The sequence below is a fragment of the Molothrus ater genome, chromosome 15 (genome assembly GCF_012460135.2).
Source record: "Molothrus ater isolate BHLD 08-10-18 breed brown headed cowbird chromosome 15, BPBGC_Mater_1.1, whole genome shotgun sequence".
Taxonomy (NCBI): Eukaryota; Metazoa; Chordata; class Aves; order Passeriformes; family Icteridae; genus Molothrus; species Molothrus ater.
Window position 1 is genome coordinate 16,753,982 of NC_050492.2, and position 135,514 is coordinate 16,889,495.

Below are 135,514 nucleotides of genomic sequence, written 5' to 3' on the forward strand. Positions count from 1 at the left end.
TTTCTCACAGGACAGCCTGAAAAACTGCACAGGTGCCTGTGGAGCCACCCCCTGCTAAAATGCTCATCCCTGCTGTCTGTGGACATTCCCAAAGTCCCCTTGTGTGCCACCCACCCACCTCAGAGCCTTGCCCAACCCCTGCAGGCAGGGATGGATTTCTCCCAGAATGGATTTTCCCCCAGGATGGATTTCTCCCAGGGTGGATTTTCCTCAGGATGGATTTTCCCCCAGGGTCGATTTTCCTCCAGGGTGGATTTTCCCCCAGGATGGATTTTCCCCCAGGGTCGATTTTCCCCCAGGGTGAATTTCCCCCAGGGTGGATTTTCCCTCAGGATGGATTTTCCCCCAGGGTGAATTTCCCCCAGGGTGAATTTCCCCCAGGATGGATTTCCTCCAGGAGGGATTTTCTCCATCTCCCAACCTTTCCACCTGGATTTGCAGGGCTCTGGGCTCAGCCCTGGGGTTTGGGACTGGGGCAGTGTGAGCCTCGTTTGCCAAGTGCCCACACAAGCCCAGACAGCCCAGCAGTGTCCAGACACCTTCCTGAAGTTCCTAAATCCTGCGAGCAAAGGGCTGTGAGGAGATGGCTGCAATAAACCCTCTCTTCATCCTTTCATGGTCCGAGCCATGGACATGAATTACGGCAGCTTCAAACCTTTCTCAAACGGCCTCTAAAGAGCGTTGTTAAGCCGGGATGTCAGCGCTTGCTGCCTGAATGAGGCTCTTTTACGAGGCACTTTAATCCTCCCAGGAATCCAGAGCCCCCTTTTCCACCCACAGATCCACTCCTGGCTCTCGTCTCCTGTCCTGTTTGTTCCTCGAGGCTCTGGCGCCGTCACCTCTGGCAGCCCCATCGCTTCCAGATGCAAACGGGTTCCTAAAAACCCCACATCTGGCTGGGTTTGGGGCTAAACCCCACACCTGGCTGGGTTTGGGGCTAAACCCCACACCTGGCTGGGTTTGGGGCTAAACCCCACACCTGGCTGGGTTTGGGGCTAAACCTCACATTTGGATGGATTTGGGGCTAAACCCCACACCTGGCTGGGTTTGGGGCTAAACCCCACACCTGGCTGGGTTTGGGGCTAAACCTCACACCTGGCTGGGTTTGGGGCTGCCTGGCAAACTGCAGAGCCTGCAGAGCAGGCAGGGGCTTCTGTTGTGAATTCTGCACTTTTTGAGGTCATCCCTGTGAGATGCCTTCCTGTGGTGCCCTGTGGCCTCTGGGTGTGGATTTTGCTGGAGGATGGAGGAGGATGGAGGGGCTGTGCCCTCAAGGAGCCACAGCCACCCCAGGCACAGCCACGTCCCTTTGGGATGGCCCTTCACCCCCTGGCATCCTCTGAAAATCCTGCTCTAAAATAAGCAGCAGGTGCTTTCCCTGCCTTCCTTATTTCCCTTCTGGATGTTTTATCCCTTTCCCTGATTTCCTTATTTCCGTTCTGGATGTTTTATCCCTTTCCCTGATTTCCTTATTTCCCTTCTGGATGTTTTATCCCTTTCCCTCCCTTCCTTATTTCCCTTCTGGATGTTTTATCCCTTTCCCTGCCTTCCTTATTTCCCTTCTGGATGTTTTATCCCTTTCCCTGCTGCCTTAACCCCACTATCATTCCTGAGGCTTTTCCTTCCTGGGGCACGAGCTGAATTCACATTTATTTCCATTCAAAAGGCACAAATCCCAGCAAATGCTGGATTAAACCATTCCGGGCTGGTGATTTACCATCATTTTGATTGCTAGAGGAGAATGTTGAGTTCCCAGATGCTCTGGATTGGTCTCCATGGAAATGGGAAGGAACCTTTGGATTGCACAGTCCAGAGGTTTTGTCTTGGGTGCAATGGGGGCTGCTCTGCTTTGCTTTCTGTGTCAGTGAAATTCCTGATGAAATCGAAACGTGGCAGCCCAGGCTGTCACCTGACAGCAGGAAACAAAAAACAGGAAGAAGGAGCATTACAAAAATGGAAATGATGGTCATTAAAGCACAAAAAAATCCCATCAAAATAAACCTGGACATTATAAACACCCAGCCGCTTCATCCATGCTGCATCCAGAGGAGCTGCTCGTGGCTGGAAAGTGGAAAAGCAGGGAATTACCCAGTGCTGTTAACCATTAACTGCTTCCTGCAGCCTCTGCCTGCAGCCTGCACCTGCTTTTAGGGTTAATCTTCCTCCCAAGGCTGCCCAAGCCAATGGAAAGGCTGGGTGGGCATCCAGAGACGCAGGTGACCACGAGCTGTGCTTGCAGCGGCAACCAGGCCACAGAGCAGGGAGCTCCAGGTGGCCCCAGGTGTCACAGAAGCCACGTGGGAAAGGGGCTGGTCCTGGAGCTCAGGGCCTAAATGGTCAAGAAGGGATAAGCAGGAGGATAAAAACAGTCAGAGGGGACATCCCAGAGGCAGCAGCAGCGCCCAGAGGGATCCCAGGTTCAGGGAATGAGGAGCAAAGGAAAGCATGGTTCTTCACCAGGGACAGACAGACAGGGATGGGTTCAGGAAAGAGGGGAAGCTGAGGCTGGATATTGGGATATCCAACATCCCCACAGCTGGCAGGGTGGGCAGGCCCTGGCACAGGGTGCCCAGAGCAGCTGGGGCTGCCCCTGCATCCCTGGCAGTGCCCAAGGCCAGGCTGGACACTGGGGTTTGGAGCCTTGCAAGAAGCATCAGAAAATATTGTGGAGCCAGAAAGGAATTCCACAGCCAGCAGATGTGGGGGAAGGCTCTGTGCTCTGTTTGTCAGCTTTGAAAAATCATCTCAGATGTTTCTTTCTAGAAAACAAAGAAGGCCCAGCTCCAGGGTGGCTTTGTTCCCTTTTCCAGAGGTGAGGGGAGTGCACTGACCCAGCATTGCTCCACTTCCTTCCACCCTCCTCAGCTGCAGAAGTTCTGTGATTTTGATGGGTTTTAAACAGCAAAGAGGGGGGTGAGGGAGAAATGGGAGAAATGAGAACACCCTGGGCATCATCTCCACAAGTGCATTCCAGGACAGAGCAAACAAAGAGGAAATTAAATTTTCCACTTTTCTTTTATCACCCAAAGCAAAGCGAAATGAATGCGTCAATCCAAAATTAAATTTTCTGTGTTTAAGAAGCCTCCCCCAAAAAGTGTAATCAGAAATGAATTTTTATTTTTTTTCCCTGAGAAAAGAGATGGATGGGATGGAGTCAGGCTCTTTGATCCCCAAGTTGTGGCTAAGCAGGGTGGAGTGGCACTTCCATGCTGTGGCTGCAGGTGGGAGTTCCCTGCTGGTCCTTGGGCAAAATTTGATGGTTTTGGTAAAGAGGGGAAGAATCCAGGCTGGGGTCCAGCCACAGGCATCCCACATCCCATGGACAGCTGGGAACAGGGCAGATTTGGTCAGGATTTGGTCAGGATTTTGGCAGGATTTTGTTGGGATTTTGACAAGATTTTGGCAGGATTTGGACAAGATTTTGTCAGGATTTGGACAAGATTTTGGTAGGATTTTGACAGGATTTGGACAAGATTTTGGCAGGATTTTGGCAGGATTTTGGCAGGATTTTGACAAGATTTTGGCAGGATTTGGACAAGATTTTGACAGGATTTTGGCAGGATTTTGGCAGGATTTTGGCAGGATTTTGACAGGATTTTGGCAGGATTTTGACAGGATTTTGGCAGGATTTTGACAAGATTTTGACAGGATTTTGGCAGGATTTTGGCAAGATTTTGGCAGGATTTTGGCAAGATTTTGGCAGGATTTTGACAAGATTTTGGCAGGATTTTGACAGGATTTTGGCAGGATTTTGGCAGGACAGGTGGGAGAGGGGGAACCCCTCCTTGCTCTCCCATGCTGCCACCTCCAGCCCATGCTCTGCTGCATCCCAGGTGCTCCTGCTGGGAAAACAGCACAGAAATTCCAGAGGGCTCCAGGCAGCCCCTCCAGGGCATCACCTGCTGTTGAGGCTGCCCTTGGAGGGAGCTCAGAGCTATTTTTGGAGCTGCTTGAGGGCAGGGAGGATTAAGGAGCCCCAAAGGCACAAGAGAGGGCTGGGATTTGCTCAGCCACAAACTCTGCCCAGCTGGGGAAATGAAGGGCCAAGCTGGAGCCCTTGGGAAATTTAGGTTAAATTCTTTTAGGATTAGGATTCCCCAATGTTAGGGAGGAAATCCTTCCCTGGGAAGGTGTGAGGCCCTGGCACAAGTGCCCAGAGCAGCTGGGGCTGCCCCTGCATCCCTGGCAGTGCCCAAGGCCAGGCTGGATGGGATGGAGCAGGTCCAGAGCAGGATGCTCACAGCTGGCAGCACTGGGGACAATAATGACTTTTATTATTCATATTTTTTTTCCCCCAGTATTTATTTCCTGGCTTTTCTTCTGGAGCAGAAAGACTCTGAGATGGGGGCTTTGTGCCTGGAAAATGTTCCTTCTGCCTGTTTTTTGGGGGTGCTTCTTGAACCCAAACTGGCTCTCCCTCCTCATTTAAATGCTGTAAATCCCACATTGCTCCAGCCCCTGCAGGGCTCACGCACAGCCAGGCTCTCCAGAGACCCCAAAGCTCTGCTTTTCCCTGGAATCCTCTCCCAAGACCTCCCAGGGCCCCTTCTCAGGGGATTTTTCGAGGGCAGATAAAGAGCCTGACTCACCTGCAGCTGGAATTCACTCCAGGCTCACTGCAGGGCTGATTTTCCATTTTAATTCCATTAAATTCCATTTAATCTCCTTTTCAGGATTGACCCCCCCCAGGGCAGTGCCCTGGCTCCCTCCTGCCCTGGCCAGGTGTCTCTGATGACAGAAGTGTCCCTCACACCTGGCCTGTCACCTGTACCTGCACCTGGGCAGCTCCGCCCACGCTGACACCCCTGCTCTCCCCAGTTCCCTCCATCCTCAGGGGTTTCAACCAAACCATGGAAAATCACCAGGAGTTCTGAGCGGGAAATCTCCTTGCAGAGAGCTGTGTGTGCATTCCCTGCCCGGGCACAGGGATAAATCCCAGTGGGAGATGGATTCCTGTCTTTTGGTGATTGCTGCAGCCTTCAGCAGCATCCAATGCTTCTGCTGATGCAGAGAGTTTACAAGCAAGAGGATCATTTCCTGCATTTGGGACTGAATAACAGTTCTTTCAATCCTGCCATAAATAAATGAAACCAATGGAAGTGATCATTCCCACCCAGGGAATCCCTGGGTGCCCAAGGCCAGGTTGGAATAAACTGGGATAATAAAAGGTGAAGAGAAAGGTGTCCCTGCCCTTGGGATGAGATGGTTCCTAAAGTCCCTCCCCACCCAAACCATCCCATAATCCTGTGATTCCTGAAGAGAAAGTTTTAGTCTGATAAAGCCTTGTAGGGAGAGAGTGGGACAAGAACAATAAGGAGGCTCTGACATGAAATCACATTAAATCACATTAATTGCAACATAATCCTGCAAACGTGTTCCTGGCTGCCAGGTTTGCTCATTGCACAGCAGAGCACACCCACATCCCTCCCCAGGAGCTCAGTGCACACAGAAATCACAGCAGGCTCCTGCTGCAGCTCCAGGATTCCTCCTGCTGCTGCACCTTCTGCTGTGGTTTCTGCTTTAGCACACTCTGCCCCTCTGCTGAGTGGTTTTTCCACGTTTCCCCGAGCACGATCCAAGCCAATCGTGGAGCCAAAGCCCAGCTGCCCGTGGCAAGGTGCCTGTGGTCGGTTTAGGCGCTGCCAATCAAAAATCAGGGGAATTGTGACCTAATTAAGGTGGTAAAATAGGAGTTTGTTCCAAAAAAAGCTCCTGTGGGTGGGCAGCCCTGTCCTGGGGCAGCGGGGCTGGACGCCCCAGGCCGTGCAGGGGTTTCAGCCTCTCCGTGGGTTCCACACCAAAGCCACCCCTGAAACTCGAATGCTCAGGTGAGAACTTGTGTGGGGACGTTCTGCCTTGCCCAGCACTCAAACCCCACAGCACCCAGGAGCTGTTCACTGTGTGAGGGGCAGATGTTGAGCTCCTTTCCCTTCCCAGCCTGGCAGATCCCTGGGAAAAGCCCTCCCTGTCCCTGGGGCTGGGCAAAGCTCCAGGTGACCCCACAGCGGTGGAAATTGCACAGAAGAGGCCAAAGCCCAACCCAGAGCCCAGGCTGGCCCTGTGTATGGCAGGGGGCTCAGAAATCCCTTTCTCATCCTGGCTTCCCACTAAACTCAGCTTCCCCTGAGGCCTGCTCCTGCAGACCTCGTTTGACTGGAATTCTGTGCACAGGGGCAGCAGGCAGGAGCCTCTGCTTCCCAAAATATCCCTGACAGGTGCCCTTAAAATCCTGGCAGTAGAGTGACACCACTGAGAGAGATCCCAAAATGGATTTCACCTCTTTGAGCCCAACCAGATGCAGCCCTGGACCTGCAGGGCAGTTTTATTTGTCCAGCTTCTCTCAGGCACAGGGACTGGAGAGCAGGAACATCTCCATGCCCACAGCTCCCAGCTGGGAGCCCAGGCACAGAGCTCAGGGCTGGGGCAGGCTCTGGCTCCCCACTGCCAAAATGTGGTCATTAAAATGATTAGAGAGGTTTCTCTGCCCTAATTAAGGTGCAAACAAACCCAAAGTCAGTGGTAGAGATCTTTATTTAACAGTAAATGTGAGGTGCAGGGTGATGGGCAGTGGATGGATGGATGGATGGATGATGGATGGATGGATGATGGATGGATGGATGGATGGATGGATGGATGGATGGATGGATGGATGGATGGATGGATGGATGAATGGATGGATGATGGATGGATGGATGGATGGATGGATGGGTGGATGGATGGATGGATGATGGATGGAGGGATGGATGGATGATGGATGATGGATGGATGGATGGATGGATGGATGGATGGATGGATGGATGATGGATGGATGGATGATGGATGGATGGATGGATGGATGGATGGATGGATGGATGGATGGATGGAAGGATGATGGATGGATGGATGGATGGATGGATGGATGGATGGATGGATGGATAATGGATGATGGATGGATGGATGATGGATGGATGGATGGATGGATGGATGGATGGATGGATGGATGGATGGATGGATGGATGGATGATGGATGGATAATGGATGATGGAAGGATGGATGATGGATGGGTGGATGATGGATGGATGGATGGATGGATGGATGGATGGATGGATGGATGGATGGATGGATAGATGGATGGGATCCTCTGCCTTCACTGGACCTGTCCTGTCCCATCTGCTCCAGTCTGGCCTTCCTGGGCAGGGCCAGCCCAAACTGCAGGAACTGCAGGGGTGCAGGAGCTGCAGGAGCTGCAGGAGCTGCAGGAACTGCAGGGGTGCAGGAGCTGCAGGAGCTGCAGGAGCTGCAGGAACTGCAGGGGTGCAGGAGCTGCAGGAGCTGCTCTGCCCGTGGTGGCTGTGGGGACCTGGAGGTGACAGTGGCACGGGTGGTGCCCCAGCTGCGTGGTCACACAGGGTGTGAGTCCTTCAGAGCTGCAGGGCTCCATGCAAAGCCCACGGGGGAAATTCCTCACTTGTGAAACCACACCTGTTCCACAGAGGAAAAGGAAAATAACTCCAGGAATGTAACTGAAACCAAGCCAATCTCCAGCAGCAAATCCAATCAAGTTTTCCTGTTAAGCACAGGTTTGGAGAACATTGGCTTGAGTCATTTACAGGGCTGGATCGATGGGAATCATCTGGAGTGAGTCCCAGCAGCAGCTTGTGCTTGCAGAGAGGTGAATATTGGTGCAGTGCCCACTCCTGCCATGGCACCACGTGCAGGGTGACACAGGACCTGGTCCGCCGGGAAAGGGTCCCCACAGTGTGGCAGCTTTGGAAAAATGCCCTGGAAATGTGAAGGAGGCAGTTCTGGGTAGGTGTGGGGCCCTGAGGTGGCACAGGGCACAACCCCCAGGTTCAGGGCTGCTGATAACAGAGACCACAGCACCAGAGGGTCCCTGGCTGGGAGAGACCTTAGAGATCACCCAGTGCCACCCCTGCCATGGCAGGGACATCTCCCACCGTCCCAGGTGGCTCCAAGCCCCATCCTTGGGCACTTCAAGGGATGGAGCAGCCACAGCTTCTCTGGGAATTCCATCCCAGCCCCTCCCCACCCTCACAGGGAGGAATTCCTCCCAGTATCCCACCTAACCCTGCCCTCTGGCACTGGGAGCCATTCCCTGTGTCCTGTCCCTCCATCCTCTGTAAATCCTCTCTCTCCCTATGTCCTGGAGCCCCTTCAGGCCCTGCAAGCCCACCACTGTGTCACCCCAAAGCTTCTCCCCTCCAGCTGAACAATCCCAGCCTCTCCTCCCAGCAGAGCTGCTCCGTCCCCCTGGCCCCTGGTGCCTCCTCACCCAGGACCAGGGGATGCTCCCCCCGTCCCTCAGCCCCCTCCCCTGGACCCCTGCCCACCCCATCCAGAACTCTGAGCTGTCCCGGGACCGTGCAAGGAGCAGCACAACTTCACTTCTCCATTTTCAGTCGCGCTTGCAGCTTTAGAGCAGCCCAGCTGCCTCCTTGCCTTTTTTCCAGTGCCAAAAGGAAGGTCCCAGGGAATTGGAGTGATGCAATCCTTGAATCATCCTCTAAAGAGCAGTGGTGGGCGAGTGTGGGGTGTGAATCACACAGCTCCTAATTGCAGCCCCCGCTGGCAGCCAACTGCCCAAGTTGTTGTTTGCTGTCCTATTTTCCCTTTTATTTGGCCATTTGACAGAGTTGTTCATTACAGGACTTTTTGAGATGCCTGTTGCCGTTGGCTCAGGGCTGCCAGTAATTTTTTAATGAATTTTTCCCCCCCAGATAGAGATGAACAAAAGAGCTGGAGGAGAGGGTTTGATTTCCAGCCTCTGGCTGCACTTTATAAACAGCTCAGATGATTAAAAAGACAAGGGTGCTCTTTTAATAACAGGTTTTGTCAGGGTTCAGCTAATTAATTTCAGAGAAAAATGAAGCATTTTGGTAAAGCAGCCACTTCAGTTCCTTTCTCTGCTCAGCTTCTCTTTGGCTTCATGATAAAATTTCCCCTCTCGTTTTGGTGGAAGTTTAGGATGGTTCAGGTCCCTTCCAGCCTGGCCAAACCTCCCCCATCTCCCTGAAAATGTGGGCAGGGTGGGAATGAGGAGCTCTCCAAGCTGCAGCCTTGGCATCCTGCAGGATAACACAGAGGGAAAATTGCTGGCAAAAAAAAAAAAAAAAAAAAAAAAAATTAAAAAAAGGAATTCAAATTAACCCCTCCTGTCCTCTCCTGCCACACTGAGGGCTCCTGACTGGTGAGAAATCAGGTGTGAGAAAGGAATGGAGAGAAAGGACATGGAAAACTGGGATTCATGCAGTGGGGAGAAGCAGCAGGGAGTCTGGGATCTCTCCAAAGGTGAGGGACCAACCCCATTCCCAGTTCTGTCTGGTTCTGCCTGGATTCCTGATCGAGCCTCCCTCTCCCCTTCCCTGGTGTGGGAATTACCAGGACAAGAGAGAACCAGAACTCCTTCCCTGGGCACAGCAGACAGCAAAAAATCAGAATATTGCACCCAGCAGGTCCTGCTGGATAAATCCAGGTTCGTTTGCCCTGCAATCTTCACCTTATTTAGAGGCAACCCCGTCCCTGTTGCCCTCCCCTTGCTCCTCTTGTGAAATAAATGTCTATTTTTGTGCCTGTTCCCCACGTACTGCCAGGGAAATGAAGAGCTGTGTTTATTCCAAATGGCTTTATTGAAGCATCAGGAAGCACAAATCAATTCCCAAACAAAGTCCTGTGGTACCCCAGGAATCAGAGCTGACAAACACAGAGATTTGCTGGGTTAAATTAATAGCCAGGCAAGATAAAAGGCAAGGCAGGCCATAAAATGAGTCAGGTACAATATACTCCCTAAATGTAGAGCTCAGCAGTAAATAACCAGCAGAGGGGTTTTAAAAATCAACCTGGAAAAGCAAATCCTGGGAATTTGCCATGGAGGAGTCTCTTCTGCCTTTCTTCCCTGCCCGTGGTGGGGCTGCAGGAGGAGAGCACTGCTGGAAATTCAAATCTTCCACTTTTCCAGCTGCTTTGGGCAGAGGAAATTCAGATTTCCTCGTGTTCCCCTCCAGTGCTGGGGGCGCCCAGAGCTGGGGCTTTGCTCTCTGGTTGTGTTGTGTGCAGAGATCGGGAAATGCTGGGTTTGGCAAATAAATGAAAGGAAGGATTCGAGCCCTGGGCAAAGAGAGGGCAGAGCAGGCAGCAGGAATCACAGCACCTTGGGCAGCATCCTCAGGGCTGGGAAAACCGGGAATCACCTGGGAATGCTGCCCTGGGCACCCAGCACCTCGGGCAGCATCCCCAGGGTTGGAAAAACCAGGAATAACCTGGGAATGCTGCCCAGGGCACCCAGCACCTCGGGCAGCATCCTCAGGGCTGGAAAAGTCGGGAATCACCTGGGAATGCAGGGGGCACAGGGGGCTCTGGGGATGTTCCCTTCCTTAGGCCTGCTGGAAGCAAAAATGTGCATTTTCTCTTTTCTCTCCTTCCCCTGAGATACTCTCTCTGTTATTTTGGTTTCATTCACACCGCCGCACTTTCCCATTGCGCTGAGTGGTTTTTCCCGTTGCTTTTCCCACCGGAGCTGTCCCGGAATGTCACCAGCAGCCACCTCTGGTCCCTCCCTGCTGATCCCCGGGGACAGGGACGAGCTGCCCCAGGCGCGGCTGCCACCCAGGGCAGCACCTCTGGCGCTGCTGCCTGAGCTCGCTGAACATTTTCTCACCTTCTCCGGGGCTGCTCCGGCTTCTTCCTCTGTGCTCTCATTAACTAATGAGACGTGATGAGGCTGTGACACCGCAGGGAGGGACAGGGCCACCGAGTGTGGCGTTTCCCTGACAGCGTCTGGGAGGGGATGTGGTGACAAACACTGGGATGGGAGCACCTGGAAAGTGAGAATCGCCCAAAGAACCTCAAAATTCTTGAACCACCTGGGTTCTCCTGCATTCCCAAGCGGGCGCTGCTGGAAGGAGGGGTGGGAGGAGATGCTGCTTTTCTGGGAGTGTGTCCCTCCTCAGGGCACTGAGACGAGGCCTTTTGAAACCGTTTTGGGGGGGATGTGGCTAAAACTCTCCTGGAATGTTCCAGGCTTGGAGCTAATAAAGCTCTTCCACATAAATTAAGTTACAGGCATCTCATGCTCATCGCTTTGGGTTTCATCACTTTTTGTATGTGAAACTCAACCCAACGATGCATAATAATAATAATAATAATAATAATAATAATAATAATAATAAATTGTCTAACGAGCAGGAAATCGATCCCTGTCTCCTGGGCAGACATTAAATATAATTTTTTTTTTAAATCTGTTGGTTTTTTAATAAACATGAGGTTGCTGTGTAACTGAAGCTGAATTAACAGGTTCAGCTGGTGTGTGCCTGGGTGTGCAGCAGCTCAGTGATTTCTGCAGGCTCCAGCTCGGGCTGGAAGGGATGCAGGGACCGGGAGCAGCTCCTTGCCATGGTAACCCCTGCCCACCCTGGCTGTGTTTCTCTCGGGCAGGCTCCGTTGGAGGCGCTGGCAGCAGGGAACGGCTCCAGCGAGCTGAGCAGCCTGGGCTGCCCCTCGCCGCGGCTCCCGGGATGCCCAGGGTGAGAAATGCTCCTCACTTTTCAGAGTTTAGGAAGGTTTATTACACCTTATCGAAAATACAGCAGAAGACTGAATAAAGAAAAAAGGTTACAGCGCTGGGAGCAAAAGATTCCCCCCCACACACCATGTGCTGAGCCCCCTCACGATGGAGGTTTTTCTCTTTTTAACCCTTTAACCCCTCACAATGGAGGTTTTTCCCTTTTAACCCTTTAACAACTCACAATGGAGGTTTTTCCCTTTTTAACCCTTTAACCCCTCCCAATGGAGGTTTTTCCCTTTTTAACCCTTTAACCACTCACGATGGAGGTTTTTCCCTTTTTAACCCTTTAACCACTCACAATGGAGGTTTTTCCCTTTTAACCCTTTAACCCCTCACAATGGAGGTTTTTCCCTTTTAACCCTTTAACCCCTCACAATGGAGGTTTTTCCCTTTTAACCCTTTAACCCCTCACAATGGAGGTTTTTCCCTTTTAACCCTTTAACCCCTCCCAAAGTTCTGTCCAACAACCCCTTCTTCGCTGCCCGATGGTGGAGATCTCTTCCTCAAATCCTGACTAATGTATAACCCTCCCTTTTCATTTTTAATTCTTACAGAGTTTAGGGGTTTTTCTTCTTCATTGTTCCTTTCATCTCTCAATGTCTAATTTCGTTTATCAGCAAACCTAACGCTTATTTGTAAAAGCAAATCTCTTTTTCCATTCATCAATTAGTGGAATCCTTCCCACTGTTTCTTTTATCTCCCAGTGCTGGTTTTATCTACCGGCAGACCCACAGCTTGTTTGGAAAGACAAACCCACCATTCCTCTCGCTGGGGAGGGGAGGACAGGCACTCCCGTGGCATCCACGTCCCCATCGCGGTTCGTGTTTATTTTTTCTCTCAGCCAAGCCTCTCGCCCTTGTTTGAGGGCACGGAAAAGGACAGGGCTCGTTTCCCTAAATCCCACAGGAACGGCAGCTGCGGTTTGGCAGGGACGGGCTGGGAATGCTCCGAGCTGCGGTGCCTGGGAGGATGCTCGGCGTTCGGACCTTTAGCCCGGAGAGCAGGAAATGTTAACGAGCTGCTGTTCATTAGCCCCGGGTTTCTCTCGCACCCACGCCCTGCACCCCTGCACCCGCACGGGTTTGGGCCAGAGGGTGTTGGCAGCACCTCGGCCACCCCAAATAAAGAGTGAGCAGGGCAAGAATTGGGTGGAATTTTCAGATGCTGTGGCATCACCTGCTGAATTCCACAGCCTGCCAAAAAATAAATCACCAGAGCTCCGGTAGGGTTTGCAGAGTGCCCAACAGAGACTTTCCTCAGTGTTCCTTAGGCTGTTGTATCCTTCCAGGTGGAAATACAAGAAGATCAAGGGATTTCCAGCTGGAGGTGAATCCAGAGGGAGAAGAGGGAGGCACCACAAAAGTAGTTTGTATCAGTTTTTAGGGCAGGTTTGGAAAGGATTTGAGAACAAAGCAGCTCATGGCTGGGAGTTTATCAAAACAGCAGCAAGAAGATTTCAGGAGAAAATCTGTCAAGGCCAGCAGAGGATCTGTAAGGAGGAGTCCAGGTGATGCAGGAAGAAAGGACTGAGAAAAGGCAGGACATGGACATCCCCTAAATCTTCTGGGGTACCAAATAACTCCCAAAATAGCTGTTGTACAGGCACAGGGCACAGAGATGGCTCTGAAGGTGCCAGGTTTGGCTTCCCTTGGGTGCCAATCCCTGTTCCTCAGTGCTCTGCCCCAGCACAGCCAGCACAGAGCTCACAGCTCATCCTTCTGCCACACCATGAGATAAAAATGGCAAAACCCAGCTGGATGGGTCAGGGAAATCTGGGAGAGACTCCTGATGCTCTGGAGTCATGTAGGAATTCATGAAATCCTTCCCAAAGCACAGAGGAAGGGTTTTTTTTAACCTGATTTATATTGTAGGAATACTTTGGGATCAAGCCTGGCTTAAATCTCAGACAGGGGAAGAAAAAATCGTGCTGCCATTAAACAATCAGCTGCAAGGAGCTGAGGGTGTTCCAGGGAGGATTAAAGCCCACAGCCAGCCCATAAATCCTGCAGATATAGAATTTATAACCAAGTCAGAGCAGGTGCAAAAGAAAGGAAAAAACCCAAACAAAACAGCAAAAGAAAACAAGCAGCCCATAACCAGAGCACAGGGGGAGTTTGGTTATGTAAGGATTTATTCTTCCTTCCTCAAAACCCATCTGCTGCTCAGGAGCTCATTTCTGTGAATTCATCCTCATTCCTGGACTGCATTCCAAGAGTCTCCACGGCCAAATGTGGAGACTTTATCATTTCCCTCCCTCTCCTGCAGTGTGACAGGAATTGCTGGCACTTGTGCTGCTTCCTACACTTGGCCCCAGTGCTGTGGGGAGAACAGACTCCTAGGCCAGTTTTCCTCCCAGTTTTCCTCCCAGTTTTCCTGCCAGTTTTCCTGCCAGTTTCTTGACAGTTTTCCTGCCTATTTCCTCCCTCTTGCCTCCCAGCTTTCCTGCCTCTTTCCTGCCTTTTTCCTGCCTCTTTCCTCCCTTTTTCCTGCCAGTTTTTCTCCCAGCTTTCCTGCAAGATTCTTGACAGCTTTCCTGCCTCTTTTCTACCTCTTTCCTCTCAGCTTTCCTGCCTATTTCCTGCCAGTTTTCCTGCCAGTTTCTTCCCAGTTTTCCTGCCTCTTCCCTGCCTTTTTCCCTCCTCTTTCCTGCCAGTTTTCCTGCCTATTTCCTCTCTCTTTCCTCCCAGTTTTCCTGCCTCTTTCCTCCCAGCTTTCCTGCCAGTTTCTTCTCAGTTTTCCTGCCTCTTCCCTGCCTATTTCCTCTCTCTTTCCTGCCAGTTTTCCTGCCTCTTTTCTGCTTCTTTCCTCCCAGTTTTCCTACCTCTTTCCTCCCAGTTTTCCTAGCTGTTTCCTGCCTATTTCCTACTTGTTTCCCACTTCTTTCCTCCCAGTTTTCCTGAAAGTTTCCTCACAGGTTTTCTGCCTCTTTCCTCCCTCTTTCCTGCCAGTTTTCCTGCCTATTTCTTGCCATTTTTTCTGCCTCTTTCCTCCCAGTTTTCCTGCCTATTTCCTGCCAGTTTCCCACCTGTTTCCTGCCTTTTTCCTGCCTCTTTTCTGCCTGTTTCACTCTGTGAGGAGCTGTCACTCTTGGCACAGCCCACAGGAGCTCTGAGCACCTTCCCTGGGACCCCCATTTCCCCCTGGCACCTCCTAAGCCAGGACAAGGCAGGAGCAGGGAGCTGTCCCCCTCCCCTGGCACCCATCAGAGCCACATCCACGTGTCCCTGGCACTGGGGTTTCACCAGCTGGATGCTTGGGTTGTGTTTTCTGCCCCATTTTACCACTTTGCTCTCCCTGCCCTCTCCATGCCCACAGGGATTTCTCCCTGGGAATGCCCATCCCAGGTGGGGAGTGCCAGGGACACTGAGGTGGCTGTGGGCAGTGCCAGCAGAGGTGGCAGCTCCAGGAGTGCCCCCTGCCTGATACCACCTCAGCACAAGGAGTTTCAAACCCCTGCTGGGCATTATTTTTACATCTGGCCTCTCTATTCCCCATCCAGAGGCACTTCCCTGCTGCTGCTCTGCCCCTTCTGCCCTCCCCCAGGACAAGGTGAGCTCTCAGGGCAGGCCCAGCAGCACTGCAGGAATTCCAGGCCTGTTCCAGGTGTTTCCATCCCAACACCCCCCAGTGCACAGATGGAGAGTTTATTCAAGCCCCTGCAGCCACAGTTGGTGACTCCTGGCTCTGGCTCAGCCTCAGCCCCTGCTCCTCCTCCCCCATACATATTTATGAGCCCAATTATCACTGAACAAGCAGGTTGCTGTGCAAATAAATGATTTTTAATCTAAATTACCCAGTTTACACACTCCCCCCAGCTCTGCTTAGCAGAACAGCTGGTGTTTACCAACTCCTCATTACTGAGCCAGGCAACAGCAGGAGATGCTGCCCAGAGAGGAGCAGCCACCTCTGAGATAAGCTGAGCTCAGGGTTTATCTCTGCCTCAGCCTCGCTGCTCCTCCACTCCAGGTCTCTCATCCAGCCCAGTTTGCACCAGTGTGCCACGAAGGAATGATGAAAAAATGTCTGCTGATAACAGCTGTTATTGTTGGGTGCTGTATTTCTGCAGAAATTAGTCATTTCCACGAAAATCCAAATAAATCCAGCCCTCTGTCCATATCTGCATTTCCATTTATCAGCATTTCCTTTCTCCCCATTCCACGGGAGGCTCACAGCAGAGCTCAGATGATGCAAGAATTATTCCTGTCGTGGTATTTCCACTGTCCAAGAATGAACATATGGGAGAGAAATCCAGCCCCTGGTTACTCCAGGCCTTAAATGGCCCCCTGAGGCATCAAACAAACAGGGGATCACAGTGCCAGGACTGGGAGTGCTGGAAGGCCAAACTGGGGAAGGATTGGGGCACCAAATCCAAAGCAGGGGTGTCCCTGCAGCTCCCAGCACCCTCTGGAAGCACTGGGAGGGAAGGTGCTGCTCTGTGCAGCTCGTGCTGCTGCACGTGGCTCCCTCCAGGCCTATTTCCAGCCTGTCTGGCTGCAGGGAGGAAGGAAAACTCCTGGCCTGGGCATGGAACAGGCAGTCACATGTGGCTGGGGCAGGAGTCACGAGCCACGGCCCCGCTGGTGTCAGAGGAGATTTGATCCATCCCTTCCCTTTCCCCTATTTCTGCGGTGTCGGGGCAGGGCGCTGGTGGTCGATGCTTTCTGCAGGGTAATTCCTGTGTTCCCACATTCCTTCTCTTGCCAGAGCCTTCTCCTGGAGCAGCAGCACAGCCCTGGCCGGGCTCTGCATCCCTCCTGCAGTGTCCCACAGAATGCCCCAGGCTGGAGGAGGACAGGAGCTGCAGGAGCTGAGCCACCACCCGGTGACCTCCACTGGCACAAAGTCCCCAGATTCTCTGCCCACGAAACTGGTGGCTGGAGGGATGGAATATCCTCATCTTTCCTTGGGCATGGACCCAGGACTTGGTGCACATGAACAACAGCTTTTAATTTCACTGTATTGTGAATTTTAATGAGCCCTGGCCCTCCTGAGCTCTCATCCCGCTCATCGCTGCAGGTGGGAGCAGGCAGGCAGGTGAGGGACAGGGAAAATGAATTTTACAGGATGCTCCCAAGGAGGAAGACTTTTTCTCCCCACAGGCACCACAATTTTGTTTTGCTGTGATTTAAGAAGGACACATTTGGTTCCAAAGCAGCTCCAGAGTCTCTGTTTGACTCCTGGAGCTCAGCTGAGTCAGGCCAGCTCAGACACTGAGCCTGAGTGTTTAAACAAAGCCCTTAGGGCTTCCAGAGCCATCCCAGCTCCTCTCCACGCTCTGATTTCCAACTGTCCCTTTAAACAAAGCCCTTAGGGCTTCCAGAGCCATCCCAGCTCCTCTCCACGCTCTGATTTCCAACTGTCCCTTTAAACAAAGCCCTTAGAGCTTCCAGAGCCATCCCAGCTCCTCTCCACGCTCTGATTTCCAACTGTCCCTTTAAACAAAGCCCTTAGGGCTTCCAGAGCCATCCCAGCTCCTCTCCACGCTCTGATTTCCAATTGTCCCTTTAAACAAAGCCCTTAGGGCTTCCAGAGCCATCCCAGCTCCTCTCCACGCTCTGATTTCCAGCTGTCCATCTTCCTCCTGGCACAAAAGTGTGACACCCTGCTTTTCCCTGTGTGTGAAAAGATCCAGAGGATGCTCAGGAGTTGGAATGGTCCTTACAGACCATCTAGACCAAAAGAAAAAGGAGAACTGACTGAAAAACTGCAGAAAACATCCTGCCCTGGCATGGTGAGCACCAAGCAGCTGCACTGAAGTCAGGGTGCCCATCAGGTGGGGTGGGCAGGGAGGTTTTTGGGAGCCTTGAGCCGGCTGGATCTCACCCAGGATGGAGATTCCCCTGCTCCGGGCTGGGTGTGAGGCTGCCCGGCAGCACTGCAGCGATGCTCGGTAAACAGGAGGAAAACAATCATTGCCCCGGTGACAAACGCCTCGGAGGGACTGCAGGAGGAAGCTGAACTCGGCCTTTGTAGAGAGCAGGGAGGGAGGAAACAAATATTCTGCATTTGACAATCTGAGCGGGGCAGCACGGGCAGGGAGCTGGAGGAACCGGGAGCGGGGTCTGGCTGTGAAGCCCAGATGGCCACTGGTTGCCAAAGCAAAGAGATCAGCTGGGAAAAGCTCTCCTTGTTCCCTGCGCTCCAGAGCCGGGCTCGGGCTTTGCGAGGGAGCCGCTCCCGCTGCAGAAATGGGCATTGATTGCTCTCTGCTGGCTGAGCCGGGCTGAGCAGCAGAGCTCTGCATCCTCCCGTGCCCGGAGAACAGCTCGGGCGGGGAAATCCCTCCAAGGTCGGGAAATCCCTCCAAGGTCATCGAGCCCGACCGTTCCCCAGCACTAACCCGTGTCCCCAAATGCCACATCCACATTCTGGCACCTCCAGGGATGGGGACTCCAGCGTCTCCCCGTTCCTGTGCTCCTGCTCCAGACCCGGAGGTTGGCTGGGGTCAGGGTGGGCTCTGCCTCCTCCTGAGCAGTTTTTTTCTGCCCCCAGATGAGGCTGGACCAGCCCCTTTATTCCTCCTCGCTTCCCTAATTCTGTCCCTCACGGCCAAAAGCTTTGGTGGTGCTTTTTACAGGAGAGGGGCTTGGTAGAGTTGTCACCACAGACCTCATGGAGAAGATGAGGATAAAAACCAGGTGTAAATAAAGGAGTTGCTATGCCAGACACGTTTGGGTCGGGCTGAGCTGCTCCAAGGTGTGGGGCAGCTGTGGGGACAGGCACATGGCAGCACCCCCAATCCTCATCCTGGGCAGGGCACCCCTGAACCCCCCAGGAGCTCAGCCCTGCTGCACCCCCAGCTCCAGCACTGCTGCCCTGGCTGTGCCACCTCTGCTCTGGGCACAGCCCTGCTCCTGGAAAACAAGGCCAGGGTCCCAAGTGCTTGGGAGGAGGAGCCCAAACCCTTCCAGCCCCTCAGGACGTGGTGCAGGAGCCTGCTGGGCCGGTCCTGGTGGGCAGACAGACCTTGCAGGGTGCTGTTGGATGGCTCCACTGGTGTCCCCAGGCTGGCACATGGGTCACACCACGTGGCCACCTTGGCTCAGCCACCGGGGCCGGTCAGTGGCACAGCCTGGGGTGCCCTCAGGTCCCCCTGGGGCTCCGGGGATGGCACCCAGCTTGGCACGGAGCAGGGCCTGCAGCTCCTGATCTCCCAGCTCGGTGGCTGCAGCCAGGGCCAGCAGGAAGTAGGAGGCTGCATCCTGTTCATCCTGAGAGAAAACACAGAACAGGAGTTAGGAAGGGGCTTCACTGTAGGAAAGACATTCTGTTCTGTTCTTGTGAGCCAAGGAAAGCCCCATATCTCTCCTGAGGAAGACACCAAGGTTGTCACCATGGAGATGTGATGAAGGAGAGAAAGTTAAGAGATACAGACTCTAGCTGGCTCACAGAATGATGTGGCTCCTTGGTCACCCACTGAGAACTTTGTTTCATTCCTATAACCAATGGGCAGTGAATGTGTCTGTTGGATGAATGTAAATATTTTGAAAAAGTATAAAAGCAACACATTGCTGTATTAAATCTCTCTTGCACCCTTCTGATGGGGTCGTGGTACTTTGTGCTGTGTCATGCCCCATAACAACACTTCCCTGGAGCTCACAGGGCAGGAGGGAGCAGGAGCAGAGCCTGGGGGTCCAGCAGGACCCAGGGGCACCTGATTTCACTGGAATGGTGCTCAGTGCCAACATTTCTTTCCAAATTCTCTTCTCCTCTTCAAAAGCAGATGTGACCTCCACCCTCAGCCCTCCATCCGAGGCACAGCACCAGGGGAGGGCTCCTCTTTTACCTTCAGCTTGTGCAGGGCCAGGTTGCCCAGGTGCCAGTAGACCTTGCAGTAGTACAGGGCCTCTGCTGAGCTCTGCAGCACGGGGGGACGCATGGCCAGGGTCTTCAGGTAGCAATCCTCGGCCATCTCGTGCATGTGCAGCAAGTCATAGGCTGTGGCCAGGCGGTGGAAGGCAACCAGCTCCTGCAGCTGATCCCCTGGGAAAGAGAGGGATGGGATCAGCCAGCTCCTGCAGCTGATCCCCTGGGAAAGAGAGGGATGGGATCAGCCAGCTCCTGCAGCTGAAAGAGAGAGATGGGATCAACCAGCTCCTGCAGCTGATCCCCTGGGAAAGAGAGGGATGGGATCAGCCAGCTCCTGCAGCTGATCCCCTGGGAAAGTGAGAGATGGGATCAGCCAGCTCCTGCAGCTGATCCCCTGGGAAAGAGAGAGATGGGATCAGCCAGCTCCTGCAGCTGATCCCCTGGGAAAGAGAGAGATGGGATCAGCCAGCTCCTGCAGCTGATCCCCTGGGAAAGTGAGAGATGGGATCAGCCAGCTCCTGCAGCTGATCCCCTGGGAAAGAGAGGGATGGGATCAGCCAGCTCCTGCAGCTGATCCCCTGGGAAAGAGAGATGGGATCAGCCAGCTCCTGCAGCTGAAAGAGAGGTGAGATCAACCAGCTCCTGCAGCTGATCCCCTGGGAAAGAGAGGGATGGGATCTGATTCCCTGGGAAAGAGAGGTGAGATCAGCCAGCTCCTGCCATGGATCTGGAAGAAGGTGTGTGGAATTAACCAGACCCTTCCATGGATCTCCTGGAAGAGAGGTGGGTGGAATCAACCTGCTCCTGCCATGGATCTCCTGGAAAATAGAGGGGTGGAATTAACCAGCTCCTGCCATGGATCCCCTGGGAAAGAAAGGGATGGGATAAACCAGCTCCTGTCGTGGATCTGGAAAAGAGGTGAGTAGAATTAATCAGCTCCTGCCATGGATTTGGAAAAAGGTGTGTGGAATTAACCAGCTCCTGCCATGGATCTCCTGGAAAAGTTGCTGATCCAGCTCAATCCACCCCCAGCCCTGCTGAGCCACTCTGGATGCATTTTCTCAGCAGGTATCATGGGGGCATGGATACCTCTGAGAGAAAACAGAGCCACGGGCAGGGTGGTTGATGCCACAGCTGGACAGCTTGGCCCAGGAGTATCATCCAGCCAGGGGATTTTTTTGGGTGCTGGAAGGGGCTGGTACAGGACTGGTCCCATCCCATTACTATTTCTGTAATGGGAAGGGGTGAGGTTTTCAGCAGAAGCAGGCAGAGAGGAACTGCTGAGTCCTGTGCTTTCACCAGACTTCCTGTGCTCTGGGGTAACACAAACCCTCTGCTATCACACAGCTGAAAAAAGAGGAAGTGGCCTCAAAAAAGCTGTCATGACTTTGGGTAAGAGCAGGTCCAGCAGTGTTAGGAAAGCAGGAAATCCCCTTTTCACATGGATCTTGTTCTCATCCACAAGATTCAGTGGCTCTCCCAATAAATCACCCACTGCCCAGTAACTCCCAGTAACTGCCAGTTACTTTTGGGTGTAAATCACTCACCAACCCTGAGGCTGAGCCTGGCTGCCAGCGTGGCAAACTCCAGAGCCTTCTCGTAGCCCTGCAGGCTGATCTGCAGCTCTGCCAGTTTGTTGAACAGCCTCAGCTCTGTCTGGGTGGCCTTGAGTTTCCTGGCCAAGGGCACAGCTCCTCCCTAAGGAGAGAGAATGGTGAGCTCAGGATGTTCCTGGAGGGTCAGCACTGCCTGAGAGGGGTGACAGAGCAGCAGGCCAGGGACCAAAGCAGGGGATGGGCACTGCAGGTTTAGGTTTTAGTTCCTTGAAAATGAGTTTTATATCCCAGTGGCTCTCAAAGTCTGATCCCTGCCCTTCCTTGGGTGCTGGGAGTTCTGACTGGGTGTACCCAGGAGTGACCACACTTAACACCACCAGGATTAATTCCCAATTCCAAATAATTTTGGGGTTTTTTTTGCAAATCTGTGCTCCAAGCCTCCCACTCTGGCACCCTTGGGATGACCCCATCCCTCTGCACCCTCCATCCTTGAGGCAAAGCCCTCCCAGCCAACACAGTGGGGACACAGGGATAGAATGCTCAGGGGGCTCCATACCCTGTAAAACTCCACTGCCCGGGCCCTGTTCCGGCTGCCATTGAAGAAGGTGTCACCTGCTTTCTCATAAAGCTCCATGGCCAAGGAGAAGTTGTCCCCTTTCAGAGCAGTCTGGATGGCTGCCTGGAAGGAAAAAGGGGCTGGAGTGACATTTGGTGTGATGTAATAAACCTCAAATTTTAGGAACTGCTCTTCCACTTTGCAGCTCAGCTGATAAAATAATGCTGGAGATGGAGAGGTGCCAGAAGTCTTCAACTCCAAGGACTTCCCTGGCACTTGTCCCTTATTTATGGATATTTCAATGGGAACTGCTCACTTGGCACCTCCAGCTTCTTTTGGCACTGCCACATCACTTTCTGACTCAATGAACTCACTTCTTTTCACCCCAAAATCCTCTAAACTCAGTGGATGGAAAGAAAGAGAGGAAATTCAGTGCCTGAGGGCAAGGCAAGAGCTCCTCCTTCCAGCAGCAGGTTTACAGTGCTCACAACTTTCCCTTCCACGTTTCCCAGCCCCAAAAGGCTGTGATGAGAATGCAAGGCACAGCTCCAGCCACCTCCCCCATACCTGGAAGTACATTTCCACCAGCTCATCCTCCTGCAGGAGATAATAGAGTTTTCCTGCCTGCAGCCAGGCCTCTGCTGCCTTCACAGCCTCCTGGAGGTCGATGAAGATCCTCAGGCTCTGCTTGGTGCAGTCCAGGGATTGTCTCAAAGCCCTGTGATGGCAACAGGCAAAAAGCCACCTCAGAGGAGTCACAGAGCTGTCCCCAGGCCACCTCCCCATGGCACTGACCCCCTGCCCTCTCCTCCTGGGGTTACCAAAGGCTGGGGGCAGAAGGACATGGTCACCTCTGACAAAAGGATCATGGATGTCTCCATGCTTTGGTGCTCAGGTTTAACGGGCATTTGGCCACCTTAGGACAATTCAGGACACCAGTGGTCTCACTCACGCTGCTCCTCACCCCTGGGTGATTAAGAGGGCTTCATCCAGGTCACCTCCAAACCCAATCTGCCTCCCTAAAGCAAGTCCCAAAGTCACTCCCAGCTCCACATAGGAGCACAGGGAGGGAATGCTTGTACCTACATGTCCCAGACAGCACCTGACACCCAAACCCACACCTCTGCCTGGTGTTTGTCCCTTGTGAGATCTCTGGCTACATGTCCAAGCCCCTTTTCCAGCCCCTGGTCACTGGAGGACACAAGGCCAGGCAGTGGGATGAGCCAGAGGGCTGGGCATGGACTCAGCTGTGGGGAAGGGAGAGCCAGCAGTGTCCAGGGCACTTTGTTTGCTTGGTGTCTCTCCTGCTGGCAGGCAGGCCCCAGCTGTCCTGGGAGCCCAGGCAATGGGGTGCTTTGTGATCCTAAATAGCACCGTTCACATGACAGGCATCTGCTCCCTGAATACCTTCCCCCTGCACTCACCCTGACCTGGCTGGGAGGTGAACATCCCAGATGGGGACAGCCCTGCCCATTTGTCCTTCTGGGACTGGGAACTGGCTCTGCACTCTTTGATCTGATTGCCTTCAAGGTCTGTGGCCTGTCCCAGCCTCTCCTCTCCCTCTCCCTCTCCCTCTCCCTCTCCCTCTCCCTCTCCCTCTCCCTCTCCCTCTCCCTCTCCCTCTCCCTCTCCCTCTCCCCTCCTCTCCCAGTCCCAGTCCCACACAGTGTTAGGCAGGGATTAAAGGTAAGCTGATACTGGTTTTAAGCACCTCCTGTGGGTCTTTAGTCCCTCCCTGGGGACAATATCCCAGCAGATGTGGGAAGGGCAGCCTTGGCAGCTGGAGGCTGAATCCAGGCTTACTCAAAGAGCAGATAAGGAGCCCGTTCTCCCTGGGGAGTGGTGATTAATCACTGGGATCAGCTTCCAAAGGAAGCAATGAATTCCCTGTCACTCTGCTGAAGCCTGGATGTGTCCTGGAAAACTGTGTTTGGCCACACTCCAGCTCTGTCTGGGACAACGTTTGCCCAGCTCTGGTTGACATTGAGCTGCTCCCTCTCAGAGCACAGTGACAGCTCATAAATCCCAGAACCAGAGCTGTGGGGCAGATGGAGCCACCACCACCCTGCTCGAGGGACACCCCAGGAAAGCCAGCACACTCTGGCAGCATCCCACAGCCCAGGCACTCACTCAGGTGTGCCCAGAGCCTGGTAGAGCTGGCTGAGGGCCTGCCTGGCACTGGCCTCCAGCTCCCTGTCCTGCAGCTGCCGTGCCAGGGATGCCCAGTGCTCGTGGTAGGTGATGCAGGCCTGCAGCTCGGGGCACACTCTGCTGTAGAAATGGCACAGACGCTCCGTGACGTGCAGCTGACCTGCGGTGGCACAGGGAAAGGGAGAAGGACAGCTCAGGGGACAGCTGACCTGTGTGGCAAGGGAAAGGGAGAAGGACAGCTCAGGGGACAGCTGACCTGTGTGGCACAGGGAAAGGGAGAAGGACAGCTCAGGGGACAGCTGACCTGTGTGGCACAGGGAAAAGGAGAAGGACAGCTCAGGGGACAGCTGACCTGTGTGGCACAGGGAAAAGGAGAAGGACAGCTCAGGGGACAGCTGACCTGTGTGGCACAGGGAAAAGGAGAAGGACAGCTCAGGGGACAGCAATGGGGACCTGACCGGGTCAAACGCTGCCCGGCTCCCCTCTATACTCACTCCTCAGGTTCTGCCACTTCAGGGCAAACCCCAGCGCCAGCTCATAGCACAGTTTGGCATCTTCCAGCCTCTGCCTGTCCACCATGGCCTGTGCCAGCCACAGCAGCACCTGTGCCAGCTCCATGTCCATCTCTCGGTGGCCCTGGAGCTCGCTGTAGAGCCGCACTGCCCACAGCAGGTACAGCTCGGCCAGCTGGGCCGCCCCACACGACAGGCTCAGCTGGCCCAGGTTAGCCAGGGCCACGGCCTGGTTCCTGCAGCTGCCCGCCTCCTTGGCCTTGTGCAGGGCCCTCAGGAAGTTCTCTGCAGCCTCCTGGAGGCGGCCCTGGGCGGTGAGGGCCATGGCCAGCAGGTTGTGCACGGCGCCGTGCGGGGTCTCGCAGGCCGCGCCCCGCAGGCAGCGCCGCAGCCGCCGCAGGAGCTGCCCCGCCGGGCCCGGCCGCCGCTGCAGCACGTACAGCCAGGCCAGGCACAGCGAGGACTCAAAGGCCTCCTCCTCCCCCAGCAATCTGGCCAGAGCTGCAGCCCTGGCTGCGTAGGGAATGGCTCCATCCAGCAGGCCGTGCTGGAGGTACGTCCTGGACAGGATGGCGCAGAGCGTCCTCTGCATGGGCACGGCCCTGCTTTCGCAGCAGAACTGCAGAGCCTGCCTGAGGTACATACAAGCCACTGCTGGGATGCTGCTCCTGTCCAGCTGCTGCCTCCCCAGGAGCTTGGAAGCGTTTTGGAGGATGAAGCCGGCTCTCCAGATGGGGGTCGGCGTGCCCTTGGTGCTGCTGGGAACGAAGGACCTGACGGAGGCCAGCGCGATGTTCGGCAGGCACTTCTTGTCGTAGAGGTAGCCCAGGGTGGCAGTGGCATCCAGGGGCCCAGCACGGCTGCCTGGGCTGAGCCAGGTGGTGCTGAGGCACTGGAGATGCTCCAAAAAGGGCAGCACCTCCTCAGTCCTGCCCAGCTGCAGGAAGAGCTTGACAATGAGGAAGCAGATCCGAGCCTCCAGCGGGGCGTTGCCCACGGCGATGGATTCCCTCAGGATGTAGGTGAGGAGCCCCAGCTCGTTCTCCGAGCTGAAGGAGCGGCCAGGCAGGCACGCGAGCAGGGTCACCGTCTTCCCCAGCAGGGAGGAAAACTTGTGCTTCATGTTCTGCTTCAGGTAGATGGAGGCGAGGCTCCCGTGCAGCGCTGCCAGCAGGGGCAGGTCCCCAAAGCCCCTGTCCAGGACACTCATGGCTTCCTCAAAGTACACCCGGGCCTGGGAAAGCTTGAGCTTTTTGATGCAGAGCTTACCCAAGAGGAAACAGAGCCTGACGTGAGCCCAAAGTGAATGAGTCCTCTTGGCCCAGTTCCGGGAAGTCTCGAGGTACAGGACCAGTTCATCCTCATCAGAGAAACCATAAAAAGTAGAGTGGAGAAAGGAAAAGCTGAGATCATAAAAGCTCTGAAAACTGGGCACGAAACTGTCTTGGTTGAGGAAGGTCAATATGGGGTCAAAGACATCAGCATCCTCCACGTGGCTAGCGTTGAGGTCAATGAAGAATTTGGGATAATCCAAGTCATCCAGCTTCTCCAGGAGAACATCTTCCAGTGTGGCAGGGGCTGTTTCACTGCCTGGGCTGGACAGCTCTGAGGTGCTGCTGGTAGCCCAGTCATTGATCTCCTCCCAGGACTGGAGCACCTGGATTTCTTTACTGCCATGGAGAGCAGCCTCTGGAAGGGACAGGAAAACCACAGTGGGATCAGGAAGAAATTCTTCCCTGCGGCTGCCCCACCCCTGGAATTGTCCAAGGGCAGGTTGGACAGGGCTTGGAGAAACCTGGGATAGTGGAAGGTGTCCCTGACCATGGCAGGATGACCTTTAAGGTTTTTCCCAACTCAAGCCATTCTCTGATGTTTCCTCCTGTCCAAATTCACCCTCAGAAGCCATCACCAAAGCCTCCCCCTCTGTCCCCTCCTCCTACTCACCTGGTGGCACTTGTGGGAACGCAGCTGTGGGTTCAAACCCAGCTGTACAAAGAGACAAACAGAAAATAACCCCCAAATCCTTGGTCAGTGTCAATGTGCAGAAATCAGCTGAAGTCCCAAAGCCACCCAGCCAGAACAGAGAAAGTGAGAACCCCCAGAAACCCCGACCCTGGTCCTGCAGGCCAAGCTCAGTGGAGAGCTGCACCTGCCAGGGTGAATCCCAGCTCAGGAGCTGCTGTGACAGCAGAGAAGGGCCCTACAGACTCCAGCATGGCAGGGTCACCTCCAGAGGACACCTCCAGCCTCCATCACCAGGCTGAGCACAGATGTCACAGGCACATTTTATGAAAAATCCTTTCCTTAGGATTTTGCTCCTGAGAAGCCAAGAGGCCTCAGAAACGAAATGCAAACAATGGTTATCTGCTGCTGTGGAATGCAGCAGGTGGATCTGGGATTGGTCTCTTGTGGTTGTTTCTAATTAATGGCCAATCACAGCCCAGCAGTCTCAGACTCTCTGGTCAGTCACAAGATTTTATTCTCATTCCATTCTTTTTCCTTTCCTTCAAGCCTTCTGATGAAATCCTTTCTTCTATTCTTTTAGTATAGTTTTAATGTAATATATATAATAAAATAATAAGTCAGCCTTCTGAAACAGGGAGTCAGATCCTCATCTCTTCCCTGCTCCTGGGACCCCTGTGAACACCACCTCACACAGGTTTGTGCTGCCTCCACCCCAGAAGTTGCCTCCGCTGCATCCCCATGGTCCTGGGGCTCTCCAGGCCCTGCCCAGCTCTCCCTGGGGATGCAGGGACTGGGATATGAGGGAAGGGGACACTCACCCAGCCTGTACACAGAGGTGATGTCAGTGTGTGCCAGGTCCCCCAGGAGGGTGGCAAAGTGCTCCTCGTCACCATTGCATGGGATGTGCAGCACTGGGGACTTCTCCTCTTCACTCAGAAACACAAAGCCCTTACCCCTGGGGTGGGGCAGGAGAAAAGAGTCAGCGTGTGCCCAGCCCCTGACACTGCAGCTGGCCTGTGGGGTGGGATGGGATGGGATGGGATGGGGTGGGATGGGATGGGATGGGATGGGATGGGATGGGATGGGATGGGATGGGATGGGAAGTTTTCCCATGCCTTCTCTTCCTCCCACCACAGAAGTTGTGTTGCAGATGAACACAGGATTCTGGACACCTTCCCCATCCAGGTTCTCCATGAAGGAACAGAAAGGCACCAGAGAAAAGGACTTATGGGTCTGGTTTGGAATCCAGAAGCCACAGGACACCACCTGATCTGCTCTGTCCGTTCTGGAGTGTCAGAGAAAAGTGCTACAACTCACCTGGAGTGACTCTGAGAGGGGAAAGCCCAGCAGACCTCGGTTAAAACCTTGTCCTCCCACCCACACTCTTGGAGAAGCCTTTTGGGATGGACATCACATGGAAGCCACCAACAGAGACAGCTGCTGACTCAGGGTGGGATTTACCACCCTCCCTCCCTCCCTGGACAGCTCTCCCTGGGTCCTTGGGAGGGTGTGGAATTCTGCTCTGTGCCAGTGGCCCTTCTGCCTCCACACCCAGGGCAGGAGGAAGGAGAGCAGGATTTGTTTCCTGGGCAGGAAATGCTCTCCCCACCCTTGCCAGGCTCCCAGCCCCTCAGAGCTACAAACTGAACATTTCTAGGACAAACTGGGAAGCCACCTTGCAGAAATTAGCCCAGGGTTGGATCTGTTCCTCTCCAAGAATCACCTGAGGCAGGTGAAATGCAGTTTTTGTGTCTGGGCTGCAGCAGAGCCTGGCCAAAGCTTCTGCTCACACCTCAAACCCACCTTCTGTGAAGGTCCTGCAAGGGGAATCACCTGCCCTAGGCTCTCACACAGCCTTGAGGTAGGATTTGGAGGCTCCCCTCCCTTTCCTCTAGAATTTAATTTAAATAAACTCACAGAGGTTCGCAAGCCTCGGGGTCTACGTGTCGGGTGAGAACAAAGCCGATGCTCCTGGTGCTGAGGGATTTGCCCACAAACCAGGGCAGCCCAGGGATGAAGAATCCAATGATTTCTATGGGATCTCCTTTGGAGAAGCTCAGCTCATCCCACGCTGCTCCTCTGTGGTCCTTGGTGGCGATGCACCTGCCTCTGACTGGGAAACCAAGGCACAAAAGGGAATCTCAGTGGGATCCCTGCTAAAACCTCCTCACTGGAAAAGGTCTGGGCAGAGAGTGGCCATGATTCCAGCTGGAGAGGGCTGCCCCTCTCTCCCCTGAGATTTATTGTGATCTTGGGCCCAGCTCTCTGCCTTTTCTCCTTGAGAAGTGGGTTACAATGCAAAATAAAAGAAGGATGGATAAACTCCACACCTCTGTGAGCTGCAGCCTGGAAGGTGACTGGAAATATGGATTTTCAGAGACACTGCCTTGTCTCAATTCTGCCAGGAGTGAAATCCTGGATAGTGCAAATGCCCATCCCTACATGACAAAGTCACAGCTGCAGGGACCTCCTGTGTCCAGCTTGCTCTGAACTGGACTGGACTGGGGTTAAGGGCTGGGTGGAGGGCACAGGTTTCATGTGAGCACAAGGTGGGAACCTCTTGATTTGAAACCTCACCCCTGAAAGAATGAAAAGAAACATAAAATTGCAGTGGGACAGGGAAAAGCCGGTGGCAGGAGGGTGTCACCAGCAGCTCTCTGCTCTCCGTGCTCCTCAGAACGGGGTTTGCAAGTGCTGATCTGCATTCCAGAGGGCCCAGAGATGCAGCATTCCCTCAGAGCCCCTGTGGTGGGGTCAGTCCCAGAAGAACAGATGGGTTTGTGGCCATTTGTAGCCAAACCCAGGTTTTGTGCCCAGCCTGGGACAGTGCACAGGTGCCACTCACCAATGGCCCGAGAGTTCGTCCCACTGATCTCCTGGGAGAGGCCAAAGCTCACAGCATAATTCCTCAGGAACCACCTGCAAGGCAAAGGGGGACCTCAGTGGTCCTGGTGAGCACTGCTGAGCTCAGGCCAGCCCAGGGATGGTGTCACACCACAGGGGAGGATTTGCCATCTTTAAGGAAGGTTTCTCCAAGTGAAAGGCTCAGCCAGGTGACCAGTGGGAAGCCTCACTTTGGCTGGCATTGCCTGAATTTTTTCTGCCACTTCTTCATCTGTTAATCAGAGGTAACCTCATGTATGACCTCAATCAATACCTTACAAAAACCACATCTGAAGTAGGAGCATGTCCTTGCTGGGTCCCATTGACAGAGAATGCATTAATTCCAGTCTTTTTGCCTGATGTGGATCCTCCTGGAAATATCCTCACAGAATTGTGAGGCTCTTGCCCTTTGCCAGAGGCAAGAGGAGTTTCCCAGCCAGCCTTGGTGCCAGTCATGCACCAGGATCAGGAAAGAATCCTGGTTTGAGCCCTTTCATTCAGCACTTACTGGTAAAAGGGGTGAGCTATTGGCTCCAGAGCAGTCACAGGCACCACACCTCGCTGCCCCGTCTTCAGGGATATTCCTTCCCATCTGGAATCCTGTCCAGCACTCTTCACATGGACCAGCTCATTCCTGCAGAGCTGCAGACCCTCCTCTCCCTCCTGCTCCAGCTTGCAGACCCCAGGCACTGCCCTGCAGAAAAAGTTCCCTGCAGAGAGAGAGTCAGAGGTGGTATCAGTGCACCAGGGGCTGCAGCCCAGCCCTGCTGGGCATTTTCAGGAATTCCCCCATGTGCATTCCCATCACACCTTCCTGGAGGAGCAGATCCATGTAGATGGTGGCCAGGTGCTCCTCATCCACGGTGACCCTGAGCTCTGTGTCCTCCACCAGGGCACAGTCCAGCCAGAACTCCTGGGCAAGGAGCAGCTGCTCCAGGCAGGTCCCCACGTACCCTGAGAAGCCAAGAGGGGCACCAGGATCAGCACCTCCTTCTCTGGGCAGCAGGAAGGGTCTTGGGGATTTCCAAATGTCAGGCAAAAGTTTCTAATTTTGTCTCCAAAATTTCCCAAAAGGAATCCTCCCGATTCTCCCTGACCCAAACAGAGATTTCATAAACAACAGATTGCAAAGTTTTCTAATTCATTTCTCACTGTCCACCCTGAACATTACAGTTCTGTAGTGTCAGACAATGCCTTCTCCAAAAACCCTCCTCACACTGTCTGTTTAGACCTTGGAAACATTACCTAAAGTCAGATAGGTGGAAAACTTCCAGACTTCCTCTGGGGTTTTGAAGGTGAGGAGGAAGCGATCCTCGTGTGCCTGGGTGCACACCAGCCTGGCTGACAGCTCCTGCACAGGGGAGACAGAGCAGCATCAAGGGACACTCCTGGAGCTGTGAAATCCAGCAGGCAAGGAGAGTTCAGTCCAGGCATCTTCTCTGTAGCTGGGATTTGTTTGTATAAAACCCAGCCTGAGAACTCTGTGCCTGTCCAGAGCTGTACCCTCCAGCAGGGACATGGATTTGGTGATCCCAGCCCTAGGAATTCCTGGATATTTAGGCTCAGATCCCCCAAAACAACACAAGGCTCAGCTTTGCCCCTCACTTGCCATCAAGTTCATCTTCCCCATCATCCCAGTCCCCTGCAGAGTCCCCTGCAGTGGCCTTGGAGGAACTCCTCAGCTGGGTTTGGCACCCCAGCACACCTCCCACCGTTCCAGGAGCATGCCAGCATGCTGGCACGGGGTTTGTACCTTGAACAGGGCACAGACACTTCTGTCATCACTCTCCAGAGCCCACAGCCTCCTCCTGGCAGCCTCCTGGAGCTGGGCATTGCGGCGCCCGCAGGAGCGGCTCTCCACGGAGAAGGAGAGAGAGAGCTCTTGGAAGGGAAAAGAAGAGAAGGGAAGGGGAGGAGGAGCTCTGTGCCACCCAGAGCCACCCCTGACACCCTGCCAGGGCCACCAGAGCCTCCAGCTGTGGCTTGCCCTGGGGCTGGATTGAAGGCACTCCAGACAGTAGTTTATGTTGGGACTCAGGTATTTATTGTTTCTTATCAGTAAAACAGTCTCACTGCTGTGAGTTCTGCAGCTTTTCATTAGAAGGCACAAAATGGCCAACAATCTCTTGTTCCAAGGTCTTTTAAAATGAAACTATCCAATTAAGAACTGACACTTGGATTATTTTCCCTTTTAACCCAATGACTGATCCCAAAGAGCTGCAATGCCCAATTACAAAATGCCACCCAAACCCATGGAGAAGAAGGAAGAAGAAGCATGAAGAAGAAACCCAGGACAACACCCTGTGCCCTCCATCTTTCTTCCATCCACAACACACTAAAAATCCCAAAACCTCAATTTCTCCACGAAGGGAGACACCTGCACTGCTCTCTATAATCTATTGCACACTTTTGTGGATTCCAGTCTGTCTTGAAGTCTGGGAAACTTTCTCCATGAATGAGGGTCAGAGTCAGTGCTGCCCTGGGGGCCAGGGCACCCCAGAGCAGGCAGAGAAATATTCCCTGTGGTGCCCTGGGTTTTCACATCACACAGCACAAGCCCAGCCCACCCTCATCCCTCAGGCACCAAGGTGAGACCCGAGGCACTGCAGGAGCCAGGAAATCTGTGAGGTGCCCCAGGAGCTCCTTACCTGGGGGAAAGGTGTCCCTGAGAGGCAGCAGCACCACCGGGGGCTCTGGGGAGCCGTGTCCTGCCTCGGCAGCGGGGCTGCTCCTCTCTGCCAGCCCAGCCTTACCTGGAGAGGAGGGAAGAGCAGAGCTGCTGGGAAACGCTGGGCAGAGCTCTGGCATGTCCTGCCTCAGCTGAGGGCTCCTGGAGCACAGCCCTGCACATCTGCTGGGGACTGTGTGACTCTGGAACCACCCTCAAGTCATGCTCAAGGTTGGAGAGATCCATGGGAGTGATGGGGTCTGACTCTATCATTCCCTTGATGTTGGGCTTTTTTCCAGTGCTGCAGTGGCTCTGGAGTGAGGGGATTTCCCTCCTTTCTCCTGGCCAGGCCCTCAGATGAGCAGATCTGTTAAAAAGGTGAATCCCCAACAGAGATGTTGTTTTGGAGGAAACCTCAACTTCCCAGCACAGGAGAGCCAAGGCCTTGCAAAACTCTTTGTTCAAAAATTTGAAAATCAAAATGAGATTTTCTCCCCTGCCTGCTCTGCAGGGTATCCAAAATCCAAGCAGCTTTCTCCCTGTTCCACACATCATCAGCTATTGCCATAAAGGATTCAGAGCCTGCAACTTGAGCTGCTAATTATGTTAATGAAAGCTGAGGCACACACAACTCCAGCCCTGCTCTTCCACAGCTGCATTGGCAATGGAGGGATAACCAGATTAAACCCCAATTTTTTGTCAGCAATCAGACAGGATTTGTAAGATAAACATGTACCTGGAGATGTGGAGCTGGAATGTGCAGCAGCTTTTTTAAGTCACTTCTTTGACCAGAACTCTGCTCTACAGTTCTTTTCACTGAGCCAGCTTTGCCAGCCACTCAAATAAATTGATATTTGCATGCAGAAATAGAATTCTTATTTAAAGAAATAGAATTCTCATGTAGAGCTAGCAAGTAGAAAAGAACAGCCCAAGGTTGGACAGGCCATGAATAAGTTTTGCTTTGAAAGAAAAGAGTCTACATTGAACAAAGTCTTAACATTTCATGAGGCAGCTCCACATGAGGAAATGGAGAAGGGGAAGTGAAGGGAGGAAGAGGCAGAACTAAATCTGAGCTGGCTCCTGCCATTGCTCCACTCCTGGCTGACCTTCTCCCCTCTCTGTGCCCACAGAGCCTGGGGGTGGGTACACGGTGCCATTCCCTGGGGATGGGGATGGATCCCTGATGCCATTCCGTGGGGATGGGGATGGTGTTCGCTGAAGATGGGGCCCTGATGCCATTCCTTCAGGATGGGGATGGGTCCCTAGTGCCATTCCCTGGGGATGGGTCCTTGATACCATGTCCTGGGGATGTGTCCCTGGTGCCATACCCTGTGGTTGGGTACCTGATGCCATTCCCTGGGGATGTGTCCCTGATGCCATGTCCTGGGGATGGGGTTGGGTACCTGATGCCATGCCCTGGGGATAGGTCCTTGATACCATGTCCTGGGGATGTGTCCCTGATGCCATGCCCTGTGTTTGGGTACCTGTTGCCATGTCCTGGGGATGTGTCCCTGGTGCCATACCCTGTGGTTGGGTACCTGATGCCATTCCCTGGGGATGTGTCCCTGATGCCATTCCCTGGGGATGTGTCCCTGATGCCATGCCCTGGGGATGGGGTTGGGTACCTGATGCCATGCCCTGTGGTTGGATCCCTGGTGCCATGCCCTGGGGATGGGGCTGGGTACCTGATGCCATGCCCTGTGTTTGGGTACCTGTTGCCATGTCCTGGGGCTGTGTCCCTGGTGCCGTGTCCCATTGTCCCCGGCAGTGCAGGCGGTCCCCGCGGGGCAGGAGCTCGGGAGGCCGGGGCCAGCAGGACTCACACTCCTCACCTGGAGGGGGGGCAGAGGCGTCTGCATCCCTGGCAGGATTCCCCCAGCTCGAGAGGTGTCCCTGGGATGTGCCACAGGAGGTGGCAGGTGGGACACTGCTCGTGCCACCTCTGCCAGCAGCAGGACAGAGCCCGTCCATGGGTCCCCAGGGCTCACTCTGGTTGCTCTCACGGGTTCAGTGTTTATTTTCATTTGAGCCAGGCTCAGAAAGGGAACTGGGAGCTTTTTTTTTCAAGAGACCAATTGAAACTGCAGCTGGGGAGTTGTTCCCAGCCGTGCCAGTGACTCACTGACCTCCTCAGTGCCAAAATATTTTGTACCAGTGGGCAGCAAACAGCTCCAGCCCCAGCCAGGTCCCAGCACTCAGGGCTGCACTCCTGGCTCCAGGGCTGGGTGCTCAGGGCACCTTCTGGCCCTGGCTGGCCCTGAGCCATGTCCCTCCTCCAGCTCACTGGGACACCCTGGGACAGGAATGGTGCCCTGGGGGATGCCAGCACCCACGGGCTGTGCTTGGAGGGCTCTGGGCAGGGAGGGGAAACACCAACAGCATGGGAATAAACCAGCCCCAGAGTCACCCTGTCCCCTCCCTGGCCAAAACATCCTGCCTCACTCCCTACACGCCCCAATCCAAGAGGAGAAAGCACCAGGAGCCATCCCAGAGGAAAGGCAGGCGGCCAGAGGGGCCAGTGCCCCGTGCCAGGGTGTCCCCAAGGCTCCCAGCCCATGGCAGGAGCCCTGCAGCCCCACGGGCACCTTACCTGTGCATCCCAGCGCCAGCTCCTGGTGCCAGGGGGTCCCCAGGCAGCAGCCCATGTGTGCAGTGACAGCAGCACAGGGCTGGCACAGGGCTGGCACAGGGCTGGCAGGGGCAGGGCTGCTCGCTGCCCGCCCGGCACCACGGCTGGGCATGGCCACAATGCACAATGTCCCCTTTGAGAGGGCACTGCCACCGCGGGGGCGGCGGGCACGGGCTCAGGGGAGGGCACAGGAGGGAGTCACTGCAGCAGCCAGCTTTGGGAAGGCCTTTAGGGCATCCCTTAGCTTTGGAGAGGCCTTTAAGGGCAGCAGTAGCTTTGGAGAGGCCTTTAGGGCATCCCTTAGCTTTGGAGAGGCCTTTAAGGGCAGCAGTAGCTTTGGGAAGGCCTTTAGGGCATCACTTAGCTCTGGAAAGGCCTTTAGGGCATTACTTAGCTTTGGGAAGGCCTTTAGGGCAGCAGTTAACTTTGGGAAGGCCTTTAGGGCAGCAGTTAACTTTGGGAAGGCCTTTAAGGGCATCAGTAGCTTTGGAAAGGCCTTTAGGGCAGCAGTAGCTTTGGGAAGGCCTTTAGGGCATCACTTAGCTCTGGAAAGGCCTTTAGGGCAGCAGTAGCTTTGGGAAGGCCTTTAGGGCAGCAGTAGCTTTGGGAAAGCCTTTAGGGCAGCAGTTAACTTTGGAAAGGCCTTTAGGGCAGCAGTAGCTTTGGAGAGGCCTTTAGGGCAGCAGTAGCTTTGGAGAGGCCTTTAGGGCAGCAGTGGCTTTGGGAAGGCCTTTAGGGCATCCCTTAGCTTTGGGAAGGCCTTTAGGGCATCAGGTCTGGCCACACAGCTAAGAGTGCCAAGGGCACCACTAAACTATGTCCCCAAGTGCCACATCTATGTCCTTCAAATGGGGACTCCACCACGTCCTGGATGGGCTGTGCCAGTGCTTGCCAAGCCTTTCTATGGATAAATTCTCCCTGATATCCAGCCCTGGTGCAATTTGGGACCATTTCCCCTCCTCCTGTCCCTGCTGCCTGGAGCAGCCCCCGGCTGTCCCCTCCTGTCAGGAGCTGTGCAGAGCCACAAGGGCCCTCTGAGCCTCCTTCCCTGCACTCTGCTCCAGGAGGGCAGTGCCCATCCCACGTGGCACATTCCTGCCATTCCTCCTCTCACTCTGCCGAGCCTGCCCCAGCTCCCAGCTGATCTCCCCCATTTCCAGAGGCAGAGCTGCTCCCTCACCTTTGGGGACGTCCAGCTGGGGCCCATCCAGCGTCCTCCATGTGGGTCTGGCTGTGATCCCGCTCCTCCTTCCTGCCTGATGCTTCTCCTGTGTCACCCTGGGGGCAGCTGGCAGCACCACGGGCATCTCTGCCACCCACAGCCAGGTGAGTTCTGCAGCCCAGGCACTGTGGGCACCCCGGGGGCAGTGCTGTGCAAACCCCAGCTCCAGCAGCAGCAGCAGGAAGGGGCTGGCTGCCCTGCAGGATCCCTTGGGCATCCCAGGATGGGGGTGAGCCTCATTCCCTCCTCACTCACATCCTCAGAGCTTCCCCAGCCCTCAGGGTCGGGATTTGGGGTGGCTGGGAGGGTTCACTGAGCTGTGGGGGCTCTGCAGAGCATCTTTGGGCAGCAGCAACACAGCCCCTGCAAAATAAAACCCAAAAGGGTTTAGGGAGAGAACTTGCAGGTTGGGAGGGGTTTTAGGGATGGGTTTTTACTGCAGCAACCAGGCAGAGCCACCACTGCAGGGATTTGTGTGTTGGGGGTGCTCCAGGAGCATTGCTGGCTCTCCCAGGCTGCATCCCAAGCCATGGCAGTGCCTTGGACTTCTCCAGAGGAGGGAAAAATTAATCCAGGGATAAATTATTACATTAATTATTATAGGAGGGAATAATTAGGCCAGGCTGGATGAGGCTGTGAGCACACTGGTGCAGTGGAAGGTGTTCCTGTCCGTGAGCAGAGATAAATTTTAAAGTCTCTTTTAACCCAGACCTGGTGATCTGTCTGATTCCATGACCCAGAGAGGGAATTTCTCTGCAGACAGATTCCCACACCTGGCACAACTGCAGTGCCCCTAAAGCAAGGCCTGGGGAGCACCTGGCTGTGGGAATGGCAGGATGGAACCCAGCTGGCATGGAGCTGGCAACTTCCACACCAAAGGGAAGGCAAACCAAAGCTCTGCAGGGAGGGCTGCACTGAGAGGTGCTCGGGGTACCCTGTCAGAGCAGGCTGCAGGAGTGGGGATTCCTCATCCGGATCCCCAAATGCCAGCCTTGTCTGGAGAAGGAGCATCCCCTCATCCTCCTGCCGAGCCCCAGGGCTTTGCACCCAGAGCTGTGGGGCTGCAGGAAGGGCCGTGCTGGGCCAGGCCAGCGCTGCTCCCCTGGGGCAAAGGCAGAGCCTGGGCCCTGCTCACCAACCCTGGGCAGCTCCACAGCTAAAATCCTCCCCCAGCTGAGCCAGGTGCAGGAACCAGAGGGGGAGTGCAGCCTGCCTGTGCTCAGGGCACACAGCTGGAATTCTGTGCTGGATTCAGGCACACCTTTACACAAGAGCTGTTGCTGCTTTGGGCCCGTGCTGTCCAAGTGCTCAGAGCTCAGGCAGGGCAGTGTTTTTAAACAAAGCTTTTTGCTTTCCTCAGAAGATTCTTGCTTTTAGCAGTTCTTGCTCACCAATTAGCATAAATTTCTTCTACACAGGGGATTTTTTTTTCAAGCAACAAAATGGGAGGGCTTAATATTTTAATATTAATATTTTAATATTTTAAACACAAATGTCTTCCTTTGTGGTTGTGAAATGTCTTTTTGTTTTTAAGTCTACCTTGACAACTTAGCAACCAAACCCATCCCTGTACAAGCAAAGGTGTCACCTCCTGTTTGACCTGAGCTGGAATTTGCCTTTTGGCCAGCAAGCTGAAAACCTCTCACTCCACTTCCTACCCTTCTGCTTCCCAGCAAATCCTGGGTCTCCCCTGGAGAGCCCCCATTGCTGCTGCTGCTGCAGCCTGGCCTCCCTGGAAAAGCCAGGGATAAGTTTGGAATATTTCCTGGGATCTCAGCCTGTTCCAGAGGGGGTTCTCTGCCTGTGCCTGCTCTCCACGGTCTCTTCTCCCTCTGCAACCCCAGTGCCAGCCACTTTTCCCTGCCCTGGGCATGGAATGGAGTGAGAGTGGCTGTGCAGGCACCCTCGGCTCGGGGACAGAGCTGCCCCAAACCCCAGAGCTCTGCAGGGTTGACACCCAGCCCTGGCACCAAACCCCCTTTCCCAGACCCGTTTCTCCCGTCGGTTCCCAAAGCACCCAAACCCTCCTGTCCCTCCCTCCGTGCCCATCCCTGAGCCCCTGACCCAGGCAGCGCCAAAGCCCCGGACTCCACGCTCCAGCCTGGGATTCCTGAGGCCCTGGATCGCTCCAGCCGGGAATTCCAGAAACTCTGGATCGCTCCAGCCTAGAATTCCAGTGGTGCCAAATCTCTCCAGCTGGGAATCCCAGAGGGGCTGGATCCAGCTGGGAATTCCAGAGGCTCTGGATCGCTCCAGCCGGGAATCCCAGAGGTGCTGAATCTCTCCAGCCTGGAATTCCAGAGGGGCTGGATGCAGCCTGGAATTCCAGAGGCTCTGGATCTCTCCAGCCACCTGCACCAGCTCCCAGCTGCCTTTGCCCAGCTGGGCCGAAGGGCAGGGGACAGCCCCGGGGACACACAGCGGCTCCACTGACCTGCTCCCAGCTCCGCTTCCCTCCCGGAGAGCTCCCGCATCCAGTTCCAGCCTCTCCGAGCCCGGGGAACGCTGCTGTGCTGCCGGACGTGTTTGCGAACGCGCCCGGCGCTGCCACTCCCTCACACGAGGGGAGGAATTCCTTCCAAGAGCTCCTTATCATCCTGGGAACCTCCGCTTCCCAGCAGAGGTCAATGAGTTACCCAGGGCTGGGTTAGAAACTGCGGCTCCCGCTATTCCCAGGCGCCTCCTTCGCCCGGCTGGGCAGGAAACAATTCCAGGGAGGCTCCATGGGCACCGTGTGCCCGTGCCAAGCGCAGGGATCTCCCCTCCCTGGCACGAGCAGCCTCTCCCGGCCTCACCTGTGTCCTGCCCGCCGTCCTTGGGGCTGTGCGGCAGCAGAATCCCGGGAGAGGCATTCCCGAGGGAATCCCAGCTCCGACCCCCCTGGCAAAATGCAAATACGGGCGCACAGAACAAGAGATCTGTGGACCCAGCAGTATTGGTGCTAAAGTCCGCGGCAGGGGAATCACGGGGAGGTTTTTCCTCTTGGAAGCGATGAAAACAGTAAACAGTTAATAGTTAACGAGCTTTCCCTATGTGGTAACGATGAAACAGTCAACACCGAGCATTCCCGGTGTGGAAATCACGAAACAGGTAACATCGAGCATTCCCGAAACAGATAACACCGAGCATTCCCGATGTGGAAATCATGAAACAGTTAACAGCAAGCATTCCCGATGTGGAAATCATGAAACAGTTAACACCGAGCATTCCCGAAACAGTTAACATCGAGCATTCCCGATGTGGAAGCCATGAAACAGTTAACACCGAGCTTTCCCGATGTGGAAATCATGAAACAGTTAACACCGAGATTTCCCAATGTGGAAATCATGAAACAGTTAACACCGAGCTTTCCCGACGTTTCTGCTCCTTCTGAAGTCGGCCATTCCTTGGCAGGTTCAAAAACGAAGCCTCGTGGCTTTTCAGCTTGTTATTCCACACTGAAGCTGAAAGCAAAGGAAGTCAGCCCAGAGCCGGCTTTGCTGGAGGAAAAAGCAAACAGAAAAAGATGAAAGGTTTTGTTTGAGGCCAAAGGAACTCTTGGTTCATGGTTTGATCCTCTGGTACCCACTTTGGTGTGAGATGGAGCAGAGCTTTCCTTCCCTCCCTCTGAAATCCCAGTGGGGGAGGGCTGGGACGCTGGCAGGAGCACAGGGGACAATTCCTCAGGGACATTTCCTCATTCCAGAGCTCTGCTTTTGCTGTCACCCTGTGCTAATGGCACAGAGCAACAATAAGCACCTGCCCCCTCCAGGTTCTCCAGGAATCCAGGACCCCTTGGGCTGCTCACCTGGAGAACTTGCCTCATGTCCCTCCATCCCCAAGGCTGGCTGGCCTGGGGACAGCATTTTCACAGCTTTTGTGGCAGCTGGGGCACTGGGGAATGGGGGTTCATGCGTGGCTGAGGACACACGGAAATCTCAAGGCTTTCACAGCCAAACTGGTGTGGCCAGTCCCTGAGTGCAGCCAGACTGGCCTGGCTTTGAGACTTTTCTCCTCATCGATGGCCCTCCCTCAGGAATTTTCTTCCACCTCCAAGGCCTTTCTGAATTCTCTCAACACAAAGCAATCCAAAGCTGCTGCTGCTGCCGCCCTGGGAATTCCGCTCCATCCCACAGCGAAAGGGTTAAGAGGGCTCTGGGGCTGAACTGAGCTGAACTCAGCGCTTCGTGTTCAGAAATGCTGAGTCCTGCTCCTCTTGCATTGTTTTCAGCCAGGGGAGGAAATGAACCCTCCTGGAAAACTGCAAAACTGGAAAAGTGGAAAACGGGAAAACTGGGAAAGTGGAGAATGGGAAAACTGGGAAAGTGGAGAATGGGAAAATGGTTCAGTGTGTGTTGGATGGATCCATGTGGGTCTGGAGCCTTTGTCACACCAGGAGCTGTGGTTTGGGGTCTCCTCCCTGGCACTGGGGTGGGAATCCCAGGAACGCCCCCTGCTCCTGTCACCGTCACTGCAGGGCAGCAGCTCAGTGCCACAGCCAGGGCAGCCTCCAGACTGTCCCAGACACAGCCAGCGAAGTGAGGCCGTGCATGGGGCATGGAAGGGAGGACCAGAGGAGGGTGCTGGCACTGCCCAGGCTCCCCAGGGAATGGGCACGGCCCCGAGGCTGCCAGAGCTCCAGGAGGGCTTCGACAGAGCTCCAGGGATGGCCAGGGTGGGATTTTGGGGCTATGCAGGGTGAGGAGTTGCACTGCTGATCCCACAGGTCCTGGCAGCTCAGGATATTCCCATTTCCGAGCATTTCAGGGTGTGAGGGACATTCACCCTGCCCCAGGAAGGGCAGAGCTGCTGGCACCAGAAGCATCATCCCAAAGGAGCTTGTCCTGGCTTTGCAATAGGAATGTCTGTCCTCGCCCTTCCCCCGTGCCCAGTGTCCCCTCAGGGACATCGTGGGCTCGGTGTGACCTCCTGCAGCCCTCGGGAGAGCTCAGGGACTCACCAGCCAGCAGCGCTGGCTGAGCCGGGCCCTCCCTTCTGGGTGTTCATTGTCAGAGCCATTAGATGGCAGCAGGAACCGCTCCGCTGCCTCCCAGCATGGGCAAAACGCGATTGCAGCCCTGCTGTCCCCAACTCTGCTCTCCCCAGCCCTGCGCTCTCCAGCCCTGCTCTCTCCAGCCCTACTGTCCCAGCCCTGCTGTCCCAGCCCTGCTGTCCCAGCCCTGCTCATCCCAGCCCTGCTGTCCCCAACTCTGCTCTCCCCAGGCCTTCTCTCCCCATTCCTGCTCTCCCATTCCTGCTGTCCCAGTCCTGCTGTCCCCATCCCTGCTGTCCCCATCCCTGCTCTCCCCATTCCTGCTCTCCCATTCCTGCTGTCCCCAGCCCTGCTGTCCCAGCCCTGCTCTCCCCATCCCTGCTGTCCCAGCCCTGCTCTCCCCATCCCTGCTCTCCCCATTCCTGCTCTCCCAGCCCTGCTCTCCCCATCCCTGCTCTCCCCAGCCCTGCTCTCCCCATTCCTGCTCTCCCAGCCCTGCTCTCCCAGCCCTGCTGTCCCAGCTCTGCTCATCCCAGCCCTGCTGTCCCCAACTCTGCTCTCCCCAGGCCTTCTCTCCCCATTCCTGCTCTCCCCATCCCTGCTCATCCCAGCCCTGCTGTCCCAGCCCTGCTGTCCCATCCCTGCTGTCCCAGTCCTGCTGTCCCATCCCTGCTGTCCCATCCCTGCTGTCCCAGCTCTGCTCATCCCAGCCCTGCTGTCCCCAACTCTGCTCTCCCCAGGCCTTCTCTCCCCATCCCTGCTGTCCCAGCCCTGCTCTCCCCAGCCCTGCTGTCCCATCCCTGCTCTCCCAGCCCTGCTCATCCCAGCCCTGCTGTCCCAGCCCTGCTCTCCCATTCCTGCTGTCCCAGCCCTGCTCTCCCAACCCTGCTGTCCCAGCTCTGCTCTCCCCATTCCTGCTCTCCCAGCCCTGCTCTCCCCAGCCCTGCTGTCCCAGCCCTGCTCTCCCAGCCCCAGCAGCTCCATGGGCTGGCAAAACCCCCCCAAGCCCTGTGGGGCTGCAGAATTGCAAAAACGAGGCAGAGCTCCAAAATAGGGGAGCAGCGCCCTGAGCAGCAGCAGGGACACAAGAGCCAGGGCTGGAGGACATCTCCTGGGAAATAACCCTCTGGAACCTTCTCCCAGGGATTGTGGGAGCTCCCAGCTGGGTGTGACTCAGTGGCCAGCACAGCCACATGCAATTCCAGCAGGGATTTTATGGTTCCTGGGTTAAAGACAGCCCAGGACAGGTAATGCTGATGGGAATGTCCAGCTGAGCTTCATCCAGGTGCTGCTTTGGATGGAAATCAGCAGGAAAACTGCTCCAAACATCAGAGCTGTTCTCCTCTGAGAGGGTTCCAAAGGAAATGTGTTTCACCTCTAGAAAATGAGACTTCCAAAATATGTAATGTTCAATTTCCCTTTCAGTCTCTATTTTCTGTATTATCCTCTGCTTTTACCCTGGTGTTGTTTTGCCACTGGAACAGAAATAAACAGGACAAGGAGAAGGAAAGATGACAAAGTGAATTTAAATGAACCACCCCATGTAATTCCCACAGCTCAAGCTCCAGCTTAACCATCCAGTGAGGGGATCATATTTAAAGAAATCTTTGGATAAAATGGAGAAAATCAATATTTTTAGACTTCCCTCTGGAAGAAAAAGAGAAAATCTAATTAAGAAATTAATTGCTTATGCTGAAGTAGGGGGTTTTTTTGGTTTTTTTTTTTTTGAAGTGCTTAATGATCCAAGCTTCTTGTAAAGGTGTTGCTCTCGATGCCATTTCCTTTTAGAAAGCAACAAAGCAGCTCAGCGAGGCTCAGCATCTTGTTTTGATATTTCCAGGCTGGAACATTTTGATTTTTCAACTTCCAAAGCTTTGCTGCTTTAATTTTTTGTCCATAAAGCCGAGGCTGAAATCAGAATGAAAGCTTTCAGTTTAAGCTAATTAATCCAAACACTTTGAATCAAAGCCTGGGATGTTTGCACAGTGGTGTTCTCTGGGAATTTACTTTCAGGGTCTGCATTCCATTTTTAGACTGAGGAACAAAAAAAAAAGAAAAAGAGTGAGATTTCCTAGAAAAGAGATAACCTGCTGCTTACCTGGGGCGAGCCATTCTGCAGCTTAGAAGTGGAAAAAGAAATTAACTCTCTTTAATTACAGCATTTGGCCTCCTCCTGAGGATCTGGAGACCTGGCCTGAGCTCCAGTTCCTGGAGGTGCCCTAAATTCCTCCAGAATCACCCCGAGTCCAGGTTTTCCCATGGAATGATTTGATGAAGAAAAGGAAAACTGAATTATTGTGATAATCCCACTGCAGCAATCAGAAAGCAGCAGCATTTCCCAGGTCGTCCTGAGCAGGGGGTGCTCCCTGAGGAGCTCTGGGAGGCTGGAGGAATTCCAGGAGTGCACAGATCCCAGAGCTGAGCTTCCCACAGATGGTTCATGCTGGGCAAGGCTGTCCATGGACATCTCCTGATCCCAGCCCAAGGGGAGGAATTCCTTCTGCCAGCAGCCCTCAGTGCTCCAGGGCAACTTCAAAGAGAAAACCAAAATGAACCCCGGCTTCCCCTGCCCTCCAGTGGGGTGAAAGCAGGGCAGGGGCCTTGGGCTGCAGCTGGAACTGAGCTCCCTGTGCCAGGCAGGAGCTGCCAGCTGGGCTCAGCAGGGTGGCTGTGCCCACAAAGGGTCCCTCTGTGTCACACACAGGCTGGGACAGGCAAATGAAGCAGCCCCAGCTTGGGCATTAATTCCTGACACAGCCTGGGGGCCCCAGCCCTGCTGTGGGACACAGCAACTGCTCCTCCTTTTCCGGTGGGCCCCAGGGTGAAAGATCTGCAGGTTTTGGGAAAAACACTGACTTTCAAAGCCCTTGAACCTTTGCCATCAGTCCAAGCCATGCAGCACCTCTCCTCTCCCGCTGTCCAGGTCTTTCAGGAGGGAATGTGAACATTCCTGGTGTGCAGAGCTCCTGCAGGACTTGCTTTGACTCACCTGCTGCTGGCTGGGGAATATTGGTTGCATTTGACCCAGAGGCAGCCTTGGTGAGGATAAGAAGGAAGGAGGATGCAGGAGCCAGAGGATGGAGCCCTCCCTTGGTGGCTTTGCAGGATGGCTGCAGGTACAGATGGGCTGTGGTGCATCAGCTCTCCCTGGAGCACATCCAGATCCCACCCATCCTCCACTGCCTGGGTGCTCTTTTCACTGCCTCTCTTTGCACGGCACTAAAATTAATGCTGAAAATGAGACTTTGCTTGAAAATAATCTATCATTTGATTATCACTTTAATGCAGGCAGCCCGGGGAACATCTGCCTCTGCCAGGCTGTGTCTCCTTCTGCTGATGTGGGGAATTGCTGGGAAGGGCTGCTGGGGAAACTGGAAGAAAGCCAAACCACTGGCAAATGCCTTGGTGGTGGCTGTGAGGAGGAGGAGGATGAGGAGGAAGAGGATGGGAGGGGACCTTTGCACCAGAGCCCCACTGCCCAGTTCACTGCCTCTGCTCCCAGTTGCTCTGTGGTCCAGGGACTCACAAATTAAAATGTTCATCCCCATAACATGGGAAATAAATCTGCCACCACTAGGAGTGCCTGGCTTTGCACTGGGGCAGTGGGCAGCAGCATCTGCCCACGCCTGACCTTACCCCTGCCAGATGCCACCTCCCAGGGCAACCAGGGACAAGGAGAGTGGATGGGAACTGCCCAGCGAGGGAGAATTTCCTCCCTGCCATGCCACAGCCCATGTGCCATGGTAGAATGGGGTCTGCAGCCCCCTTAGGCTCCTCTGCTGCCTTTTGGGAACATCACAGCCCCGGACTTTGAGGCTTTTTTTGGAAAATGTCACCAGCTTGTGATGAGTCAGCCGTGGCTGTGTGCAGCCTGCCCAGTGCTCCGTGCGGGGCGTGGGGCTGTCCCCAAGGGCATTCCCGCTGCTCTTTGCACTCAGATCATCCTGGAGACACGAGAGGCTGTGCTGGCAGCGCTGGGCAGGAGCTGAGCCGGGGGCTGGGCTGCCAGGGCCGTGTTTGGCCAGCTGGAGCCGCAGGGACAGACGGACACATGGGCGCTGCAGCTGCCATCCCCGGCAGAGGCATCTCCAGCTCGCCGGGGATTCTCGGAGCCCGCAGCAAAGGCTGTGCACCCAAATGACTCCCAGTGGAAGGGAAGGGGCTGGGAAAGCACGGGGAGAGCGCTGGAAGCCGGTGCTGCAAGCACGGATGTGTGGGCGGTGTCCAGGTGTGCTGGAAGGGATGATCCAGCCCCGAATAAGGCAGAAACGCCAGAGGCTGCTGATGGACCATCCCCGTGCCTCCAGGACTGGGTGTTTGTGTGATCCTTTTACTCTCCTGACTCTCTCCCAGCTCTGGCACCTGCTATCCGAAATTCCCCTTGCAGCCTCACCATTCCTCATGTGTCCCACGGCACTGAGGAGGGATCCCCTTCCCTGGGGCTGCCCCTCCAGCCCTGGGGACCAAAATCCCTTCCCAGGGGCAGCAGCTGAGCACAGCCTCACATGGAAACACGCAGAGACACATGGCTCACACTGAGCCTGATTTCTCACCATTCCTGGTGCAGCTGTGGCACAGGATGTGTTTGAGCCCAGCTCCCGGTGGTTCCTCGTGCAACCAGCAACTTCCAGCTCTCCAGCTGGGATCAGGCAGGAACACAGTGATGAGCAGCTGGGGGAAGTCTGGCTCAGGTGATTCTCAGCATCTTATGGAGGAGGGATAAAAATCCGAGTGTCCAGGGAAGGAAAATTAAATGAAATTAGCACCTTTTTCTCCTCTGTCCTTTTATCTCCATCACTCCTGTGCCCCTTCTCACTGGAGAGTGCAGGGTTCCCCTTCCTCTGCACAGCCTGAGCTCTGTGGGACCTGCAGGTGCTGAGCGGAGCAGGAGCCTTGTGGGAAAAACGCATCCAATAATTGCTGTGAAAATTCATGTTGCAGTGCACAGACACAAAGGGATGAAAGGAGGCTGCCTTAACATCCTGACATTTCCTCCTCTGTGACTCCTGTCTCAGGCATCCCGAACATCCTCTCGCGGCAGCTTTCGCAGGCAGTTCCCTCAGACAAAGGAAAGGAAATGGGATTTCCAAAACGCCCTGGGACGGCAGAGCTGGTGGTGAAGGGCTCGGAGCAGCGCCCAGGAGCTTCTGGCTGAGATGGGGAGGTGACCAAGGGCCACAGCTCCTTGCTGCCACCTCCCCAGCACCAAAACTCACAGATCCCACTGCGGGAGCACCCTGCCCAGCTGGCAGTGCCCTCTCCCCTTCCCCACAGAGCACCTCTGGCACCACCCAGCTGGGGAGGGGATGCGAGGGCAGAGGCTCTGCACGGTGCCCCCTGAGATCCACCAGATCCACCCCATCCTCCTGTGCAGCCCTCTGTAACCCCAGCCTGTCTGTGCTGAAGATTTCAAGTTGTTCTAAAGGCAGCAAGTTAACAAGATTTGGAAACCAGGTCAGTGGAAGAAGCTCAATTAGCTGCTGAACCGTGGGGACCAGCTCACGTCCTGGCTGCTTTATTGACTCCTCAGATGGGGGTCATTGACACCATTCATGACAGTCTGGCTGGGATGGGGACCTTCCCTGAAGGGACATATCTGGACAGGAAACTTTACAGAAGGCCAAACTCAGTGCAGCCTGAGCCATCCCACCGTGCTGGGCCATAGAATCACCACAGAATTGTAGAATGGCCTGGGCTGGAAGGGATCCTAAAGATCATCCATGGGCAGGGACACCTTCCATTAGCCCAGGTGGCTCAGGGCTCCTTCCAGCCTGGCCTTGGACTCTTCCAGGGATCTGGAAGATCCTGTGCCAGAGCCTACCCACCTTCACAGGGAGGAATTTCTTCCCAATATCTAATCTAACCCTCCTCTAAAGCCACTCCCTCTTGTCCTGTCACTACATGCTCCTGTAAACAGCGTCTCAATCTTTCCTGGATCAGCAGCTCTGCTCCCCCCAGCCCTGCAGGAACCTCCAGGCTCCCACTCCCGCTGCTCCTCCTGCTCTTCCCTGACACCTCAGGGGAGGGGACAGCCAGAGGGGACAGGCAGCAGGGCTGGCAGGGAGCTGGCAGCACCAGCACAGCTCGCTGCTACCTGTCTTGTCATGTCACCAGCAGCAGCTGCTGCAGATAAAGCAGCGAGAGGAGGGGAAGCCAGAGGGGCTCTCTGAGCAGCTCTGCAGCCCCAGCAGTGCAGGGACACAGCGCCTGCCACGCTGCATAACAAACCTCTCTCTTTAGTGGCAGGGCTGAGCTCAGATCCTGCAATCACAGCCTGGGAGGGCAGCACAGTGGGCATGGGGCACAGCCTGGCTCTGCGGGCACCCAGGGAGCAGCCTGGGCATGGCTTTGTTCTGACTGAGAGTGTCTCAGCCACAAAACGGGGCTCAGGGCTTTGGAACCTTGCAGGGATCCTGAGGTGCTGCCAGCAGGGAAGGCTGCTCTGATCCCAAGGGAAGAGCCCTTCTCTGTCCCACAGCCGTGCAGACACCCTCAGCTCCCTTCCCGATCCTGGCACGGGACAGACACCCAGGCTGCCAGGAGAGCCGGGGTGCCAGCCTGGACAGCTGCAGGAGGGAACCTTGGCATTGGAGGAAATCCAGCACAAACCGCATCCCTCTGTCCTGGGACAGCATTTCTGGGGTGCTCAGCTGGACAGCAAACAGCACAGGGCAGCAGTGGCACCCAGGGCTGGGCAGGAGCCCAGCGGCAAGGAGGGACCAGCCAGGGGGCTCAGGGGCTGTGGGCAGGGCAGAGCAGGGCAGGGCAGGGCAGGGCTGGGCTGGGCTGTGGGCAGGACTGAGGGCAGGGCGGGGCAGGGCAGGGCAGGGGGCTGAAAACAGGGCAGCTGGAAGGGCAGGGCAAGGGCAACGCTGGGCTGGGCTGTGGGCAGAACTGAGGGCAGGGTGGGGCAGTGGGCACGACTGCAACCAGAGCAGGGCAGGGCAAAGCTGGGCTGGACTGTGGGCACGACTGCAGCCAGCACAGGACAGGGCAGGGCAGTGGGCAGAGCAAAGCAGGGCAGGGCACTGCCAAGGCTGAGCATCCTTCAGCCGCCTCCGGGTCCGCGCAGGGATCCGTGTCCGCCCCGCCCCGCCCGGCCCCGCCCGGCCCCGCCCGTGTCTCCCCGGCCGGTCGCTGCTCGCGGGCGGTGCCGGGGGTACCGGGGGGTACTGAGGCGGTGCCGGGGGGTACCGGGGCGGTGCCGGGGCGGTGCCGGGGGGTACCGGGGCGGTGCCGCTGGGCCGGGGCGGTGCCGGGGCGGTGCCGGGGCTGTGCCGCTGGGCCGGGGCGGTGCCGGGGCGGTGCTGCCGGGGCGGTGCCGAGGCGGTCCCGGTGCTGCGCGGCCCCGCCGCCGCTCCCAGCCGCTATAAGCGGGCGGCCGCGGCCCCGCTCTGCAGTGTATGGCCGAGCTCCGGCCGGCCCCCGCCGCTCCGCCGGGACCCTCCCCCGGGCTGGGACCCTCCCCCGGGCCCGTCCCGTCCCCTCCCTGCCGGCCGTGACCTTGGCATCCGCCGGCCGCGGGGACAGCGCCGGGGACAGCCGCCGGAGGATGCGTTAGGCGGCGGATCGCACGGGAATATTCTCCTGGGAGAGGGAGAGCGGCAGCCTCCTCCCGCGGCCGGGGAGCAGCAGGAGAAGCGGATTTAAAGAGCATCTTGGCCCCTTTGTTGGGTGAGAAGGACGGGGAAGGAGCGGCAGGATGAGCACCAGCAGTGAGTACGGCGTCCTCTCGCCTTGGCTGAGGGAATGGGGCTGATACCGCACCGAGCTGGCTGGGAGGAATTGGAAAGAAAATGTCATAGCAGCGCTGACAAGCCCAGTGGGATGGATTTTGGGTTATTTTCCTGCTTGCCTGCTTTCTGACAGGCTCTGGCTCGGCCGTGTTTGATGTGGGCTGAGCCGCGGTGCTTATCTCCACGGAGTACTTTTCTTGGCTTGGATTGCTGGGGTTTTGGAGGGCAGAGCATCGACTGAAATGTCGATACGCAACATGGTGAGAGGCAGCCAGGAGCGCTCTGACAGGCACAGCCTCACTTGCTGCTGCCTCTGCCTGGGCAGAAATGGATGCGAGGGGAGGAGGAGAAGGGTGAGGAGAGACCCAGAAACCTGAGCAAAGCACAGGTGCAATCCTGGGGAAAAAAAAAAAACCCAAACCTTCTGCAGCTGGGGATGTGGGTGTTGCTATTGTGCGTGTGAGACAGGGACGGAGGCACTCATGCGCTGTGGATGAATTTCTAAAGAAGCAGAGCTCGGAAATGTGCTGCATAAGATGAGAACTGGCACCAGGCTGCTCACTTTGGATTCTGTGCCCTTGCTGGAAAGTCTGGGAAGATTGATCAGGGCTGAGCAAGTCACAATCAATTTCTTTTTCCTACCTGCCGAGCTGTGTGACAGCTGTGCCCACCTCGCTGGCACGGCTTTGATCCCCGTCTTTAAGTCCCTGGTGAAGGAGTTGGTGTTGAGGGCCACCTGAGGGGCTTCCTCCCGGCCTGACCCCTGCAGGGAAGCCCCCCTGCCCCTGCCGTGGCTCCTGGAGCTGTGTGAGGAGCGGAGCCCTCCCCCAGGCACAGAACAGCAGGGCAGCAACTTCTCCATTGCTCTGGCGTGCTGAGGTTTCTCAATCCGAGGGCTTGGGGTGGTTCCCGAGCAAAACACCGTGAAAAATGCCTTGGCACGCTGCGAGCCAACAGAACAGGTGATTCCAGCTCTGTTGGGCTGTGTCAGAGGCGAGGAAACTTTCCAGGTGCCCTCTGCCCGAGCCACACCTGGGGCAGGAGCGAGCCCCCTCCCGGGGGAGCGGGGCTGGCGCTGCCTGGGTGGGAAACAATAGGGACTGATCCTTTCCGAGCCTGCAGGATGCCTGAAAACAAAGGGTCCTCCCTCTGCTCCTCCGGGGGAGCAGCTCAGCCCTGCTGGCATCACGGGCCTCCCTGGTCAGGTGGGACTGCTGGGCTTCCTCTGAGCCAATTCTGACAAACGCCTGTTGGTTCCTTTTGGGATTCCTTCCCAGCTCTTAATAGCAGCCTGGGCTGCTGCTGGAGATAAGGGCTGTTTATGGCACTGCTGTGTTCCAGCTATCTGATGGTGCTGCACAACTCCCTCAGCTGCAGCCTCCCACACCCAGAGAGGTGCCAGGGCCCCAAACCCTCCTGCTCTGCCCATGGAGGTGCCAGGGATCCAAACCTTCCTGCTCTGCCCATGGAGGTGCCAGGGCCCCAAACCCTGCAGCTCTGCCCATGGAGGTGCCAGGGAGCCAAACCCTGCTGCCTGCCCCAAACCCTGCTGTCTGTCCCCTGCTCTGCCAGGGATCCAAACCCTCCTGCTCTGCCCATGGAGGTGCCAGGGATCCAAACCCCCCTGCTCTGCCCATGGAGGTGCCAGGGATCCAAACCCCCCTGCTATGCCCCCTACTCTGCCCTGCCACACAGGAGAGTCCCCTGGGCACAGCCAGGAGTCCTTGGGAGCTGCTCCTCTGCCCCTGCCCAGCTCTGTGGCCCTGGGCACATCACTCAGCAGTGCCAAACCCTCTTGCTCAGCTTTTTGGGGGGCTTTGCAGTCTTTGCCTAAGCTGCCATTCCCCCATTTTAAGTAGCAACTCTGTGACATCTCCTGGTCACTCAGGGTGTTGGGGGTTGGTGATTTTGGGTCTCTGCAGGTGCCTTGGGACCACCCCAGGGCTGTGCAAACCCTGCTGGGTGCTGGCTCTGTCCTCTTGGGCTCCCATTGCTCTCCCAGCAGCTGGAGTGCTCTGAGCAGGGCTTGGGTGCCCAAATGCTGCTTCACTTGTGTTCCAGCTCACTCTGCGAGCCAGGCTGGGCTGTGGGGCCATCTCTGCCATCAGCTCACTCTGGGACTGCTGTGAACACTGCCAAGGGCTGCCTCACCCAGCTCTGGGCATCCCTCCCCAGCCTGTAGCCCCCCAATCCATCCACGAGGCACAAAACCCAAATCCTGGCAGCCTTGTGTCTGTGCCATCTCTGTTTCACCCCTGTGATGCCCCTGGCACTGCCCTACCATGGCTTTTTTACCCCTCTGCTGGTGGCCAGTGACTCACTGGGGTTTGGTGCCACTTGCCAGAGCTTCCCAGCCCTCCCAGCATGGGCAGATCTGCTGCTTTGATTTTTTTTTTGGCTGTTTTTCCCCCCAGGACAAGGGCTGAAGCAGCCAGATTGTGCACAAATTTATGATGCCCAGGTGTGCCTGTGCCTGCAGGCCTAAAATTTTGGGGCTGGCAAAGCAAGGAGATGCACAGCTGAGGACAGAATGCCACCATCTGATCTGTGAACTCCCACCACTGCTTCCCACTTCGCTGGGTGCATTTTGTTCACGCTTCTCCCCTGCCTGAGGCTGATGTGAGGCAGGAAACCTGTGGCTGTGGGCCATGGCTGGCCCTGAGCCACGCTGCTGAGCAAATCTGAGAGGCCTCCAGGAGCTCTGGGCAGGATTTGCTGGGTTTATCCCTGGAGATGCTCCACGCACAGCGCACAGGAGCCTTGCTCAGGGGACAGGGGGTGGTTTGCACCCCGGATTTGAGTGTCACCATATCATCATCTGTCCCATGAGGAAGGCAAAGCCAGATAGGAACTGTGTGTTTGGGGTGAAGAGATGAAACTACTTGATGTCAGGTGAAAATTCCTGTCCTGAGGCTGCAGAGGAGCTCAGGTGGCCCCGAGGGTGGGAAGGTGGCCTCTGCTCCTGGGCTTGCAGTGATGGGTAGGAGGGCACAGTGCTGGTGTTTACATTCCTTAGGCTATCACTGCCTCTCACTAATTGCTTACAAATGGATCCCTACCTTAGCAAACAGGTCTGTGATGCTGCTTGGCACTTCCATGGGAGCTGGAGCTTGCAGGACAAACCCTTGGCCAAGAGAACATCCCTTAAAATCAGCATCTCCCTGGGAACAGCATGACTGATGCTGTGTTTTGTGCTGAAAGGGTTAAAGCTGCCCCTGCCCCGAGGATTTGAGCCTCTGGAGTGAGTGGGAAGGATCCCTTCTGCTGCTCTGGAGGGAGCCAGCAGGGCTGGGTGCTGCAGGTCCCTGGAGTGCTGGCTGTGAGTCACCCCGTGGGATCTGCACATCATCCATCCCTGCTGGGGTGGCAGGGAGCCTGTGCCAGCCTGGGCACTGCTTTGGGCAGAAACAAGGTGCTCCTGATTGTTCTGGGTGAGGGGCTGTGCCAGCCTGGGCACTGCTTTGGGCAGGATCAAGGTGCCCCTGCTTGTTCTGGCTCCCACCAAGGACATGCCAGCCCCTGTGGGTGCCATCCTGGCCAGCTCTGGGTTGGGCAGGTCTGGATCAGTGTGGCACAGGGTGATGGGGCTGGCTCACACGCCTGGCATCTTCCAGACTCCCTCCTGTCCCCAAGGTGGGAAAAACAAGGCCAGAATCTGATGGCAAACCAGCTCAGGGTGGGCTGAGCCATTTCCCCCCATCCTGGGAGCAGTGGGAGCCTGGTGGAGCACGGAGAGCTCCCGAAGTGGGTTTGGAATGCCAGATGCAAAGTGTCACCCCCATCCCTGGCACCTCTCAAATTCCTGCCCCTGCCCTGAGAGAGGCAAGGCTGGACAGTGGAGCATTTGGGAAGGGAGGTTTCCTGACAGACCCTGGGGGCTGCAGCATGTTTGCCTGGTTATTTTTGTCTTCCCTCAATCATGCTTCTCTCAGATCGTGATCCTCTAAGCGTGATTACCCCGTAATCTGCAGGCACATGTGGGTACAAGGTGTTTACCAGCAAACTCCATTAAGGGCCTGTGTAATTGAAGAGGAATCCCGTGGTGCTGGCCATCTCTGGGAGCTGCAGCCCTGCTCCTGGGCCAGGTGATTCACCAGGTGTCCCCACCCAGCTGGGAGGGTTTCCCGTGGTCACAGATGCAGGGAACCCGGAGGGATCAGCCTGTTGATGCCATGAGCAGGGAGTTTTCCAGAATTTGGGCACCCAGAGGAGCTCCCAGACTCCCTGCCTGCATTTTAGTCCTCTCAGCACCATGACAAACAACCAGACACAAATATTCTCTGTTTTCCTGGGCAGCCTAGCAGAGGCACAATCACCCATTGCATTCTCTTTGCTGCCAGAGAATTCCAATGCCAGGCAGCAGCTCTGTCCCTGGGCTGGTGGATGGGCTCTGTCCTCTCACCCAGGCTCTTTCAAACCCTCTTTCCTGGCAGTTGGCCCTTGGGAGAGCAGGAGCCCTGGAGCCCTGCAGGCCTGTGGAGCGCGTGCTGGAAGGTCAATGGAAGCCACTGAATTCTTCCAAGGGCCTGGCGTGCTCTTCTCAAACAAAAAGCACATTTTCTAATCATCAACTGCCTCTGCTTTAGCAGGACAAGAGCCTTTGGGGTGCCAGCAGGCTGGGCTGGGGACAGGAGTCCATGTGCTGCTGCCTCTGCTGGGAAGGAGGGAGGGAAATCCCACCCAGCTCCAGGCAGACCCTGCAGCCCTGTCGTGCTGGGGCCATCACGAAGCTCTGGGAACACCTCATTTGGTATTTTTAGTTCTGAAATACATCAGAGACTGAGCTGGGAGCGCTGCAGAACCTCCAGAAAGCATCTGGGGGTGGAGTGGTCATGGCAGGAGCTGGGCTGAGGAATGATGGGGAGTTCTGCAGGATGGGGAGGGAATGGGGAGGGAAGGAACAGGTGCCTCAGGCTTGGGGATTGTGGCTGTGGGCAAGGCTGGGAGGGCCTGGAGCAGGGATTGTGGTTGTGCCAAGGCTGGCAGGGTCTGGAGCAGGGATTGTGGCTGTGGGCAAGGCTGGCAGGGTCTGGAGCAGGGATTGTGGTTGTGCCAAGGCTGGCAGGGGACTGGAGCAGGGATTTTGTGCCAAGTCCTCCTGTGCCCAGCACCTCTGGGGTCAGGGGGCTCAGTGCATCCCTGGGGGAGCAGAGCAGCTGGAATGCTGTGCCCCACAGCCCGTGGGCGCTCCTGCTCTCAGGAAAGGGCTGTTTGAGGTTTATCAGGCCCAAAGTGATCTCTCCTCAGCTCACTGGTGCCATTTATTTGCTGGTGGCTCAGGTGTTTGATAGGCCCCAGTTTCTGGGTGCATTTTTCAGCTCAGGTGGAGTTTTGTGGATGCTTTATCAGTATCAGCCATAAGCCCTGGCCTGGGAATTGATGAGCTTTCTGCACTGCCTGGGGCGGGGAGCAGCAAGAAAAAGGAGCTGCTGCTGCTGCTGCTGTGCTTTCCTGAGCCAGCCTGGCTGACCTTCCTTTCTTCTTACCCTTGCTGGCCTGGCAGGGCCTGCAGAGCCCCAAGGATCATCTGTTTTTCCTGTTCATGGACATTTTTACTCCACTTCCATTTTGAATCAGCTTCTTCCTGAGCCTTGGGGAAGGCTCAGAGCTGGGGAATCCTTTGTGGGAAGGTTTCTCTGGGGAGCAGGTGCTCGAGGTTTGAAGCCATCCCTTGGCTTCTGGTTTTTCTTGGCAACAAGTGGCACATTTGGAGAGCTGGGGGGCAGGAGAAGCTTTGCTGGTGCCAATGCCAGCCTCAAAACCCCTTCCTCAACCCAGGCTGAGTTTGAGCTCCATGGTTTGACCTGTCCTCAGAGCAGGGAGCTGTGTGACTGTTGCCCAGGAGGATTCCAAGCCCCCTGCCAGGCCCTGTGGAGCAGCCCCCCTCAGAAACACCTCACTTGTGAGAGCACCTTGCCTGTCCTTCCCAACATCCCAGCTGTGCTGTGCTGCCAGCCCTTTTTGGAATATTTTGGGGGGATTTTTTTTTTTTTGGAATTTTTTTTTATTTTTTTTAATTTTTGGGGGGATTTTTAAATTTTTTTTTATTTTTTTTTATATTTTTAAATTTTTTTGGGAATTTTTTTATTATTTTTGGAATTTTTTTATTTTTTTATTTTTAATTTTGTGGGGTCTTTTTGGAATTTTTTGGAATTTTTTTCTTTTTCTTTTTTTTTTTTAGTTTTTCTGGATTTTTTTCTGGATTTTTTTAAAACTATTTTTGGGGTTTATTGTTTGGTTTGGTTTGGTCTTTTTTTTTTTGTTTTTTTGGAATTTCAGGATGGCCAGGGCTGGAAGGGACCTCCAAGCTCTTGTTGCAGCACCCCCTGGCATGGCAGGGACGCCTTCCACAGAGCTGGGTGCTCCAGGCCCTGCCCAAGCTGGCCTTGGACACTTCCAGGGATTGCTCTGGCTGCAGAATGGGAGCTATTTCTGAACCCCCTTGGGGACTGGGTGGGTCTGTGCCTGGCTCAGAGGCACTTGCTGGGACATGTGGGGCTCTCCCAGTGCCAGCTGCTCCCAGGGCAGCCACAGAGGCTCCCACAGGGTGGGTGGGTGGGTGGCCCAGGGTGGCTTTGCTGCACCCCCTGAGCAAAGCCCTCAAAGCTTCAGAGGAGCAGGGGGAGCAAAGCTGAGTGTGGAGCCCCTTCCTGAGGCACAGCAGGAGCTGCAGCCCCTGCAGGGCCCCCTGTGCCCACACCTGGCTGGCACTGGGGGCACTGTACCCTCACCTGGCTGGCACTGGGGTCACTGTGCCCTCACCTGGCTGGCACTGTGGGCATCCTTCCCCCGTGGCACACATGTGCCAGCCTGCTTTAGGCTCTTGCCAGGCTGTGCCAGGGTGCAGGTGGCACGGGTGGGGTGTCCTTGGGGTTTGTGGCCAGGCTTTGGGACAGAGGGGGATGGCAGCTATTCCACAGGGAATAACCAGATTGAGGGGGGCAAAGAGGGGATTGTGGGGTTGATGCAGTGCCTGTGGGCATCAGGGAGCCCTTGGTCCTTCTGTCTGTCTGTCCAGGCTGTGCCTATGGGCATCAGGGAGACCTTGGTCCTTCTGTCTGTCCAGGCTGTGCCTGTGGGCATCAGGGTGACCTTAGTTCTGTCCTTCTGTCTGTCCAGGCTGTGCCTATGGGCATCAGGGAGCCCTTGGTCCTGTCTGTCTGTCTGTCCAGGCTGTGCCTGTGAGCATCAGGGTGACCTTAGTTCTGTCCATCTGTCTGTCCAGGCTGTGCCTATGGGCATCAGGGAGCCAGCCCTTGGTTCTGTCTGTCTGTCTGTCCAGGCTGTGCCTATGGGCATCAGGGACCCCTTGGTCTTGTCTGTCTGTCTGTCCAGGCTGTGCCTGTGGGCATCAGGGTGACCTTGGTCCTGTCTGTCTGTCCAGGCTGTGCCTATGGGCATCAGGGAGCCAGCTCTTGGTCCTGTCTGTCTGTCTGTCTGTCCAGGCTGTGCCTGTGGGCATCAGGGTGACCTTGGTCCTGTCTGTCTGTCCAGGCTGTGCCTATGGGCATCAGGGAGCCAGCTCTTGGTCCTGTCTGTCTGTCTGTCTGTCCAAGCTGTGTCTTTGGAGGCAGTTTGGGTGGAATTTCCCCCACCTTTTGACCATGAGCCAAAGAGCTGAGCAGTTCCAGGTGTGTGGGCACACAGGGAGAGCTCAGCCCCTCTCAGCAAGGCCATCCCTGGTCTGCTGGCAGCTGCTGCATGATCCCAGCTTGGAGCATTTGATCAGGGAGCAAAACCATCCCTCCATCCATCCCCAGAGCCCTTGCACTGGTGTCCCACCAGGAGAGGAGAGGGCTGGGCTGATCCTTCCCCTCTGCAAAAGGAGGAGCTGGATGAGCTGCTGAGGGCTTGAGTGTGGATGTTCTCCCCTCCCCTGAGGGATTCAGTGTGGATGTTCTCCCCTCCCCTGCTTTTCACAAAACAGAAAAAAAGCCAAGGCAGTGCCTGTGTGGTGAGTTATGTGCTGATGACTCCTCCTGATGGGCTCCATATAAAATCCCCTGCCTCCCTGAGGATGCTCCCCGTTGAAAGCTTTTATGGCATCTTAAAAATAGCCCCAGAGGGGGAGAGAGCCAGAAGATGGATAGGTAGGTGGATCCCTAATAAGGAGAGGAGAGGAAACAGCTCGGGAGGGAATGGAAAGACTCTGGCGCACGGCATGTGAGCGGCTGCTGAGGGAGGGGATGGGGTGGCCACGCTGAGCTGCTGCCCAGCAGGAGCAGGAAACCCTATAAAAAACCTGCCTGGGGGATCTGTGCCTTGCACGTGCTGGGGACAGGGCTGGGCTGAGCAGCAGCTCGGGCCGTGGCTCCCCCAGGCTCTCCCTGCATTCTACAAGTAGCTGTTAAAAATAATCCCTGCCTTGGCCAGCTGCAGCTGCTGCTCCTGTGTCATCCCCAAAAAGAGTGCTCGTCCCCAAACTTCTCAGCCCAAACTGCTCAGCCCTGCTCCTCCCCTCCCTGCAGGCTGCAGCTGAGGGATGGGATCACTCCTGCATCTCCCTGAGGTGCTTTTGCCACCTGGGCTGGGACCCTGAGGTGCCCTTTGCCACCTGAGGTGCCCTAGGGAAGGACCCTGAGGTGCTTTTCCCACCTGGGCTGTGCTCTGGGAGAGGTACTGAGACCCTGAGGTGCCCTTTTCCCCCCTGGGCTGGGACCCTGAGGTGCCTTTTTCCCCCTGTGCTGGGACCCTGAGGTGCCTTTCCCCCGGGCTGTGCCCTGGGGAAGGTGCTGGCAGCTGCCTGGCTCTGTGCCCCTGGCAGTTCGTGGTGCCCAGGGTGGTGGCACTGGCAGGGGGCTCAGCAAGGAGGGCACAGGCGCCAGGGGCTGGCAGGAGTGGCCTGCAGGGGGACAGTCCCGCTCTGCACTGCCAGCACAGCGGCTCCCTGCAGGGCAGGAGGCTCCAGGCCCTTTGCTGAGCTTGTGGCAGCTCTTCCCCAGCACTCAGGGAGGATTTTCCAGAGTGTCTCCAAGAAATGCTAATTGCTTTGGCTTCCCTCGGTACAGCACAGCCACTGGGCACAAAGGGCTCTTAGTCAGCTGAGAGATCTGCCAGATCCTTGCTCTGGATCCCCTGGAGAGCTGCTGGGCTCTGCTGTGGCCATGCTGGTCCCCACACCCCCTCTTGTCCCCAGCCTGTCCCAATATCGGGTGGCACGAGGCACCGTGAGCTCTCTTTGGGGTGTGGAACCCCCCAGCCTCAGCCCCTGGCAGGCTCAGCGTGCTCAGATGCTCCCCTTGGGCTGCAGGAAGCGTGGCTGGAGGGGTCACAGGAGTTTCCCATCCTGGGGATGGGGCAGGAGCCATCAGCTGAACGCCTGGGGTGCCCCTGCCCAGCTCTGCCCCTGGCAGGACAAGCCCTGTACAGGAGCCTTGCTTTGGTGCAGGCAGCTGGGAAACTCTCCCTGGCTTTGCCCCCACTCCAACTGCAGGGAAAAAATGCTGCTAACGAGGCTCCTGTGTCACAGCCACCAGCCTGTCACATCCAGCCCATCTCCCTTTGCTTTTTTTGCCTTCTTTATCCTTTTTTTCCCTCCCTCAGCTAGACAGGAAGCCAGGGAAGCAGAGGCTGTGCAGGGTTGGCAGTGCCCATCTCCAGGGAATAGTGGAGCTGCAGAGACCCTGCCTGGTGCTGGGGGTGGCTCTGAGGCAGCAGCACCTCCTGGCTGGAGTGTCCATCCTCCTCCTCACCTGCAGGGCTGCACCCTGCTCTGGGCTCCCAGCGCTGGGATTGTCCAGCCTGGAGGAGAGGAGCTCTGGGATCACCCAGCTGTGGCCTTCCAGTTCCTGGGGAGATGTGGAGAGAGGATTTACCAGGGGTGGAGTGGCAGCATGCAGGGCATGGCTTCCCACTGCCAGGGAGTGAGGTTAGGTGGGATGTTGGGATGAAATCCCTCCCTGGGAGGGTGGGCAGGCCCTGCATCCCTGGCAGTGCCCAAGGCCAGGCTGGACAGGGCTTGGTGACACCTGGGACAGTGCAAGGTGTCCCTGCCATGGCTGGGGGTGGAATGAGATGAGCTTTAAGGTATCTTCCCATCCAAACCATTCCATGATTCTACCCCTGGTCCCTGCTCCCACCTTGGCTGGGAGCATCCCCTGGGTGTCCAGAGGGAGGCCTGGCCCTGGATGGGGACACCTGGATGGGGACACCTGGATGGGGATACTGCAGCTGGCCCAGGATGGGGACACCTGGATGGGGACACCAGGATGGGGACACCTGGATGGGGGCACTGCAGCTGGCCCAGGATGGGGACACCTGGATGGGGACACCTGCAGCTGGCCAGGATGGGGACACCTGGATGGGGACACCTGCAGCTGGCCAGGATGGAGACACCTGGATGGGGACACCTGGATGGGGACACCAGGATGGGAGACACTATGGGGACACTGCAGCTGGCCAGGATGGGGACCCTGCAGCGGTCCCAGCCCTCTCTGCCTCCTGGGCTGCTCAGGTGGCAGCAAGGCTCCGGTTTGGGACAATTCTGTTCCCTGGCAGGCGGGTTTTGGCTCACTTTACCAAAAGCACATCAAAGCCCGCGCTCATTTTCCCCCTCGCTGAAAGGGGACTTGTTCCCGGAAAGTGCCAGCTCTGCCGGGCCCATTGATTGCCCGTTAATTGTCGCTAATGAGGAGCCGGTGAAGTGGCATCCAGAGGCTCTTGGGGACAGACTGTCGCTTCGGCTTGGGAGGGACAGCTCAGCGGGGAAGGCAGCGTGGCTGAGCTGAGCTGAGCTGCGTGAATGGCTTTGTTAACGAGGAATGCTCCAGTTCCTGTGCCCGCAGCTCGGGTGCACAGGGGCTCTGGTGCTCCCCTGGCCACAGATGGGTTTATTTCCACGTGGAGAGTGGGATGGAGAGGGCTAAACCCACCCATGTTTTAAGTGATGCCTTAAGTTTGAGCTTTCCTATTTCCCAGACTCAGTACTGTGTTAGTTTATAACTCTGCACTCCATATCAGGTGTCAGCAGGTTCTCCTCACAGCTCAGTCCCACAGAACAATCCTTTTCCAGCCCCAGGACCAAGGACACCGCTGCAGCTTCAGCCCAAAAGTGCAAACAACAGGGAATGGAGGGGAGCAACCTGGGAGGGTGGGACTGCATCACCTGGAGCTGGAATTGGACAATGAAGCCAGCATGGAAATGGACCCAAACTTATCAAAGTGTGAGAACTCGTGGCCAGGATCCATCTGGGGTGGAGCCACGGCCGGGCTCTGGCACTGCCCAAGGTGGATCCTGTGAAGGGCTTTTAATAAATCCCACATTTATTCCTTTACCAGTCCAGCCTCTGTTCTAGGCAGCCTCTGAAGGCACCAGCAGGACTCAATCTGTGCCCAGGAGCAGCAGGAGCTGTGCCAGGGCTTGGCCTATGGCAGGCAGACCCTTGTTCCCCAGCCCCATGAAAGGCACCAAAGGCTCTCAGCAGAGCCAGCCCTGCCTGCCCAGGGCTCCCCCTGCATTCTGAGCTGGGGAGCCCCAGTGTGGGCAGGAGGAGAGGAGGGAGCTGGGGGTGCTCAGCCTGGAGGAAAGGAGACTCAGGGGTGCCCTCATCACTCTCTGCAGCTCCTGAAAGGTGCCTGTGCTCAGCTGGGGCTGGGCTCTGTCTCCTGACAGAGCCAGGGGACACAGCCTCAAGCTGCACCAAGGCTTGGATATTAGGCTGGATATCAGGAAAAAGTGTTTTACACAAAGAGTGATAAAAGTTCTGGAATGGCTGCCCGGGGAGGTGGTGGAGTCCCCATCCCTGGGGGTGTTTAACAAAGCCTGGATGTGGCACTGGGTGCCAGGGTTCAGTTGAGGGGTTGGGGCTGGGTTGGACTCGATGAGCTTGAAGGTCTCTCCCAAGCCTGTCATTTCTGTGTCATTTCTGTGTCATTTCTGTGTGATTTCAGGAGTTTTGGGACCAGGGAGGTGGTGGAGTCCCCATCCCTGGGTGTGTTTAACAAAGCCTGGATGTGGCACTGGGTGCCAGGGTTGAGCTGAGGGGTTGGGGCTGGCTCAATGATCTTGAAGGTCTCTTCCAACCCAGTGATTTCTGTGTGTGATTCTGTGATTTTTGTGTGATTCCCTGTGTGATTCTGTGATTGTGTGTGATCCTGGGAATTCTGTGATTCCATCTGTGCCAAGCCCTGGTGTGCCTGGGGGGTTCACTGTTCCAGATGTGCCTGTCCTGCCACATCCCTGCCCTCCCCAGCCAGGTGTGGCCCTGCCCTGTTGGCCCCTCCTGCTGGGCACCCCCAGGTCCCCCAGCTGAGGCTCAGGATGGGGCTGGGGGTGTGGATTCCCCTTGGGAGGGTCACACTGGTGCAGAGCTGTGCTTTTACTTGTGGAGACTCCTCTCCCACTGCAGCAGCTCCCTGGGTGCCCATCCCTGCCCCAGCAGCTCCTTGGCACCTGTGCCACTCACCTCAGTGGCTCCTTTTATCTCCTCTGTGCTAAAATGGCTGAGCTGCCTCACCAGTCCCTTCTCTGGGTATTTTCTCTGTTTTTCTGCCGTTCCTGCCGGGTTTCCATGTACCTGTGACCTCCTCCAGCTCTCTGGGTGCCCGTTCTTGTTCTCACAGCAAGAGGCTGTGTCTGATTCCTGCTCAGCTGCAGGCAGGGCTGCTCTGCAGAGGGGATCTTCCCTCTGGATTTGTTATTTCTTTAGGATAAACAGCCAAGTGGGATGTTATTTTCCATTCCTGCTGAGAGAGGTTGGAGCTGCTGCTTTCTGACCCATCCCTGACGTCTGGTTTTGGATTCTCTGCCTCTGAAGTGGGGAGGAGAAGCAAGAGTGGAGAGTGTGGATGTGTTCTTGCTGTACAAGGGATTGGTGGCTGCACCTCTGCCTCCCACTCTGGCCCTGCTCTGGGGTTCAGGGGAGCCCTGAGTCATGCATGAATTATCCTGGACTCAGTTTTCCCCTGGTCCAGGCTCCTTTCACACCCAGCCACTGCTGTGGATTTGGGACTGGTTATTGTTTGTGTTCTGACCCCTAAAATGCCTTTCAGGGGGCTCAGGCAGCCCTGCTCCACTTGGGAAGCAGCAGGACAAAGAGCTGGCACGGCTGGGCTGAGAAATGTGCCTGGGCCCAAAAACTGGGGCAGAGAGGGAGAGCCCAGAGCTGCTGTGATGTGTGTGCTGTGCTGTGCCCCAAAACTGAGCCAGCCCTGTGTGCTGGGACAGGGGCAGGTGCTGGATCACCTGATCCATCATCCATCCCTCCATCCATCCCTCCATCCATCCCTCCATCCATCCCTCCATCCATCCCTCCATCATCCATCATCCCTCCATCATCCCTCCATCATCCCTCCATCATCCCTCATCCATCCCTCCATCCATCCATCATCCATCCATCCCTCCATCATCCCTCATCCATCCATCCATCCATCCATCCATCCATCCATCCATCCATCCATCCATCCATCCATCCATCCATCATCCCTCATCCATCCATCCATCCATCCATCCATCCATCCATTATCCTCTCATCCATCCATCCATCCATCCATCCATCCATCCATCCATCCATCCATCCATCCATCCATCCATCCCTCCATCATCCATCCATTATCCTCTCATCCATCCTCCATCCCTCCATCCATTATCCCTCATCCATCCATCCATCATCCCTCCATCCCCCAGGGTCCCTGAGCTGCCCCAGGCTCCTCAGGGGTCTCTGGCACTGTCCCCTCCTGTCCCAGTCCCACTGGCAGGGGACAGGCCCTGTCCTGGAGGGATCCTCTGCTGGGACAGTCAGGAGCTGTCCCAGTGGTGCACCCAGAGGGTGGCTGTGTGAAGCTCATCCCAAGGGGAGCAGCCTCCACCCTCCACCCCAGCTGATTTCCCTCCCCATGGCTCTCTCCTGCCCCATTTTTGCTCCGTGGTTTTTTGCCTTTCCTGCCTTTTTTTTTTTCCTTCCACCCTTTCCCCACCTTCCTTTTCTCTTCCCTCCGCTGTTTCTCTGCTGGCAGCTTTGTTCTGCTGGCTGTGTACTGGGGTTGCCATGGTGACTGCCAGAGCATCTCTGCATCCCCAGCAGTGCTCCTGTGCCCAGCCTGGCCATGGCAGGGACAGGGCACACCCTCCTGCCCCTCCCAGGGACGGCATTCCCTGGGGACATCCCTGTGGCCATCTGGGCAGAGGAGGGGACAGCGCAGGGTGGCCCTGAGCAGCTCAGGGAAGGGCTGGGGTGCAGGGCTGGCTGCGTGGCACAGCTTCACTGCTGCCACAAACATGCCAATAAAACCTTCAGTAAATATTTTTTTAATGAGCAAACACCAGTTGAGGAAAACAGAGGAGCTGCTGCAGCCCAGGGAGTCCCTGGGGTGTGGAGGCAGAGCTGCTTGTGGCTTTCTGGTGGCGATTTGCAGATGACAATATCTCCTTGCAGTGTGTGTCAGAATTGCTGGGCCCCTTTCAGGAGATAATTAGGTTGATGTGTTATTAGCTGATTACTGGGGAAACATACATTTACTGAGGATTTATTCTGCAACCAGCATTAATCTCCTGTATAGCTGCTAAACCTCCATAAATAATCTGATTTTGATAATCAATTGCTACTGCAAGTTCCCCTATAAATCTCAATTAAACGCACATTTAACAGGCATCAAGTTGCCAAATTTGCCTGTGCCTGTGTGCTGCTGCTTGCCTGGGGCAGATGTCAGGGGCTGGGCAGGCTCAGCTCTGCTTTTCAGAGAGCCTGAAAGCAGAGTGGGGTTTGCCAAGGCAGAGCATCCCAGAACAGCCCTGGGTTCCCACCTAGGGAGCCCAGCCCAGCCCATCTCAGCTCCCTGATGGGAGCTGGGCCTGGCTCTGCTGGGCTGGACCCAGGGCAGCAGGAGGGGACCCTGCCCTGGGCCATCCCAGCCAGGGGGACACGACTGCCACATCCCCCCTGGGGCTTTCAGCAGTGCTTTCCTGGGCTGGAAATTGAGAAACTGAGCCTGCCTTGGGCTGGGAGCAGTCCTGGCCCCCCTGGGCCACTGTGGTGCCTTGTGCAGCCTTAGTGCAGGTGCACAGAGGGTGGGGACACCCTGCAGGGAGAGGTGACCAGCAGGACAAGGTGCCACCAGCTTGCTTTGGAGTGGAAGGAGATTCCAGCCATTAACTGGGCTCTGATTGCTGTTGGGGCAATTTTATTTTAATTTATTTTATTTTAATTTATTTTATTTTAATTTATTTTATTTTAATTTATTTTAATTTAATTTATTTTAATTTCATTTATTTCAATTTCATTTATTTTATTATTTTATTTAATTTATTTTAATTTTTAGTTTTTGTTTATTTTGCTTTTATTTTATTATTTTATTTTAATTTTTATTTTATTTTATTTTGTTCATTTTATTTTATTTTTTATTTTATTTATTTTATTACTTTTATTATTCTATTTATTTTATTTATTTTATTTTTTATTTTATTTACTTTAATTTTATTTATTGTATTACTTTTTTAAAAAATTCTATTTATTTCAAGTAAAGTTTTATTTAAATCGTATTTATTTTAAAATTGTATTTTATTTTTTTATTGTATTTTTTATGTATGTATTACATATTCACTGATTTATTTCATCTCCTTGTTTTTGCCCCAAGTGCCCACTCCATCCTGCTGTGTCCCTGGCACGGGGTTTTTGGGGTTGCTCTGTGGTAGGGGACTGCAGGAGTGGATTTCATCTCTTCCAGCCCCATAATGTGCAGGAGTTTGGCTCAGGAGGGCTCCAGGGGGATGTGGCAGTGCCAGGGGGGCCCTGAGGGGATGTGGCAGTGCAGGGGGGCTCCAGGGGATGTGGCAGTGCCAGGGGGGCCCTGAGGGGATGTGGCAGTGCAGGGGGGCTCCAGGGGATGTGGCAGTGCCCTCTGAGGGGATGTGGCAGTGCCAGAGGGCACTGAGGGGATGTGGCAGTGCCAGGGGGCTCCAGGGGATGTGGCAGTGCCCTCTGAGGGGATGTGGCAGTGCCAGGGGGCTCCAGGGGATGTGGCAGTGCCCTCTGAGGGGATGTGGCAGTGCCAGAGGGCTCCAGGGGGATGTGGCAGTGCCCTCTGAGGGGACGTGGCAGTGCCAGAGGGCTCCAGGGGGATGTGGCAGTGCCCTCTGAGGGGATGTGGCAGTGCCAGGGGGGCCCTGAGGGGATGTGGCAGTGCCCTCTGAGGGGATGTGGCAGTGCCAGGGGGCTCCAGGGGATGTGGCAGTGCCCTCTGAGGGGATGTGGCAGTGCCAGGGGGCTCCAGGGGATGTGGCAGTGCCAGGGGGGCCCTGAGGGGATGTGGCAGTGCCCTCTGAGGGGATGTGGCAGTGCCAGGGGGCTCCAGGGGATGTGGCAGTGCCAGGGGGCCCTGAGGGGATGTGGCAGTGCCAGGGGGCCCTGAGGGGATGTGGCAGTGCCAGGGGGCTCCAGGGGATGTGGCAGTGCCCTCTGAGGGGATGTGGCAGTGCCCTCTGAGGGGATGTAGCAGTGCCAGGGGGCTCTGAGGGGATGTGGCAGTGCCCTCTGAGGGGATGTGGCAGTGCCCGGGGGCTCCAGGGGATGTGGCAGTGCCCTCTGAGGGGATGTGGCAGTGCCAGGGGGCTCCAGGGGATGTGGCAGTGCCAGGGGGCTCCAGGGGATGTGGCAGTGCCAGGGGGCTCCAGGGGATGTGGCAGTGCCTCCCTGGGTCTGACAGAGCCCCCAGCTGTCCCAGCCAGCTCCTCCCAGGCTCTGGGAGCCCTTGCAGGAATCAGGACCAGCCCGGGGAGCTCCTGCTGCAGTTCTGCCCCCAGCCCCGAGCCGCAACTCATGCCCTGGAATGGGACTGCCTGGGCGCTGCTGCTCGGCGCTGGTGGCATTGAGAGGGCTCTGTAACAAATATCCCGGCCCTGCAGACTATTTCTGGGGACATTGTCCCCTCGGTGACGCCAGGGCTTGCTTTGCCAGCTGTCACCCCCAGCCCAAATTCCCATTGCATTAATATCCATGCAGTGCCTCTGGATGGGGATTTGATTTCAGCTGGCTCCCCGGAGTAGAAAGAGTTAAAAATAGCAAATCCACCACCCCTCATTCCCTGGCTCTGACGCAGTCTCCCAGGTTGGAGTCACAATGCCGACAGGAATAGGGTTTAAAATAAAACAAGGGAGTGCTCTGCACTCTGCAAAGGGAGAAAAGACCTGGAGGAGCCCCTGGTTTTATAAAGCAGGCAGGAGTTTGTCTGCCTGGCAGGTAAATGATGCTGGGTGTTATAAATGAATACTCCAATTTAATAATTAAGGAAATTTATTAAATTATCAAAAGTATAAATTTGGAAAAAGCCACAAGTGTTTTTGGCTCTGAGCGAGGCAGTCAGGGTTGGGGATACCCAGGATTTGGCCTCTATCACACCAAAGTCCCTGTGGGTCTCCAAATGTCATTTCTGGGGTCTGTTTTATACAGTTTTGGGCTCTGGAAGGGGCCCTTCTTTAGCATATTTTAGCATATTATTGTAGTTTTTTTCTTTCCTGCTGCTGCATTTCCCAGTGGATAATTCCTGGAATTCTGTCAGGTGAAAACTTCCTGGGATAAACTCCCGATGATGCCTATCAAATGCCTCCTGCTGGGGTCTTGTCAGCTGAAAAATCCCTTGAAATATCCATCCCTGGAGCCAGTGTCCTCCTGGTGTTGGAATCTCCATTCTTTATCACTATTACTGCTCGTCGCCCAACACTGGCTTGGTACACATGATGCTGTGGTTTTAATTTCCTTTAGCACAAATTCTTGTATATATAATATAATAATATATCATATAATAATGTATAATATAAAAATATATAATATAATAATGTATATTGTAACATATATCACACTGGGCACACACAGAGATCAGTGGGGGAATTCAGGAGGTTCTCAGCCCCAGGGGAACCAGGGAGGAGGGGGCTCAGAGCACTCTGCTCTGGAGCTCTGCACCTCAGCAGGGCTCAGCAGGGCTGGGCTCAGCCTCCTGGAGGTGCAGACAGGGACAGAGCAGGCAGATCCTTCTCCCAAAAGTGCTCCCAGACTCTGGAAGCAACAGTCTGCTGCAGGGTGGCGAGGTGCCAGCCTGGCTCTGCCTCATCCCACGGGGCTGCTGCTCTGATCTGGCAGAGAAAATCCTAAATCCCCACGTTTCTCCCTCTCTCGGAGGCTGGCCTAGTTTAAAAAAAAAAAAAAAAAAAAAGTCAGCTCCTGGCTTTTCTTTTGTAATATTTTAAATATAGCAGCCTTTATGTCTCTGATGGATGCGCCATATGTTTGGGAAACGGCCCCGAAATGCACCGGGCTGGTGGGTGGAGGTGAAAGGGAAGGAGCATTTCCACACGGGAAGCTGCAAACTCAAAAACACAGCAGCAGCAAACAGCAAATCCCTGCTGCAGCAGCCAGCAATAATCTCCTTTCTGTCCTGCCTGTCCCATGTGAGCAGCAATGAATGTTTCCATTGTGTCACCTCCTGTCCTGGCCACCCTGGCGCTGCCTCCATGGTGCCCAGCAGGACGTGCCACATCTGACAGCTCCTTTGCCTTTTCCCTTCCTCACAAATTCCCTTTGCTGCTTTCTCTTTGGGGTTTTTTTGGGGCTTTTTCAGCTGGACCAGCCGGGGAAGTTGCTGCTGGAGCTGCTGCAGGCTCAGGCTGTCCCACTGCAGATCCCTGGTACCTGTCCTCAGCCCGTCAGGAGCACTCAGCCCTCCCCAGCTTAAAAATGTAAATATTAAATATGGAACCACGTGATGCTTCTGCATTTTACTGGGGGGCCAAGGATCAGGAGAGAAAAATCTTTTGTCTGGAGGTGGATCTGGGTCCCTGGTGCTCCAGCTGGCCCAGAGTGCTGCTGGGGGTGGCATTGGCAGCCAGGGACAGTCCCTGTGTCCCCCCCAGCCAGCACCGTGTCCCAGCCCTGAGCACAGCCCCTGTTCCTCTTTTCTGCAGGAAATCTGGCCCCGGCAAAGGGATGAGCTCAGGCTTTGCAGCTTTTGGCCAGCACCTCCAGTTTGGATTCTCTACTCCACACGTCCCTCAGCTTTAGGAGCCAAGTGCAGCCCCTTGTGTAGACCCCCCAAAACCTGTCCAGCCCAGCTGGAGCTGAAACAGCAGCAATCCTATTTCTGCTATTTCGGAATAGGAAATTCTGAAATTCCCCAGTGGGCTGGGGCTGGGTGCAGCCTGAGGCAAGGCCACCCCTCCCTCTGCCTGCCTGCCTGGGGCTCCCCCCTTGGCACCATCAGGAACCAAATCCAGGGCAGGGCATGGAAAACCAAATCCAGGGGGCTGTGTCCCTCCAGACCACCCTGCAGGGGAATTCCTGGGACACAGGGGAGCTGCTGGGATTCATTGGAATTTCTGTGATACAGAGGAATTCCTGGGATACAGGCAAATTCTTGGGATGCTGTAGAATTCCTGGGATGCAGGGGAATTCCTGGGATTTAGAGGAATTCCTGGGATACAGTGGAACTCTTGGGATACAGGGGAATTCCTGGGATACAGGGGAATTCCTGGGATTCAGTGAAGTTCCTGAGACACAGTGGAGCTCTCAGGATGCAGTGGAACTCCTGGGATACATTGGAATTCCCGGGATGCACTGGAATTCCCGGGATTTAGAGGAGCTCCTGGGACGTAGTGGAACTCCAGGGATGCAGTGGAATTCCTGGGATGCAGTAGAATTCCCTGGCCCTGCCCAGCCCAGGTGCAGCTCTCAGCTGGGCAGGCTCCCAACTTTTCCCTCTTTTTCTTGGGGAACCTGGGAAGATGCCAGCTGCACCCAGTGCTTCCATCCGATCCCAGATCCCCCAGGACACCCGAGGTGCTGCTGGGATGGGGCTGGGGGCTCCTGCGGGCAGGAGGTGCCGGCCCTGAGCCCCAGGGAGGGTTTGGGTGTCCCTGGCACATTCCAGCCCTGCCTGTGTGGGAAGTAAACATCCTGCAGCAGCAGGGGCAGCTCTGCAGCCAGGTCAGCCTGGGAGACAATCACAGCTTCCTCCACACTCGTTTGGAGAATAATTTCCACAAACGCAGCCAGCAGCAAATTCTGCTGTGCAGGCAGGGCCCTGGCTTTAATTTTTGGGGTTTTTTTGTTTGTTTGTTTTTTTTTTTAATTTTGTTTCGTTTTCGGTTTTTTGGGGGGTTTTTTCGGTTTTTTGGGGTTTTTTTTGGTTGTGGTTTTTTTTTTTTTTTGTGGGTTTTTTTTGGTGGTTGTTGGTTGGTTGGTTTTTTTGGTTTTGTTTGGGTTTTTTGGGGTTTTGTTTTGGGGGTTGTGGGTGGTTTTTTGTGTTTTTCTTTGGGATTTTTTTTTGTTTGTTTTTTGTTTGGTTTTTGGTTTTGATTTGGTTTGGTTTTTTAGGTTTTTGGTTTGGTTTGGTTTTATTTTCCTTCTCTCCCCTTGCTTTTTCTCCTTGGTCTCCTCCCCTCCTTTGTCTCCTCTGGGTGTCTCTGACCTCCCTGCTGTCAGTTTGTGCAGCGTGTCCCCGTGTCACCCCGCTCCCACCCTGGCACAGTGTGCTGCCCTGCCCTCACCAGGCCCTGGCACCTTTCTGGGCACCTGTGGCATCCATCCACGCTCCCTGCAGCCCTGCTCCAGCTCCCAGGGCAGGGCGTTCCTCCCTCCCTGGCGTGGAGGCAGCGCTGGCCCAGCCTCGCGTGCCCTCTGCCATGGTGGCACTGCCACTCCAGCTCCCTGGTGCCACCCTCACCGCACCCAGGGCTCCTCTGTGTCCCGTGTCCCACCCAGGGAGTGGCAGCAGCGGGGGCCAAGGGGCCACTGTGGGCCAGGTGGGGGCAATAATTGGTGCTGATCTAATTAGGGAAGCCTAGGGCTGGATTAGGAGCTGTGACAGGGGAGGGGTTTTAGCTGTAAGCCACAGATGGCTTTGCCTGGGAGCCAGGAGAGGCTGGCATGGGCTGGAGGGGCTCTAATCCTGCCTGGAACACGCTCTGAGCTGACTGGCAGGTTTGGGAGCAGCCCAGGGGCTGCTCTGGGTGCCCCCAGTGCCCCCAGGCACTGTCCCAGCCTCAGGGGTTCAGTGCCAGCAGAGGAGGAGCAGCTGGAGCTGCTGCAGGCTCAGGCTGTCCCACTGCAGATCCCTGGTGCCTGTCCTCAGCCCGTCAGGAGCACTCAAAATCAAAATTAATCAAAATTAATCTCAAAATCCCACCACCCACAAGCCATTGAAGCTGCCACTAAGTACTTCCTAACCCCAGCAGCTGCTTGTGCCCTTGTCCTGCTCTCCAGCATGAGCAATGCATGACACACTGGAACAGTGAGATATTTCCCAGCTCACCCACCCAACATCCTGCCTGATCCTAACTTCAGCAATTGCAGTAAAAGTAGGACTGGTGCCCTTCCACTTCTGATTCCCAGAAGTACTCCAAGGCTCTCCCCTCACTCCCGGCCTCCTCCTATCCACTGTCAGCCCTCCCCAGCTTAAAAATGTAAAGATTAAATAAGGAGCCACGTGATGCTTCTGCATTTCACTGGGGGGAAGGATCAGCAGAGAAAAATCTTTTGTCCAGAGGTAAATCTGGCATTTTCTCCTTGGTGGAAATGGATTTTATCTGTGGGAGCTCCATGGAAGCAGTGCCTGAGCACTGAGATGGCCGTGCAGGGCTCAGTTCACCTCCAGAGCTGACCCTCACTGCTTCCTGGGCTCTTCCTTTGTCTCAGGAGGGTTTGGCTGAGCCTTTCCTGGGTCTCTGTGCTGCTGGGCCCTTCCTTTATCTCAGGAGGGTTTGGTTGAGCTTTTCCTGTGTCACTCACCCAGCTCTGTGCTGCTGTCCCCTCCTCACAGGGACCTGGCCTGGACTCTGAGGTGTTTTCCAGCCTGGTTAATTGGGGTTTGTGTCTGGGGCAGGCACATTCTGGGCTCAGGGCAGCCCCAGAGGGCAGAGCCCAGGCTCTCCCTGCCTGCTGAAGGAGCAGCATCACTGCCTGCCAGCCCATCCTGCCCTTCCTTCCCAGGGCCAAGCCCTGGCCAGGGCAGCACAGCAGGCAGGAGCCTCTGGCCCTGCTGCTGATGAGAAAAAGCCACATCCCATGGCCCTGGAGCTCCCAGCCTTCCTCCCCAGCACCCCTGGGACACAGCTCAGCTCTGCCTGAGGGGAAATCCTCACCCTGGGGTCCCAGGAGCAGGGAAGAGACGAGGATCTGACTCCCCGTTTCAGAAGGCTGATTTATTATTTTATTAGATATATTAGATTAAAACTATACTAAAAGAATAGAAGAAAGGATTTCATCAGAAGGCTTGAAGGAAAGGAAAAGAAATGGAATGATAATAAAATCTTGTGACTGACCAGAGAGTCTGAGACAGCTGGACTGTGATTGGCCATTAATTAGAAACAACCACATGAGACCAATCACAGATGCACCATTTGCAATCTACAGCAGCAGATAATCATTGTTTGCATTTCATTTCTGAGGCCTCTCAGCTTCTCAGGAGAAAAATCCTGGCAAAGGGATTGTTCAGAAAATATCATGGCTACAGAGCCAGCCAGGTCCCCTGCAGGGGATTGGGGTGCAGGGTCCTGCAGTGGAGCAGTGTTGGGGGTCAGGATGGATGGAGAGCAGAGATCTCTGCAGCCAGGGCTGGAACTTGGGGTTCATTGCAAAGGGCCTGGGTGCAGGGCCCTGCTGGGAGCTGCCAGGCACAGCTGGAGCAGGGCTGAGAGAGAGAGAGAGAGAGAGGTAAAGAGAGAGAAGGCAAGAGTGTGGTAAAGAGAGAATGAGAGAGTAAAAGAGAGGATCAGAGGGCGAGGTTCCCGTTACAATACAATAAATCTTCTTCTGGTCTTGGAACTTGCAGGTTATTGCAAAGGGCCCAGCTTGGAGCTGCCAGCCCCAGCTCAGAGCAGGACTGAGAGAAGAGAGGGGCAGAGAGGATGAGAGAAAGAGGGGAAGAGAGCGAGGTTCCCATTACAATACCATAAATCATCTCCTGTGTTGAATATTCTGATTCTCTCTAACCAATCTAGTCCAAGATACAAATCCTGCAGCATTTACATGCAGCCTATAAGAATCATTACATTACCACACTGGGTTACATTTTAAACCCTACAAACTCCTCTTTGGGCCCCTTCTGCCAAGCTGGCAGGGTCTGCTCTGCCCCTTGGGCCTGTCTGCAAGCAGAGGGTGTTGTTCCATCAAAAGGGGATCACCTTCAGCTGGCCACACCCCAGGGCAGGATCCATCCCATGGTGACACCCACAGCTCCCTGCACACCCCAGGGCAGGATCCATCCCACGGTGACACCCACAGCTCCCTGCACACCCCAGGGGCTGGATCCATCCCATGGTGACACCCACAGCTCCCTGCACACCCCAGGGCTGGATCCATCCCATGGTGACACCCACAGCTCCCTGCACACCCCAGGGCTGGATCCATCCCACGGTGACACCCACAGCTCCCTGCACACCCCAGGGCTGGATCCATCCCATGGTGACACCCACAGCTCCCTGCACACCCCAGGGCTGGATCCATCCCATGGTGACACCCACACATCCCTGAACATTGCAGGGGCTGGATCCATCCCACGGTGACACCCACAGCTCCCTGCACACCCCAGGGCTGGATCCATCCCATGGTGACACCCACAGCTCCCTGCACACCCCAGGGCTGGATCCATCTCTTTGCTGCAGGTGCCAGCTCTCAGTCCCTGCACCCACCAAACTCAGTTTCCCATGGTGGCCCTGCCCCTCCTTATTAATCTCAGGGTGAATGCTTTGCTTTGCCACAGTCCCCTTCACTTGTGGCTCTCCCAGCATTGTGTGATTGTTAATTACTGTTAATTAAGCCAGGCATGCCCATCTTCCTGTGGAGATGCTGTGTTACAAGCATGCTGGCAGCAGGGCTGGGTGGGAATTTCCAGTTCCCTGTGGATAATGATCCAAACCCCACCTGGAGCAGCTCATCCCTGATCGACCTTCCTGGAGGGCCAATGGGCTGGAAGAGGGAAATTGGTGGGAAAGGAGCATCACCTGCTCTGGTCCCTGTAAAGAAGGAGGGATGGATCTTTAAAGATGCCTCTGGGTGCTCAGGGGAAGCTGTTCCTGGTTTGCTGTTGCTCGGGTGTGTGGGGCTGTGGGGTTTGGGGCTGCCTGGGGGGACCCAAGCTGCTGCAGGAGCTGGTTCTGAGCTTGTTGTGCCCTGCTATTTGTGTTGGAGCTGAGCAGTAACGCCTCCAAATGGAAATGATCCCCTGTTATCCTTCCACTCCTGAAGTGCTCAGAGTGTTCCAGAGGTTCAGCATTTCCCCATCCTGCTGGAGGCTGGACAGGGGCAGGAAGAGCTCAGGAAACCAAACAAGGTCCTTGACCCTCCTGAAGCCAAGGAGGGCATTGCAGAGGGGAGCTGCAGACTGTGAGCTCAGAGCAGCCCTTGGGCAGGGTCCCTGTGCCCTGCTAGGGCTGTTTGGGGGCTGTCCCCTGCCCAGGTCACCAATGGGCTGTCCCCTGTGCATTGGGGGTTGTTTGGGGGCTGTCCCTGTGCATTGGGGCTGTCCCCTGTGCATTGGGGGTGTCTGGGGGCTGTCCCCTGTGCATTGGGGGTGTCCCCTGTGCATTGGGGGTGTCCCCTGTGCATTGGGGCTGTCCCCTGTGCATTGGGGGTGTCTGGGGGCTGTCCCCTGTGCATTGGGGGTGTCCCCTGTGCATTGGGGGTTGTTTGGGGGCCGTCCCCTGTGCATTGGGGGTGTCCCCTGTGCATTGGGGGTGTCTGGGGGCTGTCCCCTGCCCAGCTCCCCCCCTGGCTGGGCACTGGCACCGCTGCCTGACCCCAGGGCAGCAATCCCTGACCGGAGGTGCCACCGTAATCCGGATCACTGGCAAATCTGCCCAGTGCCCACGCAGCCCTGTGGCACTCCCTGCCTGGCTGTACCCAGAGCCCACCGGGACACGGGCACAGCCCCACAGGAGCCCTGCCCTGGGCATGTTTTGCACTGAGAGTGCAGCACAAACCCAGGAATTGTTGGCACGAGCCAGCTCTGAGCAGAGTGGGGGCAGATTCTGGCATTCCTTGGGCAGCTCCCACCCCCTCTGCAGGGCTGCTGTGTCCCAGCCTGCGAGGCCACTAATGCTATTTACATTATTAGGGGATTATTTGGTGTAATGAGCTTTGCCCCGCTCAGCTGGGGCTGTGTAATGCTTCCTGCACGGGGCCACCAGGCGGGCAGCTGCTGCCTGCACACAATGCCCCAATGTTCCTGGACACAATTCCAGCCTGGCCTGGGCCTTCAGCACAAACCAGGGAGCTTTGGGCAGAGCAGGAGGGTGAGGGTGCCCTGAGCTGGGTCCTGACCCGTCCCCACGGGCACAGCCAGCAGTGATGGCTCAGAGCCAGCTCTGGAGCACAGCTAAAAGCATCTTTGCCATCCTCAGCTCCTCTCCATCAGAGCAGCGAGGGTTTGGGATGTGTTGCTATGGACACCAGGAAGTTTTCCCTGGAGACCAGGAGCCTGCACCAAGTGATGCCTGTGTGTTCCAACACATTATTATTATTATTATTATTATTATTATTATTATTATTATTATTATTATTATTATTATTATTATTATTATTATTATATCACAGAATATCTAGGTTGGAAGAGACCTTTTAAGATCATCGAGTCTGACCCATGTTCTAACACCTCAACCAGATCATGGCACCAAGTGCCACATCCAGGCTTTTGTTAAACACATCAAGGGATGGTGACTCCACCACCTCCCTGGGTAGATGATTCCAGTATTTGACCACTCTTTCTGTGAAAAACTTCCTCCTCAATTCCAGCCTGTATCTCCCTTGGTGCAGCTTGAGACTGTGTCCTCTTGTTCTGTCTGTTGTTGGCTGGAGAAAGAGACCGACCCCAGCTCACCACAGGCACCCTTCAGGACGCTGAAGAGAGTGATAAGGTCACCTCTGAGTCTATTATTATTATTATTATTATTATTATTATTATTATTATTATTATTATTATTATTATTATTATTATTATTATTATTATTATTTTGGTCTCCCTCCCTTCTTTGTTGTGAATGTTTCAGTGTGGATGAATTATGAATTCCTGGCTTCCCCCCCTGCCTCTGTCCTGCTTTCCTCTCCAGCTTTGTGGATTTCCATGGCTGTGTCCCAGGGCTTGGCTCGTTCTGGGCCAGGGTGTGAGCTGTGGGTGCGTGGGAGGAAGGCTCAGCTCTGTAACTCTTGCTCTGCTGGACACCCCTGCACACAACATCCCTGATTTATTCCAGCTTTAGGAAATCCTCTTGGTCCCCTCAGGCAGCTGCAGAGCCCCTGGGCACCCATTACAGCAGCAACCATCACAGGAGGTGCTGGATCCCTGCTCCCAGGGCTGCTGGCTCTTGGTGGGGGTTCCCTGCTCCCTTCCTTTTATTTGGGACCTCAGAGAGATTCAAGTCTAGACTAATTGGTCTCTGCTGGGCTGGCTCCAGGCCTTGTCCCTCCTCTGCTGGCACTTGGTGTCCTTCAGTGCCTCGGGTGCCTCTGAGAGCTCTGGGCTCGCAGGGAAGGGAAATCCCAGCAGCTCCTGGATGTCAAGGCTGGGTCTGAGCTGTGCAGGAGGCGCTGGGAGCTCCCTCACAGCCCATTCCCAGCAGCTCCTGGACATCAAGGCTGGGTCTGAGCTGTGCAGGAGGCGCTGGGAGCTCCCTCACAGCCCATTCCCAGCAGCTCCTGGACATCAAGGCTGGGTCTGAGCTGTGCAGGAGGCACTGGGAGCTCCCTCACAGCCCATTCCCAGCAGCTCCTGGACACCAAAGCTGGGTCTGAGCTGTGCAGGAGGCACTGGGAGCTCCCTCACAGCCCATTCCCAGCAGCTCCAGGATGCCAAGGCTGGGTCTGAGCTGTGCAGGAGGTGCTGGGGGCTCCCTCACAGCCCATTCCCAGCAGCTCCAGGGATGCAGCTCTGCTCCAGGGGGTTCAGCCCCTGTGGCCCTGGGCCTTTGGCACAGGGAATGGGATTTTACTGTGCCACAGTCTCAATGTCATTTTGACTTCTCTTGCTCGGCTTTTGAAGCTGATAATGGGCTGTTTCTGTTCCCTGTCACTTGATCTGCCCCTGGGTGAGCGAGGAGCCTCTGATGAGTGATCTCCTCTGTCCTGTGCCCTTTCTCCCTGCTCTGGAGGGACTTCACAAGCTGCCTTTCAATCAGCTGCTTCTCCTGTTCCTGGGAATGCAGTTCAGCCCTGGGTCAGAGAAGCTCTGGCCCATTGAAATCCTCCTTTTTGCTGCTTGACCTGCCCAGATTGCGACTCCCTGTCGGAAATCTTACAGCAAATAAATCCTGTGGTGCTTGGCGTGGTGTCAGCCTGGCTGGAGCTCCTGCCCAGCCCAGGCACTCCTGGGAGGGGCAGGGAGAGCAGGAATTGCTCTGTTTGCTCCATGTGTTTGGGAATTGCCTTCAGACAGCAGGAGGGTTTCATCTGGAGCGTGGGGTGAGGCTGCTGGGCATCCCCTGTGCGTGTCCCAGAGGGGTGAGGAGTGGAGGTGAAGCCCAGCACTGCCTGCAGCAGGAGGAATTCAGCTCCTGCCCTGCCCTCCCTGCAGCCCCCAGAACCTCCCTGCTCTGAAGGGATTCACAGAATCACAGAATTTCTAGGTTGGAAGAGACCTTTAAGATCATCGAGTCCAACCCATGTTCTAACACCTCAACCAGATCATGGCACCAAGTGCCACATCCAGGCTTTGTTAAACACATCGAGGGATGGTGACTCCACCACCTCCCTGGGTAGATGATTCCAGTATTTGACCACTCTTTCTGTGAAAAACTTCCTCCTTAATTCTAGCCTGTACCTCCCTTGGCACAGCTTGAGACTGTGTCCTCTTGTTCTGTCTGTTGTTTCCTGGAGAAAGAGACCGACCCCAGCTCAGCACAGGCACCCTTCAGGAAGCTGAAGAGAGTGATAAGGTCACCTCTGAGTCTCCTTTTCTCCTTGAGTGGGGCTGGGCTGCTCTCCTTGCTGAGGAGGTCACAGCCCCACCAGGGCCAGGCACTCCATTGCTGTGGTGTTTGAAAGCTCCTTGGCCAATCCCTCCTTCCTCCAGATCCTCAGCAAACAAGAAGCTCCAAAACCCCGACAGTTCCTTCCTGAGCTGCTGCCAGCTCAGAGCTTGCTCAGGATCAGCACCAGCAGGGCTGGCACAGCAGTGCCCTGTGCACCTGCTCTGGGGACAGGAGAGCACTGGGCAGCCCTGGGGTGATGCTGTCACCTGGCTGTCCATGCAGGGACAGGGTGCCCTGCACAGAGTTTGGCACTGCAGGCCCGTGAGCCTCTTTTGTGGGCAGGGAAATCCCAAATAAATCCAGAGAGGGCTGGGCTCCCATCTCAGAGTCACTGTCTGGTGTTTGTGGGGTTCCCAGGTGAAGGAAATGATGAATCTGACTCCGTGTTCTTAGGAGGCTAATTTATTATTTTATAATCTATATTATATTAAAGAATACCATACTAAACTATACTAAAGAATACAGGAAGGGTACAGACAGAAGGCTAAAAGATAATAATGAAAAACTCGTGACTCGTTCCAGAGTCCTGACACAGCCTGACTGTGACTGGTCCTTAAATTAAAACAATTCACATGAAACCAATGAAACAATCACCTGTGGGTAAACAATGTCCAAACACATTCCAAAGCAGCAAAACACAGGAGAAGCAAATCAGATAATTACTGTTTTCATTTTTCTCTGAGGTTTCCCAGTTTCCCAGGAAAAAATCCAGGTGAAGGGATTTTTCAGAAAATGTGATGGTGACACCATTGGGGTGCTGTCCCTCAGTGCTGGCCCTGTCCCAGCCAGGCCTGAGCTCAGTGCAGTGACACCCGGCCATGTCCCACATCCTAACAGAGCCTTCCCCTCTCTCCTCCTGCTCTCCCCCGTTGCTGCCAGCAGTTCCCTACCAGCAGAACCCCTACAGCCCTGGGAGCAGCTCCTCTGCCATCCAGTGCTACCGCTGTGGGGACACCTGCAAGGGCGAGGTCGTGCGCGTGCAGAGCAACCACTTCCACATCCGCTGCTTCACCTGCCAAGGTAGGACCAGGGCCCCCAAAAAGCTCCTGGCTGGGCTGTCCCACAGCCCTGGGGACAGGGGTGGCAGCTGCAGGGGGAGGTGGTGTGGCACATCTGCTTCCCTGAGTGATGCCAGCGCCAGTGACACCTCCGGGTGTCCAGTGTCACCTCCCTGGAGCAGCCTGCAGGTCCCAAACGTGCCCATCTGTGTCTGGGGGGGGCCACTGTGTCCTTCAGCTGCTCCCAAAGCGGGAGGAGGAGCAGGGGGAGGAGGCACTGCCAGCCTGGCTGAGAGGTGGGGAGATGCCCAGAGCAGCTCTGACAGAGCTGGGGCTGGGTGACACAGCCCTGTGACAGCCCTGTCACACCCCTGTGACAGCCCTGTGACACCCCTGTGACATTCCTGCCACCTGCCCATGGATGCAGCTGGGCCCCGGTGCCCCCAGGGCGGGCAGGAGCGCAGCAGGGAGGTTCTTTGGATGCTCCTGAGCTGCAGGGCTGTAAAGCTCGTGGTGCAGAGCTGCTGCTGCTGCTGCTCAGCTCCTTTATGGGAGCAGCTGCTCTCAACCAGCTCCTGCAGGCTGTAAAATTCCCCATTGCAGGGCTCTTTAAAGGCCTCTTCCAAGCTGCCTGTGCTAAGCATGATCCCCATCCCCCTGGCCACCCTCTGCTCCTTGCCAGAACAGAGGGGTTGGCTGCAGGTGACACTGCCCAGGCTGTCCCCGCCCTGCTGCAGCCCTGTCCCCCGTGGTGGGGAGCAGCCCCAGGTTTTTGGGAGGGGGGATCTGTCCTGGGATGCCCTCAGGGCTGACTTGCACCTGCAGGGCCCTGTGCTGAGCTCGCTGCCCTTCCCCAGCCCGGCCTGGAGGCTCCAGCAGGAGCTGAGCATCATCCAGACAAAGCTCAGACAGCTTCAAAGGGAGCAGGAGCCAGCAGGGAGAGCCTGGCAGAGCTCACTGCCTGATTTCCAAGTGAAAGGGAATAAATAATGAGAGGAAATCCTCCTGTCTCACCTTCCCTCGCAGCTCTCACCTCCTGCCACCTCCGGCTGGCTCCAGCCCCGCTGAGCTGGCACAGGAGCGAGCCATGGGATGGGCTGTTCCACAGCAAGCAGGGCACACAGCAGCCTCATTTCACCTTGCATGTGCTTCCTGATGCTGTCCCTGCATTGCTGGCCTGTCCCTCGTTGCTGACAGGGTGTTAGGGAGACCCAAATTCCCCTGCTGGGTACCCCAGCTGTGACCGTGTTCACAGGGGTCTGAGCATGAGGGAAGAGATGAGGATCTGACTCCATGTTTCAGAAGGCTGATTTATTATTTTATGATGTTTATTATATTAAAACTATACTAAAAGAATAGAAGAAAGGATTTAATCAGAAGGCTGGCTAAGAATAGAATAGCAAAGAATGATAACAAAGGCTCTGTCTGGGACTCTCTGTCCGAGCCAGCTGGACTGTGATTGGCCATTAATTAAAAACATCTAACCTGAGCTAATCCCAGATCCACCTGTTGCATTCCACAGCAGCAGATAATCAATGTTTACATTTTGTTCTTGGAGCCTCTCAGCTTCTCAGGAGGAAAAATCTTAAAGAAAGGATTTTTCATCACAGAATGCCTGTGACACCCAGCCCCAGGGAGCAGCTGGGCCAGGGGAGGCTGCACAGGGCAGGAGCTGCTCCCTGTGCCTGCAGCAGCTCCAGCTGTCCCCTGCCACCCAGGGACAGGACGGAGGGGGCTGAGGGACAAGCCCAGACCAAGGTGGGCTGTGCCAGCGGGTGCCCAGTCGCTCTGAGGTGCCCTCCCCACGCTGTCACCTTGCAGGACGGGCTGGGCATGGTGCCCACCCCGTGCCACCCCAGTGCCAGGCTCTGCTGCTCTGCAGGTCCCTCTGGCTGGAGAGGCCGTGGGAGGGAGGGAGGGAGATGATGCTGAGGCCAGGGCTGGCCACGTCTGCTCGGATTCCTGTGATGGGCTGTGCACCACCCACACTTCCCACAGCAGGGAGGAAGCCAGCAGGGCTGGACACATGGAAAAACGAGCAGGGAGAGCTCCGAGTGTTCCCAGGAGCTGCTCCCATCAGGGCAGGGCTCCATGGAACTGCAGGTGGCTCAGCACGGAGGTGGCAGGGACAACGCCCCTCCCCAGCTGTCCCGGGGCGCTCCCAGCCCTGTCCTCATCTTCCTCACCCCACGGAGGGGCTGACCCCGGGCAGGGCAGCCCAGGGAGGGGATGCCCAGGCTGTGCCCACGTCCGTGCGTGCTGCAGGAGCGCTGCAGTGCAGGGGCTTCCTGCCGGCTCTGGGATCCCTGCGGGAGCGGCCCCATCCCGCAGCCCGACACTGACATCTGCTGGGAGAGCCCAGAGCTCGGCTGGCCAGGGAAACCCTGGGAGATACCTGCAGGAGGAGATGGGAAACCCTGGGAGATGCCTGCAGGAGGAGATGGGAAACCCTGGGAGATGCCTGCAGGAGGAGATGGGAAACCCTCGGAGATACCTGCAGGAGGAGATGGGAAACCCTGGGAGATGCCTGCAGGAGGAGATGGGAAACCCTCGGAGATACCTGCAGGAGGAGATGGGAAACCCTCAGAGATAGATGCCTGCAGGAGGAGATGGGAAACCCTCGGAGATACCTGCAGGAGGAGATGGGAAACCCTGGGAGATGCCTGCAGGAGACTGGGGAAACCCTCAGAGATAGATGCCTGCAGGAGGCAAGGGAAAGCCTGGGAGATTGGAAACCCTTGGAGATGCCTGCAGAAGGGAAGGGAAGCCCTTGGAGATGGGAAACCCTTGGAGATGCCTGCAGGAGGCTGGTGAGGGACCTGCCCTGATGGCTGCGTGTCCTCTCCTCAGTGTGTGGCTGTGACCTGGCCCAGTCAGGTTTCTTCTTCAAGAACCAGGAGTACATCTGCACCCAGGACTACCAGCAGCTCTACGGCACCCGCTGTGACAGCTGTGGGGACTTCATCACCGGCGAGGTCATCTCTGCCCTGGGCAGGACCTACCACCCCAAGTGCTTTGTCTGCAGCACCTGCAGGTCAGTGCCAGCTGCTGGCCCCTCTGAGAGGCCCTTGCTGAGCTCCCTGCTGGCCCCGGGGCTCCTGCTGACCCCTCCCCACGTGTCCCTGGCCGCAGGAAGCCGTTCCCCATCGGGGACAAGGTGACGTTCAGCGGGAAGGACTGCGTGTGCCAGAACTGCTCCCAGGCCCTGCTCAGCACCAAGCCCATCAAGATCCACGGGCCCAGCCGTAAGTTGTGCTGTGCTGGGTGCACAGAGAGGGGCCACGTGTCCCTGCAGGGGTGACAGGGCAGGTTTGGGGTGACAGGACAGGTTTGGGGTCCCCCTGCAGCCCTGCAGAGCCAGGGTGTCACCGAGGGTTGGGAGGAGGGACAGGGCAGTCCTGCAGCTCCACCCAGGATTGCAGCTGGTTTTGGGAACTGCCCTGGCCTGTTGGTGACCTGGGCAGGTGCCACCACCCTGGCAGAGCTCATGGGGGGTTCTGGAGCTGGGTTTGCTCCAAGTCAGTTGCCTTGTGTCCAAGTGGCTGCCCTGGGAACGCCCCTGGGGCTGTCACAGCACTGGTGTTCCTTGCTGGCTCTGCAAGCACTGAAAGGGTTTTTCTGCTCATCCCCTTGCCCTGGTGAATCCCAGAGATCCCCTAAAAGTCAGCTGGAGTGATGGACAAGCTCCTTAGGGTGGGTTTGGCCTTGCTTTTGACCCCAGGTTGGGAGGGCCTTCCCTTCCTGCCCTGGAGCTCAGTGCCTGACACAGTCCTGCAGCCAGGACTGGGTGTCACCGTGCTCCTTGTCACCCAGTCACCACGGTGGTGGCAGGGTTGGTGCTGATGGACGCCCTGTGAGCCCCCTAAGCTGCCTCCCTTCCCCAGCCCTCAATGGAGGGGACATGGCAGGGTTGGACTGAGCCAAAGGACAGGAATTCCCTCATCTTCAGGCCAGGCCCTGCCTCCCTCCCTCCTTCCTCTCCCTCCCCATCCCCTTCCCAGTGCTGCAGTGGGGTTACCTGAGGACACCACGCCTTGGGGTTACCTGGGGACACCCTGCCCTACTCACAGCAGCTGCAGGCACACGGAGCCTGTCCCTCCCTGGCGGCCCCAGTGGCCCTGGCAGTGCCACCAGCAGAGTGGCAAGGAGCTGTGCTGCATTCCACAGGGAAGGCATCCCCAGGAGCAGCATGAGAAGCCTCTCCCTGCAGCCCCAGCCCTGCAGGACCCGAAGGAGGGAGCAGATCCTGCTTTTGTGCAGGGCTCAGAAATCTTCGAGGCAGGGATTTGGGACAGAGCGGGCTGGGCTGGGCTGGGCTGGGCTGGGCTGGGCTGGGCTGGCTGCTCCTGCTTCCCCCATGGCAGGGACAGGGTTAAACAAAACCCCCTCCAGGCAGCCCTGGAGCCCAGGGGAGGGGAGGACAAGGAGGAATCAAGGTCAGGGCTCCAGGCCCGTGTGCTTCCTGCTGGGAGCCAGGGGAGGAAGGGAAGGGAGGCCGGAGCAGGGCCGGACAGCACAGCCCTTCCTCTGCCGGACACTTCCACCCTTGGGCACCTGCCAGCCCAGCAGGGCCCTCCCACAGCCCAGCACAGAATGAAACTGGCTGGAAAAAACCCTTGAGGTCATCGAGTGCAAGCTGTGACCCAGCAGCTACTCCTCAGCTCAACGCTGGCACTGGGTGCCAGGTCCAGGCTCTGAAACCCAGCAGGGACGGTGACCCAGCCCCTCCCTGCGCCATTCCAGTGCCCGTCACTGCTTCAGATAAGAGTTTGTTCCTGAGGCCCAGCTGGCCTGGCTCAGACTGGGCACCCCGAGGGAAGCCCAGGGCTGTGGCTGGGTGCCAGAGGTACCTCAGGTCCCAAATTTCCTGTGCTGGGGACAAGCAGAGGTGACAGATTGCCACGGCGAAATGATCCCCACGAGGCTGCCTCAGGAGCAGGGTGTTTGTAACAGCATTGTGGTATTTTCAGGCTTCCCCAGACGGAGGAAGAAGGAATGAATCTGACTCCATGTTCTTAGCAGACTAATTTATTATTTTATGATCTATATTATATAAAAGAATACTATAATAAACTATACCAAAGAATAGAGAAGGGATACAGACAGAAGGCTTAGAGATACTAATGAAAACTCGTGACGCCTTCCAGAGTCCTGACACAGCTGGACAAGCAAAACACAGGAGAAGCTAATCAGATAATTCTTGTTTTCATTTTTCTCTGAGGCTTCTCAGCTTCCCAGGAGAAAATCCTGGGCAAAGAGATTTTTCAGAAAATGTGACAGTGACACAGCATCATCCCTGGCTCATCCTCCGGGGCAGGGCTTTCCTCTGGGGGTGAGGGCACTGCCAGGGCTGTCCCACAGCAGCTGGGGATGTCCCTGCTGTGCCCACGTCCCCTCCTGTCCCCCCAGACTGCGCTGGCTGCAAGGAGGAGATCAAGCAGGGCCAGTCCCTGCTGGCCCTGGAGAAGCAGTGGCACGTCAGCTGCTTCAAGTGCCAAACGTGCGGGGTCATCCTCACGGGCGAGTACATCAGCAAGTGAGTGCCACCTCGGGGCTGGGGCAGGCAGGGGCTGGCCTGGCACTCACCTGGCACTCACTGGCACCCACCCCTCTGTGCCTCTCCCCAGGGATGGCATCCCCTACTGCGAGTCCGACTACCACGCGCAGTTCGGCATCAAGTGCGAGACCTGCGACCGCTACATCAGCGGCCGCGTGCTGGAGGTGAGTGCCTGGTCCTGCACGAGGGTGCCCTGCTGCTCTGGGACCCCCGGCTTGGCTTGGTGTGGGAGGTTTCCAGGAGAGCAGAAGGTCCTGCAGGTTTCCAGTGGGGATGAAGCCCTCTCTGGTTTCTCCATGGGGCACGGAGGCCTCCAGGGCCACCCCAGTTTGCTTCACCTGCTCGCTGTGGGCAGCAGTGAGGGTGGCAGGGTCACTCAGGGACAGGGGACAGGGCCAGCTCAGCGTGTCCTGCCTGGCTCAGGGCTCCTCTCTGCTCTCCTCGCAGGCAGGAGGGAAGCACTACCACCCCACCTGTGCCAGATGTGTGCGCTGCCACCAGATGTTCACAGAGGGAGAGGAGATGTACCTGACAGGTAAAGTGTGACAGCAGGGCTGGGGGGCTGTGGGGTTTGGGTCCTCCTGGCACCTCCTGGCCAGGCCCTGGCCTCCTGACAAGGGTCTGTCTGTGTGTGTGCAGTGCCAGGGATCCCCCTCCCACTGCTCTCCAGCTGCTGTGTCAGAAACCCCTGCTCTCCATGAGCCCTGCCCCTGAGCTGGGAACTCCTCCTCTCCCTGCACACCTGGGCACAGCCCAATCTCTGCTCACTGAGCCCAAAGGATGGGGGTGTTGTGGTGTCCCCAGCTCGGTGTCACCTGGTTTAACCAGCAGCAACTGGTTGGGCCACCCCAAATGTCCCAGCTGAGGTCTGGCCCTGCCTTGCTCCATTCCTGATCACAGACACTCAGTCCCCGCTGCCCTGCACGTTCCTGTGGCACTGCTGGAGGTGGCAGGGACGTGGCAGGGGGACCTGGCAGGGGGTGACAGTGTGTGAGCACTGTCCCTTTGCTGCCCTGCAGGCTCTGAGGTGTGGCACCCCATCTGCAAGCAGGCAGCCAGAGCAGAGAAGAAGCTGAAGGTAGGCACCAGGGTGAGGGTGGCACGTCCCAGGTGCCATTGTCCCGAGTCCCTGCTGGAGCTGGACTGTTCTGGCAGTGCCCACACCTGGAGTGGCTTCCTGAGGCTGCCCAGAGGATGGTGGGTGGCCGTGGCTGGGGCTGTGACAGTGAAATTCAGCCCCAAACCAACAATCTCTCCTTGCCCTGCCCTCACCTGCCCTCCCCGTTTGTGCCTCCACAGCACAGAAGGACGTCAGAAACCTCCATCTCGCCCCCTGGCTCCAGCATTGGCTCCCCAAACCGTGTCATCTGTGTAAGTCCAGCCTGCCCCTCCCCAGGGGTGCCAGCAGCAGCTGCCAGAGCTGCTCTTCAGTGGGACAAGCCCAGAATTTGGGGACAGCACAGACAAATCCCCCTGTCCCTGCAGCACGCTGTGCCACCAGTGCCATGGCCCAGCTCAGGGGCACAGGAGGAGCACAGTCCTGCCCTCCCAGCTCCTCTGCTCTCCCCTGCTGCCTTTCAGGCCTCTCCTCTCACCTGTCCCCGCTGCTGGGGTGCCACTGAGCTCTGTCTGCCCTGTGCTAGCTCCACACTGTGCTCCAGCCTCCCCTCCCTTCTCTCCTCCTCTTCCTTTCCATCCCTGTGTCTGTCTCTCCCTCTCCCCAGGCTAAAGTGGATAATGAGATCCTTAATTACAAAGACCTGGCAGCTCTTCCCAAGATTAAAGCCATCTATGAGGTGCAGCGTCCTGACCTCATTTCCTACGAGCCCTATCACAGATACACGTCGGACGAGACGCTGGAGAGATATAGCTATGGGGAGGTACTGATGTAGCTATGGGGAGGTACTGATGTAGCTATGGGGAGGTACTGATGTAGCTATGGGGAGGTACTGATGTAGCTGTGGGGAGGTACTGAGGCTGCAGGAGCCCTGCTGGAGGGCAGGAACGGGCCCCAGGCTGGCCAGAGCTCTGGGGGGCTTGTCCGTGCCAGGGGGAGCCGTGCAGGGAGGCAGGAGTGGGGCAGCACCTCAGGGGCATGGGGTGGGTCAGTGATGGAGGAGAAGTGGTGCTGCTGTAGAGTCAGAGAGATCCCAGTGAGCTCAGGGCTGTGTGAGAGGAGTGATGGGCAGGGAATGCACCCTCACAGCCCTGAGCATGGCCCCTGGCAGGCAATCCTGCAGGCAGCCAGCACAGCACCTCTGGGGCACCTCTGAGAGGAGGGATGGGCAGGGAATCCACCTCTGGAGCACCTCTGGGAGGAGTGATGGGCAGGGAATGCACCCTCACAGCCCTGAGCATGGCCCCTGGCAGGCAATCCTGCAGGCAGCCAGCACAGCACCTCTGGAGCACCTCTGAGAGGAGGGATGGGCAGGGAATGCACCCTCACAGCCCTGAGCATGGCCCCTGGCAGGCAATCCTGCAGGCAGCCAGCACAGCACCTCTGGAGCACCTCTGGGGCACCTCTGGAGCACCTCTGGGGCACCTCTGGAGCAGGGCTGCCCTGTGGGTGCTGCAGCCAGGGAAGGGCTGGGCAGTGCATTCCTGCAGGGCTGGGAGCAGGGGAGGCTCAGGCACGGGGCTGTGCTGCCTGCCCTGCTGGGGGAGCCCAGGGAAGGAGAGGAGCTCACACAGGGAGGCACCCGAAGGGTGCTGCAAGAGGAGCAGCAGCTCCTGAAGAGGATTTGGCAGCAGCACCTGAAGAGGATTTGGCAGCAGCACCTCTCCCATCCCCAGCCCAAGGTTCTGCCACAAGCCTGGTGTCCTGCAGCCCACCAGGATGGTGCAGGCAGCGTGGCCATGGCCCTGTGTGCCTCCCCCTCTCCACAGAGGTGTCTGAGAGGTGGCAGCTGCTGATTGCTCCTGCCAGTTCCCCTCCTGGCCAGGGCTCCCTGCCCAGTTCAGCTCTGCCTGCACCCCCAGTGTAACCCAGGGACTAATCCAGCTGCTGTGGGACCCCAGTCTGTCCCTGCTCCTCCTAACCATGTCTGTCTCTCTTTCTCTCTCTGTTCTCCTCCTCACTTTGCCTCCTGCTGCCTGCAGTCCCTGGGGACCCTCTCCCCATACTCACAGGTAATGTTCCTGTGGGCACTGGGTCTGTCACTCGCTGCTGCCCCAGGATGTCCCCCTGCCCAGAGCCTCTGCTGCTCGTCCCCCTGGGCTGGTGGCTGTCCCAGGGTGGGGGGTGACAGGGGAGGGGGGCTGTTGTGTCCTTCAGGCCCCAAAGAGAGCAGGGTGAAAGCCCTTCACAGCAGAATGGCCCCAGGGTGCAGCTTCTGCCCTGTGGAGGCAGCCCCAGTAACTGGGAACAAGTTCAAGGGAAGGGGACAATCTCCAGGCACCAAAGCTCTGTCACCTGCTCCCAAACCCTGGGCTGTGCTGCCTGTGCCTTGGCAGGGCAGGCTGGGGACCCCTCCAGCCTCAGGGGACACTCAGAGCCACTGCCAATGTCACACACAGGGCACCCCCAGGCAGGGGCCCCATTGTGGGACACCCCTGCCAGTCTAACCCCGCTCTCCACGCCTTCCCCACGCCAGGACATCTACGAGAGCTTTGACCCGCGGCAGAGGCGAGCCTCCAGCCCCGGCTACATCGACTCCCCCACCTACAGCCGCCAGGGCATGTCCCCCACCATGCCCAGGTCCCCCCACCACTTCTACCGCTCAGGTGAGGATTTGGGCTGCAGCCCCACCGCCAGGGGGAGAGAGGATCGCAAAAACATCTCTGGGATTTCTGTGCTTCCTCATCTGGCCGGCAGCAGGGGGCCCGGGGTGGCCCATGGTGGGAGCAGTGCCCAGCTCTGCCCATCCTCTGTTCTCCGAACTCCTGTGAGCAGCAAGGAGATGCCAAGGGGAATTTGGGGTGAGAGGCAGGTGGCCTCCAGCTCTGGTGAAGACCCCTCAGCTGCCCTGGTGGCCCTGGAAGGGATGTGCAGGAGGTGTTTGTGCCCCCGTGAGCAGCAAGGAGATGCCAAGGGGAATTTGGGGCTCGGGCAGGACGGGGTGGGAGGCAGGGAATGCAGCTCTGGTGAAGAGCCCTCAGCTGCCCCCGCGGCTCTGGGAGGGGCGTGCAGGAGATGCTTGTGCCCATGCACACACGCACAGCCCGGAGCACGGCGGGGAGCAGAGCGTGCCTGGGCCGTGTCTCCCGTCCTCTGGAGCTGTGGAGGAAGGACCGGAACACTCTGAGCTCACCGAGAGCCCCCCGCACGGCCAGGGGCTCCTCACTGCCTCTGCAGCACGCTCGGCTTTCCTGCCAGCCCCGCACCGGGGATGCGGGAACTGCCCCGCTCCATCAGCGCCGCTCCCGGGCCGCAGATCCCCGTCACCCCAGACTCACCCGGGTCACCGCCGCTGCTCTAACACCGCTGCATTTAACACCCATTTTCTTCTGCCTCTTGTTCTCTCTCTCGGTCACTCACGGCTGCTTCTGCTGGGCCCCGCGCAGGCACCGAGAGCGGGCGCAGCTCCCCCTACTATAGCCAGTTAGATGTGAGGTCCTCCACTCCAACCTCATACCAAGCGCCCAAGCATTTCCACATCCCAGGTAGGCTCCGGAGCGCCCCGCTGCCCGGGGAGCCGTGTCCGTGGCATGCCCGCATGTGCCGTCCCCGCTGTGTCGCATGCCCAGCTCCGCCGCCTGCCTAGAGCCAGGATCTACCCCTGGGAGAGGCCATCCATAAACAGGACCCCTCCTCCTTCTCCTCCCCATCGCCACCCGGAGGTCCCAGAGCCGCCCGGAGTCTGCTCCACCCTTGCAGCATCCCTCTTCTTCCTCCTCCCTGCCCTTCCTCCACTGTCCCCCACACCGAGATGAGTGTCCTGGTGAGAGCCTGTCCCCATCCCTGCCTTCCCCCAGGGTCACAGCCGGAGCGTGTCTGCCAGAGGCGTTTGCACACCCCTCCGCTACAGATGACTATTTTATACTCCCCCTAGGGCCCGCCGCTCCCTCCCCCCAGTGTCCGCTGGGCTTGCCAGATGCCTGCTGCCCTTCTGCAGGGATTGCAGGGGGCCACCAGGTAAGGGCCACCCCCGCCCCCGGCCCCGCCGAGCCCACGGGGACGGGGCCGGAGCGGGCAGGAAGGGACAGGGGGTTGGGAAGCAGGCAGAGCTGCCCATCGTCACCTCTCGCCGGGGTCAGAACCCCGCACCTGCCACCCAGCCGGGGCATCTCCCCGTGTCCCGACAGCCTGGCACCCTCCCCAAGGCATCGCCGATGCCCTGAGGACACCCGGAGGCTCCCCCAGCTCCGCTCCCGCCCCATCCCTGCCCTACCCATCCCTGCCCATCCCATCCCCGCCCTGCCGCTCGGCGTTTATGGATGGCCCCCTCCCTGCTCCAGCTCGCTTTCCCTCCCGACTCGCTCTTTTCTCTCTCTGTGCTGCGGAAAGAGGCTTTGGCTGATGCTGGCTCGCCCCAGGTAGCTCGCAGGCGGTTCTTGCCGACGCTGGCACCCCCAGAACGGTGCCTGGCTGCCAGGCTGTGCCCCTGCCCCCGGTGCATGCTGTCGCTGGGTGCTCGCTGCATGTCCTGGCACTCCTGGGCAGCCGGGACCGCTCCCTGCCCGGGCTGCCGGCCCGGAGCCCTCCCGGGGCATTCCCGGGGCCCTCCCGGAGCCTTCCCGGGACCCTCCCGGGGCGCTCCCAGGGCCCTCCCGGGGCCTTCACGGAGCCCTCCCGGGGCCTTCACGGAGCCCTCCCGGGGCATTCCCGGAGCCCTCGCGGGGCCTTCACGGAGCCCTCCCGGGGCATTCCCGGAGCCCTCCCGGGGCCTTCCTGGAGCCTTCCCGGGACCCTCCCGGGGCATTCCCGGAGCCCTCGCGGGGCCTTCACGGAGCCCTCCCGGGGCATTCCCGGAGCCCTCCCGGGGCATTCCTGGAGCCTTCCCGGAGCCCTCCGGGACCCTCCAGGGGCACTCCCAGGGCAGTCCCGGGTCCCTGCCGGGGCACTCCCGGTACACTGGAGGGCCCGGGGGCGGCTCTGTGATGGGGACATGGCGTGCGGGTGGTGGCACCGGCAGGAGCCGTGTCCTGTGCGCTCTCAGCACGCCCACACTCACCTCCCTCTCCCTTCCTTTCTTCCCTTTCTCTCTCTCTCTTCTCCCACCAGCTGCTGGCGAGAGCAACATCTACAGGAAGCCGCCCATCTACAAGCGGCACGGTACGGTCTGTGTGTCTGTCCCTGTCCCCGTGTCACCCCGGGGAGGGGACCGCTGTGCTCAGGGCTGGGTGGGAGATGGGGCAGGCATCGGGGTGTGGGGCTGGGCTCTGCCGGGATGCTCCTGCTCCTGCTCTGGGCAGCAGGGAGCGTTCAGCAGGGGACAGGTGTGACTCTGGAGCACGTCCCTGTGGTGAGGGATGCAGCAAAGGCTGGCAGTGACACCAGGGACGGCTGTGGGAGGGGGAGCAAGGCCTTGGTGGCTGAGGGAGTCAGAGCAGCCTCAGGAACGGGATGAAAAGAGCAATTTGCAGTTGAAAATGCAGCCCTGGAGAAAATGCAGCCCATCCTGGGCGGCTGCTCCAGCGTGTGACAGGCCTGGGGGTGTTGCAGGTTGGAGAGGGTGTTTGGGTGACCCTTGGTGCTTGGGTGGCTCTTGGTGTTTGGTGTCCCTCAGTGTTTGGTGGCTCTTGGTGTTTGGTGGCTCTCAGAGGGGCTGGCTCTGTCCCCTCCTGCTCACAGAGGGACAGCAGCTCTCCCTGGGCAGTAACTGTGTCTCCTCTCTCTCCCTGCTGTCCCCTCCCTCCTGCCCACCTCCCACCGCCTGCTGCTGCCTGCTCCTGCTGCTGTAAGTACCTGCTGGGTCCCCTGTGCCGGTGGCTCTGCCACCTCCTGGCCCTGCTGCTCCTTCCCCTGTCACCCTCCTGGCCTCTGGTGCAGCAGGACTCCCCCCGTGTGCTGTGGAGGCTCTGTCGCCAGCCTGAGCACGCTCTGTGTCCCTGCCATGAGGAGCCAGAGCCCCTCTGCTGCCTCCTGTCCCTGGCAGAACCCAGAGAGCCCCGTCCCTGCTGGGGCCGAGCCTTCTTCCATGCCCTCTGTCACCTCCTGGGGACAGCACAGCTCGGTGGCACTGCTGGCACTGGATGAGCACGGTGCAGGAGCCAGCACTTGTGGGCTCTCAGCCATTTGGGTCCCTTCCCAGCCACATCAGTGACATCCCCTGCTTGTCACTGTCCCCACTGTCGGCCTCAGTTGGAAAACTGATTATTCCCAGCTCTGATCCGTGCCCAGACACAAATCCCTGGCAGTCCTGGGGAGGGAAGAGGATCTGCCTTGGTTTGGGAGGGATCTCTGCAGATGCTCACCCTGGCTCTGCCCTCTCCTTCTGCAGACACCCCCTCTGCAGCCACGAAGAGCAAAACCAGCGAGGACATTGCTCAGTCATCCAAGTACAGCCCTGCCTACTCCCCTGACCCCTACTACCACTCTGAGTCTGAGTACTGGTCCTTCCAGGGCTCACCCAAAGGTAACAAATTCCCCTTGGGCTGGGAGAAAGGGAAACCCATTCCTGCTCCACCTTTTCTGGGAGGAAATGCTGCTTTGAGTTGGGACTGGACACCAAAGTGGGGTTGGGCTGAGATACCTGCAAAGGTGACCCCAAAACCCAAAGAGTGTCTGGGAGCCAGCTGTCCCCATGGAGCTGGGGACTGTCTCCCCCCTGCCTGCCCCCCTTCTGTCCCCATCTGACCCCTGATGTGTCCCCATGCAGTTGGGGACTGTCTCCCCCCTGCCTGTCCCCCTTTTGTCCCCATCTGACCCCTGATGTGTCTCCCTGCAGCTCCCCGGGCCCGGAGGTTCTCCTCAGGAGGTGAGGAGGATGGGTACGACCGGGGCATGCACAAGGTGAGTGCCAGCCCTGCTGGGCACAGCCAGCACCAAACTGGCTGTGGGGGGAAGGCTCAGCCCAGCTCTGCCACCCAAGAGGGTGCCACCACCGTCCCCATGGCCCTGGGCCATCTGTCCCCTCCTGGCCACCCCCAGCAGGGGCTCTGAAGGAGGGGACAGCATCCCCCAGCAGCTCAGCCTCATGCCAGGGGATGCTGTGGGGTGCCAGAGAGGGCTGGGCAGGCACAGGAAGGGTGGCAGGTGGCTTTTCCCCCCTGGCAGATCCAGAGTGGCATCGGGAGGCTGATCCTGAGGGAGGAGATGAAGGCTCGCTCCAACTCCTACGCAGACCCCTGGACCCCCCCTCGCAGCTCGGCCAGCAGCAGGGAGGCCCTGCACACAGTGGGCTATGAGGGCTCCCTCAATGGCTGTAAGGCTGTCCCTCTGTCCTTCTGTCCCAGCCAGCACAGCCCCAGCCCCTCAGGGGGGGTGGACAGGGAGGAATGGGATGAGGAAAGGGCTGATGAGAGGTGCTGGGCAGGGAGCTGGGCTCTTTTGCTCTCTGGAGGGTTCCATCCATCCCCTGTGCCCCAGCTGGGATGGGGCATTGCCCAGTGGGCAGCCTGGAATGGCTGAGGGGTCCCTTGGGGGTCTGGCAGCACAGCCATGCCCAGGTGCTGTCACCTGCTCTGGGCTGGCACCCCAGGGACCTCCTGGCACCCCAGGGCTGCCTTGCTTGCCCTGCTCTTCTGACAGAGCCCCCAGTGCCCCCAGCCCTGCCCTTGGGGCCACTTGAGAGCCTGGCAGCACAGATGGCCCTGTGTCCATTCCATGCTCTCCTTCCTCGTGGCACATCTGCCCTGGTGGAGCTGGCTGGGGATGCTCCTGGGAGCCCCAGGGAGGGTCTGTGGGGCTGGGGATGGGCAGCTGTGCATGGATGGGGTGCTTGGCTCTCCCTGACAGCAGCTCTGCTCTCCTTGCAGCTCCCCGCACCCATTACCTGGCTGACAGCGGTGAGTGCCTGACCCAAGCCCTCCCCAGCCTCTCCTGGGGATCCAGAGCTGAGCTGGAGGAGCTGCTGGGACCTGGGAGGGGAGAAGGGAAGCCAAAAGGAGCCCTTGAAAGGCTGGGTTAGGACAGAGCTGGAGCAGGGCAGAGAGGATGAGTGGGGGAGCTGGGAGAGCAGAATGGGCTGCTCTGTAGGGTGAGGTGGGAGGGTGCCCCAGGAAGGGGATTTTGGGGAGAGGAATATCAGCACAGGCTGGAAATGAGCTGGAGCTGGAAGGAGACAGAGCTGGGAGCACAGGGGCAGAGGGTGGGGGCTGTCCTGGCCTCTGAGGCTCATTGCTGCTTTTCCCCTGATGGAATTGGTGCCTTCTTTGCAGATCCCCTCATTTCAAAGTCAGCCTCCCTTCCTGCCTACAGGAGGAATGGGCTGCACAGGGTGAGTGCCTCCTGCTGCTGCCAGGCCTTCCCCCTTGTGCCAGGCCTTCCCCCTTGTGCCAGGCAATCCCCCTTGTGCCAGGCAATCCCCCTTGTGCCAGGCCTTCCCCCTTGTGCCAGGCAATCCCCCTTGTGCCAGGCAATCCCCCTTGTGCCAGGCCTTCCTCCTTGTGCCAGGCCTTCCCCCTTGTGCCAGGCAATCCCCCTTGTGCCAGGCAATCCCCCTTGTGCCAGGCCTTCCCCCTTGTGCCAGGCCTTCCCCAATCTCCCAGGCCTTCCCCAATCTCCCAGGCATTCCCAATCTCTTCTCCCAGGCATTTTCCCTTGTCCCAGGCATTCCTCAATTTCCCAGGCTTTCCCTCTTGTCCCAGGCACTCTCCATTCTCCCAGGCATTCCCCAATCTCCCAGACATTCCCAAATCTCTTCTCCCAGGCTTTCCCCATTCTCCCAGGCTCCTCCAAGCCCCCAGTGCTCCCTTTCCATCACTGGCATGTCCTGTTTTCCCCCTCCTGTGCATCCCTGCTGTCACTGCTGCCCTGTGCCAATCCAAAATGATTATTATCATTAATAATCGTTATTGATTAGGGTCCAAAGTGCCCTGTCCAGTCAGTGCCTGCCCCGAAACTCCCACAGGGCAAATCCAGAGGGATGCTGGTGTTGCTTTCCAGCAGGAGAGCTTTGCTTTATATCCTGGGGGTAGTTTGGGATCCACAGCTCTGCTGCTGCCTCCGGGCTGTCACTTCACCTCCCGGTGCCTCCCTTTCCCTGCTGCTGGGTGGGGACCTCGGTGTCCCTCCCTGGGGACGTGGCAGGTGCCCCTGGAGCGTCTGGAGGAGCCTCCCTCCCTCTCTCAGCCCCTCTCTCTGTGTCCATCCCCCCGCAGCCTCCCAGCGCGGAGCTGTTCCACTACGACAGCACCAACGCCGTCAACTGGGGCATGCGAGGTGAGGGGGACACTGGGGCATCCCCGGGACGTGCTGAGGGGCTGCCAGCCCCCCCAGGCAGCCCTGCAGGGGCAGGGTGGTGGCAGCAGAGCTGTGGCTCACGTCTCTCTTTCTGCTCTCCCCACAGAGTACAAGGTAAGAGCCTTCTGCTGCCAGGAGAGGCCACCGGCCAGAGCCCCAGGCACGGGTCCGTGTGTGTCCCCAGGCTCTTCAGAGGGGAGCTCAGCCCTCTGCCTTTGCTCTGCTCCATCCTGGACCTGGCAGCCCCATCCCAGGCCCGTGGGGCTCACACTAGAGCCCCTCCCCAGGTGCTGCTGAGCACAATTGTCCCCTGGGTGAGGAGCAGAGCAGGGGGGTTGTGCTGGTGGTTTCCTGGGTCATTCCTGCTTTTGCAGAGTGAGCAGGTTGTTCCAGAGCCGCCATGGAGCTTCAGGGTGGATCAGAGTCACCCTGAGAGCAGCTCCCACCTCTCCTTGTCCCACCCAAGCCCTGGAGGCAGCTGTGGCACCCAAACCCTGTTAAATACAGCAGGAGGCCTTGCCCTCGTTCCCAAGGGTGCCCCAGTCTGGTGGCTGCCCCACAGTGTCCCTGTCCCTGTGCAGATTTACCCCTACGAGCTGCTCCTGGTGAAGACGAGGGGGAGGAACCAGCTGCCCAAAGACGTGGACAGGACCCGGTTGGAGGTGAGAGGAGCCCTTGGCACTGGGGACAATCAGGGCCCAGAGGGACCTGATCCCACTGGGGGTGGCCCTGGCACGTGGCATGTGGGGCTGTGTGAGGAGCATTTCCCTGTCTGCTCAGGGCACACGAGTGGCTGGGCACTGTCACAGGGCTCTGGCAGGGACACACGAGTGGCAGGGCACTGTCACAGGGCTCTGGCAGAGGCACACAAGTGGCAGGGCAGTGTCACAGGGCTCTGACAGGGGCACACGAGTGGCAGGGCACTGTCACAGGGCTCTGGCAGGGACACACGAGTGGCTGGGCACTGTCACAGGGCTCTGACAGGGACACACGAGTGGCAGGGCACTGTCACAGGGCTCTGGCAGGGGCACACGAGTGGCAGGGCACTGTCACAGAGCTCTGGCAGGGACACACGAGTGGCAGGGCACTGTCACAGGGCTCTGGCAGGGGCACACGAGTCGCAGGGCACTGTCACAGGGCTCTGGCAGAGGCACACAAGTGGCTGGGCACTGTCACAGGGCTCCTGCTGCCCCCCTGTGTCTCTGGCAGGGGCAGGAGGGAGTCAGGTCCTGCCTTTCCCAGGGGAACAGTGCTGGGCTGGTGTCACCCCATTGTCCCAGCGGGCAGGGGATGCCCTCAGAGCCCCTGGCAGGTGCCCAGCTCTGGCCCAGCCTCCTGTTTCTCCCCAGAGACACCTGTCCCAGGAGGAATTCTACCAGATCTTCGGCATGACCATGGCCGAGTTCGACCGCCTGGCGCTGTGGAAGAGGAACGAGCTGAAGAAGCAGGCCCGGCTGTTCTGAGCCAGGGCACTATAAATATATACATACCTATAAATATATACATAGAGAGATCTCTATATTGCAGCTCTGTATGATTCTGGGGGCTGCACAGGCCACTGGGGCCGTCCCTGCACCCCTGAGAGTGAATTGGAGTCTTGCAGATCCTTTGGTGCTCTGTGTTTCCTTTCCTTTTCCAGTCTGAGTTCTGTAGGGATCCCTGGGCTCTCCCCTTGGTGTCTGTCACTGCTGCCCCACAGGGACACGAGGGGAGGGCAAGGATTCACATCTGATATTTCAACTTTCACAGGGACACGAGGGGAGGGTGAGGATTCACATCTGATATTTCAACTTTCACAGGGACACGAGGGGAGGGTGAGGATTCACATCTGATATTTCAACTTTCACAGGGACACGAGGGGAGGGTGAGGATTCACATCTGATATTTCAGTTTCCACAGGGACACAAGGGGAGGGTGAGGATTCACATCTGATATTTCAGCTTTCACAGGGACACAAGGGGAGGATTTTCCAGGGAGCAGGGGTTTGGGATGGGGTGTTCCATCCCCTCCTGCTCAGCTGGGCTGTGGAGTTGGGGTGGAAAAGGCCCTGGGCACAACAGCAGGAAAGTGAGATCTCATTCCAGGCTCCTTAAATCCATCCCTGCCTTCGCATGGCCAGGACTGGGGGCACTTCAGGATCTGAAATGCAGAGCTTGGAGCAGGGGATAGAAGTGCTGGGGACCCTGAGTCCCAGTCCCTCCTGGGCTGGGGCCTTTCCCTGCAAAGCCTGGGCTGCTCCAGAGCCAGTTTATCCTCCCAAGGGGCCAGAACAGCCACTTTCCATCCCCAAACCCAGCCCTTCTCAAGTGGAACAGCCAAGGCCACCTCCTGCCTTGTGCTGCTGCTCTTCAGGTTTGTCCAGGGCTGAGTATTCCAGGATATTCCAGCTGGGAGCTGGGGAAGGCCAGAGGAGAGGAGTGGGAAATGCAGGTCCCACAACCTGCTGGAGCTCCCCTGGGTTTTTCTGAATTCCCCATCACGACTGCCATCATTCCCTGATGAATCCCTCTGGGAATGCAGGCAATTCCCTCTGCTGCAAACTCCACATCTTTGTATCCCAAACTCTATGGGATAACTTTGGTTGTTGCCTTATTTTTCATAAAAGGAATGAGGTTGTCTCCACACAAACACCTTCCCTGCTGTCTGTGCTGCTCTGCTTTCCTGTTTGCCCATCCTGCAGGATTTTCAGGCACACAGCAGGGTTGGACAGTCCCAAAAACAGCCCAGGGACCTGTGGGGTGTTCAGCAGAATTCCTATGATGGGACAGTGCAGGTTTTACCTCCACTGTGCCCTGAGCCACATTCTGGTCCCCTCTGAAGCCCTCCTGTCCTGGTGTCCCCATGGAGTGGGTTCAGTGCCCTCCCTGCCACCCAAAGCTGCCCAATTTGTGGCCCAAAATGCCATCAGGAGTTTCCCCTTGCAGGGGTTTGCCAGAGGGCAGGGGGCTCACTCAGGGCAGGGTTTTCCCCAGCAGCAGCAGCAGCTCCAGCTCTGGAGCTTTGTGCCAGCCAGGAGAGGGCTGGGGATTGAGGTGAGGATGGCAACGCTGCCCTGGGAGCTGCTCATCTGCTCCAGAGCACCAGTAAATGAGCCAAGCTGATTTGTAATTATTTCACTCACACAAAACAGGGCTCTCTAAATCAAACTTTACTGTTTGTGGCTGTAGGAATCTTCCCTCTCCAGCAGCACTTCCAGTGAGGGAGCCTGGGGGATGTTATTAATAACAGTAATAACACAGCAGCAGGATCTTCTCATTTCCAAAGCATTTTATGGACAGTAACTCTCCTCCACAAGGACCTGCATGGCAAGAGTGAGGAAACTGAGGCAGGGCTTGTTTTATTTTTTTTTTTTTTTCTCTCAGAGCCAGGGCAGCATGCCCAGCTCCATTCTGGGGCAGCAGACACTCCAAGGGTCCCTGCTGGTGTGCCATTGCCCCGGGGGGAGCAGGGACACCCCAGGTGTCACCAGCTGTCCCTGGCTGCTCTGCAATTCCCAAAGCAGCCTGGCAGCATTGGCAGCCCTGGGCTGAGATTCCTTCCCCAAAGGAGATCCCAATTTGTGGAAGAAAACTGGGACTCAATTTCGAATGGAGACACCACCAAGCACCATCCATGCAGGAGCTGGTTCCCAGCTGGGCCTGGGAGGGTGAGAGGGGCTGAGTTTCCTGGGCTGAAATTGCCCCAAAAAGGGGAATTTCTCCAGGCTGGTTGCTAATTCACAGCTGATATTTCAATTATTGCTCTCCCAGGTGACAATAATTGGGTACATGTGGAAGCTCATCACGTTTCTGTCCCACCCTGCTGTCCCCACAGGGCTCAGCTGCAGCCCAGACCGTCCTGGTGCAGCCTCTGTCCTTGCTGCCACACCTGGGACACTGTCACACATCGCACAGGCTGCCCGAGCCCAGGCGTCCCTGCAGGGCTGTGCTGGGCACGGACAATGACAGTGGCATGGCCAGGGACACGCCGGGCACAGGAGGGGATTTTGGGGAGGGGGAAACGAGGAGCGAGGGCTCAGGGGGAGCTCTCCGTGCTGCGGGCTGTGGGAATTCGCGATTTTCCCCCTAAACCGCGGCTGCCCAAGCCGGGCAGGTGGAGGTGACCCACTCGCGACCCCCACCCTGCGCCGGGGGTGTCTCTGGGTGCCGATGGGGATGCAGGCTGGCAGGGCAGCCCAGCCCAGGGCTGTCCCCCGTGCCGTGCCGAGCCGGGGCTGGGCGCTGCCGTGCTCCGAGCGAGGGAGGGAGGGAAGGAGGGAGGGAGGGGCGGCTGAAGGGATTGGCCGCCCCCAGCCAGAGCCGGCCCCGCCGGGCGCCGCTGCCCGCGACATTCGCCCGCCCGCAGCTCCCGGGGCGGCCGCGGCTCCGGACCATGGACCGGCTCAGCGGTAAGGGACGGACGGACAGACGGACGGGGGGGACGCGTATCCCATCCCATCCCCTCCCCTCCCCTCCCCGGGCACAGCGCGGAGGGCGCCGGCGATGCCCGTGCCAGGCGCAGCGAGTCGCGGGTGGCGCATCCATTGTGGGACCCTGCTCCAGCAGGGCCGGCCGGGCACCAACTGGAACCAGTTTCTCTTTGCTGGTGGGATGGGTAAACCACCAGCAGCCTGCAAGGGAGGCTGTGGGGTGTAAGCGCTCGTTAGGGGAAATTGTGGTGGTGGACAGAGAGGCGACGCTCCCTGCTGGGGTCAGAGGGTTTCCCTGTCCGGGCGTCTCCCAAAGCCGCAGAGGGCGCGATCCCCACCCTGCTGGGTGCGAGCAGCTCCTTCCCACACGCGTGGGGCTCCTGCCTGCAGCCCGTGGCACCGCCGAGCTCCTGGGCTTTGATCTGGGATCTGTACGAACCTGCCAGGGCTTCGCGCCAGCTCTGCAGGAAAGGTCCCGGCTCTGCTGGGGCTGCCTGGAAGGAGCTCGGGGAGGTTTGCAGGGGGATTGCTCCTTGCTGGGGCTGCACAGGGGGAGCAGGTGGTGACATGACGGAGCACGGGGGTGCTGGCCCTTGCCCTGTGCTGCAGAAAGGTGGCCAAAAGCCATGAGAGAGCGGCCAGGGCCGTCTCTGGCTGCAGGAGCGCGCTGGGGTGCCCGGGCGGCTCAGGAGCGCTGTGTGTGCAGCCCCAGGGCAGCACCCGCGGGTCAAGAGTTCCCTTTGCCCATGGAAAAGGATGGGGTGGCGTTTCCGCACTGGAAACGGCTCTGAGGAGGTTGGGATCGCTGCAGACACCGGCACGGTGTCAGTGGCTGCAGCCCGGGAGGGGACAGGGACGGGGACAGCCGTCCCCGGGTGGCTTTGCCCGCTCTGGAGGCAGGAGGGAGCTGTGGCAGGAGGGACAGTGTTGTCCAGTGACACTCGGTGCCAGAGCTGTCCCCCAGGGTCCCAGAGGACATCACTGCTGGGGACAGGGGGGGCACAGGGGCTCGGCTTCCCCATTCTCGCTGTGTGAGCTGATGGGAAATTCCCCGTTTGCACCCCAAAAACCAAACCTAGGACCTCATGGCAGGGAAGGAAGGGATGCCCAGCTGAGGGAGCCGTGTCTGGCCATGGTTTGGGCTCTCCACACGTTGACCCTGCCAGGGAAGAGCCGTTTTATCCCCCTCGCTGGTGCCTGCCTGCTTTGTTTTGAGTGCTTGTGATGAATTGCTGTTGGCACCTGGATGGCTCCTCGCTAATGGAAACCCCCCCAGCCCCTCCTGCTCATCAGCCAGAGCTGCTGGATCCCTCTGGGGGCTGTGACTCGTGGAGGGAAGGTTCCTTTCCCCAGTGAAAGGGGGGAATGGCGTTAGGCAGGAGCTCTGTGCCCATTCCCAGCCTATGGCTGCTCTCTGGCAGCCCCTTCCTTCACCTGGAGCTCTGCTCAGGCCCTGCTGTATCCTGATTTTATCACCTGCCAGTTTTTTCTCGTGCCCAGAGCATGGCCCAGCTCTGCATCAGAGGCTGACAGGGGCATCGGTGCTGTTGGCAGAGCTTTTCAGGATGTGCTGATGGAGATCCCAGCTCCCACAGCGTGATTTGGGAGGCGATCCTTTGCTCAAACACGCCTGTGCTCACACGTGGCTTCTCCTCCCTCATTAGTGCCTCTTCCCTGACCTTTTGAGCCACCACAATTTAGGTCCTGCCCCAAACTTATCTGGGCTCTAAATCCAGCAGAGCCGGGAGATGTGTCGGGGATAAACTTGGCTCCAGCTCGCCCACAGGAATGGGGAGGCTGCAGGAGGGTGGGAGGGAGCCGGGATCATGGAATCCTGCCTGCGAGGAGGGCTCTGGGTGCTGAGGAGCACAGCCCGGGGCAGCTGTTAGCGCCGAGCTGTGCTCTGCATTGCAGCCATTCCTTCCATGGAAAGCGGCCACCGCCTGTTCCTGGCCCGGGGGAGGTGGGGAAGGGGCTGAGGTGGCTAAAACAGGATAAGAGGTGGGATGCTGGTGCTGATGAAGAGCTGGGCTTGTTTGCCCCTCTGGGTTTTCCAATCTGCTGTGTGCAGCGCCGGCCATAGCCGGGAAGGGCTGGGTCTGTGTGAAGCTCCCTGGCAGCTCTGGAGGGGCAGCTGGAGATGGGAGGGACACTGTGGGACAGCATCCCCCAGCCAGGAGCCCTGGGGACTGTCCTATCTGCCTGCACTGCCTGGAAAACCTGCCTGTCTCCCACTCTTGACCTGGAAATGCTCTTTTCCTGTGCAAACGTGCTGAGCTGCGAGGCTGCCGTGCCCTTTGCCGTGCGGCAGAGCTCCCACGGGCCTGCAGGAGGTTCCTCTCCTGCCCAGGAAAGCTTTGTTTAAGGTTTGGAAGGAGCTGTCTCATCCCAAGCAGTGGGAAGCCTCTTCAGAGCAGAGCACTGGGCTCGACCCAAGCTCTGCCTGTTGTTCAGTGGCCAAATCACTTGCTGGGGACAGGAGATAACAGGGGAGCAGAGTGGAGGCTTGAAGTGGTTTCTGGCTTCCCAGACTCGTGTCCTAACCCCTTAACCCTTCCCTATTATCCAGTCTGGCACAGCTCACACTCCCTCCTGAGGAGCACATCTCCTCCTGCATATGAGGAACCTTCAGATTACCGGCACAGCTCTGTGTCCTGTGAAATACCGATTCAATGTCACTGTCCCAGGCCGGCGACAAGACAATGGGGCTGGCAACCTTCCACTGCCAGCCCTGCACAAACAAGGGGCTGGCACCCCAGCCAGGGCACCCAGGAGGTGACAGAGCAGGGAGGGCACCCGCGCCTGTCATCACCCGCAGGCGCTGAAAGCAGCGGCATTTGGGGAGCTCAGGTCCCCGGGGGCATTCTGGGCTGACAATCTGCAGTGGGGAAGGATAAAATAACCTCTGAGAGCCTCCCCCCGCTGCAGCTCCTTCCATTCCTGCTCCTGATAAAGCCTCCCATGGCATCAAAGGCGGCTCTTTGGCAGGCAAGGGGAAACACTGACATTTCGTAACAGTTTGGAACAAAAACAGCTTTGCTGCAAGGGGTTTCCATGCTCCAAATAATTTTTTTTTTCTTTTTTTGAAGTGGTTTTCGTGTGCATTTGATCCTGGAAGTGATAAGAGGGAGCTGGGGGAGACGCTGGTATGCTCTGATTGCTGCCAATTAGCAGGAGATGTGTAAGGAGCACTTTGAAGAATGGCTTTGGCTTTCTCCGGGGTTTTTTTTTTGGTTTTTCTTTTTTTTTTTTTTTTTTTTTGAGCATTAAACCCACCCAAGTTTGTGATGGAGAAACAGCTGCTCATTTTGTGTGATTCAAAATTTTGGGAAACCGCGGTTGTGAAGGACAAGAACAAGAAACAGAATTTAAGTTTGAGAGCTGGTGTTGGTGTCCTGGAGTGAAAAGCAGGTGAAGCAGTCCCAGCACTGCTGGAGCCACCGGAGCAGTCGCTCCCACGTTGTCACCGGGACATCGCGGGTCTCCTGTCCCTGCCGCCCGGCCCTGCAGGGGTTAACCGGGTAGGAAATGCTCTCCATGGTGGCCTTGCCGCTGCACCTGATGCTCCCGGCCGAGCTGGGCAAGGGAAGGAAAGGGAAGGGCTGAGAAAATAACGCTCATCCTGCTGGCCCAGGGTGCTCAGGGCAGCGCGGCCCCAGCCCCGCACACGGGGACCCTGTGCTGTGCCCCAGCCTGGGGACATGGGGACAGGGCTGAGGGGGCCACTGAGAGGGTCCCAACCCCCCCGGCAGGGAGGGGGACTCGTGTCCAGCACAGCTCTGAACTCCTGGGCATTGCTGGGGTCAGGGCAGGGAGGCCAGGGCTGGGGCTGGGCACATCTCCCTGCCCCAGCCCCAGGATATTCCCCCCTGGCACCTGTGGGTTACCTGCCAGGATATTCCCTCTCTGGCACCTGTGGGTTACCTGCCAGGATATTCCTCATTGGCATCTGTGGGTTATCTGCCAGGATATTCCTCACTGGCACCTGTGGGTTACCTGCCAGGATATTCCCCCCTGGCACCTGTGGGTTACCTGCCAGGATATTCCTCATTGGCACCTGTGGGTTACCTGCCACGATATTCCTCACTGGCACCTGTGGGTTATCTGCCAGGATATTCCTTACTGGCACCTGTGGGTTACCTGCCAGGATATTCCTTACTGGCACCTGTGGGTTACCTGCCAGGATATTCCTTACTGGCACCTGTGGGTTACCTGCCAGGATATTCCTCATTGGCACCTGTGGGTTACCTGCCAGGATATTCCTCATTGGCACCTGTGGGTTACCTGCCAGGATATTCCCCACTGGGTTCTCCTCCACCAGCTCTGTAAAGAAGGATCCCCATCCTGCTGCTGAAGACTTTTGGGGAAGTACAGTGGGATTTGGGAAAGCAGATCCTGCAAATCCCTGGCCATGCCCTGCTATGAGGTGAGGGTTGGGATCCTGCTCAGGATCCTGTCACAAGCTCCCCAGGTGACTTTTCCTCCCAAGAAGATGTGCCAGCTCTGGTGGCCTCCCCACATCTCACTCCTGCAGGTTGGGAATTGCATCCAGGGCATTTTGGACCTTGGCTTTGGGGAATGGGGATGCACAGGACGTGGGGAAGTGTTTCTTGGGGTGCAGAGAGCTTTCCACCCCCACCAGAGGAGATTTTGGGGATATAGGGGCTGGATCCAGCCCTGGGTGGTGGTGTGGACTGGTGGGAATTGGGGTTTCCCACTAGAATCCCTGCAGTTAGCTGGAATCCCTGCAATTCGCTGGAATTCCTACATTTAGCTGGAGTTCCAGCTCTCCTGGAGGCTGAGGTTTGGAGGACACCAAGGGCTACAGGGAGGTGACAGCTCCAGGTCCCCACAGGCGGGGAGGTGTGACCCAGGGAGGCTCCCCACTGCTCTGCCCACCACAGAGGGTGGGCACAGGGCTGGGGCACCATGCCAGGGCCTCTCCCAGTTCTGGAGAGGAGCCCAGGCCAACCTGTTGCTGGAGTTTGTTTGGAAAAGGCCGACACCAAAATTTTGGTTGGAGGAAACACAGTTTACTCTGGGTCCTGAGTAATCCTAACATCTCTCCTCTGCCTGAAGCTTGTTTTTTATACATTACTCAGCAGGTCTCGCCCCTGCCTGACTATTCCTTTAAAGGGCATCTCAAACCTCTCCTTTTCATTCATTATTTACATGTGTTTTCCAGCCAGCAGCCTCTGAGCCCAGCTCCCAGGCTGGAGCATCCTGCCATGAGCCTGGCACTGAGCACTGAAATGTGGTCTGGGGCTGGCACTGGGTCCTAAAGTGCAGTCTGGGCCTGGCACAGACTCCTAAAATGTAGTCTAGGAGTACTAAACCTGCTGCATGTGATTTTCCAGAGCTGATCGTGTTGAGCTGGAGCTCAACCCCTCGTGGCTGGGGTTAGGAGCAGAGTGTGGAGGCTCCCTGTGCCTCTGTGGGGACCCAGCAGGGTCACTCGGATCTCTCACCTGGGTGGTTTTATTTGCTCAGCATGTCTCTGTGAGAGGGGTGACCCAGGAACCACCCCGTGCTCCTCTGGGCCCGGGGGATGGAGTTTGCTTTGGGTGAGCTAAAGCAAACAGCCACAGCCTTCTCCAAGAGGCAGAAAAAGGGGGGACAGCCCCTGGGGAAGGGGTCCTGCCACAGCCCTGGGGAGGTGCTTGCCGGTGATTTAATCACGGGTTAATCATTACCTGCAGCACTCAGAAGCTGCCGTGAGGAAGGACATGCCCCGCAGGGGTTGTCCGGGGGCGGTGGCACTGCCTCTGTCCCTCTGGTGCCCCATGGCTGTGCTGGGGGGCGCTGCCCACGCTGGGGTGCCCAGGGGAGTGTGCGGGGGGAGATCTCCCAGCCACAGCCGTGCTCGGGGTGCGGCACGGCCAGGAGAGCCCTGAGCCGGCCGGGGGTGAGCCCAGCGCCGCTCCCTTGGCCCGGGCTGGGATCCCAATTAATGCTCTTTCCCATTTAATCTAATTACCCGCGGAAGAGGCTTCTGTGCCCCCCGGAGTGAGCGGTGGCTGCTGCAGGGTGTGAGCTGCCAGGGCCACCAATGCCGGCGATAATCTTTGCCCTCTGCACGCTCCATCAGCTGTAATTACACTTCCCTCCATTCAGGACTCCCGGTTCCTCCTGCAGGAGGGCAGCAGGATGTGAGAAGCCGTCTCCTCCGGGCAGGGCTGTGCTCACAGGGGGTGTTTGGAGTCCTGCTTGTGTCCAGTTCCTCTGTGCAGGGCAGAGCTGGGGCTCCTGGGGGGTCCCACAGCTCTTCTCCCCGTTTTGGGGGTGCTGAGGGCTCAGAGCCCCTCTGTGCAGAGAGCCAGGGTGGGCCAGGGGCTCGGGAAAGGCCAGGCTGGGGGAGCAGCTCTGGGCTGGGCTGGGCTGGTCCCTGCTGGGCCCGGCCAGGAGATAAAGCTCTGGGCAGGCTGTTTAACCTGGGGAGAGGAGCCTGAGCTGGCCGGGGCTTGGGACAGGCCCAGGACCCTCCGTGCCCCTGCTGGAGTGAACTGGAGCCGAGCTGGGAGAGGATGCCCAGAGCTGCTGCCGGGGCTGGGCTGTCTGCAGCACTGATGGAGGAGGGACAGCCGGCACAGCCAGGCACCCTTTGTGCTTTTAACCCTTCTGCTGGCACAGCCAGGGCACCCTTTGTGCTTTTAACCCTGCTGGTGGCTCAACCAGGGCACCTTTAGTGCTTTCAACCCTTCTGGTGGCTCAGCCAGGGCACCTTTAGTGCTTTTAACCCTTCTGGTGGCTCAACCAGGGCACCCTTTGTGCTTTTAACCCTTCTGCTGGCACAGCCCGGCACCCTTTGTGCTTTTAACCCTTCTGGTGGCTCAGCCAGGGCACCTTTAGTGCTTTTAACCCTTCTGGTGGTTCAACCAGGGCACCCTTTGTGCTTTTAACCCTTCTGCTGGCTCATCTGCCCCTCTCCCAGGATGGAGGAGCCCTCCAAGCCCTTGTGGAAGGAGAGAAGCTGCTGCTCTGGGGGCAGAACAGGGGGGTTTGTGCCTTCTCAGGCAGTCAGGTTCCACATTCACCTCCCAGCATTGATTTTCCAAGGCTATCAGCTGAGGATGTTAATTACTGCCAGGCTCTGATGAGGGCCCCAGGGCTGTGCATGGCTGCTCTGCCTGCATGCTGGAAGTGCTGAGGTTTGAGATTGGAGCTTGCCTCGTGTTCCACATCAACCAGGGGTGCTGCAGCCCCCAGGGTGGGAGCAGAATCACAGAGTTACCCCAGTGAGGGGCAGCTGGGAGGCCAGGGAGGGCAGCAGGGCCCCAGGAGCCAGCCCTGGGTGCTCAGTGCTGCTGGAATTGTTGGATGCAAAGTCAGAGGCTGCCCCATCCTCCCCACTCAAGGGGCCCTTGTTTGCAGGGAGGAGATGATTCATGTGCACCCCCTCAGCAAATCTTCCACTCTCAGGGGATGTTGCCAGGGCTCAAGAGTGATCATTGATGGTTGGCTCTTCCTGAAAGCCCCAAGGCCTGGAGCAGGACAGGCTGGGAGGAGGAGGAGGAGGAGGAGGTGCTGGTGGCATTTTCCAGGCTGCTGTTCCTGGCCCTCCCAGCCCATCCCAGTTTGCCCCACACCAGCAGGTGCTGAGGGAAGGGAGCAGAGCCTGGCTGGCTCCTGCCCCCTCCAGGGCCCTGTGCTGCCCCTCTCCTGCCCCTTGGCAGGGCAGTGGCCGTGGGCAGGGTGCAGGCAGCTCTGTCCTGCTGTCCCCTGCACAAAGGAACAATTCAAGCCACCTCCACCGAGGCACTTCCTCATCCCTGCTGGGAAAAAACCTCCTTAGAGTGGGGATGGGAACAGGAGCTGCCCTGGGAGCTCAGCAAAGTGGCCGTGGGCTTCCTCAGAGAGCAGCACTGCTGGGGCTGGAGGGGGCTGCCAGCATCTCACCCCTCTGGTGCTGCCATCCTGGGACACCCAGTGAGGCCTGGGGACACCTCCCAGCACTGCAGGGCTCTTGCAGGTGGCTGCACACCCACCTGTGCACAGGTGAGCAGGGTTGGTGTGCTGCAGAGAGCACCCCTGGCGCTGTTTGTGCCACCTGTGCACAGGTGAGCAGGGTTGGTGTGCTGCAGAGAGCACCCCTGGCGCTGTTTGTGCACAGGTGAGCAGGGTTGGTGTGCTGCAGAGAGCACCCCTGGATCTGTTTGTGCACAGGTGAGCAGGGTTGGTGTGCTGCAGAGAGCACCCCTGGGGCTGTTTGTGCACAGGTGAGCACCCCTGGATCTGTTTGTGCCACCTGTGCACAGGTGAGCAGGGTTGGTGTGCTGCAGAGAGCACCCCTGGATCTATTTGTGCCACCTGTGCACAGGTGAGCAGGGTTGGTGTGCTGCAGAGAGCACCCCTGGGGCTGTTTGTCCCATCTATGCACAGGTGAGCAGGGTTGGTGTGCTGCAGAGAGCACCCCTGGCGCTGTTTGTGCCACAGGCACCTCCCTGCAGGGCTCCTCCAGGGGCTGGGGTGTCCCTGGTGCTGTCCCCTCCTGTTCAGGGCACCCAGGAGCTCCCAAGGTCGGTTTGCTGGGGTGGCAGCTGTGAGGAGCCCTGTGCTGGCAGGCAGAGCAGCCGAGGGCCCTGCCCTGCCAACAGGAAGGATTTATTTGTGCCTGGGTTTTATTTTAGCTACAAACAATGGCTGTTACTCCCAGCATCCGATTTCCCCCGGCCCCAGGCATCACCTGGTGCAGGAGGAAGCGTGGCCGGAGGCAGGGGAGCTGTGAACACAGGATGGGGGTCCCTGAGCACCTCCCACCACATTTCAGAGCTGTGATTCAGCATCTCCCCTCCCCAGGGGAGCTGTGAACACAGGATTGGGGTCCCTGAGTATCCCCCACCACATTTCAGAGCTGTGAACACAGGATTGGGGTCCCTGAGCACCTCCCACCACATTTCAGAGCTGTGAACACAGGATGGGGGTCCCTGAGCACCCCTCACTGCATTTCAGAGCTGTGAACACAGAATGGGGGTCCCTGAGCAGCTCCCACCACGTTTCAGAGCTGTGGTTCAGCCTCTTCCCCTCCCTGGGGCTCTCTCAAGCTCCAGGCTGAGCTTTTCTTGGGGGTGAGACCTCCATGGGCTTGTCTTATCTCTCCCCTTGCTCAAGCTGGGTCTCTCTACACCAGGAAACTCCTGCTTTGGCTTGGCCAGAGACTCTTCCTCCTCCTCCTCCTCCTCCTCTTCCTCCTCTCTGCGGGTTACTGGAGCAGGACCCGGTCTGTGCTGCTGTGCTGGGGCAGAGCCAGGGAGGCTCTGCAGCTGCAGCCCGTGACCAGCCCTTATCTGTGTGCTGGGAAAAGGCTCCCTGAGCAGGGCAGCACTTGTGGGCTCTAAAAATAGAGCTGGGCTGGAGAGGGGGCTGCAGGGGATGCAGGGGATGCAGCTCCCTTGCAGCTCCGTGCCTGGCGCTGCTGCCAGAGCAGGATGTGGCAGCCCTGTCCCGGTGTCCTGCATGGCACCATGTCCTGCTGCTGTCCCCTGGGCCACCCTGGGTCCCTCCAGGCCTGTTGGTTAATGCTAAAGCCATCTGCTGCCATGGGTCCTGGCCTGCCCAGGCCCAGAGAGCTCGTGGGCATCTGCCACCCTGCCTCAGACGTGGAGAGGAGGGCATTGCTGGTGTCCCTGTCCGTCCTGGGCTGTGCTCCCACAGGTTTTGGATGCAGGAGAAGCCCCAGCAGAAAGCAGCAGGTGGGAGCCACTTGCCAGCACCGTCTGGAGGTGTCCCAGAGCAGGGGACACAGGCTCTGTGTGTCACCCGTGGTCACTCTGACAGCCCAGCCCTCCTCCCCAGGAGCCCTTTGCTGTCCTGCCGTCCCTGTCCCCGGGCTCAGAGCCCCCAGTGGTGGCACCACTGCCCACCCCAGCACAGGAGATGTGTCCCTGTCCCCTGTGCTGGTCCCTGCCTGCCAGGTGACCTTGGGTGTCCCACATCCCCTGCTGCCCCCCTGGAGCAATCTCCCCTCACTTCCTGCAGCCCCCCCATTAATTTCCTTCAGCCTGGAAGCCTAACGAGCGTAGGAAATGAATTCCTTGCCTCCCTGTGCTCCCCCAGGCTGTGCCCTCCTGGGATCACAGGCCTCTTTGAGTGCCCCCCTCCCTCCCCCGTTGTATTTTGGAGGATGTTTAACAAGGGAGATGGAGGGGACAGCTCAGCTGGGGGAACAAAGGCGCCTTCAGAGCTGCGTGTCCGTGCTGAGTGTGCCCAGCTCGGGGCACTGCTGCTGAGCCCAGCCCCTGCCAGCAGCCCTGGCACCCCAGGGGGGTCCCTGTGCCCCCTCCTGCCTGCTGGGGCACTGTTGATAGGAACCAGGCTGTGCTTTGGGCCCTGGCTGGCCCAGAGCCCTGACACGAGCTGGTGCCTGTGATGGGACGTGTCCTACACGTGGCTGGGATGGGGGTGCTGGTGACACCATGGCCTGGGGTTTGGGGTGTCCTGGGAGTGGGGGGATGCTGCTGACCCCACAGCCCAGGGTTTGGGATGTTCTAGAGTGTGGGGGAGGCTGCTGACATCTCAGCCTGGGGTTTGGGGTGTCCTGTGAGTGTGGGGGATGCTGGTGACCCCACAGCCTGGGGTTTGGGGTGGATGCTGCTGACCCCACAGCCTGGGGTTTGGGGTGTCCTGGGAGTGGGGGGATGCTGGTGACCCCACAGCCTGGGGTTTGGGGTGTCCTGGGAGGGGGGGGATGCTGGTGACATCTCAGCCTGGGGTTTGGTGAGCTGTGGAAAGCCGCTGCAGGGAGGAGCCTGCACAGTCCCTGTCCCCTTTGTGGGAGCTGGTGGCAGAGCTGGGGCAGCAGGAGAGGCTGAGTGACTCCCGAGATGTTTGCAGCTGCTGGCTGGACAGGGGAAATGTGCCTTTGGGTCCCAGCTGCTTCCTTGCAGTGCCCTGCCCTGCCCAGCCCTGCAGGGAGCATGTCCCACCTTCCTGGAGAGCACCAGCAGGAGCCTGATCCTGTCCTGCCTGTGCAGCACCCTGCAACACCCCAGGGAGGGTTTTCCTCCCTTCCCTCCCTCCCTGTAAGGCACAGGGGCCTGGGGCTGGGTGCTTACCCCACCCAGGGGCCTCAGCAGTCCCCACCATGGCAGGGGTGTGCTGGCAGGGACAGCAGGCTGTGCATGGGCAGGGCCTGTCCCGTGGCTGTGGGGTGGCTGTGGGGGTCACTGCAGCTCCAGGAGCAGGAATCCATTCCCTGTGGTTGCCTTCTCCTTCCCCAGGGTCTGAGGGGTGCTTGTGTGTTCTCCTGGAGCAGTGCTGAGGCTTCTCCTGCTGCTGGGGCTGCCTGTCCTGGCTTGGCTGGGCACTGCCCAGTGCTGTGGCCAGAAGGGCTGATCTGGGGCTCAGCTTGGCACTAGGGAGGGAGGAGGAAGCAGGAGGTCTGTGCAGTGCAGGGAGGCAGGAAGAGCCACATCCTGCCCTGTGTCCTGGGATGGTGGCAATTTGGGCTGGCACGTTGTCTCTGTGCCCAGGGGCTCATCTTGGCTGGCACTGCTCTTGCTGGGCTCCCCTTCACCTTTAAACACCAGCTGCTTTCATTGTGCTGCTTTCATTGTGCTGCTTTCATTGTGCTGCTTTCATTGTGCTGCTTTCATTGTGCTGCTTTCGGCTCCGTGTTCCTGACATGAGGAAGGAGGATCCCATCAGAGGCTCAGAATCCTTCCCTTCCTCTGGGAGATACCCTGTGCCAGCCCCTGCTGTGCCAAGGAGCAGTGTGGGGACAGCTACAGCCCAGCCAGGGTGTCCCCACGCTCTGGGGCACACACTGTCCCCTCCTTGGAGCCGTCCCCATCAGTCAGCACGTCTGAGCTGCCTCCAGGGTGACCCCTGGCCTCTGTTTCTGTCCCTGGAGACCCAAAGCCAGCTGTGTGCCACCCCAGCTGTGCTGAGAGGATGTTTGGTGGCTGCCAAGAGGAGGATCCTGCACTGGGAGCAACTGCAGCTCTTTCTTTCTGCCCCATCCAGAGCTCCAAGTTTGCTGGAGTTCCAGCCCATTTTGCCTTGTCTTAACCCCAGCATCCCAACACCCCCTGGCTGATGGGATTTTCCCTGCTCCCCTCAGTGCTGGACCAGCTCCTGCCAGAGCTCAGCGTTCTGCTCAAGCTGCTGGACCACGAGTACCTGAGTGCCACCACCCAGGAGAAGAAGCTGGCTGTGTCCACCATCCTGCAGAAGCTGCAGCCACCTGCAGGTCTGTGTCCCTCTCCCGTGGTGGCCTTGGCTGTTCCCAAAGGTGTCCCCAGCAGGGCAGGGATGAGCCCAGCACCTGCTCAGCCCCCTCAGGGCGCTTTGCTTTCCCTTCTGAGCCCCTCCCTGCCCCCGGAGCAGGGCTGGCGTCAGCGGGGCCCCGGGGCCAGCAGGGAGGGCTGCTCCCTGCGGAAACGCTGCTTCCAGAGCCCTTCCTGCCCGGGTTTGTGCTCAGCACGGGGGTTTCCGCCGGCGCTGTGCACCTGGGCCTCCACAGAGCCCCCGTTCCTGCTCTCCTGGGGGAGCCACAGCAGCCCTGGGGGTTCCTCCTCCCAGCCCTGCTCCGTGTCCCTGGGACTGGGGGCACGAGGGGCAGCAGTGCCTGCCCCAGGCTCAGTGTCCCTCTCAATTCCAGGGAAGGATGTGGACTACATGTATGTCAACACAGCGTCCCTGGGCAATGGCACCAGCTTCGTGGAGTCCCTCTTTGAGGAGTTTGGTACGTGTGGCTGAGCTGGAGGGGTGCCCTGGGGGTCATGCCGGTGCTGGGGTCCCTTGGAAGAAGGGTGACAGCTACATCCTTGTGTCCAGAGTGGGCACCATCGCTCTGGGTGCTTGTTCTGCTCCCTTGGGGCTGTTTGGGGGCTGGCCATGAGGGAAGCCACGCTCCAGCTGGGTTTAGCAGTGATTCCCATCTCCCAGCACCTCCCCAGGGCAGGGCCATGGAGGGAGATCCCTGCAGGGCACAGCTGGGATGTCCAGCTCTGCTTTCCTGCTCCCCTCACCCTCTGTTTATCAAACCGTGCAGACTGTGACCTGCGGGACCTGCAGGACATGCAGGAGGAGGAGGGGGACACCAATGACACTGCTGGCTTGGAGCTGGCAGGGACCCAGCCAGCCAAACCTGTGAGTGCCTGGCTGTCCCCGAGCCAGCTCTGCGAGGGGAGGTGACAGTGGCCAGGGTGGGACCCTTCCTGTGCCCTGCTGGGGCTCCTGCCCTGCCGCTGCCTTGGTTAAAGCTGGAGGTGTTCTGCTCTAGGTTCCTGTGGATCCTGCTCCTCCTCTGCCCACCACTCCCCCTCCTGAGGATTACTACGAGGAAGCTCTGCCCCTGGGCCCTGGCAAGGCCCCCGAGTACATCACCTCCCGCAGTGAGTCCTGCTCCAGCCAGGCCAGCAGCAGGCTGGGGGGAGCCCCACGGGCTGCCCACTGCGTCCCTCAGCTGCCTGACACCCCAGGCAGCTCTCAGTGGGCTGTTCTGCTCATCCTGGGGAAGGAATTGTCACTGCTCCCACCTGCAGCGCTCCTGTCCCCCTCCCTTCCATCCCACTTGCTATTGCAAGGAGTTGTTTGCTCCAGCCAGACTGGGAGTGAGGTGATGGGAGGGATCAGAGCCATGGGAGGAGCAATGCTGGGATGCCCTGGGAGGGTGTGCTTGGCTGTGCCCCACCGAGCATCCATGAGGGAAACCAGGGTGTACCAGCCCCAGCCCCCTGTGCTTCCCCTGCAGACAGCTCCAGCCCCCCCAACTCCATCGAGGACGGCTACTACGAGGATGCAGACAGCAGCTACCCTGTCACCAGGATAAACGGGGAGCAGAAAAGTTCCTGTAGGTATCTGGGTGTCCTCAGCAGCGAGGGGAGAGCTTTGGCAAGGTTTGGGGCTTGAGCAGTGGGCTGGGGGCTGCTGGGGTTGAGGCTGGAGAACCTCAGAGAAACAAACCAGCCCAGGGCTCTGGACAGAGGCACCTGGGGCTGGCTCTCGGCCCACGAGCATCCTGCTGGGATTCCAAGGGAAGTGGAGGTGGCTGCTGCCCAAGGCTGCTGTTTGCAGAGGATGCCAGGGAATCCACCTCTCCTGGCACCCAGCTCTGTCTGGAGCTGCTGGGCACGGGGAACCCTGGCAGGGTGTGTGGCACCTTTTAGGGTGACTCGCTGCTTTCTTCCAGACAATGACTCGGATGCCATGAGCAGCTCTTACGAGTCCTATGACGAGGAGGAGGAGGAGGGCAAGGGCCAGCAGCTGACACACCAGTGGCCCTCGGAGGAGGCCTCCATGAACCTGGTGAAGGATTGCCGGATCTGCGCCTTCCTCCTGCGCAAGAAGCGCTTTGGGCAGTGGGCCAAGCAGCTCACCATCATCCGGGATGGCAAACTGCTGGTGAGCCTGGCCTGGGGGCACAGACACCCCTGGGGGCTTGGGAGGGTGGCTGAGCCCAAGCTGAAGGAACAAAAGCACCATCCAAACAAAGCCCCTGCCCCAAGGCTGCCACACAGCAGCATCTGCCCTTGCTTACCTTGCAAGGGAACAGACAGCTCCCCTGTTTTTGGGACACCATGAAGTGAGAGGGCACCCTCAGATGAGCCATCTCCATCTGTGCCACCAGCGAGGGACCCTCAGACCCCATGTCACCTGTGGGACCCCCCCAGCACTGCAGCCAGGCAGGTTTGGCTGAGCCCTGAGCAGTTCTCTCCGCTTCCCTCAGTGCTACAAAAGCTCCAAGGACCGGCAGCCACATGTGGAGGTGCCCCTGCCCACCTGCAACGTCATTTATGTCCCCAAGGACGGGCGGCGCAAGAAGCACGAGCTGCGGTTCTCGCTGCCGGGCGCCGAGGCGCTGGTGCTGGCAGTGCAGAGCAAGGAGCAGGCTGAGGAGTGGCTCAAGGTACCACAGCTCCTGCCAGGGGCATCCACAGAGCCCCCTTGGCATCCCCCCTGCCCGGGCTGGGAGGGGGCTGTGCTGGGAATGGCTTTGCCCCGCTGGAAGGGGACGGGGGCTTTGCTCCTGTCCCTTATCGGCCGCTTCCCAGGGCTGGGCGGCTCCGGCGCTGATAGCCCCGGCTGGGGGATGTTTGCTCTCCCCTTCCTCTTCCCCAGGGCCCTTTCCTGCCTTTGTTCAGGGCCGGGAAGTGGGGGCTGCAGGGAAGGGGTGGCGGGTGGGAAAGGAGCCTCTGAGCACACCACTACCACAGCTGTCACCCCAAATGTGGGAGAATGGGGGGGTTTACACACCCAGGGCACATGGGTGTCATGAGGTGTCCTGTGCTGGCAAGGTGATGCTGGCTTGGCACCTAAGTCTGTCCCTTCTGAGATTTCCAAAATCCCTGACAAAATCCACAAAAGTGGTTGAAGTGTTGAAGGGGCCAAGGTGTGAGCAGTCCTGATGTGGGTGTGCTGCCCTGAGCTGTGGGGACCAGGATGTGTCCCCCTGGCTCAGCCTGGCTCTGGTAGTGAAGGAGCTGAGCCAGGGAGGGCAGCCCTGGCCCTCGGGTCACTTTGAAGTGACAGCTGGGGCTGTCTGTGCAGGTGATAAAGGAAGCCAGCAGTCCAGCAGCAGGCGGGATGGAGGCCCCCACCTCCCCAGTGATGCCGTGCAAGATGGAGCTGGACAAGGTGATGGTTTCCAAGGGCCCTGTCTGGGAGCTGTGTGGGGCTGCTGTGGACAAACCTGGGGAACACGGGGTTGGAGGACCCTGAATTCCTGGGGCTGCATGAGGAGCCTTTCCCATTCTCACAGCAGCTCTGCAGGGCTGGGAAGGGGAACAGGAGCTGGAAATCCCAGCCCTGTGCAGGGGGATGAAGGGCTGGGGTGGTGCTGATGGGATTCTGCTCTCCCACAGCGGCTGTCCCAGGAGAAGCACACCTCAGACTCAGACAGTGTGGCCATGGGGGACACCGGGTCCCCAGCCACCCGCAGGGACCACGGCGAGCACGGTACAGTCCTGTCCCCACAGCTGGCCCACCCAGCCAGGGCCAGCTGTGTGCCCACAGCTGGGCAGCATCCTCTGCAGCCAGGGGGGATGGCAGGCCACGCACCAGGGTCACACAGCTACCCTGTCCTTCCAGGGAAAGGCAAAAAGAGCGGCCTGGCTGACCTGAAGGGCTCAATGAGCCGGGCAGCGGGGAAGAAAATCACCAGGATCATCAGCTTCTCCAAGAAGAAGCCATGCCCTGAGGACACCCAGGCCTCCTCCACCGAGGAGGACATCCCTTGCTGCGGTTCGTGTGGGCTGGGGGCAGAGATGGGGCTGGGAGTGGAGTGGGATCAGTGGGGAGTGACATCCCCCCCGTCCAGCATGGGCTCACTGATGGAGGAAATGCTGCCCAGGCCTGGCTCTGCAAATTCCAGTGATGAGTAGGCAAGGAGTCACCCATGTCCCCAAAAACAGGCTTGAGGGGACTTTGTGGTACTGAGCTGGCAGCTCCCCTGGGCCCAGCTGGTTGTCTGGGGGGAAACTGAGGCCCAGGAGGGCTGGATGAGCAGGAAGCCGTGCTGTCAGCTCTGTCCTGTCAAAGCCTGCCTGGGGCACAGCCGGGCGGGCGCTGATGCCCTTCCCTCCCCAGGCTACCTGAGCGTGCTGGTGAACCAGTGCTGGAAGGAGCGCTGGTGTCGCCTCAAGGGGAACACGCTGTACTTCCACAAGGACCGCTCGGACCTGCGCACCCACGTGAACGCCATCGTGCTGCGCGGCTGCGAGGTGCTGCCCGGCCTGGGCCCCAAGCACCCCTTCGCCTTCCGCATCCTGCGCCACGGCCACGAGGTGACGGCGCTCGAGGTGAGCGGGGGGCGCTGAGGACAGCATTGCCAGGCTGGGGGAGCGGCCCTTGGGGTGATCGGCGCCCCATGCAAGCAGTGCCTTGTTTTGTCCTCGCCTGGAAAGCTCGGGGCACCTCTTGGGTGAGCTGGGGGAGCTGCATGGGGACTGGGTGCACAGAGGGGGATTGTGTCATCAGCAAGGATGAGGGGCTGGGAGCTGGGTGTGCACCCCAGCTGGGTGTGCACCCCAGTGTGCACCACTTCCTCTGTCCTCCAGGCAAGCTGCTCTGAAGACCTGGGCCGCTGGCTGGGTCTCCTCTTGGTGGAAACAGGCTCCCAGACAGCCCCAGAGGCCTTGCACTACGACTACGTGGATGTGGAGACCATTGCCAACATTGTGACAGCCGTGAGACACTCCTACCTGTAAGGCTGTGTGCCTCCTGAAGTGCCAGGGGCTGGGTGCTGGGCTGGGCATGGTGATCCTTGGCCCTGTGGAGTCTCCAGAGCGGACACAGGCTGGGCTGTGGTTTGTGGCTGGGATCTCAGGGACAGTCAGTGCCCCAGGGGTTGTTCCCTAGGGCAGCATGGGAAGCTGAAAGGGTTTCATCAGTGCTGATGCAGAGTGTGTTAGGGTGGGGTCGTGAGATGCAGGAATCTCTCTAAGCTGGAAAGGTTCCCCGAGGGGCTGGCAATGATGTTCTGGAAAGGAAGACCCCACCCCTCCTTCTGCAGGTGGGCCAGCTCCTCCCAGGATCAGCGAGCAGACTCCTCTCGGGTGGTGTACGATGATGTCCCCTATGAGAAGGTTCAGGTGAGCACAACTTCGTGGCTCATCCTCTCCCACCACAGTGGCCCAGGGGCTGAGATGGCCCTGCAGGTGTCTCAGCTGGGAAATGACCCTGCAGGTGTCCCAGCAGGGGGATGACCCTGCAGGTGTCTCAGCAGAGGGATGACCCTGCAGGTGTCTCAGCAGAGGGATGACCCTGCAGGTGTCTCAGCAGAGGGATGACCCTGCAGGTGTCTCAGCAGAGGGATGACCCTGCAGGTGTCCCAGCAGGGGGATGGCCCTGCAGGTGTCCCAGCTGGGGGATGGCCCTGCAGGTGTCCCAGCAGGGGGATGGCCCTGCAGGTGTCCCAGCAGGGGGATGGCCCTGCAGGTGTCCCAGCAGGGGGATGACCCTGCAGGTGTCCCAGCAGGGGGATGGCCCTGCAGGTGTCCCAGCAGGGGGATGGCCCTGCAGGTGTCCCAGCAGGGGGATGGCCCTGCAGGTGTCCCAGCAGAGGGATGACCCTGCAGGTGTCTCAGCTGGGGGATGGCCCTGCAGGTGCCTCAGCTCTCTCTCCTCCCAGCAGGCGGAGGAGGAGCCAGGGCGGCCGGGGGCTGCTCAGGTGAAGCGCCATGCCTCGTCCTGCAGCGAGAAGTCGCGGCGGGTGGATCCGCAAGTCAAAGTGAAGAGACACGCCTCCAGTGAGTCCCCAGGCCACAAACCTCCCCAGGGCTCCTGGCCAGTTCCCCTCAGGGATGTGGGTGGGCTCGGCTGGACCGTGGTGCCATCGCTGCAGCCCTTCATGGTCTCTCCCCGTGCCTGCAGGTGCCAACCAGTACAGGTACGGCAAGAACCGGGCCGAGGAGGACGCCAGGCGGTTCCTGACGGAGAAGGAGAAGCTGGAGAAGGAGAAGGCATCGATCCGCAGCGAGCTGATGCTGCTGCGGAAGGAGAAGCGGGAGCTGCGGGAAGCCTTGAAGGGCAGCACGGGTAGGTCGGGGCCATGGGAGCTGCCAGGCGCTCGGGCACCGAGCACAGGGACACCGGGCTGGCCACAGGGACACGGGGGCCGGGAGCTGGGCTGGCTGCAGCGCTCTGCCAGCCCCATCTAGTGTCCCCGTGCGGAGGATGGGTGGATTCTCCAGCGCTGAGCTGGGCGGTTGTGCAAGCAGGGCAGAGGCTGCAGGAGCTGGAGCAGCGGGTGGCGGAGCTGGAGGAGCGCTGCCGGCAGAAGGAGGAGTCTCGGGTCGATCTGGAGCTCAAGCTGACCGAAGTGAAGGAGCAGCTGAAGCAGTCGCTGGCAGGAGGGCCGGCCCTGGGGCTGGCCGTGACCAGCAAGGCTGAGAACGGGGTATGCATCTTCCTCACTCAGGGCTCCAACTCCTGCAAGAAACAGTGGTTGGGGTACTGTGGGGAGCAGCAGAGGGGAGAGGGGACATCCCTGTAGCTTTGTCCCTGTGAGGACAGGGGTGTGTGAGTTGGATTTGGTCACCTCAACTTTTATCTCATTACAGTTCATGCTTTTTTTTTTATCTGTTGTCAACGCTTCCTGGGTTTCCTGAGCTTTTCTTGCTCCCGCTTTTCCACAGGAAACTACAAACAAGGCAAACGGGAGCCCCCCTGAGCACTTGGTCCCTGTGAACTGCGCGGCAGAGCTGAGGAAGAGAAGCCCCTCCATCATCCCTGCCAACACGGGCAGCGTGCTGAGGAAAGCCAAGGTCCTGCTCGGCTCTCCCTCTCCTCCCTGGCCCCCCGGGAAATCTCAGTTTTTGCCCCTTGTTTAACCATGGAATCATGGCAGTGCAGGGCTGGGTGGGAGAGGAAAATGCTTGGAAGATGCTGGGTCCAAAGCCCCCAGCAGGGAGGGATGCCTTAAAGTGTTGCTTTTCCAGTGATGTCTCCTCATCCCTTTTTATTGTTTTTCTTCCTTTCTCTGCAGGAATGGGAAAAGAAGCAGACTTAAGTCAGCCTGCCAAGCCCTGAACACACAGTGGGGATCACGGAGGAGCTGCCAGCCCCCTTTCTCTGAGACACTGGGAGGGTGCAGGGAAGGCGTGGTGGAAGAGCTGCTCTGCCAGCCCCACCATGGCACCACCACCTCTATAAACCAGGGGAAGGGGACGGGAGGGGACTGGGGAGGCGGGTGGGGAAGGGGAGTTCCTTGTGGATCAGGGTCACAAACTGCTGGGAAACCCAGCTCTGGGGGAGCCTGCCCCGGAGCCAGGAGTGTGACACAAACTCTGGGTGCAGGAGGAAGGAGGGGAGAGGCTGGGCTGGCAGGTGGCACTGCCCAGCAGGTGCTCCAGTTTTGGGGATCAGCGTGTGTCCAGGCTAACATCTGCCAAAGCAACCATGGACTCCTTGGGGTTTTTGGGCCCCTCAGTTTTCGGATTCAGGAGCTGCTCAGGACCAGCCACTTTGGAGATGCCAGTTGTTCACCCTGCTCACTGCTCCCAGCTCTGCAGGGTCTCATCTCAGGGTTCCTCATGGCTTAAGCTTGCTGTGCCTCAACCAAGTGCCTTTGTCCAATATTTCCTTCTTGTCCTCCAGGCAGTAAGGGTGAGGGCATGCTGCCTTCCCTTGGAACGAAGGAAGCTCAAGTGTCAGCATTGGAAAGCAAATTAACAGCGGGCACCTTCTACCTTTGCTAAACAGCTTAGAAGTGCTGCAGAGGGCTAGGGATGGAGGCAGGCCACCTTCCTGCCCTGGTCCCATGCTGGTTTTGGGGGGAACAGGGAAGGGGACAGGGCTGTCTCCTGGCCAACAACACATTCACACTCTGGCTGCTGCACTCAGACACAGGTTGGTAAGGCATGTGATCAAAATGGAGTGAAGGGAAGTCTAAAAATTAAAAAAAAAAAAAAATCAGCAGGGCTGTTGGAGCAGAAAAGTGAAATAGAGTAAGGTTATTCAGCACAGGCAGAACAAAGGACAGGAATGGAAAGGCCCCAGCTTTTGTGCTGGGAACAAGGGAGTCACCATCACCCTCTCATGCTATGGACTGCCACAATTAACCTCTGGAGCTCACTTGTCCACAGCCCTGTGTTAGTACCTAGGTAAGCAGCTTTTAATAAAAACACTGGCAGTGGCCTGCCCGGTTCTGTGGCTGAGGGAACAGGGTGGGAATGCTGCTCCTGCTCCCAGGGAAAGGGGCTGGGCTGGGCTCAGTATCCCTGTGCCAGCAGCTGCTGGGACAAGCAGCTCCCTGAAAGCACATCAGAGAATCCCAGACTGGTGTGGGTTGGAGAGCACTTAAAGCTCATCTCTTATTTTAAGGGGCAGGGACACCTTCCGCTATCCCAGGTTCCTCTAGATTCCATCCACCCTGGCCTTGGACACTTCCAGGGGTGGGACAGCCACAGCTTCTGTGGGCACCCTGTGCCATGGCCTCAGCATTGTCACAGGGAAGAATTCCTTCCCAGTATCCCATATAACCCTGTGCTTGGCAGTTTGAAGCCATTCCCCCTCATCCTTCATGCAGTTGTTGGCAACTTTGACCAAGGCTTTGGGCTTTGGTTAATGTTTATTCACCACGGGTAAAGAACACTCGCAGTCTCTTCCAGTCCTTTCCTGAACTAGAGGTGAAACCTGTCCTGTTATCACCATTAACCCGCCCAGCCAGCGGCAGGAGCTGTGTGTCTCGGGGTGAGCAGTGTCTGAGCCCTGGGAGGAACCGGGTCCGAGCCCCAGAGGCCAGAGCCGTGTGCCCATGTCCGAGCCCAGGGGCCCGGAGCTGTGTACCCGTGTCCAGGTCCGAACTCTGCCGGGGAAGGAGCTGGGGTCGGGTCCGAATCAGAGTCGCGGGGGATGGAGCTGGGTCCGGGGCCGAGCTCCAGGGACCCGGTGCTGCATGCCCAGGTCTGATCCCTGGGACGCTGGAAGCTGTATCCAGGCCGAGCTCCAGGGAACCAGTGTTGCGTGCCTGGGTCTGATCCTTGGCACACCGGAGCTCTGTCCGGGTCCCAGTCCCGGAGCCCGGTGCCAGATCCGAGTCTCGGGGGAGCCAAATGCCGGGGCCCGGCCCCTTGAGCCCGGAGCTGTCCCGAGTTCCCGCAGCCAAACCCCGAGGTCCCGGCCCCATGAGCCCGGAGCCAAATGCCGGGGCCCGGCCCTTTGTGCCCGGAGCCAAGTCCTGGGTTCCCGAAGCCGAGTCCTAGGGCCCGGCCCCTTGTGCCCAGAGCCGAGTCCCCGGTGCCCAGAGCCGCGTGTGCGGCGGCGGGCGGAGCGCTCTCCTCCCGCCCTCCATTCCCCCATGCCCGCCTTCCCCTCGTGCCCGCCTTCCCTCACGCCGCAGCCCCTCGCCGGCCCGCCCGCCGCTCGCAGGGCCGTGTGGGAGCTGTAGTTCGGCGCTGCCGCGGGCGCACGGCTGCCGCCTGCTCCGCCGCTCCGTGCGGGGCCATGGCCGCCCGCTCCCTGCGGCGCCTCGGGGCCCTGCTGCCCGCGGCCGGCAAGGCCGGCACCGGCAGGTACGTGGGGCGGGCTGGGACCGGCCGGGCCGGGATGGGATGGGGATACAGGGGTGGCCCGGAGCTGCGGGGTGTCGGGGACAGACGTGGCAGCGCCGCGGGGCCGGGCCCGGGCGGGCGCCGCGCCGGGGGCGGCAACGGGAGCGGATCCACACCCGGACCCCAAGCACGACCCTGGCCCAGATCTGGACCCCGACCCGAACCCACAGCCAGACCCCGCCGGGCTCCATCATCCCCCGCCGCTCCCCATCTCACCCCCGAAACCCCTCGCTGCTGTTCTGCGCTCCTCAGAACGCCCTGGAGCAGAAATAACCCCCCATAACCGAACTCCTTTCCCAGAAAAGTTGTTTGCTTTTTTTGGGTTTTTTTTTGTTTTTGGGGTTTTTTTTGCAAATTATTGTTCATTTTTAAGGCAAAGCGTTTCCGCGCTCGATAAGTCACGTTGGGAGGTGGTTTCCTGCCACTGTGGGTGGGTTCTGTGTCTCGCCCGGCGGAACCATTTATTCATGAATTTATTCATTAATTATTCAGGTTTAATGTGCTCCTCGGGTTTTGTTTCTGGTGGTGAGGCAGCCCATGTGCTATCGGTCTGTTTTGGGTGGTCGCGGGTAGAGAATCCATTTAATGGTGTCAATATTTAGACAGGAACAATGTCCACTCATGCTTCTTTTTACATCACGGAATACGGCTTAGAAAAGAGAAATCCATGAAGATGGTTTGGTTACTTGAGTGAAGTGTGGGCAGATGAAAAGAAAAAAAGCCAAAATGCCTGGTAATTTTTTGGTTCTGTCTAGAAGAGAAGCACCGCTAAAAGACTGTTTAAATGTAATATAATAAATCTGCAGCACACAGTAAAGGCAGCTGTGTTTGGGACTAAATGTAGATGCATGTCAGGAAATTCTCCCTCTTACGTGAGTGAAAACTGCTTTGCTTCCCTGAAAAATGTGCGATGAGTCTGTCACCATCTGCGTGTCCCTCCTTTGGACATTCTCTAAGAGCTTTAGGTCTTTCTCACCTCCTGGCACCCGAAACTGCCCCAGTTCTCGAGGTGCGGCCACCCCAGAGCGGGACAGTCCCCTCCTTGCGCTGCATTATCTCTGCAGTCACTCCCTGATGAAACAGCGCGGAGGAATTGGCAATAATTAAATTTCCTTCCAAAGCAGTCTCATCAGAGCTGAAACCAGGGCAGATGTTCCTGTGTGTCTCAGCACTCGAGAGCTTTGTCATGCTGATTTGGGAGGAGGAGGAGGAGGAGGGAGTGTTCCAGCAGGGTGGGGAAGGACCCTTGCGTTAGGGAGAGCTGATTGTCACTTCGGAATGGTCAGGTGCTCCAGAAAGAGATGCTGATACCATTGTATCAGAAACCCTCTCTCATCACTGAAATATTAATCTTGAAGGACAATTGGCTTAAGCCATATGGCTGCAATCAGCTTCTCTACTCTTCCTTATCTCTTTGGCTTTCTGTGACATCCCTGTGTAAATCTTTCTGTAACACCAACTTGTGTAACTCCCTTCACACGCCCCGCGACTTCCACGTGTCTGTCACTTCGGGATGTGTCAGCTTCCTCCCGTGGGATCCATGCCTATTTTTAGGGTAGCTGTGATCAAACCAGCCTGCAGAAGATGGAGCCCGTTCAGTGGACAGCCTGTAAATAGCTCCTGCCACTTGTTGGGGAGAATTCCTTTCACCCTGCAGCAAGGAGTCAATTGAGCGGCATTTTCAACTCCCGCATAACAGACCTGAAGAATTCCCTTCGGAGTCAGGCTGGGATTTCTTGGCCATAACTTTTCCAGGCAGCATGTGACTGCCTGACTGCCAGGGCATGTCCCTGCTCGGGGAGAGCGCTCTGGGATTTGGGATTTGGCTTCAGAGGCTGCAGAGAGGAGTCCATGCAGGCAGCTCCCTGCTCCACGTAGGCAGCTGGGACCGGCTCCTCCATGCCCCTCTCCCACGCAGAACACACCCATCCCTGCCAGGAACCACCGGCAGAGGGAAAAACCTCCCCAGCTTCGGCGTCTTGGGGGCAGAGGAGTCAACTGAGCTGCACAGCCTATTTTTAAAACACTGGAGTTTCACCTCTGAGGGGCCCAGCGAGATTTCTCAGCTGCGGTTCACGCTCTTTGGTTCAGCTGTAGCATGGCTGATTTCCATCCCTGCAGCTCTTTGAAATGAAATGTGAGATGATAAAGCTTGGAGCTGCTGCTTCCCACGGACGTTTTTATGTGCAAAGAAAGCCTCAGATTGATTTTTGAAGGCTTGGTGAAGGGGTCCTGCTCTGTCCTCCCCTTTAGTTTAATGTACTTTCTCTAACTTTGATAAAGTGCTGTTAATCAGTCAATAAAATGAACATGACAGGAATCTTAAAAATCATTCAAGATGGGGTCTTGTGCCCCAAACAGCAGCCAGGGATGAAATGTGGGGTTTTTCTCCTGTAATGGCATTCCTGGAACCCTTTAAAGATTAGTCTGAGGAACATCCTTCTCTAGAGCAAGTGTAAGTAGAGAAAGCACTTTGAGGTTTGTATTTGGCACATAATTTGTTGAAAAGGAGTGGTTTGACATACAGATGATATTTTAAGTGCCCGCTTAATAAAAACTGCACATGCAAATGTCCTCAGGTGGGGAGAGGAAGTTTGTCATTAGTGCTGTGGGACATTTAGCACCCTGCTATTAGGGATTTAAATGATGAAACATCTGAGCTGTTAAACAGGGGTGGGAGGAGATGCCTGGTGGTCTTTGGGCAGACACAGATCTCTTGAGCTGGGCTTTGAGGGTTGAGCCAGTCTAAACCCTCAGGGACACCTCCTCCCTGCCCCACACCTCACGTATTTGGCTTCTCTTTGGTACTGGCACTTGCGCTGATCTGATCTGATCTGATCTGTCAGCAGACCTATTCAGGGACACTGAGAGAAAAGTCCTCTTGTTTTATAGGGTTATTTTTCAGCTGGTTTAACTCCTTGAGATTGAATTCTGCTCAGCTCCAGCACTGGAATAAAGGGGGCAAAACAGTTGAAGAGCACTGAAGGCTTCATGATAGACCCCAGAACAAACTCTGTGCACTTGTGTGACATTGAACCTGAGCAATGCAGCCTTGCTAAAGAGGAAGAATGCTTCATGGTACAGGCCTGGTAATGTGAACTCAGCTGAATCGATTCTGGGGTCTAAATTAACCTCTCTGTGCAGAGTGGAATTGTTCTGTAAAAGCACAGGGAGTGGAGCTGGTGCCAGCACAGGGATTACTGGGCTCTGCTGCCTTTCACAGGGGTAGATGTGCACTTAATGTATGGAAAACATTGCACAGAGGGGATATAAAACATTGCACGATGGGGGTGTTGAAAGCTTTGCTCAGAGGAAGAGCCCAGGTATTCCCAAAAAAGGAGAATACACCCTTCCTTGTTAGATGTGTACCGAAATGTTTCCTGGGTGGAGCTGGTTTGGAAGTAAATTCTCTTTTGTTCTGCAGATTCTTCCTGGTGTGAGGTGAGAGAGGGAGGTGGAGCTGAGGCTCACACTGGCAGGAATGAGCCCTGTCTAGGCTGGTTTGTAAAAGCAACTGTAATAGGAGGGAGAGTGAAACACAGTCAGGGAATCACAGAATTATTTATGTTGGAAAAGACCATGGAGGTGGTGGAAGTGTCCAAGGAATGACTGGATGTGGCACACAGGGCTCTGGGTGGGTCACAAGGTGGGGATTGGGTACAGGATGGACTTGGTGGTCTTGAAGGTGTTTTCCAATCTCATTCTGTGTTTCTGTGAAAACCTGACTCTTTTGAAGGTATGCCAAAGAAGTGGAGTAAAGCCTCTGTGTGCCATGTTAGTCTAAAATAAAGAAATTAAACCCACCTCTTTGTGTTTCTTTGCTGATTGTCTGTGTTTTCTGAAAAGAACTAAAATTGTGTCTAGAATCCTGTGTACCTCTTTTAAGACAGCCTGCTTTTAATACTGACACTAATCTTGAATTCTCATGGACCCTAAGTTACTCAACTTTGTTTCTGTGTCCCTAGTTTGTATTTCAGAGGGTGCCCCTGTGCTTTCAGCACTGCAGCTCAGCAGAGGAGTACAGGAGACGAGTGTGGCCCAGAGGACCCCAGTGAGGAGCCCAAGCACCCCCTGTCTGGCTGTGCCTTGGAGCACAAAGCCATCAAATTGGAAGAGCAGGTCCGGGATTTAACTGTGAGTGTGCTGGATGCCTTTGCTTCAGCGGCTTGGTTTGGTTTTCAGCCCTGGATTTTTCCCTAAATGCTGTGACACACACACACAGAGCTCCAGAGCAGCTGTGCTCTGAGTGTGAGAGGGTGAAATTCCAGCCTGCCCTCCCCAAAACACCATCTGCCAGCAGTGCCAGCAGCAGGGCACTCACTGATGGTGTGATCCTGGCAGGAATAAGCTGTGTCCTGGAGCTGGTCACTTCTTTCACAGCCTTGTGGCAGAAGCTTTATGCTGATTAGTGTCACATGTTGGCATAAAGTCATGGAAAATCCTGAGTTCCCTCAGGATCATCCAGCCCAGCTCCTGGCCCTGCCCAGACCCAAAATCCCACCCTGGGCATCCCTGGAGCGCTGTCCAAGCCCTCCTGGAGCTCTGGCAGCCTGGGCAGAGCCAGCACCCTCTGGGGGAAAAACCTTTCCCAAAATCCAGCCTGACCCTGCCCTGGCCCAGGTCCAGCCCTTCCCTGGCTCCTGTCCCTGTCCCAGGAGTCTCCCCTCAGCCTCCTCCAGCTGCACAATCCCAGTGCCCTCAGCTGCTCCTCCATGGCCCCTCCAGACCCTTCCCCACCCTCATGCCCCTCCTTTGGACACTCCTTATCAGCTTTATGTCACACTGGATCCAGATTATCCGAGCAGGAAGGCCCTTTTAAGTGCCCGTGTGTGATGGAAATCAGGTTCTATATTGAAGAACTGCACGTGACTGAGGGAGGATTAAATGCCACAGCACTGGGCTGTTCTGGAGATAATCACCCTGAGAATGCTGCCCTGAGTGAGAAATCAGCTGTCACAGAGCTGCCTGCTGGAGAGAGCAGGATCTCAGCAGCAGCCTGACCGTGGCTGTTCAGCTGAATTCAGCCATTCAGTGCCCAGAATATTTTTGGCCTTGAGTCTTGTGAAAGAGTTGCAGTTTTTGGTTAATCAGTGGAAAGACTTGTCTTTGTGTGAAAATGCAGCAGCCCAGCACAACCTTCTCTCTTTAAAGCCTTTCTGAGGGGTTTGCAGTGTCAGAGAGGGTTTCACCTGCAGCTCGGATGTGTCCCCTCTGGTTACAGGAGCGATACCGGAGAGCTTTGGCAGATTCTGAAAATGTCCGGAGGAGAACACAGAAGTTTGTGGAAGATGCCAAACTCTTTGGTAAGCAGAGAGCTGTGTTTACTGCACTGGCCTGCCTGCCTGAGCAGAAAATGCTGATCAGCAGCTTTCTGTCCCCCTGTCCTGCCCTCCCACGTTTATTTCAAATCCTGCTATGATGCTTGGCCTGGACTCTTGATATCTGGGCTTAATCACTGTTTTTTTCTCTGTGTCCAGCTGTGTCCTGTCCTATCAGGTTTACCCACAGAATCACAGAATTGTGAGGTTTTTTTTTTTTTTAAATAGTCCCAGTGTAGCTGAGTTTAGTTCTGCTGACTTGGTTGAAAATGCAGCTCTGCTGTGTGCTGAGGATTGGCTCTGGCAGGGTGCATTTTATACTCAGCTGTGTCATCAGGTTGTGATCTCCTTTTCTGTATTAACAGCCTCCTGTGCTTCAGTTCATTGGAGGTGGATGCAGCCTGGGGCAGTAGTTGTCAATCTCTAGATAGATGTTTAAAACCTCTAAAAGAAATATTTTAGCATCAGTGAAACGAGCTGGATTTGTAGCTTTGGCAGCAGAAGGAGGTGAGGGGGGAAGAAAGTGCTGTTCAGGCATTGCACTGTGCCAGAACCATCTCTGAGAATGAAAAACTGTTTTTCTCCATAATGCATGGATCTCAAGAGGTTTATTGTTAGCTAATTCTAGCAGCCTTGAAATTAGAGCTGCTGTATTTTCTTACTTTCCACCCATGGTGCTATAAAATGGCTGCTGAGTTTGGAGATAATCAACAGCAGGATCATTGATTTTGAGAGGGTTTTTTGAGCTTTTGGGATTTGATATGTAGCACGAATCAAAAATAACTTCCTTATTAGAAATTGCTCACAGAGTGAGACTTGGAGTTGTGTAAATAAGAGGAAAATCTGAAAGGAGATTATAGCAAGGTGGGGTTAGTCTCTTTTCCCAATTGATGAGAGGTAAGACAAGAGGAAGCAGCCTCAAGTTGTGCCAGGGGAGGTTTAGATTGGATTTTAGGAGAAAATTTCTTCACTGAGAGTGTCGCCAAGCACTGGCACAGGCTGCCCCCGGAAGAGGTGGGGCTACCATCCCTGGAGGCGTTGGAAAGACTGTGAAAGGTTTAGTGGTGGCCTTGGCAGTGCTGACTTGATGATCTTAAAGGTCTTGAACAGCCTCAGTGACTCTGATTCCATGAAATAAGTGGTAATTGCTGGGCTTCTGTCTGCTGCTTTGCTGCATCTCCTTCCTCTCCCTTTGTTCACATGTACAGCTGCAGACAGCACCTGACTATTGCCTCATTTTCTGTTTCCCTAATGTGTCATTCCAGTCAGGGAGTTATGACATTTATGTAACTGAGGGAGGCAGCTTTTCCTGGAATTTCTGCACTGTGCAAGGAACCACTGCTGGAAATGCAGCCAGTCTAACCCTTTTGTCATTATTTTCGAATTATAAAACCTGCCTGGCTTTTCATGACCAACCCAAGGACCATTTTGGTTCAGTCCTTCCACAATGGTTTTAAGCTATGAATAAATTGGGGACTTTGTACTTCTGAATAGCCATGCATTGTTTTTGCTTCCCCCCATTGTGTTTGTTCCCTGTGGAATGGGCATTTGTGTGACAAAATTTTGCCACACAAATGGGACTGGAGCAGGGAATGCGGAGCAGAGTCCTAAATGACAAATCTGAGTTGCAAAAACCTGTTTGGAGTGAGACATTAATGCTCTGTTTTGTCAGGAATACCAAATATATAAATGGTCATGGTATGGATGTGCATTTCCTGCACATACCTTGGTTTGGGGAATCTTTAGATTACTTTTAATGCTGAAGCTTTGGTTCCAGCAATCAGAAAACACCTCCTGGTCTTGCCGAATTAACTCCAAATCAACGAGCAGCTTTAAAGGTGCCTTCAAACCACCGTGCCTTTGTCTGCCCTTGGTGCTGGATGTTCTGTAAGCTGTCCTTCGCTCCCTTCCTGCAGGCATCCAGAGTTTCTGCAGGGACCTGGTGGAGGTGGCAGACATCCTGGAGAAGACGGCCGAGAGCGCCGCGGGCCACGCCGAGGAGCCCAGCGACCCCAACCCCACCCTGCAGAAAATCTACGAGGGGCTGTCCCTCATCGAGGCCAAGCTGCAGAGCGTCTTCGCCAAGCACGGCCTGCAGAAGATGAACCCTGTGGGGGGCAGGTACGACCCCTATGACCACGAGATCGTCTGCCACGTGCCAGCCGAGGGCGTGCAGCCGGGCACCGTGGCGCTGGTCACGCAGGACGGCTACAAACTGCACGGCCGCACCATCCGCCACGCGCTGGTCGGCGTGGCCGTGGAGGCACAGGAGTGACGTGGCTCCAGCTGCTCCACCTGGCACCTTGCTGGGCTGGGGACAGTGCCAGCTGTTTGTATTTTACTTATTTATTGAGCTGGGTTTGTGTCGTGGGATGGCTTCGGGGTCGCCGCCGTTCCTCCTGAGGTACTTGTGTATTTAATGATCCTCCTTGGAGCTGTGGGCTCCTGCTGTTTGGTCAGAAATTTGGGGCACTGTAGCCTCCTTCTCTGCTTATTTCTCCATGGTTTGTATGGGGAAGAGGGGAGATGTGGAGAGAAAGGGAAATTCTCTTCTTGTCTCCCTGTTCCATCTCCTGCAGTGGCCTCCAGGAAAGGAACTTCTCTGCATCACTTTCCACAGCTGTATTAAGGGACTGTTAATAATACTGACCTACCTCACAGGGATGTGGTGAGGCTTTTCATGTGCAAAGCACTGGGAAAGTCCAGAGGGATGAGTATTCTTATCACTTGGATTTGATGTCTTCCCTTGTCCCCACACCCCTCGGATGGGGTGAAGATGATCACTTGAAATAACATTTAGGGGCAGCTTTTTCTTATGTTGCTTCAGGAAAACAATCAGGAATTCATGGAATCTCTGTTGTACTAGAGTTGAATAGAGATGAGGGTTTAAAAAGAATTCAGCTGTTAGGTCAGACTAATGTTAATATTCCTTCTCCAGGTAAAATTCCAGCTTGACTCTTTGTTCCCAAAGGTAAAACAGGGAACGGTGATTTGTGGTGGAGCCAGAAAACTGTCCTCACATCTCTTAATCTCCAACCCAAATGTATGTTTTAGAGGAGAGTAATTTCTCTTCCCTGGTGGGTATTTGTGCAGCTTTCAAGCATGATAAACTATGTGCTCTCTGTTGCAGCTGCTGGCAAAATGGAGCTGTGCCCTTAAGCAGGAAATCTGGACTGTTCTGTTTTCTCAGCTCTCCGGCAGAGATCCTCACATTACACCAACTTCCAGTCCTCATTCTGATTCTACTTTCAATGATCCTAGTAAATATGAAACCTTTTGGGTTTTGATGCAAGGAGAAAAACCTTTTTTGCTCCAAAGTCTCAAGTGCCCTTGAACCAATTTTAGCAGCAGTGACAAGAAAGCAAGAAAAGCAGAAGGCTGAGGAAGTGAAAGCTGACCTCGAGCTGTCCTCCTGGTTGGAGGCATGTTGTTGTCACAGCACATATGTATTTCCCACTGGCCCTATTGCCTGGGAGTTCATTTATCTCAGCTGAAAGGATGCAGTCACTGAGGAGGATCAGAATTTAACCCTTTGCAGAGTAGCAAGCAGTCAAATGACAGAAGAACAGTTAAGCCACAAAACCAGGAATGGTTGGTTTTCAGCTTGTTTCTTACTGATTTGTTCATTCCTTTCCTTTTACTTTCTGGAATTGGTTCCATAACCTGACAAATGCACTTCCAAAAGTGCTTTACTTTTAGAGTGAATGCCATCCCTGGTTTGTAAGAAAATTTATTCTTCTCCCATTCCTTCAGAGGCTTCAGCTGAAAAACCCTTTAGTGGTGGACTTCAAGATTGTTACAGCCTTTAATACTGCCAGTCTTTCACCTAGGGAGACTGTGTGCAGTTAGTGGGTTGGCAGCCCAGAAGTTTAAGTAATTTGCACATTTCCTAACCTGCTCCGTGCAACCTTCTTTAGTGGCAGCTGTGGTGTGAGTCTGTAGCGGATCCTTTTTGGAGTGTGAGTTTCTGCCTCTGTGCAGTAGGTTATGGAGATTTCAGCCCTGAAACAGCACTTCTGGCAGCTTAGCTCATGGGCAGACCTCTTGTTCAGTGTCTTGTATCATTACCGTGGTTTTGGAAGTTTCAGAGATAAACAGGACTTCCTATCCATTGTTGTGCTGAGCAGGTCACCAGGGTTTGCTGTTTCTCCAGAGAAGAATGGTAAAATCTGAAATGTGACACTACAGATGTGGCTGTTCTTCCTCAAAAGTGAGGAGGAGCCCATGTCCTCAGCTGGCACAGTGAGGTCTCTGCTGCCTCTTCAGCCCCTGCTGTATCAGTTGAATCTTGCAGTATGAGGGGAGAGGTGGAAGCCAACTTTGAAAGTGAAACTTCAGTTGTAAGGAGCCAAACAGATGCACTGACATTTTACACTACAGACAGTTTTCTGTCACAGAGAGGCTGCAGCTGAGTGTGACCAGGAGTGATGGGATCCAAATCCTCTTTAAAGTCACCCATGGAGCCACTCGACTGTGAAAACAATGTTACAGCCACTCAGTCCAACTTGGGTTTGCCAGCTCTGCCTGTCCCCTCAGCCAGTGTTCACCCACTTCTGCCTTAAGGAAATACCCTAAAATGCACTCCAGACCTCGTGTCTGTACTGAGATATGGTTTATTCAGTTTGTCTCTCTGGGGTCTGCTCTCACTGAGGCACTGCAGTGTGGCTGCAGCAGGACTCTGAGGGATCCAGCTCCTCTGCAGTCTTCCCCACCCTCACAGAGGCCCTCTTGAATTTGGGGCAAGTTCTTCTCCCAGTGAAACCTACAAAACTTCTACAGGATCCTGTCAGGTGTTACGATTCCTGTGAAACGGAGGCAATGCTGAGAGACTTTCACAGATGTTACCAAAGAGATAAATCCTCTAGCTGTTGTTTGTCCCAGTTTCTGTTTCCTCTGAAAGGTGAAGTGAAAATGAAATAACCAAACCTGGATTCCATCACAGAATCCAGATTTCACAGGTAAAATTTGATTCCCTTGCCTTTCAAGCACACTTATTGATGGTTTTTTGTCCTGGATGAGATTGTGGAAGGGTGGGCTGAATTTCTTCTTGTTTCTTGCTGCTTTTTCTGCCCTGTTTCTGTAACTCCTGCAGGGAGGGCACTGACCCATGAGCTGCTCCTCTGCAGTCACTTTATCCAGTGACTGTTCAGTAAAACACAGGAATACATGAACGGGGCAGGAATAGCAGAGGAGAGGAAGTGTCATGTACCTTCTAGACATTTCCACACCTGGACAAATCTCCAGTGGCACTGTCATGAGCATGGCAAGATCTGAGCTCTGACCAGGAGCAGTGCAGAATGAAATGGATGTTGCTTTGTGAACCTTAACTTCCAGTGCTTCAGCAGCAGAACTTCTGTTGGAAGAGCTGTGATCACTCAATAGCTCCTAGCAGTACCTTAATTAAAAAAAAAAAAAAAAAGTATTTAAGTTTTATATTGTGAATATTGTAGTATTTTTTTATTTTAAAACTCGAGGTGTTTTGGTATTATTTGCAAAATCAAACGAACAAAGCGTTGCTAATGTCCAGAAACCCAAGGCCATTGAAGTGGAGGGAAAATGTGTATATATTGTAATTTTTGTGTGTTTCTGTGCTCTTTGTTTACCCAAAGGTTCTGTCTGTATGAAAGACAGATGTGTGGGAGCAGTGCAAGAAATTGACAACAACATTTGAGTTGATGTTGGAAAGGTCTGATTTCCTTTAGCTGTCCAGATATGTCCATTTGCTAATAAAACAGAAGAATTGCAGTGATTTCTCTTGCCTTTTCCCTGCCTCAAACTGCTGCTCATTCCAACTCCAGCCAGCTGGGGCTGCACACGGGAAGGTTTCTGGCTGTTCCAGGTCCCATTGTCTGTGACAGGGCCACAGCAGCATTTGGCTGAGCATTTTATTAACGATGCTTTAGGAGGACTCCCAGCAATGCACACACACAGGCTTGGTGTCAGTGATTCCTGCCCTGATAACCTGCCCAGGCATTTCCACACCTTCTGCTGTGTCTGCTCCTGGGTGACTGTGGAGAGAAATGTTCTCTGCCAGCCTCTGGTGGTGGCTGGTTCAGCAGAGCTCTGCCAACAGCTGAAATCTGTTGGATCTCTGGGTTTATCTTTGCTTGGCTCTGCCCCTGTGTGTGCTGTGCTGCTGCAATCCAGGGATTGTGCAGCACTGCAGTTAAGGGTGGGTTAATTTACAGGGTGCCTTCACACTGGTACCCACAGGCAGGCTGTAATTTCAGGGATTTGTGGGAGAAAAGACGAGGCTTTCTCTGTGAGGGCGTGTTTGTAACAGATTTCCTTCTCTGCAAAAATAGCTGGGCCTCCATTCCTGCCTTTGCCGTGGCATTTGGTGCCGTGTGGGTGGGCCTTGTTCTGCCACAGCTCTGGATGCCCCCGGGCACTTCTCCCTGCAATAAAAAGCATTTGCAAAAGACCATTTACAAATACCCTTTATGGGGGCGAGATCAATATTTCCGTGCTAAAGATCTGCCAGCAAAGCCAGCCGTGCCGCAGGGGTGATGGCCCATTGCAGGGCTTTTCCTCATCCTCCTGAAATGCACCCCAGCCCAGGAAATCCTGCTGCTGCCATTAGGCAATTTCTGGCTCTGCTGGTTTTTCTCTGCAGCAACAGTGAGAGTTGGGAGTTCTCAAACCACCATGTGCAGAAAAGCCTCAGAGCTTGGGGCAGAGCATTTTGCTTATGGCATGAGAAAATACCCAAACTCCTGCGAGCAGGGTGGGGACTGGGAGCAGTGCTGACCTGCCTGGGAGCCCTGCTGTGTGCACAGCACGTTTCTTGTCACCCACAGCCCTGGGGAAATCAGGCTGGTTAAGCAAGAGCTTGTTAAAACCCGAGATGTGCTGCAAAGATATTTGTGTGCTGTGTTTTGAGCTGCTTGGGATCCTCATCTCCCCATCCCGGTGGGATCTTGCCCATTGTGGGGGGGAGCTGAGCAAGGGTCATTTTTGTCTGTGCACACCCCAAATATTCAGCCTTGAGGTTCAGGGTTGTACGTGCAGAAAGTCTGGAGTGGCTCCTGGCTGGGGAAAGGAAGGGGCCTGTGCTTGTGTTGTGTTTCCTGGAGACAAAGGGATGGATTCTCAAACAAAATTCTGTCCCCGGGTAAGGAGCCAGCCCTGGGCTGGAGTAGGCTCTGGGTCTGTAATTACATGTCCAACCTGTTCGAGAGTTTTTGCTCAGCCTTTGCTATCCTTTGTAATCCGAGGAGCAGCGGGCTCCCGTGGGATGCCCTTGGCACAAACCGCTCTCTGTCAGGCATCTTGTTTTGCCTAGGGCAGAAAGTCCGAGCAAAAGCTGGAAACGCCTTTGCTGCTGCATGAGGCGGGCAGGACCCAGCCTGCTCTGCTCTGCCAGGACCCGAGCTGTGTGAGCATCACCCGGAGCACATGGAGCTGATGGAAAACCTGCTCAGGCAGCACTGGGGCCCGAGTCGTGTGAGCATTACCTGGTGCACATGGAGCTGATGGAAAACCTGCTCAGGCAGCACCGGGGCCCGAGTCGTGTGAGCATCACCCGGAGCACATGGAGCCGATGGAAAACCTGCCCAGGCAGCACCGGGGCCCAAGCTCTGTGAGCATCACCCGGAGCACATGGAGCTGATGGAAAGCGTGCCCAGGCAGCACCGGGGCCCAAGCTCTGTGAGCATTACCTGGTGCACATGGAGCTCATGGAAAATCTCAGGCTCAGGCTGGCCCCTCGCAGCGGGACGCTTGTGAGGAGCGGAGGGCAGGGGGATGCTGCCCGGGGCTGTCGCAGGGTGTCACTGTCCCCGTGTCCCCGCGGTGCCGGGGCCGGTGCCGCCTCCCGGGCCGTGCCGGGCTCGGGGCGGGGCGGGCGCGGGGGGCGCGGGGGCCGAGCCTGCGGGAGGGGCGGGCCGGGGCGGGCGCTGCCGGCCCCGCTCTCCGCGCCATGGCCCCGCCGCCCGCCGCGCTGCCGCTGCCGCTGCCGCTGCCGCTGCTGCCGGCCCTGGCCGCGCTCCTGGCCGCGCTCCCGGCCGCGCCCGCCGCCCGCGCCGCGCCGCGCTCCATCGGTACACGCGGGGATGCCCGGGGTGGGGGTGGGCATCCGGGAGCACCGGCAGCACCGGGCCGCCTCCCCGCCCCGCCGGGGCCGGCACCGAGCGTTCCGCACCCCTCCTGCGCTCCGCAGCCTGCATCCCCATCCCCGCGCATCCCCGCGCATCCCCGCGCATCCCCGCGCATCCCCATCCCCGCTGGTGTTTCCCCGCCGCGGCCCGGGGAGCGGCGGGACCCCCTTGGCCCCGGGGCGCTGCTGACCCGGCCTCTGGCCGCTCTCGCCCGCAGCCGTGGTGGGCGCCGGGCTGGGGGGCTCGGCCTCCGCGTACTTCCTGCAGCAGCACTTCGGGCCGCAGGTGCAGCTGGACGTGTACGAGGCGGCGGGCGTGGGAGGGCGCCTGGCCACCGTCACCGTCAACAAGCAGCAGTATGAGAGCCGCGGAGCCTCCATCCACGCCCTCAGCCTCCACATGCAGGACTTCGTCAAGATCTTGGGTGAGACTGGGCGTCCCGGCGCTTGTATGGCCTCCCTCGCTGAGCTGGGGGGTTTGGACACCGCTGGGCTCTGTGCTTGGGGTGGTGGGGAGGGTTTAGGCCAGTCCCCCTTGGCACACAAGGAATGTGGTGATCCCCTTGCTGTCTCTCCTGTTGTGCCCTGGAGAGAGAAGGGGACAGGGTGGTCACCATCCGGGGGTCTGGTGGCATTAGTGTTGGGTGGTTCTTCACAAACTCCTGCCAGTCTGTCCCGGTCGGCAGCAGCAGCTCCATGAGATGCCCCAACGCGATGTGGCTGGGAACCTGTGCCTTGGGGTCTCTCATTCCTGATGCTCCTCCAAGAGCATCCTTGCCCCTATCCCTGCCGGGACGTGTCCAGTGCTGGCCTGTCCCAGGGTGGGACCCAGCCCCGTGCTCCCTGTGCTCCCGCAGGCCTCAAGCACCGGCGCGAGGTGGCCGGGAAAAGCGCCATCTTCAGCGGGGAGCACTTTGTCCTGGAGGAGACCGACTGGTACCTGCTCAACCTCTTCCGCCTCTGGTGGCACTATGGCATCAGCTTCCTGCGCCTGCAGATGTGGGTGGAGGAGGTGATGGAGAAGTTCATGAGGTAGGACAGCCCGTGGGGCTGGGGGGGTTTCCCTGGGGCTGGGGCATCACCAGGTGCCCCCTGCTCCTGTCGCCTCCAGGATCTACAAGTACCAGGCACACGGCTACGCCTTCTCCAGCCTGGAGGAGCTGCTGCGCTCGCTGGGCGGGGAGGCCTTTGTGAACATGACCCAGCGCTCGGTGGCCGAGTCCCTGCTGGAGGTCGGTGTCACCCAGCGCTTCGTGGACGATGTCATTGCCGCCGTCCTGCGCTCCAGCTATGGCCAGTCCGTGCTGGTGCCCGCCTTCGCAGGTGAAGCCACCTCCTCTTGCTGTGTGAGTCTCCTCAGTGTCCCCTCTGCGGCCAGGCTGTGGAGCCACCCTCGTCTTCCTCTCTGCAGGGGCCATGTCGCTGGCGGGAGCCCAGGGCAGCACCTGGGCGGTGGAAGGAGGGAATAAGCTGGTGTGTTCAGGTCTGCTGAAGCTGACCAAAGCCAATGTCATCTCAGCCAGGGTGACAGGCATCTCCCTGCACAGCTCGGGTGAGCCTGGGCACGGGTGTGGCTCTGCGGGCACCAGGGTGGGAGCTTGGTGGTGGCAGCATGGGAGTGCTGTGGCTGGAGGGCATCCTGATTCTGGTGAGGCATTTGGGAGAGGCCCTGAGGGTCTGTCTGATCCAGTGGGGACTCTGCAGCTCCAACCTCAGCCCTGAGGTTGCCCTCCCTTCCTCCTGAGGTCCATCAGGTTCTCCTGTGGCACCATCCTTGTTGCAGGCTCGCTCCCCATTCCACCACAGCAGAAAAATATCTGGGGCCTGGGATGTGGGCTGTGTTCCCCCAGTTCTCTTTGCCCCCCACTAGGCTGGGCCTCTCTGTAAACACTTTATGTCTTAATGAAACCTTTCTGCCATAACCATCAGGTGCTGTGGTCCAGCACTGGTGTGTGCTGGAAAACCAGGGGATGGAGGTCAGGCTGGAAAAAAAGAGGGTGAGGGCAGCATCACTCGGACCTCAGGGCTGCTCGTGACTGTCCCGTGTCTCTCTTCAGAGGGGAGAGCCCTGTACCAGGTCCACTACGAGAGCACCGAGGGCCAGGGCTCTGCTTTCTACGACCTGGTGGTGGTGACGACTCCGCTGCAGCCCAGCAGGAGCAACTTCACCTTCGACAACTTCGACCCCCCCATCGCCGACCTGCCCGGCGCCTTCCAGCCCTCCGTCACCTCCGTGGTGCACGGCTACCTCAACTCCTCCTACTTCGGCTTCCCCGACCCCAAGCTGTTCCCTTTCACCAGCATCCTCACCACCGACACCCCCGAGCTCTTCTTCCACGCCATGGACAACATCTGCCCCGTCAACATCTCGGCGGCGTTCCGGCGCAAGCAGCCGCAGGAGGCGGCCGTGTGGCGCGTGCTGTCCCCGCGGCCGCTGGACAAGCCCCAGCTGAAGACCCTCTTCAGGTCCTACTACTCGGTGCAGGTGGCCGAGTGGCCGACGTACCCGCGCTACGACGCCGCCAAGGCGCTGCCGCCCGTCGTGCTCCACGAGAGCCTCTTCTACCTCAGCGGCGTGGAGTGGGTGGCCAGCTCCATGGAGATGACGGCAGTGGCGGCCAAAAACGTGGCCCTGCTGGCCTACAACCGCTGGCATCAGCAGCTGGACAAGATCGACCAGAAGGACTTGATGCACA

At 57.1% G+C, this 135,514-nt stretch overlaps 5 protein-coding genes across 10 annotated transcripts in view; 4 read left to right on the forward strand and 1 right to left on the reverse strand.

The window, feature by feature from the left end:
• Positions 1-15,317: 15,317 nt before the first annotated feature.
• On the reverse strand, positions 15,318-33,631 carry SH3TC2 (SH3 domain and tetratricopeptide repeats 2). Its single transcript, XM_036392054.1, has 17 exons — positions 33,373-33,631; positions 31,641-31,745; positions 30,746-30,873; positions 30,238-30,343; positions 29,803-29,946; positions 29,501-29,702; positions 28,955-29,028; positions 28,027-28,222; positions 26,928-27,064; positions 26,089-26,130; positions 24,127-25,833; positions 23,612-23,792; positions 22,049-22,199; positions 21,482-21,604; positions 20,917-21,067; positions 19,347-19,543; positions 15,318-18,771 (listed from the first exon to the last, which is right to left on the reverse strand). The coding sequence occupies exons 1-17, from the start codon at positions 33,629-33,631 to the stop codon at positions 18,580-18,582; spliced, it is 4,095 nt and encodes a 1,364-aa protein (XP_036247947.1). The 3' UTR covers positions 15,318-18,579.
• Positions 33,632-47,836: 14,205 nt separating this feature from the next.
• Positions 47,837-94,606, forward strand: ABLIM3 (actin binding LIM protein family member 3). Of its 6 annotated transcripts, XM_054516452.1 has the most exons (23): positions 47,840-48,198; positions 77,045-77,182; positions 80,011-80,194; positions 80,293-80,405; positions 82,570-82,696; positions 82,788-82,881; positions 83,165-83,252; positions 83,737-83,795; positions 84,017-84,088; positions 84,442-84,597; positions 85,817-85,846; positions 86,311-86,440; positions 87,221-87,319; positions 88,881-88,940; positions 90,100-90,234; positions 90,547-90,611; positions 90,876-91,023; positions 91,577-91,606; positions 91,979-92,037; positions 92,921-92,981; positions 93,109-93,116; positions 93,584-93,664; positions 94,352-94,606. In XM_054516452.1, the coding sequence occupies exons 1-23, from the start codon at positions 48,186-48,188 to the stop codon at positions 94,463-94,465; spliced, it is 2,064 nt and encodes a 687-aa protein (XP_054372427.1). In that variant the 5' UTR covers positions 47,840-48,185; the 3' UTR covers positions 94,466-94,606. The 6 variants fall into 6 exon arrangements, 1 of the variants encoding a protein (XP_054372427.1); XR_008508637.1 differs by having other exon boundaries at positions 47,841-48,198; positions 88,881-88,931; positions 90,115-90,234; positions 93,109-93,664; XR_008508639.1 differs by lacking the exon at positions 87,221-87,319 and having other exon boundaries at positions 47,839-48,198; positions 88,881-88,931; positions 90,115-90,234; positions 93,109-93,664.
• Positions 94,607-97,347: 2,741 nt separating this feature from the next.
• Positions 97,348-117,004, forward strand: AFAP1L1 (actin filament associated protein 1 like 1). The gene is made up of 19 exons (XM_036391633.1): positions 97,348-97,389; positions 109,469-109,597; positions 110,009-110,092; positions 110,402-110,499; positions 110,633-110,744; positions 111,104-111,202; positions 111,542-111,753; positions 112,079-112,258; positions 112,900-112,986; positions 113,214-113,307; positions 113,440-113,592; positions 113,938-114,149; positions 114,408-114,553; positions 114,863-114,941; positions 115,484-115,598; positions 115,723-115,887; positions 116,070-116,248; positions 116,487-116,615; positions 116,837-117,004. Exons 1-19 carry the CDS (start codon positions 97,374-97,376, stop codon positions 116,858-116,860), a joined length of 2,313 nt encoding a protein of 770 aa, XP_036247526.1. The 5' UTR covers positions 97,348-97,373; the 3' UTR covers positions 116,861-117,004.
• A 2,236-nt stretch (positions 117,005-119,240) lies between these two features.
• GRPEL2 (GrpE like 2, mitochondrial) lies at positions 119,241-130,469 on the forward strand. Its single transcript, XM_036391650.1, has 4 exons — positions 119,241-119,363; positions 123,368-123,536; positions 124,624-124,705; positions 126,637-130,469. The coding sequence occupies exons 1-4, from the start codon at positions 119,296-119,298 to the stop codon at positions 126,993-126,995; spliced, it is 678 nt and encodes a 225-aa protein (XP_036247543.1). The 5' UTR covers positions 119,241-119,295; the 3' UTR covers positions 126,996-130,469.
• Positions 130,470-132,641: 2,172 nt separating this feature from the next.
• Positions 132,642-135,514, forward strand: part of PCYOX1L (prenylcysteine oxidase 1 like) — a 3,054-nt gene continuing 181 nt past the window's right edge. Inside the window, exons 1-6 of the mRNA XM_036391648.2 lie at positions 132,642-132,762; positions 133,037-133,243; positions 133,676-133,850; positions 133,930-134,141; positions 134,230-134,370; positions 134,876-135,514. The exon at positions 134,876-135,514 is cut by the window's right edge and continues 181 nt beyond it. Coding sequence (XP_036247541.2) covers positions 132,642-132,762; positions 133,037-133,243; positions 133,676-133,850; positions 133,930-134,141; positions 134,230-134,370; positions 134,876-135,514 — 1,495 coding nt within the window. The remainder of the gene's footprint in view (positions 132,763-133,036; positions 133,244-133,675; positions 133,851-133,929; positions 134,142-134,229; positions 134,371-134,875) is intronic.

Bases quoted from the DNA above. Each gene is read 5' to 3' on its own strand.
- ABLIM3 (XM_054516452.1), top strand. The intron at 82,882-83,164 runs GTGAGTGCCTGG...CTCTCCTCGCAG, and splicing joins TCAGCGGCCGCGTGCTGGAG to GCAGGAGGGAAGCACTACCA. The intron at 92,038-92,920 runs GTGAGTGCCTCC...ATCCCCCCGCAG, and splicing joins GGAGGAATGGGCTGCACAGG to CCTCCCAGCGCGGAGCTGTT.
- AFAP1L1 (XM_036391633.1), top strand. The intron at 111,203-111,541 runs GTAGGTATCTGG...GCTTTCTTCCAG, and splicing joins CGGGGAGCAGAAAAGTTCCT to ACAATGACTCGGATGCCATG. The intron at 112,987-113,213 runs GTGATGGTTTCC...GCTCTCCCACAG, and splicing joins GCAAGATGGAGCTGGACAAG to CGGCTGTCCCAGGAGAAGCA.
- SH3TC2 (XM_036392054.1), bottom strand. From the start codon at position 33,631: ATGGACGGGCTCTGTCCTGCTGCTGGCAGAGGTGGCACGAGCAGTGTC. The intron at 31,746-33,372 runs GTACCCAAACAC...CCTCCTCTCCAG, and splicing joins GCCCCAGGACATGGCAACAG to GTAAGGCTGGGCTGGCAGAG. The intron at 22,200-23,611 runs GTGAGTGCCTGG...TTGCCATCACAG, and splicing joins CAGGCTCTGGGCACACCTGA to GGCTTTGAGACAATCCCTGG.
- GRPEL2 (XM_036391650.1), top strand. From the start codon at position 119,296: ATGGCCGCCCGCTCCCTGCGGCGCCTCGGGGCCCTGCTGCCCGCGGCC. The intron at 119,364-123,367 runs GTACGTGGGGCG...CTGTGTCCCTAG, and splicing joins GGCAAGGCCGGCACCGGCAG to TTTGTATTTCAGAGGGTGCC. The intron at 123,537-124,623 runs GTGAGTGTGCTG...CTCTGGTTACAG, and splicing joins AGCAGGTCCGGGATTTAACT to GAGCGATACCGGAGAGCTTT.